General features: G+C 52.3%; 8 protein-coding genes across 16 annotated transcripts in view; 2 read left to right on the top strand and 6 right to left on the bottom strand.

The window, feature by feature from the left end:
- Positions 1–7,585: 7,585 nt before the first annotated feature.
- Positions 7,586–16,086, bottom strand: NES (nestin). The gene is made up of 4 exons (XM_030842163.2): positions 15,179–16,086; positions 13,960–14,084; positions 12,088–12,161; positions 7,586–11,839 (listed from the first exon to the last, which is right to left on the bottom strand). Exons 1-4 carry the CDS (start codon positions 15,959–15,961, stop codon positions 8,100–8,102), a joined length of 4,722 nt encoding a protein of 1,573 aa, XP_030698023.2. The 5' UTR covers positions 15,962–16,086; the 3' UTR covers positions 7,586–8,099.
- Positions 16,087–33,683: 17,597 nt separating this feature from the next.
- Positions 33,684–39,334, bottom strand: CRABP2 (cellular retinoic acid binding protein 2). Of its 2 annotated transcripts, none has more exons than XM_030841878.3 (5): positions 39,173–39,334; positions 38,569–38,775; positions 34,922–35,100; positions 34,597–34,713; positions 33,684–34,139 (listed from the first exon to the last, which is right to left on the bottom strand). In XM_030841878.3, exons 2-5 carry the CDS (start codon positions 38,636–38,638, stop codon positions 34,089–34,091), a joined length of 417 nt encoding a protein of 138 aa, XP_030697738.1. In that variant the 5' UTR covers positions 38,639–38,775; positions 39,173–39,334; the 3' UTR covers positions 33,684–34,088. The 2 variants fall into 2 exon arrangements, with proteins under 2 accessions (XP_030697738.1, XP_030697737.1); XM_030841877.3 differs by having other exon boundaries at positions 38,569–38,726.
- Positions 39,335–51,511: 12,177 nt separating this feature from the next.
- ISG20L2 (interferon stimulated exonuclease gene 20 like 2) lies at positions 51,512–58,749 on the bottom strand. 4 transcript variants are annotated; one of them, XM_060297875.2, is made up of 4 exons: positions 58,405–58,749; positions 56,938–58,204; positions 54,649–54,849; positions 51,512–53,937 (listed from the first exon to the last, which is right to left on the bottom strand). In XM_060297875.2, the coding sequence occupies exons 2-4, from the start codon at positions 57,667–57,669 to the stop codon at positions 53,824–53,826; spliced, it is 1,047 nt and encodes a 348-aa protein (XP_060153858.1). In that variant the 5' UTR covers positions 57,670–58,204; positions 58,405–58,749; the 3' UTR covers positions 51,512–53,823. The 4 variants fall into 4 exon arrangements, with proteins under 4 accessions (XP_060153858.1, XP_030697958.1, XP_060153862.1 ...); XM_030842098.2 differs by having other exon boundaries at positions 56,938–57,783; XM_060297879.1 differs by lacking the exon at positions 58,405–58,749 and having other exon boundaries at positions 56,938–57,783; positions 58,115–58,392.
- METTL25B (methyltransferase like 25B) lies at positions 58,617–65,329 on the top strand. Of its 4 annotated transcripts, none has more exons than XM_060297849.2 (8): positions 58,618–59,225; positions 61,647–61,771; positions 61,965–62,117; positions 62,581–62,643; positions 62,878–63,021; positions 63,474–63,955; positions 64,374–64,558; positions 64,987–65,329. In XM_060297849.2, exons 2-8 carry the CDS (start codon positions 61,667–61,669, stop codon positions 65,106–65,108), a joined length of 1,254 nt encoding a protein of 417 aa, XP_060153832.1. In that variant the 5' UTR covers positions 58,618–59,225; positions 61,647–61,666; the 3' UTR covers positions 65,109–65,329. The 4 variants fall into 4 exon arrangements, with proteins under 4 accessions (XP_060153823.1, XP_060153832.1, XP_030697956.1 ...); XM_030842096.3 differs by having other exon boundaries at positions 58,619–59,225; positions 62,010–62,117; XM_030842093.3 differs by having other exon boundaries at positions 58,620–59,225; positions 61,925–62,117.
- A 327-nt stretch (positions 65,330–65,656) lies between these two features.
- MRPL24 (mitochondrial ribosomal protein L24) lies at positions 65,657–69,332 on the bottom strand. The gene is made up of 6 exons (XM_030842101.2): positions 69,190–69,332; positions 66,874–67,117; positions 66,698–66,793; positions 66,387–66,490; positions 65,995–66,125; positions 65,657–65,893 (listed from the first exon to the last, which is right to left on the bottom strand). Exons 2-6 carry the CDS (start codon positions 67,054–67,056, stop codon positions 65,757–65,759), a joined length of 651 nt encoding a protein of 216 aa, XP_030697961.1. The 5' UTR covers positions 67,057–67,117; positions 69,190–69,332; the 3' UTR covers positions 65,657–65,756.
- A 1,095-nt stretch (positions 69,333–70,427) lies between these two features.
- On the bottom strand, positions 70,428–80,316 carry HDGF (heparin binding growth factor). Its single transcript, XM_030842099.2, has 6 exons — positions 79,930–80,316; positions 73,618–73,694; positions 73,336–73,474; positions 72,479–72,658; positions 71,980–72,203; positions 70,428–71,784 (listed from the first exon to the last, which is right to left on the bottom strand). Exons 1-6 carry the CDS (start codon positions 80,014–80,016, stop codon positions 71,778–71,780), a joined length of 714 nt encoding a protein of 237 aa, XP_030697959.1. The 5' UTR covers positions 80,017–80,316; the 3' UTR covers positions 70,428–71,777.
- Positions 80,317–91,095: 10,779 nt separating this feature from the next.
- PRCC (proline rich mitotic checkpoint control factor) lies at positions 91,096–114,568 on the top strand. Its single transcript, XM_030842284.3, has 7 exons — positions 91,096–91,824; positions 102,017–102,064; positions 104,709–105,275; positions 107,536–107,631; positions 109,539–109,682; positions 111,704–111,769; positions 114,009–114,568. Exons 1-7 carry the CDS (start codon positions 91,354–91,356, stop codon positions 114,093–114,095), a joined length of 1,479 nt encoding a protein of 492 aa, XP_030698144.2. The 5' UTR covers positions 91,096–91,353; the 3' UTR covers positions 114,096–114,568.
- A 5,756-nt stretch (positions 114,569–120,324) lies between these two features.
- SH2D2A (SH2 domain containing 2A) overlaps positions 120,325–124,350 on the bottom strand; it is an 8,718-nt gene continuing 4,692 nt past the window's right edge. For both annotated transcript variants that reach the window (XM_060286520.1, XM_060286531.1), the window contains exons 6-8: positions 122,749–122,898; positions 122,231–122,539; positions 120,325–120,492 (exon numbers count right to left, since the gene is read on the bottom strand). In XM_060286520.1, the coding sequence (XP_060142503.1) occupies positions 120,325–120,492; positions 122,231–122,539; positions 122,749–122,898 (627 nt within the window). The remainder of the gene's footprint in view (positions 120,493–122,230; positions 122,540–122,748; positions 122,899–124,350) is intronic.

The raw sequence follows: 124,350 nt of genomic DNA, 5'->3' as shown, positions 1-124,350 counted from the left end.
CTGGGGTCTGTCTTTCTGAGGAGCCCAGGGAAGGGAAGCGGGTTGCGGGCTGTGGGGCGGGAGGAAGGTAGGACTTCCGGCCAGGCTGAGCTGGCCCTGGGGTCTGTGAGTCAGCGGAGACTGAGATGATGAGGTCACTCTCTGAATAGTGGAGAGAGAATGATCAGCTGCGTGTGTGTGTGTGTGTGTGTGTGTGTGTGCGCGCGCCTCATCGCAGTCCACTGAATTGTGCCTTCTTGTGCCTCCTGGTAAAGTGTTTTGTCAGCATGCTGTCTTTTTTTTTTTTTTTTTTTTAGCATGCTGTCTTCTTGATGGGGATGAATCTTACTGCTGCAGATCCTCACACTTAACCACACTGGTTCACACACATGCACACACGTGTGCACACTGTCATGTGTACACACTTCTGCTTGTGCCCACGGTCACACCACATTCACGCACATGGGCAGTTCTTACTCCTTTTTGCAGAAGTCTTTAAAACCTGATAAACCTAAGGGATAGGGAGACAGATCCAGCGGAGCAAAAAGCTTAGAGAGGGCAACATGAAGAGACCCAGACAAGTGAGACAGGACAGAGAAAGACAGGTGATTGCTGGGGGGAGCTGGGGGCTCTCCCAGGCCATCCCTGCCCAGGCCCATCCTGGGCCTTCTCCAGGTATGTAAACCCCAACCAGCTGGTCTCTGAGACACCAACACTGACCTCCCAGACCCAGCTCCCAACCAGTCACCAACCACCACATTCCTCTTTTCGCCCCAGGCTCTCCTGTCCCACCTTCTGCCCCGCCCACACTCCACACCTCCACACGACACAGCCTAGCATGGCTAGGGAGTGGGACTGTTTTTTAAGCAGCTGCAAAGAAGAAGATGATCCTGGGGCCAGAGCAGAACCCCACTTTATCCTGTATTACCCTGCAATTACCCACTCATTGCACTTTTAGGGATGTGAGAGCATTAAGCTGGAATTGTAAGTGGATCAAGACCAAAGTGGGCCTTTGAAGGTGGGGTCTGAAGAGGAGAAGGCTGAGGAGGGGGCAGTGTCTGTCCTTGGGTTTTTATTTTTTTAATAAATTATTTATTATTTATTTTGGGTTGCATTGGGTCTGTATTGTGCGCGGGCTTTTCTCTAGCTGCGGTGAGCGGGGGCTACTCTTCCTTGCGGTGCGTGGGCTTCTCGTTGCGGTGGCTTCTCTTGCTGTGGAGCACGGGTTCTAGGTGTGCGGGCTTCAGTAGTTGTGGCACATGGGCTCAGCAGTTGTGGCTCACGAGCTCTAGAGCACAGGCTCAGTAGTTGTGGCACACAGGCATAGTTGCTCCACAGCATGTGGGATCTTCCTGGAGTAGGGCTTGAGCCCGTGTCCCCTGCATTGGCAGGCGGCTTTTTAACCACTGTGCCACCAGGGAAGCCCTGTCCTTGGGTTCTTAAGGGAGGTTGTCTGAGAAACATATCCTCACAGAGATGGAGTTTAGGTAGCAGGTTGGATTTCCTGGAGAGACTCTGCTGGTAAGCTGCAAGGGGCTTTGGTTTCCCAGCCTTGTCATCAGCTTTCTCACTGAATCTCCCGGCAGCAGTAGGCAGGGATCTACCATCATTGATCTGTGGGTGAGGAGAGTTCCAGAAGAACTAGAATCCCCCCTGTTCCCCTGACACCTGCTGAGCTGCTTGGGCAGGGCTGCCGGAAACGGAAGCCTTCTCCTGGCTTTGTTGGACTTCCTGGGGAAGGGAGAGCTGGTCCAGGGATGACTCAGCACCCTGCACAGAATCTAACCCCTGGACCAGTGTGTGTGTGTGTGTGTGTGTGTGGCCTCTCTTGGTCTGGATAGGGGGAATCGGCCCCTCATGGAGTGTCATCCCTATCTCTTTGGACAGCTGGAGTAGGGGCACAGCTGTATCTACCTCTGCCTCCAGGACACAGCAGAGTGCCCTGGGTATACGGTTAAGCTCCCAGCCTCCTTCCCACATATCTAGAATGGGGGTTCCCTCCCCCTCTATGTAGAGAGAGGAGGCCCAGCTTGGGTTAGGGGCTTGGGCATTGAAAAGGGGCCTGAGAGCCCAGGGAGATGGGCCTTCCAGAGGTCCTCCACCTGCCAGAGTCCCCAGTTTTTCCCAGGTTGCTCTTACCCACATCCCACCTCCCCATTCCTCCCCCACTCCCCACCCCCCCACCCATAACTCCCACACACTGCCCTGACCTCACTGAAGCCTTTGTCCTAGCCTGTCTGTGGGCCTGTCTCCTGGGCAGGGAGAGAAAGGGCCCCATTGTCCTGGCTGCCTTCTGCGACACAGTAGCTCCCAAAGACTTCCAAAAATGCTCAGCCTGTCAGACCCCCGTGGGTGGGAGGGCTTTCCGTAGGGGCTGCAGTCAGATCCCGCATGGAGTGAGGATCCAGGTGCTGTCTCTCCCGGCGGTATAAAGGTTCCTCTGTTCCCCAGGCTGAAGGTCCTTCCTGAGATCTAACTTCCCGTCTGCCTCCTGCAGAGCAGCCTTCTTCCTCCTGGGAAGGGAGAACTGAAAGATTCAGGGACAGAGCAGGAGAAAAGGATTGGGAAGGAGAGGAGAGAAAAGAAAAGAGGAAAATGGAAGAAAAATGTGAGGAAATTCCCCAACTGAAAGACTCTAGACTCTCGTTAATCGTCTGAGTGTGTAGATCCTGTGGCCTCTGTGTTTATTTCCTGATGATTCTTCCTTGGTCTTTAGAAGTTGTTAACAGAGGGAAGGCTATTGGTTGACCGCTTTGGACTTGAGCCCTTAAGAGAAACAGCCCACAGACCGCTGGCCCATGTTCTATGGACCCCAAGTGGCATCTAAGGATTCTTAGTATCGTTGGCAAGAATGTCTGTCTGTGCCTTTATCCCCATCAAGGTGAACTGGAGTTCTCTTTTGACACAGAATTTCCTGGCAAACGAGGTGAATAGAAAAAGAGGGAATCCAGGAGAGATCAAGGGATTCAGGACTTGGGAAGGGGCCAGGGAGGAGGGAAGAAAGGAAGTGGAAGAGTGGAAGACAGAGGAGAGGTGAGAAGGGGGAGACGAGGAAGGAGAGTGGGTCTGTGAGTGGTGAGTGAGGCTGACAGGGAGGAGGTGTCTCTCCTTAGCAGGGAGGATGGAGGAGGGAGCCAGAGCCAGCGAGACGTCTCCCCACCCCCAAAATTGAACTCTCCAAGCCACCCCTCCTGGGACCCTGGGGCTCCACTTGTCAGCAGGAGCCCACAGCTGCTGGGAGGTGCTTCCTCGACAGTGGCCCCCTGGCACCTGCCTCGGTTTATTTCTGGTGCCACAGCTGAGTCATGGGGTGGGGAGAGTGAATAAAGGCTGGGGGAAGGGGAGCTTATGACTGGAAGAGGCTCTAGGACCTGGGACTCTGGGGCCCAGGTCTGCCCCTTTGGGAAAGAGGGTCAGAGGCGACAGCATGAGAAACAGGAGTTAGGTTACAGGAGGGATGTCCACATTGGAGACCCTGGATTAATGGGGCTGGGGAAAGAGTGGGGAGTGGGAGGCAGAGTCTACTGCTTCTGAATTGTTGGAGAAGAGACATGATCTAGGTGTGCCAGTGCTGTATTAGAAAGAGAGGGGAGAGGGGCCCCCAGGGTGGATGGAGACGTGGATATGGGATCTTCGGATCATGAGAGTGGAAACAGAGAGGGCCGTGTTTTCCTCTGCTTCTGGTCGCAGACTCCGTGGACCCTCACCTGAGGCCATTCTGTCCCTCTTCCTGCCCCTGAGCCAAAAAGTCCCTTCCCTGGTGGCTCCCTTGAGACTCTCCTTTGTCTTTTTAAGGTGGGCCTGAGGACTCGGGAACGGGTCCCTGGGTCTTTTCTTTATCTACTGGAGCTGCATTCACATGACACCTTCTCTTTTCCCACCTCCTAGGAAGACCCTCATGTCTAACTTCCATCCATCCTGCTGCAGCACTGTCCTGGAACTTACCATCCCCTGTGGGCTGGGGTGGCCTCGCAGGGACCCAGGGGCCTGTTGCCAAGCCCAGAGCCCTCTTGGGTTTCTTGGGCTTAGGTGGGCTTAGTCTCCATTCCCTCCCCTTTCTAGGGGCAGCCCCAGAGGGCACATTCCAGCTGAAATTAAATCACATTCCTCCATCCCTGCCTGACAAGGATGGCATTTCTGACAGCAGCTGTGACACCACAGGGTCAAGTGGCAGCAGCTGGTCCCCCAAGGAGGGGCCGAGAGGGGGAAACTAGGGGAGCTGAGAGACCAGGGCCTTTGGAAGCAATGAATGAACTCTGAGTCTTTGATCTCAAGAGGCCAGAGCAAGAAGCATAGACCCTGCAGTGGGAGGGATACAGGTTAGACGGCAGCATCTCCTAGCTGCATGGAGCAGCAGGGAATGATCCAGTCCGAGCAGTATTGTGCAGATGGGAAAACCGAGGCCCCCAGCATCACCTTCTGAGAGGACCCTGGAAGAACACCCCCTCCCACCCCTGGACTGGGCTCCTGCATAGACGTGAGGCTGAGGGGGCCCTTTAAGAGGCCACACTCTGAGCTCCTTGGCCAGAACCCAAAGCCAAGGCCTTTGATTTCCTCTGAGCCTCTGGCGGCAGCAGCAGCAACGGGGACAGCATCAGGCTGGGCTGAATGGAGAGCTCAGCCCCTGACCTCACCCTCCCAGGCACCTCGGCCTGCACAGCCTTATAAGGAAGTGCCCCAAGCAAACTGAGGAAGTCACCTCCAGCCCCCCCATCCTACCCCCACCCCGTTCAGAGGCTATATTTACCCAGAGGAGGTCCCAGAATAACCTCCCACTTGTCCTCATGCTGGGATGGGGGGGACGTGGCGGGTGCTGCCTCCTCATTCCCTCCCCTGGGACTCCACCCTCCCAAGTGCTTCCTGTCGTCTGATCTCATCACAGTCGTTCATTCATTCATTTATTCATGTATTCAGTCCGTGTTTACTGAGCACCCTTGGGCCCCCAGACCCCTCCAATTCTCTTCTCCAACCTGGTCCTCTCTCCTGGGCTCCACAAACCCACCCTCTCCCAGGGCAGCTCCTCCTAGAGGTCACAATTTCCTGCTGGATTCTCCAGCTCAGAAGATGGGACCACCGACTCCCAGCTGCCCCTACTGCCACACTCCCACTCCATCTCCCACAGTGGGTCACCAAGGCCTGAGACTGTGCTTCCCTTACCTGCCTCCTCTCCTTCTCACTGCCACCCTTGTCCCCCACCTGGACCGCTGCAGTAGCCTCCCTGAAGCCCACCTACCTACCCCAATCCACTCTCACACAGCAGCCAGAGGTTCTATTTAAAATGCAAACCTGGTCATGTCATCTCACTACTTACAACCCTTCAAAGCTCCTCATTTCCCTTAGGATGAAATCCATATTGCTTGGCTAGGCCTTGGCCCACTGGCCCCCAGCTCCTCTCTAGTTTTATTGTGGACACTTTACCCCTCATTCTCCACCTTCTGGCCACACAAGCCTACATTCTGTTCCTCAAGAGCCCAGACTTCTCTTCCTGCCCCAGGATTTTGCACCTGCTGTTCCCTCTGACTAGAATCCTTTCCTCCGCCTCCTCTTCCCTCCTCCTCCCTCCTCCTCCCTCCTCCTCCCTCCTCCTACCTCCTCCTCCCTCCTCTTCAACACGCAGGTCAGCTCCTGCTCATGCTTCAGGTTCCCAGGGCAGCCATCCCTGACCTCCTCCTCCTCCCAGCCTTCCCCAGCCCAGATCAGGTGGGGCCCCTGCTCTATGCTCCCATAACCTCCTGCCCTTCTCTGTTTTCAAATACGATTTCCACTCAGAAGCCCTTGTTCGGTTAGAAGGTAGAGCTCTCGGGGCCAGGAACCTTGGACTCCCAGCACCTGCATGGTCCATGGCGCATAGGAGATGCCCTGTAAGCATCTGACAGTCCCTGTTATTGTCCAACCCTCATTTCTCTTGCTGCGCAGATGGACTACCATTGCCAAAGAGAACACACCACCCACCGTATACGTCTTTTAGAAAGTCTTCACTTCTGTCTAACTGATGTCCCTCCACCTGTTTGGGATTGTTGGCAGAAATGGCTAGTTTGGGTAATTCTGCAGGGGACCAGGGATCTTGGTGTGGGGGTCAGGATGGGCACCACACACAGGGAAGGACTGCTTGGCTTGGCCTCTGTCCTTGGTCCCCCGTCCAGGTGGGGGTGCCCGAGGGCCTGGGGAGATCAAGCACAGGTCTCCTCTGTCCCATTAGAGGAGCAGGGAGTGGGCCTTATTTGCTCGGGCCAGTGTGCTGGCCCACAGCCTGGCGGGAGCAGACATGGCCTTGTTAGCAGTGAGTACAGGAAGGATCGTGGAGGCTTGGGCTGCCAGGAGGGCTGCCAGCATCCTGGACCCCAAGGGCAGAGGAGGGGGCCTGGGTACCTAATGCAAAGACTCTTAGGTGGAGGAGAAAGGCATGGGCAGAGAAACAGACAGTGAGGTTCTGTCAGGGGGCCTCTGTCCACCCCTCCTTGTCCAGAGGATGAGTTGAGGTCAGAGGGCTTGAGACTTCATCTTCTCATCTTCCCCTGCCCTCAGCCTTGGGCCCGAGGAAAGGAAGGGCCTGCCTCTGGCCTTGGGATTGTCCCCAGACATGGAACATTTGTCTGTCAGCCCCTGCCCCACCCCCACCCAGGATATTTAGAGGTGTTGCCGGCTCTTCCTTCCCTGCAGAGCTGAGCTGGGGAGTGGTTTCTATTTGGGTATCCTGACTTCAAGTCCTTCAAGCCCCGCCTAATCCAGAAACCCCTGGGAAGGGGAGTGTCACCCTGCCCTACACAGGGACCCAGAGAACTCCTGGGAAGGGGGGTACTCTTGGGAAGAAGCTGTGGCTGGGTGGACCCCCGATCTAACCCGTTATCAGCACACCCCCTCGCTCTTTTGTTTCACCCCTGACAGCTTCAGTCTATCCCGGCCTCACCTCCACTTTCCTGTCTTCTCTGTCTCCTGCTTTAGCATGGAAGGGAAGTCCTACCGAAGATCTAAACGGTAGCCCTCCGGCTTTCCCCAGCCTTCCTCCTGATCTCCCTGCCCTGGGAGGCCCCGCAGTCACCTCGCCCAGCATCCCTCGCTGTGTGGCTGAATCTGAGGTTCAGAGAGATTAAACGCTGACCTGAGGCCACACAGCCAGACTGAGACAGAATAGGCCTCCCTCTTCCCTTACCCAGCTCTGACCCAGCCAGTCTGAGCAGACGCCAAGGCCATACAATTGTTTGGGTTTGGGGGCAAGGGGGCTTATTATGCTGGCGGCACTGAGGGGCCAGCAGCGAGGACATGCGCGGGGGAGTGTGGCCCCAAGGCTTAATCCCTGTAATCAGCGCTGTGGGCAGAGATGATGACAGGCCTGACTTCTGCAGGCGTCAAGGCCACAGGGGCTGGCCCTCCTTCCCTGGTCAAACAACACCCCCCTCCCTCCCCAGGTCTCCAGCACTGCTGCCTGCAGCCTTCATCTGTCTGCCGTGTCTCCCCCATGAGGCCTTCCAGGTCCTCCTCTCCTCAGGAGGCAGCCTCTCCCTCACACTAGCATCTCCTGCTTCCTCTCCCAGTCTCCTCTGCTTCTGTGTCAGCCCTGAGGGCCCCCCTGAATTGAGGAAGGAAGAGTCCAGACTTTATAGGCGGAGGCATTACTTTATTCAGGCAGGGAAAAGCCAGATGGGGCTACAACATGGCAGGCATATGGGGGGTCAGGACATAGGAGCACCCCCTCACCCCCATTAGCCATCAGCCAGACATCCCATGAGGGTGCAGTGAAGAAGGGCAGAGCTGGTGAGCCCTGGCGCATGGACCACCACGGCCCCCTCCCCATGGAGGAGCCACTGGGCCCCTGGCCTTTTCCAGCTGATGGGATGGGGAGGAAAGGGAGTGCAAGGAAAAGGGGGGGCCTAGTCCTACAGAGATTCAGTTGGCTTCAGCCTCGTGGGACAGTGCAGGCCGGATGTCCCCCTTAGCAGGGTCCAAGGGGCTGGTTTCTATTCCCAGAGTCTGCATTCTTGGAACGGGTCCCTTTGCCACACCCATTTCACCTCGGCTAGCCAGGCCTCTCGGACAGAAACCACGGGTCAAGAGATAAGTTAAGGGCGCTGCCTCCGAGCAGGGAGGGGCTTGGAGGGGGTGCAGGAGGGGGTGCTCTTCCTCTAGTCCTCCCCTGAGGACCAGGAGTCTCCCTCTCCCTCTCGCTGGCTGAACTGCAGGAGCTGGCCTTGGCCCAGGTGAAGCGGAGCCCCTGCCCAAGGGGTCTTCAGGGCACCCCCCTCCTCCTCCTCCTCCAAGGGGCTCCCTTGGTCACCCTCAGGGGGCCCCGGTTTCCCCTGCCTTACTCCCTCAGACTGCTCCAGCCCGTTCACCACACCCCCATTCACATGCTCCAACTCTTCCTTCAGGCTGGGGCCCTGGCCATTGACACCGAGGGTGTCCCCTACCTCCAAGCCCGTGTCCTCCACCGCACTGAGGGTCCCCAGAGGGCCAGGGACTTGGCCCTCCCTCTCCAGGGGAATAGCATCCGACTCGTCCTCTGATCCTGAGGCCTCCGTGCTGTCCTGGGACTCAGTCTCCAGGGCGGTCATGGGGGCGTCAGACGCCGCACCCCTCAAGCCATCATCCCAGGGGACACTGACATCCATGGTCTCAGACCCCAGGAGGTTCCCTCTCTGAGGGCCACTCAGGGCCGGGAGGCTGCCCACAGAGGGCCCTGCCCCCCACCGCCCTGCCCCTGGCCCCCTCTCCCCTTCTTCATCTTCTTCCTCTCCCTCCTCCCCGCTCTCTTCCTCATCTGCAAATCCATCCGATTCCCCATCCGGGTCCCAGACTGCAGGCTCCAGTAGCAACGGGGGCACCTGGCCCGGAGGTTCTGCCACCTCCCCAGGGACCCCAGGAAGGAGAGAAGCCTCAGTCCCCAAGTCCTCAAATTCTTCCGACAGCTCAGAGTCATGGCCACGTTCCTCCTCATCTCCCCCCTCCTCCTCCTCTGAGGGATGGGCCCCAAGGCCCTCAGAGGCCAGGACTGCAGGGCCCCAGCCTTCCTTTCCAGTCTCCTCTTGAGGGGAGGGCCTCTGCTCTCCAGCCAGGTCCCACTTGGGGGAAGCAGGGGACCCGAGGTAGAGGCCCAGGGGAGTGGAGTCGGGAAGGGTCTCCCCTAGCTCATCAGCCTCACTCTCTTCTCTGCTCTCCTCCCCCTCCTCCGAGAGGTCTTCAGGGATTCCCCCGGAGCCCATCTCCTCCTGCTCACCCTCCACCTTCCCCAGGACCTCAGCCCTGCCTGCCAGCCCCCAGCTAGCCTCTTGGCTACCCTCAGCCAGGGGCTGGGGCCCAGGGGCATCTTCAGGGATTGGGATGGGTGAGCAGGACTCAGTGGGCCGTGGGCTGGGTGGCCCCAGCACTGCTTTGGCATCCTCCTTTGCCCCCTCGGAGCTCAAGGGCCTGGGTTGAGGGGTATCACTTCCATCGCAGCACGAGGTCTCGGCAGGGAACGTCTCCTCTGCTTCCTCAGGGCCTTCAGGCTCAGACTCCTCCCAGCCCCTGGCAGCGTCCAGCGGGTCTCTGCTCTTCCTGGGCAGTGTGGAGACCTCTGGCTCCAGAGCAGCTGCCTCCTCCAGCTCCTTTCTGGGCCCTTCCAAGCCCTGCACCCTCTTTGCCTCCAAACCTTCCTCCCCCAGGGGTGGCCCCATCACCTCCTCTCTGGCCAGGCCGCCTGGGTCCTCCAGCCCTACCGCCTCCTGCTCCGGTCCCTGTTCCGCTCCTGCAGTCTCTAAGCCCAAGGTGACCTCTGGGGAGGCTCGGCCATCGCTGGGGGCCACATCCTCACCTTCCAACACTGGCTCTAGCACCTCTGACATTCCCTGGGGAGCTGGGAGGCCCGGGGTCCCCACCTGGTCTGGCCGCTCTTCAGGGTCCTGGAGGCCCTCAGTGCCTCCCACCCCACTGGCTCCCTCAGCTGAGACCCTCTGCTCTTTGGGCTCGGAGCTCCCTGGCTGCCCCTCACCTGGGCTCCAGGCCTTGCCTGTGGCCATCAGCTGCAGCTCCCCCCGGTCTACAGCCTCCCCCTTCCCAGCGAAGCTATCCCATTCCCTAGGTTCCATCTCTGCCTCGTCCGCACTGTCCACTTCAGGTCTCCCAGGGGGCGTTTCCTGATCCAGTTCTTGACCCCCCTGAACCGTATCTTCCCACTTCTGCAGATGTGCAGAGAGTGGCAGCTCCTGTCCCTCCTCCTCCAGGGACCTCGGTGGCTCTGAATTCTCTCCCTTCTCCACGTTCTCTTCCTCTTCCAGATACCTTTGACTTCCCTTGTCTACCTCCTCTGGAGATCTCATATCCTCTACACTCTGCCCTCCCAGAGAGCTCAGTGATTTCTGAGTCTCCTCTTCTAGGGGTCTCAGTGTCTCTTGGTTCCCTTCCACAGACCCCAGTGGTTCTTGACTTTCCTTTTCTAGAGGTTTCAACATTTCCAGGTTTTCTTCTCCTGTAGGCTTTAGTGGTTCTAGAGTCTCTGTTCCTAAAGATCTCACTGCCTCTACGCTCTCTTCATTTAGGGACCTTAATAAGTCTTGATTCTCTTTTTCGAGAAGTCTAACTATCTCCTGGTCTTTTCCAAGAGACTTTAGTGCCTCTGGTTTCACCTGTTCTAGAGGGCTCAATGTCGTCTGGTCTTCTTTTTCTAGAGACCTCAGTGGCTGATTCTCTTTTCCTAGAGGTCTTGGTGTCTCCTGGTCTTTTTCTTCTAGAGATCCCAGTGGCTGTAGAGTCTCTTTTGCTAAGGGTCTCAATGTTTCCTGGTTCTCTACTTCTTGACAACTCAGTGGCTCCTGCCTTTCCTTTTCTAGAGCTCTCAATGACTCAAAGTTCTCCTCTTCTAGAGACCTCACTAATTCTTGATTTTCCTTTCCTGGAGATAAAAATGCTCCTACATTTCCTTGAAGAGACCTCATTATTTCTTGACTCTCCTTTTCTAGTGATTGCAATGTCTGTGGGTCCTCTTTTCCTATAGGCTTAAGTAGTTCTAGAGTCTCTTTTTCTAGAGGTCTCATTACCTCCATCTCCTTTCCTTCTAAAGACTGCAATAACTCTTGATTCTCCTTTTCTAGAGTTTTTAGTATTTCTAAGTTCTCTTCTTCCAAAGACCTCAGAGATTCCTGATTCTCCTTCTCTAGAGATCTCATCGTCTCATGGCGCTGTTTTTCCAGAGAAATCAGAGGCTCCTGAATCTCCTCTTCCAGAGACTTCAGAGTTTCTTTTTCCAAAGGACCCGGGCAGTCTTGGATTTCTTTCATGTCCAGATCCCCCTCTTCTTGCCATGTTTCCTGCTGCAAGCTGCTTATTACTTTGACCCCTACAGCTGTTTCTTTCTCTGCCAGCCCCCAGATTTGTCCTTCCCCTTCCTCCTGGAATCTGCTGGACCCTCTAGACCCACTGGGTTCTCCATCTTTGGCCTCTAAACTGGGATGGTCAGGGCTGAGGGCTGGAGCCAGGGAGGCATGATCTTCAGAGGACTGGCCTGGACTGGGCTCTTGTTCCTTGCCCCCAGGCTCCTCTGGTCCTGGCAGGACGCTGGCAGGGATGGCCACCTTGGCTTCAGCCCACACCGCTTCTGGAACCTGTTGCATCCCAACCTGTGGCTGGGGCAGGGAGAGAGGGGCATCCTGGGCTCTGATCTTGGCATCTGTGGCAGGGCGGGGAGCCTGAGGTGTGGGCGGAATTGGGGTGCTGGCCGAGGTGGGGGCATGGCCCTGAAGGAGTTCCTGGCTCTTCAGGAAGCCTGGCACAGGTGTTTCAAGGGTATCAGGCAAAGGTGAGGAGAGGGGAGTAGGGCTCAGCACAGAAAGCAAAGGTCCCAGACGCCGGCCCTCTGGGGTCCCAGGGAAATGCAGCTCCAGCTTAGGGTCTGGAAAGGTAGAGGGGAAGAAACGGTGTCAGCACATACAGGTTGGGGGTGGGGCAGGGGAGCAGCTACCACTTCTGGCAAGAGGGTCCTGCTCCTGCCTTTTATGGGCTGGGCTAAGAGTATGCTCGCTGCCGTGGAGGACCACGGTGTCAAGACTTAAGACTGCTGCTTTTCAGGAAAGGCATTGCTCTGGGTGTGAAGAGGAAAGAAAGGTAAACTTTTGGGGGGACCTTGGCCCCTCCTCTTACCCAGGAAGCTGAGGGAAGCCTTGGAACCGCTGCCAGGTGTCTGCAGCCGGGAGTTCTCTGCCTCTAGGAGGGTTCTGGGGACAAGGGAGGAAAAGCTGGGTCAGCCCTCTGCCCACAGGCCAGCCGGCAAGCCAGCCAGGGAACAGTCACAGCTGAGCATGCGCGTCCCTGGCCTGGCAGGCTATCTCTTCATTTTCACCACTATCACACAAAAGCCACACGCATACTTGGCTCTGCACGTGAAATCACATGGTCACATCCCACAGATATCACCCATTTGGTCACACGGAGTCACACACTTATTTGGGACACACAGCTGGACTCACAGACACACAAGCAGATTCCCACACAGTCGACACAGTGTACACACACACCCACACATTGCTTAGACTAGTCCCCTCCCAACCCCAGGCCTATGACCTCATCCTCCGTGTGGGGGGCCGATTCTCATGCTAATTGCTGCCTTTGTCCACACTGCCATCTGGAGGGTCTGAGTAGGGGGCTTCCCAGGGGAAGTGGGAATTCTCAGGCCGTTCCCATGGGATAAGCTCCCTCCTCCTTCTCCCCCAGGGCCCCCAGAGCTGGTTCCAGACAAAAGCCAATGAATTCAGCTCCCTCTCTCCAAATCCTTTTCATGCCTCAAAACCCAGGTTAAGCCTGCGCAGTCCTTTCCCCTCAGTGGTTTGATTTAGGGGTCAAGGCCCTCATCTTGGGATCTCTAAGTACTCTGGATCCCAAGCCTTTCAGGGCAATGGAGGTTTTCGTGTACATGCCCCTGCCTTAGTGCCCCATGGGGACCGAGGAGGAGGGGACCGATTGCGGGGGAGGGAGGACCAATCAATTCAACGAGTTATCCTGAACATCTGTCTCCTCTGTGCTCTTCCTCATGATCTCTGAGTCCGGTTAGTGTTTTCTATGGTCTCACCTCTGTCCTTCTCGATCGATGCAGCGTCATGCCCCCTGAGCTCTGTGCCCCCTGGAGGTGGAGGCCCTCTCTTCTTCATCCCTAGATCCTCACCGCCCTTCCTTCTCTGGGCCCGGCCTCCCCTCCCCTCCTTAACCTGTCCCAGGGCCCCTGCTTTTGTTTGCCTGTGGATTCTGGGGGCACAGTCCTCATAGCCCGTCTAGCCCTGGCTCCACCCTGCAGGCTTGGGGTACGCGGCCCTTCACAGTAGCAAAGCCCCTTCCTCAGGCTTCATCGGTGGATCCTTGGCTAACCAGGCCAGTTTCCCAGAAACTGGGTTTGCCCAAGGCCACAGAGCCAGAGAAGCAGCACTTCCTTGGTCTCAACCTTTCCTGAGCCAACAGGGAATGCGGTCAGTAGAAGGGCTGGGCAGGGCCAAGGCTCGAGAGAAGCCAGGCCCCAGGACACTCAGGATGGAAGGGACCTTTGCTGTCACCCAGCCCATCTCCCATCCTCCCGACAAGGAGACTGAGGCCCAGGTCAGGCGGCAAGTCAGTGCCACCGGCCCACACCTGCAATTCCTTCTTCCCGAGGCTGCTCAAGGACATCACCCTCTCTGTGTGAGCACACACACAGAGACTGGGCTTTTCAGCCCCTTGGGGTAAGGTTCTGGATCTGGATGACCCGCACGTGTCCAGCCCTCTCCTTTGAGGCTGTCCCATTCAGCTCTATCACCTCTCCTTGGGGGATCTCCTGGGCACAGGCTGCTTCTCTGGTCCTGAACCCACGAGAGAGCAGGTGGGCTTAGGGGGCACACGTCGTGGTGTGGAAGCGATCAGCCTAGAGTCACAGGACCGAGCGGTGGCAGAGCCTCCACCACCCGTGGCTCTGGGTCTCTTCAGCCCAGGAGTCTGCCCCTGCATGGATGTGTGCATCTGTGTGCCTGCATGGTCAGGGTCAACCTGTACCTGTATGTGGCCACCTCCAAGCTGAGGGACATCTTGAGGTGTGCCAGCTGCTGCCGACCTTCCAGGACCTGGGCGATCTGGCTCTGTAGGCCCTGTTTCTCCTGCTCCAGGGCCTCCACGGACAGCTGCAGAGCAAGCCAGAGGCAGTCAGTGAAGGGACGGGGTCCTTCTGCTAACTTACCTGCATCCCCATGGGCTGCTGCAGCAGCATCTTCTGCTCCCTAACTTCTCTGCAGAGCAGATTCCTGCCTCCCCTACCCCACTTCCCGCCCAGAGAAGCCCTCCTGAAGCCCCCGAGAAGAGCACAGTGGCCCCTCTCAGCCCTCTCCCACGGCCTGGCTCCTCCTCTGAAGATGCTGATTAAATGGTAGCACATGCTGCTCAGAATTCAGCTCCCACAGGAAGGGGGAGGTGAGGGAGGAGAGGAGATGGCTTACAGAGAGGAGGAGAAGGAAAAAAGTGGAAGCAGAAGGAAAAACAATTAATCACCAGGCCTGGAGCCTGCAGGATTGGAAGCCAAACAGCCCGGGTCTCAGTCACTGTCTCCTGCTCCCCATGCTAGGCCCCCACCCCCTCCACTTCCCACATGTTCTGGAATCTTTCTCCTCTGAAGGGGGGGCGGTCATGGTGAGACCTCTGTCTGGCCCAGGCAGGAGGCTGTTTTCTCAGCTGCTGGTCACATCTGCGTAGTGTGAGGGGGAGCAGCTGTCCCAGGCCTCTGGAATGTGCTCAGGAGCCGAAAAGCCCAGACAAGGGAGAGAAGGGCTGGTGGCTCCCCATCCAGGGCCCCTCACCCTCTCCTGTCAGGGGGGAGGAGGGCAGCTGGGAACTTGGAGACTCCTGAGTGGCCAGACCATCAGATCAGCACTGAGAGGGAAAGTTCTGAGCATCTTCTGAGCAACGGCAGGGCCTAGGGAGGGGTCCAGGGGCCATCAGGGTACGAACGTGCCATTTAGACAGTGAGGAGGCCGCTGCAGCGTCTTGTGCCTGTCTGCCCTTCGAGGGGGTGTGCTTTGAGGTCTGAACCTCCATCATTCCAGCCCTACACTACACAGAGTTGTGAAAGTCTAGGACAGTGGCATCAGGCATGGTTTTCTAAGAAGTGGCCCCTGAACCTGCAGCCACCACACCCCCCACTTCCCACTCCCTCTCCCAGGTCTCTGATCCCCAACGGGACTTCCTGAAGCCTTGTCTTGCCCAGGCCCCCAGGCTTCCTCACCTGGAACTGCTCAGTAGCCCGCAGCCGCTCCTGCCAGCGGCCCTCCAACCTCTGCTCCAGCGCGGCCCTGCGCTCCTGGAGGCCGCTGCGCTCCGCTTGGAGCTGCTGCAGCTTCAGCCGACCCTCGCGGGCGCCCTGCAACGCGTGGCCCAGCCGCTCGCGGGCCTGGCCCAGCGACGTCTCCATGTGCGCCACGCGCTCCTGGTAGCCGCGCACTGCCCCGCGCCACGCCTCGCCCAGCCGCAGCGCCAGCTCCTCAACCTCGGGGGCCGGCACGGGGGGCCCGCGGGGCGGAGCGGGGCCGCGGGGGGCGCAGGCAGCCTGAGCGTTCAGGCCCGCGCGTTCCTCCTCGTGCGCCGCGCGCAGAGCCTCCAGCTCGCGCTCCAGCTCCACCGCCTGGGTGCTCAGCCAGGCCTGGGCGCACTTTTCGGCCTCGACTGCGCGCCGGCTGCGGGCCGTCTCCTCCGCGGTCCGCTCCCGGGCCAGCCGCAGCTGCTGGCACCGGGTCGCCACACCCTCCACCTCTTCTTCCAGGTTGTCGCGCGCCACCTCGGCTGCGCGCTTCTCCCGCCAGCGCTGGTCGACGAGGGCCCGCAGGGCCGCCAGCTCGTCGTCGGCACGGGCCCTCCAGGAGGCGTCCCCGGCCTGTGCCCGGAGACCCCCGAGTTCCGCGCTGAGCAGCTCATTCTGCTCCTCTAGCGCCTTGACCCGGGCCAGGTAGGCCTCCAGGCGCCGGTTGAGCTCCCACATCTGAAAAGATTCCTCCCCCAGGCAGCCCTCCATCCTGCCCGTCTGACCCACCGAAGGTGGAGAGAGGCGAAGCACCGGGAGAAGCCAGCAGCTCTCAAAGCTTTTAGGACGGAAGGGTAAAGAAAACGGATGGGGACAATGACGGGGCGGGGCGAGGAGCAGCTGAAGCGACTGAGAGTCGGGAGTGGGAGCGAGGCTATTCATACTCCCGCCAGCCTGGCGGGAAAAGGGGCGGGACCCAGGCCTTAACCCCTTAGAGTTAAGAGAAACGACGGCAGCCTTTGTCCCTGTGCCCCCGGTATGCTGGAGAGTGAAACCAAAGGAAAAGCCATGCCCGGAGAATCCGATCCAATGGTGGCTTTCAGGGGGAAGAGGCCGTGAGGCAAGGTCAGAACCGCAGATAAAAGCAGATTATACACAGAACTGAGCCTGTGGAGGGGGTGCCAGGGGATTCAGTCCTGCGAGGGGGTGCGACTCTCAGTTACTCAGCGCATCCAAGAGAGCTGTCACTTACTGAATTCCTCTAAGACTCAGTTTCTTCATCCAAAAAATGGGAGTGATGATGGAACTGTCATGGGACTGTTGAAAGAATAGATGTGGCCATGTTTTTCGTAAATAGCGAAGGCTCACCCTCCTGAAATACTGGAAGAAGGCAGCATTGCAGAGAGAAGTTAGAAGAGACATTGCCTGGAACACAAGAACAAATGTGTCCTACTGGGAAACACCCCATATGCACACACACCCTATTTCCTCAGTCTCCACCAGGAAACGGAGAGAGCAGGCAAAAGGATGTTCTCCCCATTATTCACCTCCATCCTTTCTACTCATCTTTCATATAACCTGAGGTTCATATACCCACTTTTTAGGTAATGGAAGCCCCCCCCGCGCCCCGCCAGTTCGCGGGGAAGGACACCCCATCCTGGCCTCGTTGTCAGCGATTTTTGGGCAGAGGGCGCCCCCTGGTGGCTCGAAGACCGGGCCAAGAAGAGGAAACAGAAAGAAGAGGCATCTCTTGTCACAACTAGTCCAAATTTATCGAGCCTTTGTAATATGCCAATCATGTTCTAACATTTTATTTACGTTATCTGACTGAATCCTCAAAACATCCCTTTGAGGGTTCCACAGTTCAGGAAACGAAGAGCTCACTGAGGGCGGGAGTAGCTGGGAAGGCCTTCTGGAGGAGGAGGGGTCCTTGACCTGGGTGGTGAGGGAGGTGGGATTTGGGGTTTGTAGTGTAAAGGGGAAGCAGGGTCCGAGGGAGAGGGCCAGAGATAATGAGACTGAGGGGGGTCTTTGGGGAAGGAATTTCTGCTCATGTAAATCCAATTTAGCTCTACAAGTGTTAATTGAGACCTACTATGTGTCAGCACTCTGTCCCGGCCCTGGAGGAGCACATAGTTTGGTAATGTGAGGGCAACAGCAATGGTGGTGGAGGTAATATTATCATAATACTTAGCACCTGAGGTATCCACAGAGACCTGGGGGAGCACAGATAATGGAGAAGGTTTTCTGGAAAGGGGGTACAGCAGGGTCAATGACCAGGAGGCCATCCCACCAGGCCAACTGGACTTTGAATTCACTACCATATGTGGAGCAGAAAGGGAGGGGCCAGTGGGCGTGGAGTGGGGGGATTGACTGAGACTTAGTGCAGACCGGGAGGCTGAGGCTTCTCCATCCCCACATGACCTCACAAATCCTGCGGTTTGGTTTGGGCTGGGGCATCCCAAAAGTTGTGTCCAGGGGAGGTCACTTGGCATCTCTCCCTCCTCTTTCTCTTCCTGGCTGTGGGGAGAGAGAAGCTGAATACTTGAGATCCTTGGGTTCCTCCAAGGGGGGGGGTCCCCTGGAAATGTGGGGTGGCACTGGTGTGGGGAGTTTCCCTCCTGGGCCTCTCACTCTCACCCAGAGGGGAGACATTTGGACTGTGTTTCATGCAAAGAGTACTGGGTCTGACTTTTACACTTTCTAGCTGAATGACCTTAGGCAAATCACATAGCTTCTCCAACTGAGCCTCAGTTTACCTGTTTGGTAAAAGAGGTTAATACTTACCCATCCCCAGGCGTTTGTTCTGAGCATCAAAGAAGACTGGGTATGGGCACGTCTTTGTACAAAGCCTTTTTGAGGACCATCACCATGAAAGCCATCAAGCTAGAGCAAACCCTTCCCGTGAACCACTCTTGGTGAGTTTTGGGAATCTTGGAAGGCAGAGATGATCTGAAATGCTGGAGAAGAGTGGGATGTTGATTTTTTTAAGGCAGGAGAAGGTGGGTCCCAGCAACCACAGCTGGTGGAGCCGACACCAAGGCCCAGACAATTCTAAACAGATAACTGATATTTGAGGCAATGAGAAGCTGAGGAAAATGAGGCCTTCCATGCGACCAGGGGACACTCAATGGGCACAAGGTGGGCCAGGTGTCCTCTCCTCCCTCGGGGGGTTGCATTGTTACTGGGATTTCCTTTTTTTCTTTTTTTTTTTGCGGTACGCGGGCCTCTCACTGTTGTGGCCTCTCCCGTTGCGGAGCACAGGCTCCGGACGCGCAGGCTCTGGACGCGCAGGCTCTGCGGCCATGGCTCACGGGCCCAGCCGCTCCGCGGCATGTGGGATCTTTCCGGACTGGGGCACGAACCCGTGTCCCCTGCATTGGCAGGTGGACTCTCAACCACTGCGCCACCAGGGAAGCCCTGTTACTGGGATTTTTATGAGGCCTTTGCCTGCACTTCTTATGTCCCTGTGCCTGGCCAGGACACATGGACTGTGTGATACTACACTGGGTGGATACAAAGTTCAGTAGCCATCCCCAGAGATGTCCATGAGAAAGCTGAAGAGGGTTCTGTGGGCCCTCAGGGTTCTGTCCTTGGTCTGAAGATCACAAGTTTTTATTAAAAACTTGGATGAAATCATAGAAGCCATATTGATCAAATCTACATGTTATGCAAGAAATGAGAGGGTTTGACAGAATAGGAAAAAAAATGAACCAGATGATATTTAATAGGGATAAATGTAAAATTCTGCTTTCGGTTTCAAAAAAAAAAAATCAACAGCATAAGAAGAGAAAAGAATAAAGCCTATCTAGTGAAGAAGACCTGGGGGTTTTAGCAGACCACAAGCTTGTTATGAACCAACACTGTGATGTGGCCACCTAAAAGAGTAAAAAGGATATAAGTGATTCATAGATGCAGGGCGCCCAGATCAGGGGTGGTGACATTCCCTCTGCCCTTCCGCATTTGGAGTATTGTTCTGGACACAGTATTTTAAGAGGGACCTTGGCATGTTGGAATTGATCCCAGAGGAAGATGAGCAGATGATAAGGCAACTTGGAATCATGGTTGATGAAGAATTTCTGCATCTACTCTTGTCTCAGGACTGCAGCTGAGTTCCGAAACTAAAAGATAATAGCCTCTGAGCACCATACATATCCTAAAGAAAGTTGCCAGACTCGCCTGCAAGGCTTCACCCCTGCCCCAGTCCCCAGGAGAGAAGGCAGGCGGAGAGCAAAGAGGTTGCACACCGCAGCATTGGATTGCAGGGTGGCCAGCCCTGGAGGGCAGGCTGCGGCTTCCCCTCCTCTGCTCCGAGGGGAAGGGTGATGTCTACTGAGGCGAGTGGGTGTGGACTTCCAAGGGGATGACTCCTCAAGGCCGGGCATCCGCATGAAGGGCACATTGGTGTCCCACCTCTGGGCAGCTGTCTTTTAGGGCACGGGGTTTGTTCATCTGGGCCTCACTGAGACACAGACACTGGAGAAGGATGGCTGGAAATAGAGGGGGCCACAGGGAGGGACAGGCGAGGTTCTGTGTGCCAAGAGGACTCTGTGAAAGGAGCCCCCCATGGGGAGCAAGCTTTGGGCATCACCACCCCCAAGGGAGGTCTGCATCTGAGGAAGGCTGACTGTAGCCCTGGGTAAGTGGCACTCACCCCTGTCTCCTCCTCTGTCCTGCAGAGGAGAAGGAAGCCTCGGGGCGGGTCTGCCAAAGTGTGCTTAAGGGACAGGAGAGGGAGACCCAACAGAATGTCATTGCAGGCAGTGGTCAGAGAGATCTAAAGCTGTTCTTTTTTGTTACCTCCCCTACCTCTCACTTCTTTGCCTCATAATACGGAGGCTAGGGCAGGGGCAGGACATCACTCTTGCCCTATCCCTAACTTGACCCCTCCTTTTAACCTCCCTGTCCCCCTTCTCTCTTCCCCTCCACTTCCAGGACTAGATGGGTCCTGCTGGACATGTGTGGCAAGGAGTAACGTCAGCAAGGAGTCACAAGTCTTTTGACAACAAGAAAAGAGACGGGAAGAAGGAAGTGAGTAGGTTGGAGACCAGATGGTAAGAGAGACGGCAACTTTGGGAAGCTCTGTACCGAGAGATCTGGAGACATAGAGAGAGGGAGAGAGCGGGTGCCGAGGAAGCGATCAACAGAGCAGAGAGCGGGCCCAGGGACCCCTTCTGGGAAGTCTGGCTTTGGCCTGAGAGCTTTGGGTACTGGCTGGACCCTCCCTTTCCAGGCTGCTTTTCCCCATCCCCGTGAGGGAGGCTTGGAGCTGGAGCTGGGTCTGGGAGGCAGAAATGTTCCTTCTCTCTTCATTTTCTCCTCTCCCGGCTGGAGGGATGATGGGGCTGGCTTTGTTTTGCAGCTTTCTCCTTTCCCTCGCATCCACAGCAGGCCAGCTGGACTCCTCATTCTACATCCTGCTTTTCCATGGGAAAAGCATTGAACAAAGAGCCTTGTCTCTCTATGCAACCTTGGACTAGTCAGTTCACCTCTTTGGGTCGTGGTTTCCACAGTAATTTATTCAAATAACATTTAGAAAGCACTTATGGAGTGCCAGGTGCACCATAGGCACTAAATAAATATTGTGAAGGAATCAAAAATGACTAATGTGGAGCCCTGTCCTCAGGAAGCCGATGGGCACGTTGGAGGACAGACGTGGGAACCATAGAGTGCGATCCGGGTAGAGAGGCGTGATGAACTGGAGGGGGAGGGGGAGGGGGCAAAGGAGGTGGCCGTGTGGTTAATTTGGGGCCTTTGCCCTCCAGGCAGCGAGAAGTCCTGAAAAGGTTTTAACCTCAACCACGGGTAACCTGGTGAGATCACTGTGAAGGACTGGGGCGGGCTGGGGGGAGACAGGCAGGATGGCCAATCAGGAGGCAGTTGCCACCTTCGAGGTGGTGAGACCAGAGCCTAGGGGCGGAGAGGAGGGATGAGTGTGAGAATACTTAGGATGTGTCGGTTCCAATAAGAGTTAGATGTGGGATGGCGGGAGGGGACAGGGAAGATTTCCATACTGGTGGCTTGGCCCTAGGACGGGGAGGGAGGGTGGCATGGGGAGAGGTGCAGTGGCTGCCAGATGTACAGGGTTGGGGATCACATTTAGACGGACGATGCCCGAGTGGGGTGGATAAGCTGGGGGACTGTGAGCATGGACTAGGTTGTTCAGGGACAGAGGATAGAAGTACAGAACGCTGAGCTGTTCCCTTCTCTCTGTGACGCTCTGGGTCTGTGGTTTGCTGAGCAGCTTGCAAAGCAGCCGCCGCCCGCCTGCTCCGGCTCAGCTCAGGTCTCCACCCCCGCAAAGTAAAAGGGGCTGCAGTGGGGCACGGCCACCGGGCGCCACTATTGCCACAAGAAAAGCTACATTCCCTGGGGAAATCCTGTGATGATGATGATGATGATTGTAAGCTATAATATCTAGGTAGTGAGGTAGATACTATTATCATCATTATCATTCATGATTTTCTAACAGAGGAAACAACCTAAAGAAGCTAAGTAACCTATCCAAGACCACACAAATAGAACTTGAACTCAGAGTTCTGACTCAGCCTGCACCTCCCTCTCTCTGGGAAAGAAGGTGATGATGGGGGGGCGGGGTCAGGGGATGAGTCAGAGAGGACCTTGTGGGAAAGTCTGTAATCTCTACCATCCCTCATGCTTCTCCTAGCATCTCTCAGGGCCACCTTAGCACACACAGCACCAACCGGGAGATGACTAACTTTGGACTCAAAACACTCTCCCCTGGTTAAAATCATCCAGTCTTCACCCCACCAACACCCACCCACCCACCCAGTTTTTAGGAGCAGTGGACAGAGAAGGCCAGCTGGGGCTGGACTGGAGCTGGAATCAGGGAGCTAGGGGTGGCTTGGGCTGGGATCCCAGGGAAGATGCTGAAGGTGCCATCTGTGTTTGGTGGTACCTTGGTGCCCTGCCTACACTGAGCTCCCATCAGGTGTTCGCTGACTGACTGTCCAACCCCACGCTGGACTGAGTTTGGCTCCGAGCACCCTGCTGAAGGAGGGCACAGACACACTGTAACGTGCCCACTGAAGGACCAGGCACCTGGACGAAGTGTGGTGAGGATGTTAAGAGCATAGGCTCTGGTGGCAGACCTGAGTCCTGGAGAGACACTTAACCTCTCTGAGTCTCAGCTTCCTCATCTGTAAAATGGGGGAAATAATACGTACCCAATCTGAGCACAGAGAGCTCGCCTCTCAGTCTGTCCAAGCGCCTGGTCCTCAACAGGTGTTCAGTGTATGTTTGTGAAATGAATAAATGCGTGAATAAGGTGGGGTGTGTTAGGTTGTTACTACCCATGCTGCTGCAAACATTCTTGGCCAGGTCTTCTGGGGCCCGTGTGTGTCCCATTCTCTTCGGAGCCATCTGGAAGGGAATTGCTTCTTGGAGGGAAGGCACATCTTCAACTCCACTGGACAATGCCACAATGCCGCATCTTTTTTTTTTTTTTTAGCCACGCAGTTTGCGGGATCTTAGTTCCCCAACCAGGGATCGAACCTACGCCCTTGGCAGTGAAAGCCTGGAGTCTTAACTACTGAACCACCAGCGACTTCCTGCTACATCGTTTTTTAAAGCGGGCATACCAGGTTACTCTCCACTAACAGTGTGCAAAGAGTTCCCATTGCTCCACAGTGTCTTGGTACTGTCAGATTTTTAAATTTTTCACAGTCGTGAAGTGTGTTCATTCAGTACAATTGTGGAAACGCATCAGCAGGGACGAGCCTCACGAACATCGTGTTGAGAAGGAAAAGCAAAGCTGCAGTAAAATCCACATGGCAGATGCCTTTTCTATCAAAGTTCAAAACCCTGCAAAACAATGTGTTATCTGGAGATATGTACGTATGTAGTAAAAACGTTTTTGAAAGGCAAAATCATGGTAAAAATAAAGGAGAGGATAGTAGTTCCCTCTGGGGAGGAGGGAGGAGATGCAAGGGGGATGGAGAGGTACACCACTGTGCGTAATGTAGTTCTTTATTGATAGAGTATGTGAAATATTTGAAAATAAATACATACGGTGGGGTCATTTGAAGTGCCTGAGGGGCTCTTGGGTAAAAGGGCCCAGACTTCTCTTAGTGGGTCCAGAGATCAGAACCCGTCCTGATGAGTAGATGCTACGGGCCCAGATGCCAGCCCAGACAAAGGAGATGGGCACAGGACTTGTTTCTGTCCTGGAGCAGGTTGCCACCAGAGGGAGTGTGAGCCCCGTTACTGGGACACAAGACAGCTTACCACTCTTGGGTGATCCATTTTGTGATCTGTCCTAGAGGACCTTGGTGGCTTCTTCAACCCTGGGGATTCCAACACTCTAGGAATGAACAACAGTCCATCTGGACCCCAGAACCCCGCTCCTGTCCTCCCTGGAGAGCTGCAGTTCCTGCCCTGAAATATTGCCAGAGGGTTGTCTTTTTTCTGGCTGCACCGTGGTTCGCGGGATCTCAGTTCCCCGACCAGGAATCGATCCCAGGCCATGGCAGTGAAAGCCCAGAATCCTAACCACTAGGCCACCAGGGAACTCCCTGCCAGAGTTTGGTTCTTTGAGCCAAAACAAGAGGCCTGGAAGTTAATTCCAGGAAGAACTTGCCTGTCTTGTGGGATCAAACAGAAATGGAGTGGGATAAGGGAGAGGAAGAGGCCGTGGGCTCTTGACCACTGGCCCCTCTCCTGGCCAAATAGGAGAGGGACCCCAGGGCTGAGGCTGGGGCCAAGGAGTGACTCCTGTCCAGCGCCTCCTCCCCAGGGCTCTCTGAGTCTTGCCCCAGCCATGCCAGCCGAGGGGGAAGCTCCCGTGGAGCCCTTGTCTCAGGAAGCCACCGAGTGGAGGCAGGACACCGGGACACCTCCCACCTCATCTATGGGGGTTTGGGGGTCAGGCTGTCTTCCTGCTGAGAGTCCAAGGTGGGGGGACCCACTAGGGAGGAATGTGATGGGAAGGCATTTAGCAAGACTGAGGAGATTGGATAAAAGGTGGGAGAATGAGGGTATCTGGAGGAGGTGTTGGTCTATGCAGGGCAGCTGGGGGGAGGGAGAGGTATATTTATCTTCTGAGCTCGTGGCATTAAAAATAACCAGGGCCCCTGCGTAACCCAAGCTCCCAGGTTTCTATGGCAGGGTGAAGGCCATCAGTGGGGACTAGAAGGGCAGAGCAAAGAGGAAGCAGAGGATGGAATCAGAAAGGTCTCCTCCCACCCCGCCCCCCCCCCCCAGTCTGGGGCTACTGAGGGCAGGGACTGGGCAGGCTGGTGCCCCTAGGGCTGGCTGGAGGGGGCAGGGAGGGAAGGAGGAGGGGAGCGGGGAGCCAGGCAGGAACAATGCTGGCACTGAGCCAGGAGCTGGAGTCAGGGACTGAGGAGAGAGGAGGGAAGGGGAAAGGATGAGGGGTGGAGAAGAGAAAAAGAAAAGAGAGCTGGGAGAGGTGGAGAAAGTGTCCCCACGTGGGTGCGCCCACACTACTCCTCTTCTGAGTCTCTAAAGCTACTTGAGGAAAGGAGCCTGTCCTCTGAGTTCCAGCCCCTTGAGGAGCTGAAGCTACAGCAGGAGGAACTTCAGTTAGCCTTTAGGAAGGATTTCCCTGGAGGAATTGGGGGCAAGGGAAGGAGTGAGCCAGAGAGGATTGTGGGAGGGTGCAATCTCTCCGTCTCTGTTAAGTCCCGGGACTCAGCCGGGTTGTGCCCCACGTTCTTGCCCTGAGACAGGCTGCTGGAAGGATGACCTCACCTTTCTGCCTCTGTTTCTGCAGTTCCTTGGCTGATTTCTGAGTCAGGGACTGTGATGACAGAAGGACAATTACAGGAAAGTTTCACTGAAAGATTAGCCTCTATACCCAGCTGTGAGGAAAGGGGCTGGAGCTGAGACCTGGGCAGCCTGATGGCAGAGGCTGAGGATGGCACGAGAGGGCCCTTCTGACACCTTGTCCCACAGAGCTTGCTGTGGGGTGTCCCATCCCGGCTCAGCTCTGGAACTGAGGGCGAGGAGCCGGAATGATGTGCTTGGCACATACTAGGAGGTTGGGGAGTATTTCCTCAATGGATGAGAGGACGGATGAAAGTCAGGGACTGCATTGGTCCTGCTCAGCACAGGGTCTGGCGACTAGCTGATGCTCCGTAAATGTTTGTCGAGGGAATAAATGCTGCCCATCTGGCCAAGGCCAGGCCTGGGCCCTGCCTTTGTAGGCATCCCTGAAAACAGTAATGACACCTGTGCTGTGGTCGAACCAAGAGGAGGATGGGCTGGTCCTTGGGTCTCCTTACGCTTAGGTACACCCTGGGTGGGCTGAAATGAATTGGGGGCTGGACCATCAGGCCTCTGAGGAAGCTCCAGTGTCCCGCCCCAAAGCTGGGCCAAGTGAGGGTGGCTCTCCCTCCCCAGGCAGCTCTGGGCTGAGCCCAGGATCCCCTGCCCTTAGGATCCTGCTGAAACTTTAGCCCATAATCCCCCACCTGAGCCTGAAGGGCTCCCACAGCTATCCTGGCCTCATAATCTTCAGTCCAGAAGGAGAGGAGAGGCCCAGCAGGGAGCAGAGGCTTGTCCCCCTTCCAGGGTGAGAGATGGAAGAGAGCCTATGGGGAAGACTAACACTTCTCCACCCTGGGGCACCCACTTCCCTGGCTGGGGAGAAAGAGGATGTGGAGGGGTCCTGCTGACACCTGTTGGGACCAAGCAGACCCCTCTTAATGTGACCAATGATTTCCCTGCTGCCTGAGTGATCCCCCAAGCAGGCCACACCACTTTCTGGTCCTCAGTTGCTTCTTGAACAAAGGAGAGGCATGATCCCCAAAGGCCCTTCCTTCTGGGACTCTGTTCTCTGGTTCTACAATTCCCAGCTTCTAAGATTCCACCTTGGGGCAGCTGGAAGGGAGGGCACGTTGCCGAGGACCGTGCAGCTGTCAGGCTGCTCCAGCTTGAGTCACCAGCTTGAATCCCAACCTGACCTGACACACCTGCTCACCTCAATGAGTGGGGGTGGGAGCTGAGACCTGAGTCCAGTTACCTCCAGACACCCCCAGATCTCCTCTGATGGCTGCCAGAATTGCCTTCCTCTCTGCTTTTCTCATCTCCTACTCCCCTGCAAGTGGCTGGATCCCCTGGGGGAAGCTGGGAGAGGCTGGCCAAACCTGTGGAGGGCTGGGATAGGAATGAGGTTTCTGGGGTGCTGGCCGGGGGCAGAGGTCAGGCAAGCATTTGATGAGCAGGCAGAAGAACGGAGGAGACGACCTTTTAAAGTCCCTTCCAGTTGGAGGAGTCGGGCATGCAGCTCCAAGGGATGAGAAAAGGACGAGAATGTCATGGGAAAAGAATGATGGTTCAAGAGGAGACCAGGGGCTGGGGTTAAGTGGGGTCAACCCTGTCTCATCTCACCCCCTTTGGTGCCAGTGACTGGGCAAGGGGCTGACCCTGCTGTCTGGGAGCAATTGTCACAGCCCTGTGGGGAGCGGGCGGGGAGCGGGGGAGGAAGGGGCAATTCAGGCAAACCCCACCAGCCCACCAGCCCAAAGGGAAAGGGGAACAGAGATGGGAGGAGAGGGACTGGGGTTCCTGGGACACCCAAGGAAGAAGGTGAGGGAGGGACACTGCCCCCTACAAGGCTACTCTGAGGAGAACTTCTCTTTGAGTGGGAATAGGGCTGGGAAGGAAGGTGCGACTGGACTGTAGGAGGGATGGTGAGGAAGGGGCCAGGCCACCCTCGGGTGGGCCTGGAGTGGGGAGCTCTTGGCAGCCCCGGCTAGGAGTGAGGGTGCTGTCAGCCAGCCAGGTTTCTGCCGCTGCCTGGGAAGAGCCCAGCCCAGAGATCCTTATCCAGGGCAGGGACAGAACTGGTTTCTCGACTGGCAGCACCAAGGGGGACAGGGGAAGGAAGAAGCCAAGAGGTCAGGAGGGCAGTGGCAGGCTTGAAGGAGAGGTGGGAGGACCTGACCTGGGGACCCCCGACCCTCACTAGAGCCGCAGTCTCAACCGCCAGGGGACCTCCGTAGGCATCGCTTTTGCATCCTATTTGCATATGACGGATTCACTTTCTAGACGGACTGAAGGACCCTCCCAGGTCCCCCAGCTGTCCCTGTCCTGCTATCCTGTCCCTCGTCTTTCTCAGGTACGACTGGCCCAGGCAGGAGAAATCCCTGGGTGGACTCCTCCCCACCTCCCCACCCCAGTCTCTCCCTTTCCACTGACACCTGAAGAGTCCTAAAGTCACTGAGGAGAGAGGCAGAGGAGCCAGCAAGAGGTGGGGGACTCTGGGGGACTCTCCTCAGAGCCTGCTCCCTTTCATCCTCCGCTACAAAGGGCCTGGCGGCCCCAGTCCCATCCATCTTGTGCCTGTGGCGGTCCTTAAGTAGCCCTTTGTTGGGACCTGGGGTCAGAGGGCCTGACCAGCATGCCCCCTCTCCTCTGAGCCCCACCCCTGGGGCCCTTTCTTTCCCCCTCTTCCCCTCCTCCTGAGTATCTCAGCCTTCTCCAGCCTAGATCTCTCTGTCTCTCCCTCTGTCTCTCTCTCTGTCTCTCGCTCTGTCTCTCTCTCTGTCTCTCTCTCCCCTCTCTCAGGGCTTCCTGTATCTGGCTCCACCTCGGCCAATCCCTCCCATGTGGATTCCTGTAACGTGGTTCCTCCTGTCACACACTGGCACGGAGCTGCCCTCAGGTTCTGGAGGCCTCAGAGGTACCCTGGGCCTTGGCTTCCCCAGGGCTTTCTCCTCTCTGGTCTCAGCTGTGCCCTGACTCTCTTGGTTTTGACATTTCTAGACCTTTCTCTCAGCTCCATGCTCCTGTTTCTTGGCGTGTGTGTGTGTGTATACTTCAGTTTCCCTAAGATGTCGCTGTAGACTGTCCCAGTGCCTGTAAGTGCCCCTGCCATGTGTGCCAGCCCTGACCTCAGGAGAGAATCACACATACCCCCTCCCTTGGCTTTGCCCTCCCTTCCTCTCTGGCTCTTCTTGCTCTGGCCCTTGTTGGGGCTCAGTGACCCAGGCCCCTCTGTTGCCCCAGAAGTTTCACCTTCTCCCTCTCCTCTGAGAAGCTTGGACTCTAGAAAAGACTCTGCCCACAGATATCTCACAGAATTTTCAGGATGCATGCAGGGGTGGGGGGTCCTATGCATTTTCCCTCCAATGCACTGCTGAGTAATGAGGGCAGGTAACAGAAGAGGAACCCAAGAGGCCTTGGGTTGGGAGGGGAAGCTGGAGAGATTTTCTCACAGGCTGGGCTGGGCTGGGCCAAATGGGTGAGGTGGCCGCTCCCTGGTCCAATCTCCTGGGTCCAGGACTGTAACTTCCTCGTCATCTCAGGCTGGCAGGCAGGGAAGTACTGGAGAAGCAGAGCCAGGAGGAGGTGCCTGCCCAAGGGGCGCCTCGGTCTCAGGGTGGACACACAGCTACTGCCTTCAGAGAACCCCCAGTCCACTGGGGGAGACCCAGTCCCTGCCCTCCGAGATCTCCTGGGAAAAAGAAATGTCTCTTCTGTCTGCCATTCTCAACAACTTTATTCAGAAAGAGACAAGCTAGGCAGAGAAACAAGAGCAGATGCCCCGAACAGACAGACAGAGCTCCAGACGCAAGGGCCTGGGAAAGGCTTGAAAAAAGGCCTCTCCAGGGTGGGAGTGGGGAGTCAAGTTGATGGGGGAAGGGTAGGTTGGGGAGCCAGCAGCCTGGATGCAGGCCAGACAGAGCTGGAGTCAAGGATGGGGTGAGAGGGGAGGAGATGATGCCGAAGATAAAGAAAGGGCTCAGGCTGACAAATTAAGACTCTTCTGGGTTAAACCAAACACAAAACGCATCCAGAAAGCTCAGCCTGATTCATTCTTCCAGTTCTGAAAACAGCACCAGCAGCGACAAAAGCCAGACAGCAATTCTTTTTTTTTCATAAATTTTTATTTATTTATTTATTTATTTATTTATTTTTGGCTGCATTGGGTCTTCGTTGCTGCGCACAGGCTTTCTCTAGTTGCAGCGAGTGGGGCTGCTCTTGGTTGTGGTGCGCGGGCTTCTCATTGCGGTGGCTTCTCTTGTTGCGGATCACGGACTCTAGAGCGCGCAGGCTTCAGTAGATGTGGCTCGTGGGCTCCGTAGTTGTGGCTCGTGGGCTTTAGAGGGCAGGCTCAGTAGGTGTGGCTCACGAGCTTAGCTGCTCCGTGGCACGTGGGATCTCCCCAGACCAGGGCTCGAACCCGTGTCCCTTGCATTGGCAGGCGGATTCTTAACCACTGTGCCACCGGGGAAGCCCCCAGACGGCCATTCTTGACGCCTCCCTTCTAATGCATCACAATCTGCACCCTCCCCCAAATTTTTCTCCACCTTCTGCCCGAGCATCTCACCAGTCTTCTGATGGCTTTCCCTCACTTCCCCTTTTCTCTGATCCATCTCCACCTGGCTGCCAGAAGAAAATCCTTAGAACACAAGTGAAATGCCACCCCCTTTTTTAAAATCCTTCAACGGCCTCTCATTGCTCTTAGAATAAAATAAGAAATAGTGGCAATTCCCTGGTGATCCAGTGGTAAGGAGTCCGTGCTCTCCCGGCTGAGGGCCCGGGTTTGATCCCTGGTCAGGAACTGAGATCCCACAAGCTGCGCAAGGCGCAGTCAGAAAAAAAGAAAGAAAGAAAAAGAAAAGAAATACTTACTGTGGCCCTCAGGTCCTTCAGGCTCTGCACGATCCAGCCACTGATGGCCCGCCCCCAGCTGCCAGGCACTCCAGTTATGGGACCTTGAACAGCCCCAAACTGTCCTTAGAGACTCTACCCCATGGTTCTCTCTGCTTAGAGCACCTTCCCCTCTGCTCTACCCCACTGAGTCCTCCAGGGCCCCCCTAAGTGCTTTGTCCTCCAAAACACCTGCTCTTCTGATGCTCTGCCCACCCCCAATCTAAATGAGGTCTTCTCTGCGGTGCTCTCTCCCTCTACTCCGCTTCTCCTTCATAGCACCTACCACACAGGTAATTGCATATATATATATATATTTTTTTTTTTTTTTTGCTGCATCGGGTCTTAGTTGCGGCACGCGGGGTCTTCGTTGAGGCGTGCGGGGTCTTCGTGGTGGTGCATGGGCTTCTCTCTAGTTGTGGCACCCAGGCTCCAGAGCTCGTGGGCTCTGTAGTTTGCGGCACACGGGCTTTCTAGTTGAGGCGCGTGAGCTCAGTAGCTGTGGTTCATGGGCTTAGTTGCCCTGCGACATGTGGGATCTTAGTTTCCTGACCAGGGATCTAACACGCGTCCCCTGCATTGCAAAGTGGGTGCTTTACCACTGGACCACCAAGGAAGTCCCTTGCATATTTATTGATGCATTTACTTTTTAACCATCTTTCCCTACTAAAGGTCTGTTCCCCTCCCCCCCCACAGCCCCCATGAGGGCAGAGATCTTGTCCATTTTATTCATTTCTGTGTTTCCAGTACCTAGCAGGGTGCCCAGCTCCTAGGAGTCTCTCAGGAAACAATAGTTGGATGAATAAATGAAAGGGTCCCTCACCTCCCCCACCCCACACTCAGAGACGGGACTTGCTTACCCAAGGACTCTGCACACTGTCTGCCTGCTCCCTGGCCCTGACCCTCTGCCCTCAGCTGCCGAATGTGGCCTCTCTTGGGGCAGGAACAGAAGGCTCTGGCCCCAGGGCATCCTGGTCTTGCAGGGAGAGGAGGCTCCCCAGCCGACACAGAAGCTCTGAAGCGTGACCACCAACTGTGCACTGTGCCGATGGAGGGAGAGGCCGCTTGAGGCCGTGTGAGGAGCTAAGCTTTGGAGAAGCAGCTGAATGCCAGTGGGTGAGAGGGCGGCATACCATGCAGGGGAGGTTGGAGCTGAGGCCTGCCTGCAGGAACACACACCGGAAAGGGCAGGGGCCATGTCTTGAAGGGCCTCTAATACCCGTTTGGACTTTATTTTGGACAAAAAGAGGGGGTGCAGCTAAAGGGATTTTGTGTCTTGTTTTATGGTTTTTTAAACAGGGCTCTGACATAATAAAATGTATGTGTTGAAGGATCCTCTGGCAGCACTGTGGAGGATAGATCAGAGATGCTAAGAGCTTACTATTGCTAAGTGCTATGTACGTAATGAGATTTATTTTATTTAACTATTACAACACGCTTGTGAGGTAGATGTTATATATAATTGCTGTTTTCTAGATTAGAAGCCTGAGACTCATAACAGCCCTCTTCATTGGAAAAGTGCTGCTTCCCATCCCATGGGATTCTGATGCGATTGTTAATCACCGAACCAGACCTGTTCCTTGGCCATGGGTGTGGCATGAGGTCCAGGCCTGGCCAATCAGTGGGCCCCTTGCTTTGCCAACAGCGACTAGACCAAGGGTCCAGGGATGGTCATGTGATATAAGCAGAACCAGACTGAGTCCTTCTGGGATGTTGAAGATATAGACCCCGGGAGAGAGTCCCACTTGTTTTTGGATCTCAAGCGGTAACCATGTAAGCTTGGGGCATATGAAGCCAATTTCCTATGACTCAGAGAACATTTCTGTGTGATAGGATTGAAGGCGACCAATGCACAAAGAAACAGAGGTGAGCAGGATGGATGCAAAGGGAGAGGCTGATGTACTTGTTTGGGTCCCTGGACTTAGCCACACCTGAAGCTAGACCCAGCTGAAACTTCCCAGGACATAAGCTATTGAATTACATTATTTTGTGTTTAGTTCAAAACTATACATGTACTCCCCCACCATGTTCAGAGCAGCACTATTTACAATAGCCAAGACATGGAAAATAATCCAAGTGCCCAACAACGGACGATTGGCCTAAGAAGACATGGCATGTGTGTGTGTGTGTGTATATATATATATATATATATATATATATATATATATATACACACTATGGAATATTACTCAGCCATAAAAAAGAATAAAATATTGTCATTTGCAGCAACATGGATGGACGTAGTGATTATTATACTAAGTGAAGTAAGTCAGACAGAGAAAGAAAAATATTATATATCACTTATACGTGAAATCTAAAAAATAATACAGGGAATTCCCTGGTGGTTCAGTGGTTAGGACTCCACACTTCCACTGCAGGGGGCCAGAGTTCACTCCCTGGTCAGGGAACTAAGATCCCAAAAGCCAGGCAGTGTGGCCAAAAAAATAATAATACAAATGAACTTGTTTACAAAACAGAAACAGACTCACATAGAAAACAAATTTATGGTTACCAAAGGGGAAAGGGGATGGGGGAGGAATAAATTAGGAGTATGGGAATAACAGATATGCACTAACATATATAAAATAAGTGAACAACAAGGATTTACTGTATAGCACAGGGAACTGTATTCAGTATTTTGTAATAGTCTAAAATGGAAAAGAATTGAAAAAAAATATATATATATATATCCGAATCACTTTGCTGTACACCTGAAACTAACACAATATTGTAAACCAACTATACTTCAATTAAAAACAAAAACAAGGGGCTTCCCTTGTGGCGCAGTGGTTGAGAGTCCGCCTGCCGATGCAGGGGACACGGGTTTGTGCCCCGGTCCAGGAAGATCCCACATGCCGCAGAGTGGCTGGGCCCGTGAGCCATGGCTGCTGAGCCTGCGCGTCCGGAGCCTGTGCTCCGCAACGAGAGAGGCCACAACAGTGAGAGGCCCTCGTACCGCAAAAACAAAACAAAAACAAAAACAAAAACTCCAGACAACTGAAGCTCAGAGACACTAAGTAACTTGTCTGAGGTCACACAACTAGCAAGTGGCAGAACCAGGATTTGAGCCTCTCTTATTCTAACACTTGTGCTCATTTCGCCCTATCACAGCATGATAATGTAAAGAGCAAACAGGCAAAACAGTTAGGAGGTGAGCAGTGAGAAAGCATGGTCTAGGGCAGTGGCCTGGGGAAGGAGGGCAGGCATTTGAGAGATGATGATGGAATGTGGGAAGACACGGGACAGATCTGAGTGTGGAGGCTCAGTGAGGTGAGTGGGAGGAGGACCCAAGGGGCCTGGAAGACCCAGGAGACAGGGCAGATGGGGCAGAGTGAGGGATCTCAAGGCAGAGATGGGTTTGTCTCAGACACAGAGGATACCTGGGTAAGGGCAAGGCCAGCCCGTGGGCGGTGACGAGCTTGTCTGGAACCAGGTGGGAAGCCAAGGCCAGGCCCAGGGTCGCCCACAGATTGGGGTTGGAGGAGAGAGAAGGAACAATTGGAGGAGGAGGAAGCTATGTCACCATCGTGGGGGAAGGTGGGAATCAGTTCCCCAACATGCCAGCTCAGAGTCAGGGGGGCCCTGGTGGCCTTGGAAGCCAGAGCAGGAGACAAAGGAGGCTGGAGGAGGGGAAGTGAAGGTGATGCTCATGGACTCAGCAGAAAATGAGGGGGTGGTGATGAGAAAGGTGAAGGGAAGGTGGTTCCCTCCCAGGTGTGTAAGTCGCACCGGTGCTGCTGAAACATCGACTCTCTCACACTGCAATTTAGAGGCAAAGTTGAACTCAGGTGACTTACCCAACCCCTTCCCAATGAGCCAGAGACAGGTTTTATTTTCTAAAACATTTTAATAAAATTAACCAATAAATATTCTACACTGTATGGGCTACAGGGACAAAGAGTGGAAGACAGAGGGCCGGTCTTCCCAGTCGGGCCCTCAGGTCCCCTTGCAGAAAAAGAGAGAGACGGTGCTCTGGGCTGGCTTGGGGCTGGGACTGCTGACTTGGGATGGGGGGAGTGATTCTGGAACGGGTGATCTGGGGTCCTGCCATCCATCCCACTTTGTTGGTGTATGGGAGGAGAGGAGGGGCCAAGAAAAGCAGAGCCCCTGCAGGAGGCATCCTAGCACCCCCAGAAGTGACTGGGGTGAGGGGAGAGCTAGCCTAGAAGGAAGGAATGGGGGAGGGGCAGCCCATGGGGCAGTGAAGCAGGGAGCATGGGCTGGTGGCAGGCTCTGGCGGCTCTTGGGCCACAGCCACTCACTCTCGGACGTAGACCCTGGTGCACACGATGTCGTCCGCCGTCATGGTCTGAAAGGGGAGAAGTCATTGTTAGCCTGGGTCCTGTGTTTGGTTGCAGGAGGGTTGGGCGGAGGTACTCTGCTTGACCTCCAGGTCCAAACCTACTTCTTGGCTCAGGACTGACAGGTAAGAGCTGGTCACAAAATGCCTGGGCATCATGGGATGGAGGACAGTACAGCCCCAGGGGTCCATCCTAAGTCTTTCTCCCCAAGCCAGGAAGATCCCCGCGGAGAACTGTTGGGACCTCTCAGCGCATGTCCTTTGTTCCAAATGGAAGGGACATCCTTTTACATTTGCACAAGGACACTGTATGGGACAGAGACAGCCTAGTCCTGCCCCAGCAGCCTCATAGGAGACAGGGAGACCAGCCACAGTTGTTCTTAAATCTCCTGCACCCTGGAATGTCCCGGAAAATCTCTGAAGGTAGCACTGGGCTTGCTGTGAGCTGAGAGGAGGCAGGCCTTACCAGGATCAGCTCTCCGTCATTGGTCAGTTCTCTGGTCCAGGAGGTCTTGGGACCCTCTCCCTTCAAAAGCCTCTGCTCGCAGACCATTTTGTTCTCACTCTCCCATTTTACCAGGCTCTGCATGAGAGGGTGGTCAGGTGAGGTGGGCCCACAGCAGGGACAATGCTGTGAGAGGTATAGGGGATGCACCCCCTTTCTTCCCACCACCACTATCTAGGGACTTTCTCCATTGGAACTGGAGGAAAGACTCTAGGAAAAGACTGGAAAATGTCATGTTGAGAGGCAGGGCAATAGATGCCCTGAGGGACCCCGTCCCGGCACGCACCTTACAGGGTCTCCCGTCCACAGTCTGCTCCTCAAACTCTTCTCCAATATTGAAGTTGATCTCTGTGGTACGCACGGTGGTAGAGGTTTTGATGTAGAAAGTGTCTCCCTCCTGTTTGATCTCCACTGCTGGCTTGGATGCTGCAGCCACGGCGATCTTCCTCAGCATCACGTTCACCCCTGGAGGGAGAGGAGAGGCTCGACTCTTATGGGTGCTCCAGGAGCCTGGCTCACACTCTCCCCAGGGACAGCAGGAGCAGGCTGAACTGTGAGCGGCTGGGAAGAGGGGCAAGCTGCCTGGGTGTCCAAGAAAGCACCTTGAAGGGAGGGCAGGTGGTACAGCCCTGATGGCTGGTGGGTTCAGGGAGGAGGGACAGAGAGGCAGTGCCCCGCCCTTGGGAGTTCTGCTTCTAGCTACGGCCCCACCTGGATGAGTCAGCAGCCCTGGATCGGGATCCCCAAGTCTCAGCTCTTCACTCGGTTCTTGGGGGCAGCTTCCCCCTATTCCTCTCATCCTGCGACAGCTCACCTTGGCTCAATTCACCTCACTTTTGGTCCTTTGTCCATCCTGCTGGAGACCATCTGCTGGGGTGGGCTCATCAGAGTCACTGCGTCTGCACCCCCGCCCACGTGCAGGGCAGGCCTTCCCCAGCCAGGCCTCACTACTCACGTCCTGGAGTAGGGGCCACTCCCCTCTCTGCCCACTCCCCTCCCCTGTCTCGTGGCCTTTATTTGCTGAGCCTCTGTCCCTCCCCAGGATGAGAAGGAGCAGGGATTCTCAGCAGGGGAAGAGGTGGGACAGCTGTTTCCCCCTACAGAATGGTCAGAAGCCTGGGGACACCACCGGCTGTGAAATAAGATCTATTAGGCCATGATTTCCACCTGGCTCACCCTCCCTTGCAGGCTGGGTGACCCTGGGCAAATGGCTTAACCTCTCTGAGCCTTAGATTCCACAACTGTAAAATGGAGACAGTAACTTCTTCAAGAGCCTATCACATGGGATGATGTGTGTTTAGGCCCTAGCACACGCAGTGCCAGGCACATCTATATGTTTTCAGGAAACAATAGCTACTCTTATTGTTGTTGTTATTTTCACTGATAAAAGGAAGGCAAAGAAAAAGCCAGAGTTGGGGCTCAGACAAAGTTCCCTGCATCGGACTCCTGCCCACCTGCCCTCCTGGAACAGAAAGGGACACTCCCCTCCCCTCCCCTGATGTGGGCCCGACTCCAGGAACACCCACCCAACTTCAGGGGTCAGGTCTTCTCATTCAGTCTCTGTGGATTCAGAGTCGCTGTGCCTGTCCCCCTATCCTTTCCCAGATTGGACCCCTTCTCTCTATTCCCTAGTTATTTAAAAGGAGTGGAGGAGCCAGAGAGAGCAGCCCTCTGGCAGGAAGTCAAGCAGGCAGGGAGGCACCTCTAGTCAGGGCCCAGGTCCAAGCTCTACACCCTCACCTGGCCTGGCCTCCTGCCCTGAACTGGAGCAGAACGCTTCAGGGAAGCAATGGGTGGGATGAGGGGCCAAGCTGGGCTGGGCCAGGCAAGTGGGATTCCCTACCTCCCAATGCGGTCCAGACCCCCTGGCCCTCCTCCAGACCTGGGTCCCTAGAGAAGAAACAAATCCCCTTTCCCCTCGGCACCAGAGCAGACCCACTCTATTCCAGACAGAAGGGAGTGGGAGGAAGCCCTGTCCCTCAGGAGCCCCAGGAGCCCACTTCTTGGCTGCCAATCTCTTGGGTCCAGGGAGAAATGACTGAGGTTCCCAGGACTAATTGACTTGGTAAAAGAGACATATCCCACTCCACCTCCTTGGACAAAAAGACTACTTCACTCTCTGGTGCTACCCGGGAAGTCCATCCTGTTATCCATCTTTCCCGTTATAGGAACAGGAGCTGCTAGCTATGTGTCGTAACCATCATAGTGGATGGGACGGGTATCCCCCAAATACCTGAGCATCCCTCCCCGGGAGAGAGACTCTTGCATAGGACAAAGAGGGGTGAGAAGGGACTGAGATTCCTGCGGAAGCAAGGCTAGGTCCAGAGGAGACAACCCTCCAGCCCGCTTCTGGTACCTGTGGTGCTGGGGCCAGGCTCAGCCAACGTTGGCTGACTCAGGACTGTGTTTGTCTAACGGGTCTGTTTTCAATCTGCCCCACAGCAAGCCCTGAGGAGGGCACGTGGCTCTGAGAGACCCCGCAGGGAGGACAAACAGACTGAAGACAGACAGACAACAGGGTTGGGTTTGGGATCTTATCCTCCAGCTGGGGCCTGGGGGTGTGCCAGGCCACTGCCTCCTCCACTGGGGAGAGGGGCCAGAATCCAGAGAAGTTGGGGGATGGAATGGCATCTAGGCTTTCTGAAGGGAAAATTGTTATCCTTTGGCAGGATCTTGGTGGCACGCGGGATCCTGGCTGCAGCATGAGGCATGCATGCGGGATCTAGTTCTCCGACCAGGGATCAAACCCAGGCCCCCTGCACTGGGAGTGCGGGGTCCCCATTGGACCACCAGGGAAGTCCTGGATCTTTCATTTCAACAAGGGTAGGGCAAGAAAGGCTGACATGATTACAAGAAATACTGTGGTCAGACTGCAAGCAGAACTAATGGTAAGGAAGGATGGAAATTCCTGCTTTCCTCACTGCATTCCAGCCCCTTCCTAGTTCCTGACTCATTTCTACAGCCCCCGGCCCCACACAGGGTGCCCTCTGCTCATTCCAGCTGGGGTCTCTCTGTTCAGTTCAGAAATGGATGGCTCCAGGGTTTCCAGGTGGCTTCCCAGTGGCTGGGTCCTTGACTAACCTCCATCTCTTTGCAGAGCCCTCTCCCCAGCCGGCCCAGGCTTTCCCCACCCCTCCTCCCCAGACACCAGAGGGCACACAGGAGTTGGGAAGGGCAGTCTGGGTAGATTCAACTTCCTCCACCTTTAACCAACAGACCTAGCTGGGCTGCAGCCCGTCTCCAGGGAGGCAGGGAGAAGAGAATTCGGATTTTCTCAAAGGGAGGGGATGGCTGGGGTTTCACACGAAGCCATTTGTTGAAATCTAAGAAAGTGATAATTATCCAGAGTGAGTTTAGGATTCTGGAGCTGCTCGCTGTAGGAAAATATTTGTCTCACAGATGGAGGGTGGGGGGAGCAGAGTGGAAAAGTTCTGAAAGGGGGATCTGGGGGCCCTGCGGTGACGGATCACCTGGTGGGTGGAGCCCCGCACAGAGAGATCTGGAATCTGCCCGGGGATTGGGTTACCTGCGGGGGGCAAGGGGAAGGAGGCAGGAATGCCTGGGGTGGGGGTGGGAGGCTCGGCTGGGTAGGGACCCAGGCTCCCAGCCTGGATGCAGGGTTTGCAGCTTCCGAACTGCGGAGAACCCCACTGCCTCACCCCAGGGAATACCGACCTCATGCTTCTGGTTTCTACTTGATTCAGAGGCTGAGTCGCCGCAGGAGTTGGCGTCTGTGGGCGCCCCGCCAGAGGAAGAAGGATTTAGGTGTTCGGGCTCAGCGCCCCGGGACCCAGGCGTCTGACCCCTATTCTTGGGAATGCAGGCGCCCAGCTTCCCACGCCCTGATTCCAACTTCCCTTTCTTTCTCGTACCCACCTCCGAGGCCTCGGCGGAGCCCCCTCTCCTCTCCCGGGCGCTCAAAAATCTCCTTACCCAGAACTTTGAGCAGATCCTCAAAGTTCTCCGATCGGATGATCTTCCAGTTGCCAGAGAAGTTGGGCATGGTGGCGGTGCTAGTGGCAGTCCCCTTAGATCCTTCGGCTGGAGCACTGGACGCTGAGTCCTTTAGTCGAAAGAGATGTCTCCGCCGCCTTCGCCGGATGGTAAGACTCAGGATCCAGGACTCGTCCGAGGATAACCCTAAAGCCGGCCTGGGCTCTCGCGCGGGCAGCTTTTATACCCTTTGTGGACCCGCCCTTGCCCAAGAATGAGGTGGTCCCGCCTCCCGCTCCGCCCCCCCCTCCACCCCACCTGGGACGCCTTGAGCCCCGGCCCTGCATTACCACCCCACCCCCACTCCCACCCGGTCCTCTGGATCTAGCCCAGTGGGCGGGTCCAGAATTCGCTGAGAGGGCCCGAGATTGCTGGCTCCCGCGCCAGTGGGTGGATGAGGAGGCGGACGGAGGGCTATAGCCCTCGGACTGGGCTCTCAACCGAGAGGAGAGGGCGCTAGGCCCGGGGCACAGATGCTGGGCTCTCACGTCCTGCAGTCCGAGGCACAGGGTCGCACCTCGCTTTTTCCCCATCCCTGCCCAACCTGACACGGTGCGCTCGACTCCTTGGCGCCGGACACCCGGCGACACCACCGGCGGGTGAACCCCTGCTGGCAAGCCAGAGCTGGGGAAGAGAATGCGCGGCCGAGCTCCGGCTCCACTGAAGCTTGAGTTGGATCCAGTGTGACCGCTCCGAACTCGAGACCGGCTGGGGAGCCCTGGGGTTTAGGGGCCAGGCACCTAAGTGAGGCAACGGCGCCCCCTACTGGAACAACTCGAAGAGGCTGGGAGGGGGCTTCACCCCCTACCCACCACCCTCGACTCCCCACCCGGTATCGGGCTCAAGTAGCGCCTGCGGACGCTGGAAGTTGAAGCAAAGAGACTCATTCTTCTTAAAGCGTTGGGCGGGCATCGAAGGGTTAAACAGGAGCCTGGAGCGCCAGGCTGCGGAGGGCAGAGGTCACAGCCAATCACTTGACACGAGCTCTTTATTACGGCGCTTTCTCTGTCACTCGGCTCCCCAGACCCCCGAGGGAATCGCAGCAGGCGGCAGGGAGGGGAGGCGGGGACTGAGGCGCGGAGCCCTCGGCGCGCCGCGCTGCCACCTAGGTTGCGGGGAGTCTGGGTGCCCCGGGGAAGGGGCGGAGCGGGGTCTCAGGTGTCACCATTCTGAGCCGTAAAACTGGCGGAAGGAGAGGCCGCCCCGCCGCGAGCAGCTTTGAAGTGGGAGATCAAAGGAAGGGGGTAGGGAACGGCTCCCCACGGAGACCCAAGTGGGAGTGAGCGAGACCCCGGGGGAGAGGGCCAGGAGACAGAGAAACAAATGGAAGTCAGGCAGGGAACCTCGGATACAGGCCGGGAGACTCGAGACCGCCGACCGCAGAGGATGCGGTACCCTGAGCGGGCGGAACCCGGGGGCCTGTCTAGCGCTGAGGGACACTGCAGCCCAGCTGCCCTCGGCGAATCCGTGCACGTGGCCCCGATGCCCGTACCGCACCCCACCCCCGCCACCCTGCCGGAGCTGTCCTCCCAGTTTCTTCCGAGACGGTGAAGAAAATCCCCTCATCTGGTCCCAGCCCTGGGTTCCTGCCCTGGCCCCTCCCTGCCAGCGTGGCCATGGGTGGAGCAGAAGACAGGCTCTCCGAGATTCTAGGCCCTTTCCCTTAGAGCCCGGGAACGGTCTAAGGAGGTAGGGGCCTTAGTTGGGGAGGAGCCCGGAGGAGGAGAGCCAAGGGAGAGGGGCTGGAGGATTTACCAAAGTCACACTGGAGGTCGAGTCTCTGTGCTGTAAAGAGGAAAATCTCTGAATTACGGGTGTGTAGGAAAAAAAATAATGCAACTAGGGTGACTCTGGAGCAGGAGGGATGGAGATTAGACTGTAGAAAGGACTTCTTGACAGGGTCCCACCCTGCAATAACCAATAAAATGTCAGTTCTGAAGAAGGGAGCTGGATGCTCCAGCCTGGTTTTAGGGTTCCAGGTTTGGTGTGGGAGAGTTTATTTGGGGGTGCGGGTGGCCTGGTCTTCTGGAAGTGAGGGGGCAGCAGGTCGAAGGGCTCTCGGAGGATGGACAGACAAAAGCGGAGGTGGTGGTGGTCCCTGGGGGGTGCTTAGGGCCTGGGGTTAAGGCACAGCCTGTGCTCCTCCCCCATCCACCCGGCTCCAGCAACGCTGTAGGTAAAGGGAGGGGGATTAGGTTCTGACAGTGAAATCAGGCTCCCAGCCAAAGGGTTGAGGAGAGGCTGGGGGAGGGAACATGGCGGAAAGCAGACTCCTGCTGCCTCTCCTTCCCCCTCACTGCCCCCTACCTCTTCCACCCAGGTCCCATGTCCATCTCCACTCCAGCCCTCTTGAGACCCCAGCCAGAATAGTCCAGTCTCCTCAATATGCATCCCTCCTGCTGCAAAAGAGAAGGGCCAGTGGTGGCCCTCTCCCCCACAAGCCTTGTGAGAAGGATGTAGTAACCTCGCTCAAAAGATGGTCATCCAGAATGAGGGAGCCTAGACCTGCAGGAGCACAGAGGAGGGATGTGATCTGGCTGAGGAAACTGGAGAGGCTGGAGGTGGGGGCTCCCTGGGGTGGAGGAAGGAGGCCTGGGCCCACTCCCCTCCCTTCACTTCCTCACTCCCCCCACTGGCCAGGCAGCCAGAATTTCCAAAAAGACAGAAGTAAGACAAAGGAAAGTCGGGCTGGGAGGGGAATTTTTTCCAGATGTGCTTGTGGTTTGGCAGCTCTGGGCCTGAGTTTCAGCCCCCGCACCCCAACTCTGGCTGAGGGAGGTGGGCAGAGGGTCCAGAGCATGGTGCCGGGCAGCTAGGCTGGATGTCTCAGCCTCCAGCAGCCCTGTTACCTCACAGAAGCATGGAGGCTCATGTGTAAGGGGTGCTTAGGGGAGATTCAGGGGAAGGGGGTTGGGGGACTGGGGTTGGGAGCAGTGGGATGAGAGGGCTGGGGGTACCGGGAAAGGGGGCTAACAGAGGAGGCTGGGGGAGCCTAAGGGCAAGGGGCAGGGACTAGGGCCCTGGAACAAGGCGATGGGGAGGAGTTTAGCCAGCATCAGTCATTCAGTCACAACTGGCTTTAATTTCCCGCTGGGATCCATAAGGAGAAGGAATTTCCTAGTGTCGCTGACCTTTTAATTATGACCAAATCTGCTGCAGATCTCCTGGGGCAACGCGTTCCCCTTCCTAGGAGCCTTGGTCATACTCCTCTTGGGGTTCCTCCTAGGAATTTGGAGACTCAGGTGGGGGAGGGTGCTTAATTGGTGAGAAAAGCTGGGGGAGCAGAGGCAGGATGGGGGTGGGGTGGGGAGGAAAGCAACCGGCTTGAGAGAGTTAGGAAAGAAACACTCTGGGGATTTGTTCCCGTTGCAGTGTGGCTATGAGGAAAGTGGCTGGTTTTGCACAAGGAATGGAGATGGGCAGGCTCTGAATGGTTGCAAGAGTGTGGGTGTGAGTAGATGTAGATGCGTGCACGATTGAGGGGTCTGGGGGCTTGGGAAGAGGAGGCTCCCCCACTCCTCTCCATCATTCCCTTGAAGCTGAGTGGGGGAGGAGTGATGGGAAGAGTGGGAGTGTCATGAACCCCTCACCCTCACCCCCAACTGGGACCAAGGAGATTCTCTGGCCAAAGCCAGCACTTGTAGAAGGGCCTCACCCTGACCAGTGTTATTGCATCTGCTGGATCACAGAGTTTGTTGGCTGGGAGTCATGTAGAAATTAAACCCAGGTGGGGCTGGACACCTGGGTCTCTGCCACTCAGGGTAGGGGCAGCAAATAAAGCAGGACTTCTATAGAGGGTAGGGAAGTCGGAAAGTAGAAGAGGGGAGTTGGGAGTGCCTGGGGCAGGACAGCTGTGTCTCCTGGCCTCCCTGAGCCCTCAGGATTCCACTCAGCACCGAGCGTAGACTTAAGCATCCTGCCTCCTAGTCTGCTCTGATCCTCGGTACCGAAGGGGATGTTCCATTCGTGTGTCTCCCTGGGTTTAGGGACCAGCCCTTTTCAAATCTGGTAAGGCCGGCTCTGATTCTCCGCAAATGAAATTGCCGTTGCAACAGGATGGATGGCAGTTAGACCAAAAAAGAGCTTCCAGCAAGCTAAAGTGCAAGCTGGGAGGCAGAGAACTAGAAAGGAGGCAACTCATTTCCCAGGAACATCTGGGCACATGGGAGAGACCCTGAGAACTAAGGAAGACGTGAGCAGAGAATCCGAGTGACCGGGGGAAGGGGCAGCTGGACTCAAAGGTAGGGGATGACAAGTGGCCTCTGGGGCCAGCCCCAGGGCCCTGCAAAGAGGGAGGTAAGTATGGCCCAGTAGGGTCAGAGCCACGGGGTGTGAGGAGGGGACTGACTGTGATAGGAGGGATTACAGTTAGACAAGGGGAGGATCTGCACCGCACCCAGGCAGCCAGGCGGCTCCTCTGTTGTTTTTGGCTCTGCTACCTGGTTCCCAGCTCCTTCCGCCAACGCTTTCCTCAGGGCTGGGCCGGGCACACTGAGCCGCGGGGGGGCTGAGCAAGGGAGGGGAGAAGGAGGAGGTGGGGATGCACTGGCTGAAGACAGTGTTCGGATTGAATCTCTTTCGCCTGAGAGAGGCCCCTGGCTCTGCTCGCCTTTTCAGGGGGCAGGCGCAGAGGTGTGGGCAGTCACTGAAGAGCCTGGAGACCCCCTGCACAAAGCCTGGCCACCACTGCACTGATTCTATTCCTTGACCCTGGGCTCTTTGTTTCTCTGTCCCTCTACCGTGGCTCCACCATCTAGACTTTGCTTCTTGCCAGTCTGGCATGGGAGGTCATCCCTTTCTCCACGTAGGCCCCTGCTCAGTTTTCTCTCCTACTGCAGTGAAAGGCACCAAATCCGACTCCCCTTCCTCTGGAGCCTCCACGCTTCTCAGAGAACCTCCCGGCTGAGGTGGGGATTCAGTGTGGCTGGGACTGTTGGTGGCAGTTGCCAGCATCTGAAGCTGGATGGGCCTGGACCTGACTCTGGCCAGCTGTGGCCCCTCCCCCCCGAAGGAATCCCCCCAGGGCAGCACTGCTGGATGAAGAAGTCAGTCAGCACCGAGACCTGCAGTTAAACTCCTTTTAGCTTTTATGATGCAGTGACTAGGGCCAGACCCCTCTGCCATTTCCACTCCCTGCCCTGCACTGGCCCCTTAACCCTGGCAGCCCAAGGCAGGAGGGAGAAGGCTGTAGCTATGACAGGTTTGGCAGGCTGGACACCTGGGTTTGCATGGCACCTGGGGACAGTGGCTAACCCTGGAAAAGATGAACAGCCTGCAGTCTAGCCCAAAACTGGTTCTGGGGAGCCCGAACCATCTCCCAGATGCCTCCTCTCCCACTCTCTGAGGATGGCAAATGGAAGAAGAGCCAGGGGTGTAAAGAACCCCTCTCTCCATTGAGATGGTCTGGAGTTTCTGGAGGAAGAAAGAAATCGGCAAGGCTGCAGATTGGATGGGTGCTCTATCCCTCTTCTGGCCTGAACTGCAGAAGGTGGGCACTGGGCCAGATAATCAGACTCTGGGATTGAAGAGGAAAGAGGCAGGAGGGAGGCGAGAAGGGCGAGGTCCCAGAGGAGAAACTGAGGGGGCCGCAGGTCTGAGCTTTGAGGTTCTGGATGGAGACAGAAAGAGGGTGTTGGACTCACTGTCCCTGGGGGGGGGGGCTGTGGGCAGGGTAAGGGGGCTGATGGGTCAGACTCAGGAACGTCGGCCAGCTTGGGGAGAACACCACTTCAAAGCTCCTTAGCTCTCACATTCCCCTCCTGTCTCTAGCCCCCAAATGCAGCTACTGTCTCCAGGTAAGACCTAGTAGCTTGGGACTTCCCTGGTGGCGCAGTGGTTAAGAATCTGGGGACACGGGTTCGAGCAGGGGACACGGGTTCGAGCCCTGGTCCGGGAAGATCCCACATGCTGCGGAGCAACTAAGCCTGTGCACCACAACTACTGAGCCCGCGCGCCTAGAGCCAGTGCTCTGCAACAAGAGAAGCCACCGCAATGAGAAGCCCGTGCACCGCGACGAAGCGTATCCCCCGCTCGTCGCACCTAGAGAAAGCCGGCGTGCAGCAATGAAGACCCAACACAGCCAAAAATAAATTAAAAAAAAAAAAAAAAGACCTAGTAGCTTGGCCCCCAGCCTGGCTCCTAGGGGCCTATGGAAACCAGCTGTGCTAATGGCTCCAGGAAGGGGGCTGAAGCCCCAAGAGTCGGGTAATAAGGGCCAGCTTCCCCAACACCAGGGCCCTTCCTGCTGCAGACCAGGCCCAGGCCAGGGGGCCAGACTCCCTGGAGACAGAATCAGAGGTGCAGGGGGATTAGAGCAGAGTAAGGGAGGGCCCCAGGAGCCCAGATTCCTGGTCCCTGCCCCCATCCTCCCATCTTGAGCAGGCAGGGAATTAAGAAGGGATACAAGAGTTCAGAGTCTGGCCCCTTTGCCAGGCTAGGGCCTTGTCCTTCCAGTGACCCTGCCATCCCACCCCTCCTTATAGCAGGGCTGGAGACATGGGAGTGTGGGGGAGGCCCCAGACTGACCTAGCCCTAATGGCTTTCCCTGGGCAGCATGAACAAAATGGGAAAAAGATGTGTGAAGTGGGAAGCTCTGATTTCCTTTCCCCTGTAGGCTCCAGCTCTGGAAAATGTTAGCTGTCAAAGAGAGACTGTACAGTCTCCCTGCCTCCCCCAACCCAGTACCCCTTACCCCATCCCATCCACCAGGGCCCCCCAGCCTGTCTGGATTCCTAAAGGGCACTGGGCTAGTGTCTGTGAATTTCAGCTCGCCAGGCTGAGGACACACTGTTGTGACAACCCCCCACCCCACCCCGCCCCGCTTGCGTCTTCTCCACCAATCTGGGAAAGACATCCAAGCGGGAGCTTTGGCACTTGGGATACTCAGGGACACGTCCCTGGGGGATCAAAGGAGCCAGCAGCTCCTGGATTTCACAGCTGCCAACCTCTCGCCACGGTCTCACGCCTCCTAAATCCCAGTGCTCTAGGACTGTTGGCCACACATTTCCAGGTTTCCGGATGATCCGGAGTTTTGGTTAGTCTTCCCACTGAGCTTGCAGTGGCTGGCCTAGAGAGGGAGCCATCCTGAGTCAAGGACACACAGTGTGTGCCTTTCTCCCTGCTTGGGGGCAGTGTGGTCTCATTGGGCCAAGTCTCCTCTGATGAGCTCCCTGACCCACGGGTACTAGGTTCCTAGGAGCCCCAGGGAATTGATTCCAAAGCTGGGAGGAGGCAGTTCTTGCCTTGGAGTGGAGAGTGGGCATGGGGGTGGGTTCTAACCTAGCAGAAAGGCAACAGATCGCTCTGCCCTTTCCCCAGCCCGGGGGCCCCTTTGATCTGACCCCAGATCCACCCTCCCACCCTTCAGGAAAGCTTCCCAGACCTACCCACTCTGCCAGCTCAGCCCGGCGTCCAAGCCCCAGCCTTAGGTGTCCGGCTATCGGGCTATATTATCTGCCTCTGCCTCCCTGTTGGTCCTGGGTGTGGGCTCCATCTCCCTCCCCAGCTCCCAGGGCGGGGGCAGTCTGCCTTCTTCCTCCTTTGGTTATGGTTTGGATCCGTCTCATGGAATCTTTCCAAGAAGGAACCGAGCAGGATTCCACAAGGTAGAAGGGAGTGAAGAACCTGCCCCTTGGGGAAGCTGCCTCTGGTCTAGGGATGCCAGACAATTTAGGTTCCTGGTGCTGCATTGGGACAGGGGGGTCAGGGTCACAGGCACAGGGCCCAATCCTCAGTGCCCAGGTCTGGGAAAGGAGTGGCTCTGACTCTGAACCCACCACTGTGCAACAGCTTTCCATGTACTGTCTTGGGTCTGTTTGATTCCAAAGCTTTGCTCTAAAACACTTCAGAGTGGAATTCAGTTGAGCCTGGAGGAAGATTAAGATGTACTTGTCTTTCCATGGCAAATTCTTAAAAATACCTTCTCTCTCTGCCTCTTCCCTCCACCCCCATCTCTCTCAAAATCCTATGCATTATATATACTCTTTCAAAGAAAGCACAGAGTTGATGGTATCCCTAAATAAGGCTAGAAACCTTACATATTGAAGAAAGAAACAAACTAAACCAGCAAGTCAGCACAGTTAAGCGGTGGGAGGGCAGAGAGGAGATTGGAGCAAAGACCTGTGCGGCAGTTCCCACAGGCCAGGGGCTGGGGTGGAAGGGACTCACCAGGACCCCTCCCCTAGCAGTGCCACTAGATGTTACTTACCCATTTAGTCACTGCGCGAAAGAGATAGTGCAACCCTGACTGTCTGCTCAGAGTCTGCAGCAAATCTCCACTCCTGACCATCCTTGGGTCCCCAACTTCTGAGGGTGCGTGTACTTCCTGAGCTCTCTTTGGTGGGCTAGTGTATACAGGAGCTTGGGTGAGAGTTGAAAAGCCAAAGGTGTCGGTCTTGGCTTAAACATTTGTTCAGCATCAACCACGCCAAAGATCATCCATGTGTATGTAAAATTAGTCTCAAATGAGGCCACTTACCACATCCACTGCCTCAACTCCTATCATCTCTTGCCTAGATTACAGCAAGAGCCTCCTCTTTGGTTCTCTGTTCCCACTCTCCTCCCTTCACAGCAGTCAGGGGGAGTCCTTTAAATCCTGAGCCAGTTCACACCAGTCTGCTCAAAACCCTGCATTTGTTCCCCATTTTGTGCAGATAGTAAGCCCAACTCCTTACGATGGGCTACAAGGCTCTATATTATCTGCCTGTATCTCGCCCTGCTCACTAACCCCAACTCCTACCCCCTTCCCCTTGGCTTCCCCTGTTCCAGCCATGCCGGCCTCCTTGCTGCTCCCTAAATACACCAAACATTCCTCCTGCCTTTGCACCTCCCTCTTTCTCTGGAATGTTCTTCCCCTAGATATCTACATGACTTGCTTCTTCACTTCTTTCAGGTCTGCTCAAGTGTCACTTCCTCAGCGAGGTCTTCTCTAAACAGCCCATCTAAAATCTTATGTACACATATCTGCCTTATCCCCTTACTTTTCCTCATGTCACTCATCACCCCACTACAAGGGAAGTTCGTGCAGACTTCGCTAGCCTACAACGGTACCTGGCACATGGTTTGTACTCAATAAATATTTCTTGAACAAGTGACTGAAAAGTGAATGACATCAACCAAAATCAATGACTACTAAGGCTGAAAGAAATACCTGTCTTTCATTAGTACTCTTGTTCCTGGCTTAATCATTTATTTAACTGTCCTTGATAGATGCATGAAAGAGGTACTCTGACAAAAATCAGGTCTGAAAACGAGAGTGATATAGCCCTGGCGGAGGCCATGACCGCTGCCTGGGAGGCCTCAGAACTCTCCACGATGCCTCAGCCGCCCTCTTAGAAATCCCTGACCCAACTCTTTGAGGCTCATGCCATGTTTATTGCATCTTCAACTCCTTGTTCGCTGCATCTATCTATCTCAGGTCCCTAAGGATCTAGCTCAGGCTCCCCATCCTCCTGTTTCTAATCCTGCTGCCGGGGAGTTCCCTGGAGGTCCTGTGGTTAGGACTCCATGCTTCCACCGTAGGGGGCACGGGTTTGATCCCTAGTTAGGGAACTAAGATCCCACGTGCCGTGCAGTGCAACCAAAAAGAAATCTATCTATCTATCTATCTATAGATATAGGTACAGATATATAGATATGTAATCCTACAGCCAGCCACCTGGGGGCTTCCAGCGCTTACTCAACAGGTCAGCCTCTCAGGTCCTTGACTCCATGGACTCCAACAATCTCATCTCCATCTCAGTTCAGACACTCACCTCCAGGACCACACACTGTCCTCCCATTGCGGCCTATGCAGCCGCAAGCATTTAAACTCTCCACTTCTCTTTTTGGGCTGCCGAGTGATGCTAGAAAAAAACTGTGACAAGCAGCTTGCAGCTTGCAGCTTGCAGCTTGCAGTGCTCCTGCAAATTCAGGTTCTGACCTCAATCGGAACTCTGCCGTTGCTCAGAGGCCTTTCCTTGTGTTCTCGGTCGGCTCGCTCTCCCGTCTTCTCAGTGGCTGCTGCAAACCGTCTTTATTCTTCCCAAGCTCCTGTCCCCTGACTTCCCCCTCATACTCAGCAGAGCACTCTGCCTCCCATTTAATGAGCAATCGAGGTCACCAGGTGCTAATCACTTTATTCCACCATCATCCCAAACCATCTCCATCTGCCCTACCCGTTCCTTTTTCCTTTCTGTCCCAGAGGACAAGGGATCCCTATTGCTGGCCAAGGCTAAGCTTGGCATCCCTTCCCCCTCCTCTTTCAGGATCCCCTGTAGCTTACTTCACCTGCCCCCTCGTGAGCCACCTTATGCTCTACTGGCTTTGTCCATTGGCATCCTAAGACTTCTCACTCCTACAGCAACCTTCACCTGCTTTTCTTCAGAGCCAAGAAAGAGCAGTCCACACCCACTCCTCTCCTTCCTCACCTCCAATTTATTCTCCAGCCCACGTCAGCTGAGCTTCTGCCGCCTTCCCCACCACCACCACAGACATTGCTGAGATCAAGGGCACCAAATCGCTACAAAATAGACCCTTTTCTTTGCTCTCAGCTTACTGGCTCTCCGTGCTGTTAATGCTATCTCCTCCCTCCTGGGGATTCTCCTTAGCTGTCCTCTTACCCAATAGCCCTCTCTCAGACCTCTCTTCTTCCAGCAGCTTATAAGGATGGGTACTTCCTGAGACTTTGACCTTCTGCTGCTCTTTATACCTTTATGTATAAAGGCTTCGTTCCAATCCAAGGCTTCCATCCCACTGCTACACTCTTGTCTCTAAGCCTTAGTTTCCAGCCCCAGATCTCTTTTACTCTGCTAAACTCCAGTCTGGTACATCCAGCTGCTGGCTGGACATCTCCATTTGGGTATCTGCAGGCAGCTCAAAGTCAAGTCAGTCAATACCCAAGTCATCCTCCTCAAAAACCTGCTCTTCTGCCCACCATATTCTCTGTCTTGGTGAATGGTACCACTGCTGTCTATTCACTGTAATTCAGAAATATCAAGGCAACCTTTAATCCTCTTGCCCTGATCTCTAAGTCTTACTGACTCTACCTCCTCAGTGATGATCATATACATCTTCCCACTTCATTAATTCAGGACTCCATCACTGCTCATCAAATTAGTCAAACAGAAGAACTCAGCTCCTGGCCCTTTCCCAATCCTGCTTCCATTGGGCTGCCAGCGTCGTCTTCCTAAAACCCAGATCTGACCACATCACTCCCCTGCTTTAAATCCTTGCAGGATTTAAATTTAAATTGAAATTAGTTTACTGGTTTCTCTTCTTCAGGTTGCCGTAAGCAATTCGGGGTCACAGGCCGTTTCTCTGTGCCTAGCACAATGCCTGGCACATAGCAGGTACTTAATAAACATTTGAGTGGAAGGATTCCAAGCCTCATCAGGTGCTGCCTGAATGTGTTAACAGCCAAGCAGGGCAGCGGTTAAGAGCAGAGGCTTCAGACAGGCAGACTTGGCAGTCTGAATGCCAGCACCACCAACCTCCAGCTATTTGGCCTGGGGAATATTTCTTCCTTTTTGTCAGCCTCAGTTTCCTCAACTGTTAAATGGGAATACCTCCACCTACCTTACAGAGAATGGGACAATGCTCCTAGAGGACTCAGCACAGTGCCTGACACAGAGAAGCACTCTATAAATGGTTGCCATTATTATTATTAATGACAGCAACCATCAGTTAAACTTCAAGGTTAGAAAAGAACCCCAGAATTTTAATGCTAGAACCACTGGGGCTCCAAGAAACAAACTGACTGACCATCACGAATTTAGTAAGTGGCAAGATCAAACTTAAAACCTAGTATCAATACAACAATAAAATACTGTTATGGGCTGTTTTGTGGACTTGCCCTTAATTACAGGGTAAATGAAAGAGCACTGTGAACAATGATACGTAGACTGTAGATGTAGGATATTCATAAATGCACTTGGCATATTGCATACATGGGAATTTGCGTCTCTAAACTTGCACTTGTGCTAATGTGTCTTGGGGTAAGTTCATAATTACAGTGCTGTTCATCCTTCCTATCGTCAGCTGTAACCATCTGTTAAACTAGGAATCAAATGATTCCTTTAGAGCCTTAACTCGATCAGTGGTTTTTTTTTTCTTTTGGCCACACCGTGTGACTTGTGGGATCTTAGTTCCCCAACCAGGGATTGAACCCACGACCTTGACAGTGAGAGTGCAGAGTCCAGTGGTTAACGGGACGGCCAGGGAATTCCCTCAATCAGTGGTTCTTAAGGGTAGAGAGAATGGCAGTGCTATCACCTGAAATTTCAAAATACATCCCCCCTTACCCTTCTGAGAATCACTTTGTTACATGAAATTTTAAGATCAGTAATGTGTTTGGCATGATAACACTTCTCACACTCTTTTCCCTTTATCCTTCTCACCTGCAGAAGGGGGCCTTGGCATTAGAAAACATTATTATGCTATGAAAAGAATGCTATTGGAAGAGCATGTGTTTTGTTATACGTATGCTCCACTCTGAAGAGCCTTAATACCCAAGACAAAACAGGACTTGCTGATTGCTATTTCCATAGTAATCTGCAATGGGGCTTATCTGTCATCAGTTGGATGAAGCCTGGGAACAGAGGGGCAGAGAAAGAGGGGATTAAAATACAGGGATCCCCAGGGCTTCCCTGGTGGTGCAGTGGTTAAGAATCTACCTGTGAATGCAGGGGACATGGGTTCGAGCCCTGGTCCAGGAAGATCCCACATGTCGCGGAGCAACTAAGTCTGTGCTCTAGAGCCCACGGGCCACAACCACTGAAGCCTGCGCGCCTAGAGCCCGTGCTCCGCAACGAGAAGCCACCCCAATGAGAAGCCCGTGCACCACAATGAAGAGTAGCCCCTGCTCGCAACAAAGAACCAACGCAGCCAAAAATAAATAAATAAATAAATTTATTAAAAATATAATAATAAAGTACAGGGATCCCCAGGCACCTTGCAGGGTGAGCTGGGCTCTGACCAGGAAGTGTGATAAGAGAAGAGTAAGAAAATGTCTGCAAGGTCCTCTGGTCTCCAGGTTCTTCCTGGTGAGCTAAAGTGAGACTGAGCTGTTCCCAATGCTGGACTGAGGGCACCTGAGTGGGGGGTGAAGTGGAGCATAAAAGCCAGTTGCTACTCACATGGATGGACCTAGAGATTATCACACTAAGTGAAGTAAGCCAGAAAGAGAAAGACGAATACCATATGCTATCACTTACATGTGGAATCTAAACTATGACACAAATGAACTTATCTATGAAAAAGAAACAGACTCAGAATAGAGAACAGACTTGTGGTTGCCAAGGCGAAGTGGGGTGGGGAAGGGATGGATTGGGAGTTTGGATTAGCAAATGCAAACTGTTATATATAGTATGGATAAACAACAAGGTCCTACTGTATAGCACAGGGAACTATATTCAATATCCTGCGATAAATTACATTGGAAAAGAATATGAAAAAGAATGTATATATACATGTATAACTGAATCACTTTGCTGTACATCAGAAATTAACACAACATTGTAAATCAACTATACTTCAGTGGAATAAATTACAAAGCCAGGTACCCTAAAACTTGAACTCAAATGAGAATTTTCCACATATATTCTAGTTTACTGATCACAATGTAAGTAAGACTCGCCTTCATTTCAAATAAGACTTGTATCCCCGCTTTTTGGTGTAGCCTTCCTTGATTAATCCCACTTAGAGGTGTGTAAGGACGCCTAGCACCTCTTTGTGAAGTGTCATGGACACTACATATTTTGGGTTCAACAGGAACCAACTTGCTCAGAGCTCAAAGGCTGCCTGTGCAAGCAGATCCTGTAGCGCAGGACACAACAGCAAGACCACATGTGGGGTCCGGTTTGGCTGCAGGAAATTCCCTTCTATGGGCAGCCATGACTGTGACTCTGGCCCCTGGAGCCAAACTAGCCACTCAAGAGGGCACAAGCCTTGGTGTATACATGGAGTCTGCGTTCTCTCAAGACAGAGTGCAGCGATCCCAGACACGAAGTCAGACCTGTGATTCACCTTCCCAACATGAGGGTGTATACCACCGAGGAAGAGCTGGCAGGAGCGACCAGGCTGGCGTCATGAAGCACCCTTCTTCCCCGGCTCCATCCCTCCCGCACGCCCACTCTCTGAGTCACTCTCTTGGTCACATACCCTCTGTGTGAGGGTGTTCGCATGGCTTGGGGTGTCACTTTACGTGTGCTCGTTGACTTGTGGTAGGGACGAGGACAAGGCAGCAGAGCACATGGGCTACACACAAAGGCTTGGTCAGCGCTTCTTGATGACTTCCAGCAAACCAGGGCCCAGTTAGTGTCATTCACACAGACCCTGGACCCCCTATCAGAATTACAGCTCTACAGGATCCTGTGACAAAGCTATTTAACGTGAAGTTATAAAGAAAACATCACACAATTGTTTTTCCTTTATAAAAATTTATCAAGGGAATAATTTGAGTTTTAAAAGGCTTGGTTTAGCAAAGTAAAAGACTAAAAACCATTAAAACACTTTGAATTCTTCTTTAACCTTCCAAGTGGGGTCTAAATTAAATAAATCCTCTATCACTTTAGGAAAGAGGCTGCTTTCCTAAATCCGAAAAATTGATTTCCAAGTCACACTCTCTTACCTCTACTTCCTTGTAACCCTAAGAACTAAACCTCACCAGGGATGGCTCCTCTGGAAGTCAAGGTGGAAAGAACAGGTGATATCCCAACACAGACTGGATGTAGACTCTGAGTCAAAAAAAGTCTGAGAGAAACTGTGATCATACAAGTTATCATCCAGCAGGATACTTTTGGAAAGTTCAACACGGTGCTGCTAATTACTTGAGAACAAAAGGCATAAAATGAGACATATGGTCACCCTAGTGATAAGGCAGTTTGGGAAACTACACTTCCCAGTATGCCCTGCCCCTTGAAAGTCAAAAGGCTTTCCCAGGAGCAAAGCACCCTGGGACCCATGGTTAGCACCATTTAAGAGGTAAACAGCCTTCAGGGCTGGGTTCTGACATGGAGCCTTCCTCCTTCCATGGAACACTTAACAACACCTGAGGTGAAATTTTAATGGATTTTAAGTCTGGGGTGGAGCCTCACTCTCCCCAACAACTCTAGTTTCCAAAGGTGTAGAGCTGGTAGAGCTGTCCACTGGTCCACTGCCCTGTTCTCCTGGGTGTGGTGCTGCCTCTGCCTCCCCACACCACCAGTGTCCCCACTGGCACTAGTCTTTTGGGGGATTCTGGGCCAGGTGCTGTTCCCACTCAACTTCGACCAACTTGTACAGCTCCATGGTGGCCTGAGCATCTTCCACAGAGGAATGTCCGCTTTTCCCAACCTGAGAGAAGGAAGAAAAGGGAGGAAGAAAAGAACATGAAGCTACAAGAGACTGTTTCTTCCCTTCCCAACTGGCTCCCTCCAACCCACTGATGCTGCTGCTTCTGCAGGTAGCGGGCTACAAAGGTAGACCTGTGGTGAGAGCCTACTCCTTACCTCATTTCAGGGGTTCAACTCCTATGCTACTGTCTGCCTCAATCCTTTCTGTAGCAACATGGACATACCATATTGTTCTACATTCTTCTGTAGAGGCGCAACAAACCAGACCATAGACAGGCCTTCTGAGTCTTCCACCTTCCCCAGTTCCTTAACTGATCTGTATATGACATGTGTCTACAGCCTCATGCCAGGCAGGCCATCCCCTCTTTGACTGCCAAACATATGAAATACATAAGAGCCTCTTGCATCCACTACATGGTCTTTTAGACCACCACAACTACCTGCTTTCTACTTTTCTTAGTTAGGGTTTTATCCCCACTTTCAGGCTTTTTTCCTTTTCCAAGTATCCTTTGGAACACTCTGGGAGGTAGAGAACAGGAATAGTTATCCCTATGTAGAGATGGACCCCTTTGCCCAAAGCTCTTCCCATCAGAGCATCCCATCCAGATCTCTCTACAACCAGAGGAATTTGAGGGTCAGAGCCTGGAGAAAGGCAGCAGGAGAGCCTTCAGTGTCCAGGCCAGAGGTCTGGCAGCATTTGGGAAGACGCTACCTGGATGTCCCGGCTCAGCAGCTTCTTGGTGAGATGCTTCAGAGACACGGTTGCATTCTCTGGGCAGTCGGCCTTACGGTTGAGGAGGGGGATATGGGAGGTGTCTCGGGTGAGGGACTTAGGGTGAAAATACTGAAGGGCTTTGAAGTCATTGTGGATGGCATGCCCCACCACTATCTTCCCTGTGAGAATCTTCAAGATCTGAAACAGGCATGGGAGAAGAGGTGGTGAGGAACAGCATTCAAAGATGTAGCCCCTGCATCTTCAAAGCCCAACATGGCTGCTTAAGTCCTTCTAGGTTCTTTTAACCAATTGCCCACCTGCCTCATCCTTGAAATGCCCTCTTCCACAAGTTTTCTTTCACCTGAAATCTGTCTCCTCTCCCCAAGGTAAAAGTAGGTATTTTCTATGGTGTAACCCTGTTTGGATTTACATCACCAGTGGCACCTTATCTCCACATTAATTTCTACCCCAATGTGATGTTCATGTAACTACCTAGTTCAGTCCTGGCTTGATACCTGAAGTTCTTTAACCATGATCATTATGTTGGCCTTTGACATAGGCTGGGATAAATGTTGTTAAAGATGGGCTCCAGGAAGGTACTGGAAGCCCCAAATTATATGCAAATAGATATGCATATGTTTGCCTTTTTTTGGGGGGGGGAATCCATGGCTTTCATCAGATTCTCAAAGAGCCTACAAGCCATAAAAGGTTAAGAATTGGGAGTTCCTTGGCAGTCTAGTGGTTAGGACTCGCACTCTCACTGCCTGGGGCCGGGGTTCGATCCCTGGTTAGGGAACTAAGGTCCTGCAAGCTGTGAGGTACAGCGCCCCACCTCAAAAAAGAAAAAGATTAAGAATCATTTATAGACTAAGGCTGCAGAGGGAAGTGATCAAGTGCCCACACTTATGCTGCTTTAACAAATCAGTCCCGGCGCTTCATAGCTCCTCCTGCTCATAACCAGAGGGTATTTACCAGCTGGTCAGGAACCTTATTCACACCATTCTTGGAACCAAATAATTTCTCACCATTTCAGAATCTTAAAGCATAAGAACATACTGCCAATGACTAAAGAATATGTCATGAGCTCTGAAGGCCATTACCAAAATGGGGTTCCAAACAGATTGTGAACAAGAGCAACAGGCCTGGAATCAATGCCTGGCCTCCCAATGGGACCCCTTGGAAGGGAAAAGACTCATCTGAATGTACCTTAGTCTCATACCCCAGCTTGGGCACTGGTTTTTATGATGAAAGCCAGATATAGTCCAATCAACTTGGTATTTAGTTGCTCCTAACTGCACCTGCAGTTTACTGACCACTAACACCTTTACTTCACATTAATTTCAACATATAGCCTGCCTTAAAGCTAAGTGGATTTGCTCTTTCAGGCCCACCCCATCTTCTGCCTCTCCCAAGCCTTTGCTCAGCTATGCCCCTGGTGCACAGGATGTTCTTCAACTCTTCAAGTTCCTTCTAAAATCCAGCTGTTCCACCTCTGATGAAATTCCTCCAACTGACTGCTCTGGCATATGAGGAATTATTGGAACAGTGTGTGTCTAGAGAAGGCAAAGAATGTGGAGCTGAAATTACAAAGAAGTGGACCAAAGGCGCCCTCTGGAGGCCTTCCAAGACCAGCAGGCTCCCTTCCCCTTCACATTTACCGGCTCACCCTCCTCTCCTGTTCATTTGTTGGGCCTCCAGTATTCAGCATAGGACTTACAGTGGCTAGGTTTGCTCAGTGAGTGAGATGAGAACCCCAACATACCAGCCCGGTGTCTTTTATCCCCTCCACTGCAGGCTACCTGTTCCAGTTATACAAATATGCCCCAGCTCCTTCTGTCAATGTTCTGCCTTCTCCTACCACCAACTTTCCACATTGCCACAGGCTACTTCTTGCTTGGGAAGCCCTCTCCACCTCTCTATTCTCAACCCTAGACCCCACCTCTACAAGGCATTCTCAAATTGAGCCCTTTCCCCCTGGCACTCATGCCTGTTGCTCTGTCCATCACTGGCTGATATTTCTCTAGCAGATTCCCGGTTCTCCAGATGAGGATTCCACTTGGGACCTAAAAGATCTTAATAAAGTTCGTTACACCCGCTAATTGTAACTTTCCAGACTCTCACCACTCCTTATCCCAACAGAAAGCCTTCTTCATCTGCTACTCCACCCACTCCATCCCTCCCTCCACAATCCTTCGGCGCCTCCCCAGGGTGATATTCTTTGCAGAAAAATGATTTGGACCTCTCCCCACCCACCCCGCTGCTACCACCATCTCCCATGCCTCTCACCTGGCTCCGAGCAATCTTGAAGGGTGTAGCATTCACCATGTGCTGCTTCCGGATACCGCTCCATCTGGTCCGGTAGTCCACAATGTGGCAGGGGGGAAGGATGTACTCATCATAAAGCACATCTCCGCTGTAGCTGACAATGCTACATCGAGCCAAGGAACTGACATGCCCCTTGGGTCCTGTGCCCACCATCTCACAGTCAATTGCCACCATCTTCGTTGGCATCTTCTGGGATGCTCCAGGGTATTTATTCTCTGAGTGAGCTTGGGTGGAGATCTGTGGGGCAGTCTTCTGAGGAGGGTTCTTCTGGGAGCCCTTCTTCTGGGGGCGAATTGGGAGGCTCTTGATCTTTGGTAGGGCACTCTGGAACTCCCCCAGCAAATCTACTTTAGCCACAACAGAACCAGCTTTCTGTGAAGGAGCAGGGGTCAGCCAAGGCACTGCAGCTTTCTTGTCCAGGGACTGCTCTGACCCACTGCTGGAAGCAGCAGTCTTCTTTTTTGGAAGGGGAGGGGCCTTCCAAGTGCCATCCACCTTGGGAGTGTCCCCTTTCTTTGAAGATTCTGAGCGCAACTTAGGGACCTTGCTAGGGGGCTGCTGCTTCTTATTCAGAAAGCCTTTCCTTTCCAAGAGCCGCCGCTTCTTGACAAATTTTTGGTGCTTGGCATTGCCTTCTAATGCCCTTCTGGGGGGAGGTTCGCCAAAATCCAGATTGAGGAGTAAGGTAGACATGATGACGGTGGATGGTGGGAGAACAGTTGGGAAAAACAGCTTACCAATGAGAAGATGGACAACTCATCCTCTGCTGAATCCCATAGGCCAACATCTGGAGGTTTGTAGTATACCCTGGGGAAGAAAATGATCCTGATAACGGAGTCCATAGGCCTGGGAACCAGTAAGATAAGACCCATCTCCGTAGGACTTAAAGGAGAGAGGAAAGACATCAGAGTAACCTCTCAGATAACGTGAAATGTGAAATGATGGAAGGAGGACTTCCTTCTGAACCAGGAAGCCTGGGTTCCGGGGAAGCCCCACAATTCTCCAGCAGTATGGTATTAGGAAGGCCATTTCCCCTCTCTAGATCTCAGTCTCATTTGTAAACTGAGGGGGTTGCAGGGCCAACCATCTGAAACTCTTGTGATCTGGAACGCCAGAATAGGTGAGCTCTATCATTTACCCAGGGAAGGAACGTCTAAGTATGCTCGAAGGCAGTCACAGGTTTGACATAGTTGACCTCTGAATTACCCAGGCATCCCCAGCGCGGGTCCTAAGGACAGAGATAGAAATTCAGGCACCCATTTCCCTCATCTCCACGTGAAGGAAATCTCCACATGCAGCTCACTCAAGTCCTTCTCCCAAGAAAGGACCTTTGACAACACATATTAGCGGAGGGGAAAACCGAGGCTGGGGACAGCACACTCTGGTCGTCCAAGCCACGGAGCCAGCTTCCCACCCTCACACACCTACCTCCCAGATGGGCCCAGCTAAGACCGGAAGCGCCAGGAGCCGGATGCGGAAATTGGCGCGCGTAGGCGAGGCCCGAGCCGGCAGGCTAGCGGATTGGAACGCGCCGGAGGCCGGGCCCGCGTACCCACAGCGCACCTGCCTCCGGGAGCGAGGCCAGGGATTCCTAGTGTGTGAGATGCGGCAGCGGCGGCGGCGGCGGCGGCGGGGCGGCGTGGGTGGGGGCGGAGGCGGGATGCTCTCCCCGGCCCCTCTAGCCCAGTGGAGGTACAATTCGAAGGTGTGAGGAGACCGCTACAAACTGGCACTGCAGCGTGCCGGAGGCCCCGGGCCTCACTTCCGTTAGAAGAGGGAAGTGTATGGGAAGGGGCGGGATCTGGAGGCGGGACCTGGAACTTGGCCCGCCCCACTCCTTGAGGTGGGCGCCGCGGCACGCCTCTGTGGCGTCACTGCGCTGGCACCGCCTCCCGGTTTGCGTCCAATGCTGACAGCTTCGGTCTATGGGACGTCGCGGCCTGTGACGTCAGGAGGGCGCCTCAAGTCTTCAACCCCAAGCTCGAATCCCGGAAAGGCGGCGTCTGGGACCGGGTTCTGAGCGCTTTCTTCCGGTTCTGCAGAGCTGAGCCAAGCCCGGGTCCCGGACGCGCGTAGTCCTGACCCAGGTTACCGCCTCACTGCATTCTCCCTCCCCGCGCCACCGGCTGGGACCCGGAATGCCGGGGGTCTCCGCCCGGGGCCTCTCTCACGAAGCGAGGAGGCAGCTAGCTGTGAACCTCACCCGGGTCGTGACGCTCTACCGTTCCATCCTGGACGCCTACATCATTGTGAGGCCACAGGGTTGTGGGTGGGGTGCTCCTGGTTATGTGGGTGGCTCCCTAGCCACGGCAGGGGAAGAATGTAGAGTTAGCTTCTGATCTCTTTTCTAATGTTTATTCAGTCTCTGTCTGTACAAGAAAGGGTTAAAGCTGGGGCAGCCCCCCCCCTTCTTTTTCTTTCAGATGACCTAAATATTAATAGTTTTAGCATCTAGGTTGTTTTTCTAACCCTCTCAAGTCCAAAGTAATAAAACGCATGGACATTTGAGCCATGCTGCTGCAGCTACGTTAAACTCTCCCAGAAACATGTGAGGTGTTTCGAGAACACACATGTTCATTCATTCAAGCTTTGAATAAATTCCTGGCTTTGCAGTGTAATGGACAATTCCAACTTTGGAGTTGACAGACTTGGACTAGAATCCTGCCTCCCCTACTGTGTTAACCTTAGGCATAAAAAAAAAACATTCCTCCTAGCCTCAGTTCCTGAGCGGTAAAATGGATCTCTTTTTGAAGGATCATTGTGAAGAATAAATGAGATGATGTATAAATGGCACCAACATCCACCGAATTGTTCAGCTCCCAAACCCAGAAGCCATGCTCGATTCAGCTCTTTTCTTCATTGATCTACGATCCAGCCCTTCAACAAGTCCTATTGGCTCAACTTCCAGAATAGATCCAAATTCACCCATTTGTCTCCATTGCCATTGCTACCACCCTAGGACAAGCCAACATCATCTCTCTCCTGGACTACTTCCTAACTGATCTCTCTGTTTGCTCCCTCTCCTCCATACCCAGTTCTTCACAAAACAGCCAGATTAATCTTTTAAAAATGTAAATCTCACCAGGACACTTCTTGCTTCTTAGGTATTTTGATGAAATTGTAATTCTTTACCATTACCTATAAAACCCTACATGATCTGTCCCCTGCTCTCTTTTAAACCCCATCACATTTCAGTCTCTCCCACATTCACTGTACTACACTGATCTGTACACTACTGATCTGCCTGGAATGTTTTTCCTCCACAGAAAGGCAATTGAGTAGGGTGGTTAAGAGCAAGAGCTCTAGAGTCAAATTGGTTTCAAATCCCAGCTGTGCCACTTACTAGCTTTTTGACTTAGACAGAATACTTAATTGCTGTACTTTGGTTTCCTTATCGGTTAAATGGGGGATAAAAATAGTACTATCTCATAGGGTAATTGTGAGGATTAAATGCATTAATATACGTAAAATGTTTCAGACAGTGCCTGGCATATTATAGTATTCTGTGTTTGCTATTACCTGAATTTTTAAAAATTGAGATAGAATTGACATTTTAGTTTCAGGTGTATAATATAGTGATTTGTATATATTATGAAATGATTACAGTAAGTCTAGTTAATATCCATCACCGTACATAGCTACATTTTTTTCTTGTGATGAGAACTTTTAAGATCTTCTCTCGGCAACTTTCAAGTGCACAGTGCTTTCAAGTATACAATACAGTATTATTTACTATAGTCACTATGGTGTACATTACATCTCCATGACATTTATTTTGTAACTGGAAGTTTGTACCTTTTGACCCTCCTCACCCATTTTACCCACCCCCACCCCCTGACTCTGGCAACCACTGCCTGAATTTTTTTACATGTGTTGTTTCCTGTTCATCATTCAAATCTCAGCTCAAGTGTCACCTTCTCAGACAAGTCTTCCCTCATTGCTCTAAAATAGTACTGTCTCAAACTCTCCATTGTTACTGTTTCATTAGTGTTTTATTGTCTATGTGGCATTTGATGTTATCTGAAATAATTTTTTAAAATGTAAGCTCTGTAAGAGCAAGGATCTTGTCTGTCTGCTTCATTGTTTGTATCCCCTGAGCCTAGGATAGACCTTGGTGCCTAACCAAAGCTCCAGAATTTGTGTTGAATAAATGAATGAATAAAAATACATTCTGGCAGGGAATTCCCTGGTGGTCCAGTGGTTAGGACTTGGCGCTTTCACTGCGGAGGGCCTGGGTTCAATCCCTGGTTGGGGAACTAAGATCCCACAAACCACGCAGTTCGGGCAAAAAAAAAAAAAAAACACCCAACATTCTGACATATATAATGTCTGGCACATCTAATGGTAGGTTACTAGATGGTAACACTAATACTGGGCGTCAGTCACTGTGGTGTTGAGGATGCAGATATGAAGCCACCATCCCTGCCCTGTAGTTGAGTGGAGGAAACAGACACATAAATAAGTGGGGACACTGCTAAAAGGAGAGATGTGTCCAAAATGCAGTTTGGGCTCAGAGGAAGGAGGGGGAGGCTAGAGCAGGCTTCAGAGAAGAGATGACAGCCAATGAGTAGAGGTGCCTGTTAGTTGCAGCCAGTGGCCACGTGTTGAGTGGGGCAGGGAAGAATGGGAAGAGTAGTAGCCTGTTGATTGCTTCTCCCTTTCCCCTACAGGAATTTTTCACAGACAACCTATGGGGCACACTCCCTTGCTCATGGCAGGAAGCCCTGGATGGACTGAACCCGCCACAGCTGGCCACACTGCTGCTGGGGAAGCCTGGGGAAGGGGAAGTGGCCAGGTATGGGCAAGAGGGCACCTGTGTTGGGGGGCTTGGTGCTGAGCCCTGCAGGGAGCCATTGCTCAGAGTCTCACAAGGGCTTCCTGGGTTGTAAACTTGCACACTCAGGATGCAATGGGACTATTCACTGGGGGCCTGGGTGGGCTATCTCAGGTACAGGTCGGTGTGGCCACTCACCCTGCTGGCCCTGAAGTCCACAGCCTATGCCCTGGCTTTTACCCGGACGCCTGGGTTTCAGACCCCCTCAGAGTTCCTGGAGAACCCCAGCCAGAGTTCCCGACTGACAGCTCCATTCCGGAAACATGTCAGGCCCAAGAAGCAGCATGAGATTCGGAGGCTGGGAGAGGTGAGGAGATGGCTGGGGTATAGGTGGTATCTGGGAGCCTGGGGACTCCTTAAGCCTATGGGTTACAAAGGTGTGGGCACCTTATATTACCTGCAGGACCAGAGGCCCCAGAAGGTCCCTTCCTTGTCAGATATACTATAATCATATCTTCATCCTTTTGCTGGGTTGTTTGGTGGCTGTATTTGAATCACTGGCTTAATCTTGTTCTGATAACCTTCACAATCTGCTCACGGCTTCACAGCAGGGCTCTTGTTCTGTGGAGGAGACTGAATCACTAGCCTGAGAGGAGCAAAGACAGTAGCCTGAGCCTGGGGTCAGCACACCCCATTTTGGTTTCCATGTCTCTTGTCTCTTCCCTCTACCCATCTTCCTCTGCCATCTTCAGCTCCTCCACCCTCATTATGGGTGTTTGCCCTGGGAGCCAACACCAATGGCAGGAGACCTTTGTTCCCTCCTCTTTCAGTTGGTGAAGAAGCTGAGTGACCTCACAGGCTGCACCCAAGTTGTGGATGTAGGCTCAGGCCAGGTGAGCCAGACCCCTAATGTTCTGGTTTTTTGTTGTGGGGCTAGAACAGCTGGAAGACAGGTTATCGGGCCACAGGCCCAGGGAGGCAGGTGCTAAGGAGTGGTAGAAGCAAGCTGGGCAGAATTTAAGCCTTCTGGGGGCCTAGGACCCAGGCGTCCAAACCACAGATAGGGAGGGGGACAGTGGAGAGGACACTGAACGGGGCTGTCTCCACCCTCCCTCTCGGGACTCCAGGGCCATCTCTCCCGCTTCATGTCCCTGGGGCTGGGGCTGATGGTGAAGAGCATTGAAGGGGATCAGAGACTGGTGGAGAGAGCCCAGCGCCTAGACCAGGAGCTCCTGCAGGCTCTGCAGAAAGAGGAGAAGAGGAACCCACAGGTAGACCAGCCCTTCCTGCAGCCAGGACCATGAGAGAAGGGTCTGCTTGGCTGGAATTGGGCACCAAGGCTAATTCCCTCTTTTAAGTTTCTCAGCTTGACATGGCGTGTCTCTATTTCTGCTACCCCTTTCCCAAAGCCTCCTCATATCTTAAAGGCACCTTCTAGTTAAAAAAGTGCTTTCCACACCGATACGTCCTTCTCACAGCCACCTGTAAAAAGTGGCCAATCAAATGAGGAAGCTCAGAAGAAAAGACCTGCAGTTACTAATAACAGACCCAGAATCTATCCCATCTCCTGATTTAAAGTTCCACTTTCTCCTCTGCCCCAGTTTCTCCCCCACCTTCCTCCTTGGGAAGGAACTCGGAGGACAGATCCATTCCAGTGGCTTGAGGTGGCACGGGGACGGGAAGCCGGCTTCCCATCTGCCTCTGTTCTGTCCTGCCTCCACAGGTGGTCCACACTGGCCCTCGCCACCGCCCCCACCATGTGGTTAGGTGGGTAGACCCCACGGCCCTGTGTGAGGAGCTCCTGCTTCCACTGGAGAACTCACCTCAGAGTGAGGCCCGCTTGCTGCTGACAGGCCTCCACGCCTGTGGGGATCTGAGTGTTGCCTTGCTGAGGCATTTCTGCCGCCCTGAGGTGGCGGCCCTGGCCTCAGTGGGCTGCTGTTACATGAAGCTGAGTGACCCCGGTGGCTACCCACTGAGTCAGTGGGTGGCTGGGCTGCCCGGCCGTGAACTGCCCTACAGGCTACGGGAGGGGGCCTGCCACGCCCTGGAGGAATACGCTGAGCGGCTGCAGAAAGCAGGCCCTGGCCTCCGAACCCACTGCTACCGGGCAGCACTGGAGACAGTCATCCGGCGTGCCCGGCCCGAGCTCCGTCGGCCAGGCGTGCAGGGGATCCCCAGGGTCCACGAGCTCAAGATTGAAGAGTGAGGCTGGGGAGTTGGGGGGGGGGCGTGAGGAGGGGGGTTTCACCTACTGGAGGTATGACTCCCCTCCCACCCTCAACTGTTTAGCATGTCCTGAAGAAAATCTAAACGTGCTGGGAGGAGGGGAGTGATTTTGAGTTCTGAAGCAGCTTCAAACTTTCTTTAAAAGGCAGTTGTCACTCTTTTATCAAGTTTTTGAAATGCTAAAAATATGGCTAAATAATTGGACAGATTAGGATGAAAATAAATTTTTGGATTGATTTGCTATTGGACAGACAGCTCACAGCCAGAAAAACATTTAAAAATGCCTTAGGGTGGCAAATCTATTAGAGCTGGAATTGAATTAGGAATGGACAGTTTGAATGGGGGAGGAGGGTTCTAAAACCAAACTGAGTGCTGTCTGTGGCTGACCCCACAGATACGTGCAGCGGGGGCTCCAGCGGGTGGGGCTTGACCCCCACCTGCCGCTGAATCTGGCTGCCCTTCGGGCCCACCAGGCCCAGGAGAACCGTGTGGTGGCCTTCTTCAGCCTGGCCCTGCTGCTGGCCCCGCTGGTGGAGACACTGATTCTACTGGACCGGCTGCTCTACCTTCAGGAGCAGGGTGAGGGTGGCCAAAGCAGGGACCCAGGGCCAGAGGGGCTGGAGTTCTAGGGCTCTCCTTCAGGTCCTGGCCCCTGCACCTGCCAGGACTAGGTTCCTTGCTGTGGTGATTCTCAGACCAGCTGCTTCAGAGTCAGATGGGGGAAGGGGAACTTGTTAATGCAAATTCCTACTGAATCTGCCTGTGGTGGTACCTCCCTGAGGTGCATTTTAAGCCAGCATCCCAGGCACTGAGAACCTACGATGTGCTGCAGACTGCCTCCTCCCGAGTCAGTGTCTCGGGCACTCATGTTCCTGGAGAGCTGGGTCTCCTTAGACCCCCTGGAGCCTCCCCCATGGGGAAAAGGGGCTATGCCTACAGGCTAAGCAGGAAGTGGCTAAGAGTCTGTTCCATTTCTCCCCTTCTGAGTAGCCCTGCCTTTCTCATAGGCTTCCATGCTGAGCTCCTGCCCATCTTCAGCCCCGAACTCTCTCCGAGAAACCTGGTTCTGGTGGCCACCAAAAGGCCTCTGGGTGAGACCTTCTCTGTTCTGGAGACTGAAGACAGCTGACACAGCCTGAGGAAGGGCATATCTCAGACCCCATCTGAAACTGCCAGGTACCACACTGGGTGGCGGAGTCTTCACCCACCTCCTCAGCCAGAGAACCAGCATCCTCCGTGGAATCCTGGTTCCCTACAAACCTTCAGCTTCATACCCTTTCTCTTCCTCTGTGTGTTATGTAACATTATGCAAAAAGTTATTTTTAATTTATTAAAAAATTGAAATCTTTACTTCTCTGTCTTTTCTATTAAGTATAGGAAAGGACAGACATGCACCCTCCCTACCGAATCCTGCAGAGGTGCTAAATTAGGTCTCACATCCCCAGTCCCCACTGTCTTCCCTAACAGGTAGCACCTTGTTACTCAGAGGTCTCCATGGAGGGAAGCTGTCTCTCCCTTAGATCTCCATCCCAGAATCTGCAGGCCCTGCCCTTTGGGAGGACCACCTTAAGGCTGGCTAACTTCTATCCAAGTTTTGTCATAACATCAAGACAGATGCTCCCTCCCTCAGTCCTTGAAACAGGCGTTAGGGGTGCCAGTCTACCAAAAGACAGCAGCTGCACACACAGGACCCAAGGCTCTTTATTAGAGTCTGAAGAAGAGGTGGCCCCAATCTTCAAGGTTAAGGCAAGGAGGGGAGAAGCAGCTCTCCCCAGACTCAATACCAATAGACTTTCTTATGTCTCCGAGTCTCCTGGATCCCCATCGCCTCCATCACCTCCTCCTCCAGTGTCTTTAGACTGGGCACATAGGTTTTTTCTAGAGCATCTTCCACTGATGTGTCTTTGGGGCCACCTATTGAACCAGAGAAAAGAAGATGGGTGGGAGGGCTTCTTAACATCCCTTACTCCCACTCCTCCCACCCCCCCACTTCTTGCCGCCTCACCCAGCCTCACCAATCCATGTTTCAGGGACGATGCCATCAGCTCTGGGAAATTCAGGTTTAGGGATAATTCTTCCTGATCTTCTGGAGACTCGTACCCGCTCTCCTGCCTCAGTGAATCTCCACTCCACCTCAGTGGGTTTCCTAGGGGATAGAAGAAGTGAGGCCAGCCAGGGAGTTAGGTCTCCCTCCTATGTTCCAACCCGAAAGTCAATGACTAAGAACACTAAGGTCACCATCTCGTTTCTCTGCTACCCCTGCACTGGGGTTTCCTATGGGGGGTCATGGATGGCCCCTCTCAATTTTCAGCACATCCAACCCACCATTCCCTTTGGATAAACATGGTCAACAGCTGTGTGGACTCAGAGGGCAAGAAACCCTCTGACCAGAGCCCCATGTGCTTGCCTGTCCACAGGATCCACAAGTTTGACCTGGTTGTGGAGCAAGGGTGCTTCGCTGGGGATCATGGTTCCCCGGTAATCCACGGTCTTGCCAACATAGCGATAATGCTGTCCAAAAGAGGAGGGGGCTATCAGAACCCAGGAGGTGAGAAGGGGGCTTGTCTACCACAACTCAGAGCATTCAAGTTGAAAAGCAGAAGGTTCAGTTGTCTCACCATCCCCTCAGCCAGTCTCTGGCCTCCCTGTGCTGCTCTTAGTGGACAGGGACGGATGGCACAGGCTTCCTGAGCATCGCCATCCTCACTCTTCACTTACTGTATTCAGCCCCTCCACGACCACCCAGTTTCGCTGCCGGATAACTTGAACCACTTTGCCTTGCTTCCCAGCGTCCTTGCCTTCTAGGATCTCGACCTGTGGGAAGAGATGACCGTCAGGGAAGGAGATCCTTGCCCAGGAGCACCCCGCCACCCTACCCCATCTGAGATTCTCACCCTGTCCCCACAGAACAGATGCCAGTCTTCATCAGAGATAGGTTCCACAGCCACCCGGCGCCGCCTAGTCCCTGGAGGGTTCTTCTTCTTGTCTGACAAGGAGCCTGGGCGGCTCATCCCATAGCGGTAATTGGGAGGCAGAGTGACCTTGGATGCCAAGGCCAGCAGAGCAGAGAGCCGCATGGCTGGAGACTGTGAGAAATCCCCTGGCCGGTGAAAGACCCAGAAATCTTCCTAGTCGGCTCTGGGGTAGGACAAAGAAAGGGGCAAAGAAACAAGGGAAGCAACATTTTCTTAAGCACTTACTTCATGGCTCAATGGACTTGATCTTACTGAATCCTCACAAGATATTATCTTCGCTTTACAGATGACGATAGAGACTCAGAGAAGTTAAGTGACTTGTCAATGGTCATAAGGCTACTATGTGGGAGAATCAGCATTCAAAGCCACATATATCTGACTTCAAAGTCCAAAACTTCATTGAGGCCAGGGACCATGTTATCTAGATCACCCTTGAATCCAGCAGATCCCAGCAGGGTCTGGCATGTAGTAGGTACTCAATAAAAAGTTATTTAATAAATGCACCAACAGCAAGATGGAAAGAAAACAAGTAATGGACAAAACACTGGCGTAAAGCCAGAAAACAGGCAGTTATAAGGTAAAACAATCAAACAGGTGGCAGAGATAAAAACTAGGATTAAAATGTCCCTACAAAATGTCCAATTCCTAATCTCAATCAGGAAATAACCACTTCTCCCTAAGATAGTTTCTTTTCTAAAGGAAAAGGACCCAGAACCAGACTCTAGGATTATAGAGTCCTACATTTCCAAACTAAGTATGTACTCTAAGCCTCCCAATTTTGGATAATGGACTAAACCAATGGGGCGGTGAGACAACTGAGGGCAAAAATAGTAAGTGCTTCAGTTTGCTGAGCACTTGCTACCTTCCAGTTGCCATGCTAAGTGCTTTCCTGTATCATCTCATTTAAGCCCAAGGACAACTGATGAAGGAGGTACCATTAACCTTGTTTCATAGCTAAGAATAAAGCCTAACTTAAAAGTACAATTAAAGTGCACTCTAATGACATTAAAAGCTCTGGATTGGGAATCAGACGACCTGGGTTCTAGTCCCCGCTCCACCACCAACTTATTCTGTGACCCTAGGCAACTTGACTTCCGAGCTTCAGTTTCATCATCCATAAAACTTTACAGGGTTGTTTCTGTCATTCGAGTTATTTTTAACATTTTAACAAAGCAATGTACAGAATCATGTGGATAGTATCCTTTTTTGGGTAAATTAAAAAATATATATTCTATCACAGACATAAATATTTACAAGAAGGCAACAGGGAACAAATAAAGTACTTGTTTTGGAGATGAGGAAGTTTGGGAGGGCTATTTCTTTCCATCTTGTTCCTTTCCATAACGTTTGTATTTTCTAACCACGTACCTTTAAAATAATACATCAGCTGGTTTATCTGAACAGTGAGATATCAGGTCATTTCTCTTCTCTATACGTAAAAGACCTAATATTATTTTTAATTAATGCTGGATGAATGTTAGGGGCCTTGGTGTTCCCATTCAGAATCAAAAAATGCTTAGGGAGCACTACTATGTGACAGGTCTAATGCTAGGAACTTCACTATTCCCAGCATTTGATCTTCACACTGCTCTCCGCGGGAGGTTGACAGGGGACGAGGAAACCAAGGCCCTGAGAGCTGGAGACTTGCCCTAGTTCATGACTTGATAGAAGCAGAATTCTCTGGCGGTCCAGTGCTTAAGACTTTGCGCTTCCACTGAAGGACTGTAGGGGGCACGGGTTCCAACCCTGGTGGGGGAACTAAGATTCCGCAGGCCGCGCAGTGCGGCCCCCAAAAAAGACAATCTTAAGACCCGAGACTCCTGCGTGATTGCTGCAAGACGTCCCTTAACCTCAGCTATTCAAGATCTGAAGCTCTGGGAGGAGATCCCAGAAGCCAGCCCCCTAGATGTTTTCCTTTTTTTTCTCCAAACCCTGGAGAGGCTGGTGCCCTTCCGCAGTGGGGCTTTCATGGCGCGCTCTGGGGCGCCGTGCTAGGTAGTGAGGTAGAGCGTCTGCTCCCTCAGACCCCGGCTCCAAAGGCCCCGCCGGCCCCATCTTAGGTACGGGTGATGTCCATCCCCCAGCAGTCTTCAGCAACCACCCGCTCCGAGCTTCCGAAGCAGGGAGACCTCGGACGAAGCCACTAAGCCATGCCAGGGTAAAAGAAGACTCTTCCCGCTCCCGCTCTCGGACCAGCCCAAAGCTGCCAAAACGTCCGGGCCACGCGGTTCTCACCTCCGCTTCCCGCTGAGCCCCGGAGCCTCCGCCAGTCCCTTCTGCACGGGGGACCTAAGCCCCGCCCCACAGCGTCCCCCGGCTTTCTGGGAAAAGTAGTCTAATGGTACAATGGACGCGCAACGATAATCTAGCCTCTCTGCATGCTGGGAGTTGTAGTCCGCTGCTGCAAAGCAAGGGAGAAACAGGAAATTTGGCCTTGTAGGAAATCTAGGAAGCCTAAGAGCACCGTGAAGCACGTCGGGAATTGAAGGCAAAGCGGAATATGCTATCGCGCCTGGCACATTCCTGCACGTGCTCTGCGTGGAGGCCGCTGGGAATTGTAGTTACTAGAGACGACGGCTCCATTTTCTAGGTGATTGCGGCTTCTTCAAAGCAGAGGGCCTCGCTTTCTAGTGAGGCTACAGTCAATACTCTCCCCGCCCGCCCTCTGCTGGAAGGAGCCAAGGCAGTGAAGAAAGTGTCATAGGCTTTCTAAACTAAGGGATGAAACGTGGGCCCTTCCAATGCCAGTCGATGATCCAGTCACAAAATGTCAGACTGAAAGAAACCCGAGAGGATCTAATCCAGCCATTCCACTTAATTCAGGAGTATTGGGAGGATTCCATGCTATCAACCTCCCCGACCCTCATCACGTTATCAGTAGCGGGCATCCCTGGCTTTGCCCTTGAGGGTCAAAGTTGTTTCTACAACCAGCCCCAACACCCTAACTTCCCTGGCCATCGTGAGCTGTGACTGATACTGTCACCTCTCACAACCTACCTCTTCTTTTTTTAAATATTTATTTATTTTGGCTGCACCGTGTCTCAGTTGCAGCACGTGGGATCTTCGTTGCGGCATGTGGAGTTCTTAGTTGTGGCATGCATGCGGGATCCAGTTCCCTGACCAGGTATCGAACCCAGGTCCCCTGCACTGGAAGCGGGGAGTCTTTCCCATTGGACCACCAGGGAAGTCCCACACCCTACTTCTTGTGCAAACTTTTAGAAAAACTTTCCCAGGTGCTTATGAGGGAAACTGTGTTAAACAGTGGCTGGGCAGAAGTAGAATACTGGGCACCATATTCTGTGACTTTGCCCTCATGTAGAATTTTAGATATCTCTAACAGACTGAGAATGGAGAAGGCTGGCACACCTTACCTCAATCTGAAAAGTGGATTTGGAAATCATTTGCATTCCCTTTCCCATTCCCCTGCACCATCAGTTAACTAATACACCCCCAAAGAATCAGTCAAAATCCAATGTAGTAATCAATGGGTTTTATTTTCCTAGAACTGAAATCATCTACGGTTCTCAGAGCTAAACTTCCAAAGCTACAGTCAGCAATTTTTCATCAGAGCCCAAGAGAGGGGGGCAAGGGTGAAAGAGACGAGAGACGGAAGAGCCAAATAGACCACTAGAAAGAGGCTGGGAGAGGGTGCTTATTTCCCTCTGGCCTCTCAGTGGGTTACAAATTGGATCTGGTGACAACACTGAGGGGACCAGGTGAGGGTATGTGGATGGGAAATGACACCAGAAGGAACACCAAAGCCCCAACTACAACAAGAAAAGTCATCAAGCCCCAAACAGAAGGGGAGCCTCCAAGTGCACCTCAGAAATGGGGGCAACAGTGGGGAAGAAAGGAGCAGAGTGGGGGGCACACAAAGGGATGGGGGGGTCTTTAAAATTTTTTTTTTGTAATTTTCTTTTATTAAAAACATTTCCTAAAAAATGTGTCTTTTCCTTTATGTCTGGGTGACGTATGTGACTGTAGGCTGGCCTTGAGCACTGTGGGGAGAGGGAAAAGGGCAGCTAAGGGTCTCCCCAGGGCATCCCATCTCTGGCCTGAGGTCTAAAGGTGGATGGATACTCCTCAACACTCCCATAGGAGCTGGGTGAAGTTAACCCTTCAGATCTCAGGTCCTTGACCCAAAGAACTTGGAAGACCCCAAATCTTTTGATGATAAACTGTAACTCCCATAACACCTAGGGTTGGCGTATGAGAATGGGCATTGTCAACCATCAAGGATTTATTGAAGGGAGCCCCTCTCCCACAAGCTGTCCCACTTTCCCTGAATCCAGGTAGCTGGGAGAACAGGTGCGGGAGGAAGGGACAAGATGCCATCCTCTTGCCCACTCCCCCACCCCAACTTGAAGATTGCCCCTCCCAGGCCCCAGAAGCCCACCGTGCTACTTACACTCCATCCCTTCCACTCATAGCCCTGATCCCAACCAACCCAGAGGTCTAGAATGCCCGGGGAAGGGCGAGAGGGGTGTCAGAAGATGGAAATAGCCAGTCCAGGCCCTAACAAATACACTGGGAAACAGCTCCAGGCAGGGAGGGACACAGTGGCCTCATCTCATCCCACAGAGCAGAAGACATGGACCTGACTCAGGTCACAGGGGTGTGGGGACATGGAGGTGAGGGCCAGGTGGCCTGCCCCATCCGGGTCAATCTCCAGGGTCTGAGCTCAGAAGGGGGAGAGTGAGTGGAAGAGGAGAGTGGGTTGGGGTGGGGAAGGGGTTCCCAGTTTGCAGGCCATGGCCAGTTTCCCCAGTAGCACCCAGACAGCAGCAGGAACGGGGCGGGGGCTCCTCTTGAAACATTGGTGGCTACAGGCTGCGGGGGAGGGTTGGAGGGGAGAAGGGTTAATGGTGTGGCCTTGGCCTGGCCGGGCCCCAGCCAGTGCCGGCCTCCTGGGAGAGCCCACCCTGCCTCCCTGGAGGCTGACTGCTACAGGCCCTCCTCCTCCTCCTCTCAGCAGGGGGCTGGGCCCTCCCAGCCCAGCTGCCTAGGGGCAGGGGGCTCACTCACCTCTCATGGTCTCTGATGCCCGGGGCCTCAGCATCTTCCTTGGCAGCCTCTTCCTCTTCTTCCTCCTCTTCTTCCTCCTGAGGAGGCCCCCGGCCAGAGCCCGGCTCCGAGGGGGTGCTGTTCTTCTCCACCTCCACTGGAACGGGCCTCTCACCCTCCAAGGTGGCCCCTTCCTTCTCCTCCCCTTCGGGGTCTTCTGTCTCCTTGGGACGTTTGGGGGAGTCCTGGGCAGGGTTAGCAGAGATGAGGTGGGTTGAGGCTAGAGAGGGAGGACACCAGCCTCCCCCTCCTTTCCCCAGAGGCTCTCCTTCCTAGGCAGACCCACAGTCCTCCAACCCTCTGCTAGCTGAGAGGTCTCCTGTGTCCCATCTTCTCAGCAAGGGACTCCCCAAAACTAGGGGTTGAGTCTGTCTCTCAGACGGGCACTCCCTGAAAAAGTCGTAACGTCCCTCCTCAGACTAGGAGCCTTGCTCCGGGGCCCCAGGTAGGGGGCAGTTACCTCCAGCAGGTCTCCCGCTCTCCTCTTCAGCGCCCCCTTCTCATTCTTCTCCTTGGTCGGCTCATCAATGACCAGCTTCCCTTCCTCATCACTGCTGCCTTCGGCATTCCCCTTCTTATCGCCATCACCCTCGGTGGCTTCGGGCTCGGGCTCTTCCACACAGCTCTTTTTCTGGGAGGACTGCGGCGGAGACAGCAAAGGCTGAGTGGCACCAGCGACTGCCACGCTGGGCCCCCTCCCCAGACCCCTCCCTCGGCCACTCACTCCTTCCTTCTCCCACCTCTCCCCCGCCCCCACCCAGGTGCCCAGTCTCACAAGTGATTTGAGACCCACCTCTGTCGGATTAGCCCCGGGGTAAACCCACTGGCCGGGCAGGCAGGGCTCTGTGCAGGAGGGGGGAGGGCTGGAGCAGGAGGCAAAACCTCGGGTCAACTTCTCCCAGAGGGAGCTGGGACCCTTTCCCCGCCAACCCCCGCCCCCCACCCTCCCGCCTCATCCTGCCCGGCTCACGAGCACCTCCTCCTGGAAGCCTTTGTGGAAAGAGTTAAGGCCACATCCTATACTCACACTGGGCCTGCCAAAGGCCTGTCCCCACTTACCGCCTCCATCCTGTTCCTGCCCCCCCAGGCGCTGTCTAACAGGTGGCCCCTGACCACAGCTACATCACACACCCGGAACCCCTTCCCCTCTGCAAGAAGCCTCCCCCAACCCCCCACCCCACGAGCTCCTACTCTGAAAGCCCTGGTGTTGGTGTCTGAGCCCCCTGTTCCTGAAGCAGCACACGTGGGCCCAGGGGCTCCCGGCACCTATGGCCACACCCGCTTTCCAGGAGGTCTCTGGGGCGGATGGCAGCTCACCTGGTAGCCAGAAGCCTTGACGGTAGGGTTGTTCTCGATCTCCCACAGCCCCTCGCTGAACCCTTTCCGTTTGTTGGGCTTGCCAAACTTCTCCTTGGACTCCTCGTAAGGGAAGAGGTCTTTGGGGCCCAGGAATGCCCTGGTGAGAGATGGGAGACTGTGCTCTCGAGTCCCTCACCGCATCTGAGCTGCGCAGCCCCACAGGGAAGGCGTGCCGTCACCACTGCTCGTTCCCCAAAGTGGTCCCCCCGTGGCCCTCCCCACCTCTGCCCCCTCACTCACGTCTCGTGGGTCCCGAAAAAAAAGACTTGGTATTTGTTGGCTGTTGATTTCACGGCAGCCTCAGGCATCTCGTCAATCTGAGAGCAAGATGAGTAAAGAGAGCGTGAGCTGGAGTCTTGAGGTCACGAATTTGGGGCCGGAGGGTAGGGGTTAAGGGGCTGATCTCTAAGGCACATCTGTGAAAAATCAGACTGAGAGGGACCCAGGAGTTCACCAAAGGGGTTTCTGAACCATTTTTAGCAGTGTGACTTTGTTCAAAAGAAGTCAGGCATAAAAGCCCAGCAGAATCCCCGCCTCTCTTTCACAAACCAAACAGCGTCCATAAACAGATCCTGCCCATAAGCTCCACGTCTTTGCCAACACCCGGGTCCAACCACTGTCCCCTCTTGCCTGGACTGAAACCACAGCCTCCCTCTCTTCTCTCAATCTCCATTCTTGCCCCACTACAACTCATTCTCCACACTGCAGCCAGAGGGGGCCTTTCCAAGTGCGGGTCTGAGCATTTCAGTCCCCCTGCTAGAAACCTTCCGGTGGCTTTTCAGGACTCTAGGGCCCACCTGTTCACCATTGTCCCTAATGTCAAGGTCTGAATTCCAATGCTGCCAACAGTATTTGTATGAGCTTGGGCAACTGACAGAACCTCAATTTTCTCAACTGTAAAATGGAGATGGTCACAGTACTTAAGCCATAGCGTTGTAAGGATTAAATGACCATAATGTAGTACGTCCCGCATATGAGCTCGCTATCATCATCCTCTCCCCAGTACGCTGCTCCTCTGCTCTCTGCTCCAGCCACACTGACCTTTCAGTCTCCTATAGTAACTCCTGATCAGCCTTCCAACCTCAGCCCCATCATCACTTCCTCCAGAAAGCTTCCCCACCTCTCCCAACCTGGTTGGCTTCCCAGATAAAACTCTCAGCACCTCTCCTTCACAGTGCTTTTCACAATTCTAGTTTTACAGTTCTTCGTGTTACCGTTTGCTTAATGTCTACGTGGACTATACCTGCCCCGAGAACAGAGAGGTCTGTTTATAAGCCCAACACAGTGCCTAGCACCCAGTGAGTGCACAGTGAAGATATGCTGAATGACTCTATGAAACAGACCAAAGCAGCCTGCTCTGACTGAAGTGGAGAGGTGAGGCCAAGGGCTGCCTATTCAATATCCCCCATCAGTAGCAGCTCCAAAAGACTTCTGGGGAACTCTCTGAAAGTCATGTCATGTAGTCAGACTCTCTTATTTTACAGACAAGGAAACTGAGGCCCAGAAAAGAAAAGTGATTTGCCCAAGATGACAGGACAAGTTAGTGAGGGCCAGATTTCAGAACTAGAGCTCCTGACTTGATCCTCTGCCTCAAATGTCCTGGGGGCATAAGGGATGCTGTGGTGGAGAAGGTGCAGAGGTCTGAGGTCAGGGACATGGTGAGAGACAGTGGCCCAGATAGCCTCTCCCAGATCAGGCCCTGGAAGCCCAGGCCAAGCTGAGCTGGGGGGGGAGGAGGTGTGGGGGACGGGGGAAGAGGACTACAACTCCCAGCAACACTTGCAGCAGCCCTAGCGGCCGGGCTTCCCACCGGACAGAGGCCAGGTGGCCATGTTGGCTGGGGCCCGGGGTGCAGATAGGAAAGAGACAGACAGGCCAAGGCAGTGATTAAACACACAGAGATTAGGACAGAGTGCCTGACTGGGGGCCTGGGGAGACAGGGAGGCTAGGTGGATGGAAATAAGCTGAGACACACCCAGGAGATGGGGTGGAACCTGAGCAAGAATCTGAGGGGCATCTTGCTCCAGACATGGAGTCTTCAAGCTCCTGAGCACCTCCCCCCTTGCCCTGTGGCCTCTGGGGACAGAGGTCCAGCCCCTCCCCCCCAGGAAGGCTCAGCACAAACTGGGCCCTCCCCACAATCGGGAAGACACTGGGGTGTGAGAGCTGGGGGTGGAAAGGCACGCTGTCCCCCACCCCAGCTCAATCCCCATCGCCATGACAACCCAACCCCGCCCCCGGGGCCACTCAGCAACCAGGAATGTGACTGCCCCTCCCCCCCCAGGCCCTCTCTCCAGATTGGGGAGGAGGGGACACTAACACACACCCCACCCCCAAGCCTGGAGTCTGGCACCTGGGTCCCTGGCTGTGCCTGAAACCACAGCTAGGGCTGAGGGCTGCGGGCCCTTCTCAGGAAGGCAGAGCTGGGGTGTGGGCAAAGGAGGAGCCAGTCCTCTGCTAGGATACCTGGGTCCTGTTGCTAGCTCCCCACCCTCCTCTCAGAGGGGGAAGCAAAAAATAAAATGAGGGCCTCCAGGGCTTAGAGATCCCAGGAGACAGGCAGAGGACAATAATAGCAAAAGCTCTTTCCTAGGCCTCTTGTTGGTGGATCATCGAGCACCAGGAAAGAGGACGGGGGGGGGGGGGGATATCTAAGGGTCCCAGCTGGGAACTACTTTGGGCTCTGCATTTTCAGTGCCACACTTGAGCCAGGACGTTAACAGGCTTGTAGGAAACGTGATGAAAAGGGAGAAACTGAGGCTCAGGAAAGGGGGGATGGTGAGTGAAGGGGTCAGAAACAGGAGACATGAGGTCCTCTCAAGGAGCTCAGACCAGGCAAAGCAGCGCTCTGCCCGTCAGTCTCTTTCCCGTGGGAAGCGAACTCAAAGAGAGGTAGCTGAACGCTGTGACAGGGGATCCAGGAGGCCACCAGCTGCCCAGCCTCAGGGGCGGGGGAGAAACCAAAGAATGGATGGGAATTAAAAATAGACAGAACGGGACACACCAGATATACCCGCCCTGCTGACTTCTAGCCAGATAAAGGGTAGGTCGAGAGGAAAGAGGAAAGAGGGAGGCCAGGGGCCTGGGCAGATGGGCATCTACCCCCAAAGCATAAAACCACCCCAATCCCACCTCACCTCGAGTGTAGGCAACCGTGGGGGAAGGGCCAGGAGAGGCGTGCTCCTTTAACTTAATGGAATTCCCAACCCCTCACCCCAAAAAGGGGAGACATTCCTTCTCTAGTGGACCCTTCATCCTTCAAGCCACAAAGGAAATGTCTTTCTGCATTTGGAAGTGAAGGGAGGTTCTTCGTCGACGACATAGAGGATATGAAGTCTCAGGGGAGGCCTGTACTCCCAATACAGACATGTGTCTCCCAGGCAGTGCCTTTATATCCAGGTTGTGACTCAGAACAAGTGAGTCAAAGCTAAGTGGGTCAGGGTGGGGCCAGATGAGTGCTGGGTACCCCACTGCACCTCCTCCACTGGCCAACAGGGGAGGGGGCTCTGCTACTTCTCAGCTATTCCAGGAATCCTGGCAAGTTACTTTCCCCCACCCCAACCCCGGCTGGGGCTCATCCACTCCCACCCCACCCCCCACCCTCTGCCCTCTGCAGGTGCCTCATTCCATCACACAGGCCTGAGCACAAGTCCCATCCTCCCAGAGCCCAGGGCACCTTCTAAGGCCTGAAGTACCCAGGTGAGGAGTGGGGAGAGAGGACTGAACACCTCTCCCCCAGCCTCATACCAAATCCAGGCCCAGGGGCGCCAGCTCAGCACATAGAAAGGCAGCAGAGAAGGCTAAGCCCACCCTGACTGCCAGCCAGGGTTCTGACCACCACACCCAAGGCCCAGGCCCAACCTGACCCATGAACCGTAAAATATGGGGCAGGAGACAGTTGGGGTCAGGAAAGTGTGGCAAGCCCAAGAGGCAGAAAAGAGAAGGTGGTGCCTGGATGTGGGGGAAGGGCAGAGGGCGGACAGATGGGCGAGGCCCTCTGGCTGCTCAGGTTTCCTGGGACTGTGAAACAGGAAGTGGAGAAAGGAGGAAGGAACCTCAGGGGGAAAATCCCTGAGTCTTGGAGGTTAACTGTTAAGTGCTTGGAGATCCCCCAGGAAGTCTGGCAGGAGGAAGAGGAAAGGAGAAGGTTAAGATGGAGTCACACCATCCTTCCAGGCAGGTCTTGCCTACCACGTGGTCCCTCTGGCTGAACTCTCCAAGCACTGGGCTGTTCCAGTCTCACCCAGAGTCAGCCATCCTCCCCAGAAGCAGGGGCTGAGGAAGGAAAGCCCACACAGTGGCCTTCACCATGGCTGAGGACTCTGGTTGCCTATTAGATGGAGCAGTCAGCGAGGCCCCCCTACTCCTCCTCCATCTCAGGAGGAGCCAGGCCCCCCTTCAGGCTCTGCCACTCACAAGACTAAGACAGCACCCAAGGATGGTGAGGTATTCGGAAGATAACAACCTTGGGTGTACCACTCTCTCCAATTTTCAGAATCAAGACCCGGAGCACAGGCAAAGGGTGGGGTCCTATCTCTTTGGGATCCAGTCTGATCTCCCTCCCCCAACCCGAACTTTATCTAAAGGGCCCAGGCCTCAACAGAGCAAGAGACTGCCTCCCTGTCCTGCCCTTCTGTCCTGGAGGCCTAGGGTGAACAGAGGAAATGGACAGCATCCCCAGTCCCAGGCGCTGCCCTCACTCCAAAGGCTACCAGAAACCTGAAGGCCTTCTTCACAGGGGCCAATGTGGGTCTGCATGGGCCCCCCTTTCTCTCTTCCCTGCAGCCTGAAGGGGTTCCCTACAACCCCCATTCCAGCTGAGCCCCCTCCTCAGTCTCTGGACTTTGTCCCACCCCCAGGAGGTAGAAGCAGTAGAGACCTGTGTTCAGTTCTTGCCCTGCCCACCAGGACCTTGGCATCTGGACCAAGAAGCCAGATGGATCAAAGGTGCAGGGTAAAGTACATGAGTGTTCACACACCACACACATACATGCACACACAAGGCTGTCTGTGGCTGCTTCCTCACACTGCCCCCCACCCCCCAAACCCAAGTCCCCTAGAAGGCCCTGGAGGCTTGGAGAGCCCTGCTTCACTCTGTACTTCACTCCCATTCCGGAGGCCAGACATCTAGAAGTTGCAGGGAACAAGGAGCTCAAGGCATATGGGATTAGGTATATTCCTCAGGAGAGGGTACTGAGTGAGGAAGGGTCTCCTGGATTTTCTCGGAGTGGCCCCAAAGTTGGTCTGGACACTGAACAGGACCCAAGGGAGCCTGGGGCAACTTCCCAAGCTCAGAGCAGGGTCTGGCCCAGATGAAGACACAGACTCATGTGGAAAAGAGCAACCCACAGCCATAAGGCAGTTCTGCACTTGGTCCCCTTGCCCAGAAGACTCCCTCCCTCTACTCCTCTCTGCCCTTGGATTACACTCTACAGGAGTCCTATACTCTAGGGCCGATACCAAAGGCCTCTCTCTACACCAACGTTGAAATAAGGTGCCAGAGACACTGTGCCCTGTGACACCCCCAACCTCCTCCTGCACCCTCTGGCAACCTCCCTTACTCCTTACTTCACCTGTCTCAGTTCTTAGGGGAAACATGATGAATGTGCCAGGCTGGGCATTTGGGCCCCACCCTCCCACCTGGCCAGGTGCTGGGGTGGGGGGAGGGTGGGCGCCTCACATTGGCGGGCTTAATGAACCACATGGCAGACTGGGCCGTTCTGGCGGGAGAGGCTCAGAAATGGGGAGGAGAAGCAACTCGGGTTCCCCCCACCTCCACTAAGAGGCAGGGCAGTCTGGACTGGACTTCCCAATCCCAACAAGGGCTCTGCCACCTTCAGCCCCCAATCTGAGTCGGCAGCATACGGAGAAATATTTTTGTGGAACTGAGGAGTGAAGGGTACTAGCCGGTGATTTCCAAGCTAGACGGATCCCCTCTTCTGCCGCACCCCCAACGATTCCTCGACCCTCCCAACTTCAGACCTCTTACGGATGCCCCAAACCAAAGTTTTCTAGAAGCGAACTCCGCCTCCATCTAGCCTTTCAGGGCTGAGATCCTTCTTAACCATCTAATGTAGGAAGAGGAGAGTTTGAACTGGGGGTAACAATCAGTGAAGAAACTGGGGGTCTCTAAGGGGGTCCCTGAAGGGGGTAGCGGTGGCGCCTGGGGGTGGTGGTGGGAGGAGTTACACTGCTGGCCCAAACCCAGGCAGCGCGCCCGAAACCTCTGGGAGTATGGGGGCTGGGGGCGGAACTGAGCACGCGGAGCCGGGGGCCGGGAAGTGACCGGCGCCCTCAGATCCCCACGCCGCGCACACGCCACCACGCGCGGACGCCGTGTGGCCAGGTGTTCGCCGCTGCCGCCACCACCACCCCCACCACCCCGCCTCCACCATTATATAACCGGCGGGTGGGCTTGAGTCGCTCTGGAAAGATTCGGGGACTCAGACGCCCCCCACCCCCACCCCCTCCGCGCGGAGCGCTCTTGCCCTCTCGAGTGTTATGCAACCCAAGTCTGGAGGTGGATAGGGGGCGGCGGGCCGCCCTGCTCACCCGGGCCGGCCAGTGTGGGTAGCCCTTCATCTTGGCGAACACCAGGTCCCCGCATTTGTACTCCTTCTGCCGGTTGGATCGCGACATGGCGGGGCTCCGGGCGCCCCGGGCTCCGCGCCGGGCCGGAAAGCGCGAGCCCAAGTTTGCGCGTGCGGCGGTGGCGGCGCCGCTCCGCTCCGGCCCTCGCGCGGCCCCCGCCTCGATGGTGGCCCCCGGCCCGGGCTCCTGCGCGGCCACGGCGTCTCCGCCCGCGCGCCGCACGGACGGGGCGGGCGCGGATCGGGGGCAACGCTCCGGCGCGATGGGTGCGCGCTCGTGCAGTTGTTTGTGTTTGAAATTCAATTGCTCCCTCCGCTGCGCGAGGCCTCTTCCTCCACCCCCCTCCCGGTCCCCACTCCTCCTCCTCCCTCCTCCCTTTCTCACTCCTCCTCCTCCTCCCTCCTCCGCGCTCCCTCCCGCGGCGGTTTGATGAGTGCGGCTTCTTGACGCCCTGTGCCTGCCACTGCCCGACGCCCAACCTGGAGCCGCCTGGCGGTGCGCGGCGACACAGGCGTGAGGAGCCGATTGCCGAGCAAGCCGAGTAGGCTTTGTGTGCCCGCTGTCGGTGGGTGCCCGCCCGCCCGGGAGGAGCTGGCGCCCGGCAGGACGGAGCGGCCTGGCGCCCCTCCCCCGGCCCCTCGGGTCGCTCCCAACTGCGGCTTCGGCGCTGCCAACTGTCGACGTCTAGGCGCAGTGTCTCCCTGCCCTCGGCTCCATCCCCATACACGAATGTTTGCTGGGCACCCAGTGCATGGCAGCGTGCTGGGCGCCGGGGCGAGAGCTGGGCACCGCGCCTCTGAGCGCACAGAGGTTTGGCCTGGACCTCGACGTGCTTACAGTCTGTGGGGCGGCTCCTGAAACGTCGGGGATTGCGCCCTACGACGGCCTTTGTGGAATTCGGTATCGAGGAAGCTTCGGAGGGGTTGTGGCACAAAGTGGCCACGTTCCATGTGCATTAGACAGGTCTCGGTTCTCTGCTACTTCCTGGCAAAAGAGATCTGGGCTTTACCACCAGTTAAGCCCTCAAAGATGAGCTCTGTTCTAGTGGGAAGAGACAGTAGAATGCCAGTAAATCCCAAACCATCGATAAAACGTGAAGTCACTAGCTTTCTCGGGGCGGTGAGAGTGGGGAAAAATCTGGGAAGGCTTCACAAAGTGGTGACTTTTGAGTTGGGCCTTAAAGGACGAATGTGAGCTTGCCGGATTCCAGAGACAACATTTTAGACTAGGTTATATGTTAAGAACTGATAGAGCCAAAACTTGAATTCACGTCGCTTACCATTAAGCCAAACAAGACTTTGCCGTAATTACATCTTTGATTTGCTGTCACTCTGTTGATCTTGGATTTGCCGAAATTCCAGACACCTATGGTAACTTAGAAATAAGCTATTTGGATCTTATGTTATAGTATGTCCAGATCCTTAAAATTTTGCAACAAAATATTCTAGGTTTGAAGAGAGAAAATATGTGTGTTTTTCTTCCCACAAGTTTCCTGATCCTACTTCAAAGCATGTGCAAAGTCTCCCTGAAAAAGAAGCGCAGGATGAAGCCAAAAGGCCCAGATCCACATCCTACCCTGCTGTTCACTAGTCGTGAGAACTTGGGCTACCCCCTGAACTTCTCCCTGAGCCTCAGTTTCTTCAACTGTGAGATGGGATCACATTACTTTCCTGCCAACATCACAGACATGGAAGGGCTGCTTATCATTAGCTGAGGCCTGACCTTGCTCCCTGCAGGCCTTCATATCAGTTGGTTGTCCTTATGTCCATGGCAATGCATTTCACAATTGTTGCCTTTGTAAAATGTGGCCTCTCAGCATAATCCCACCTTGTGATAGGAGGTGGCTGGCCCTGTCCACAGGCACTCCAGGCCCCAGGCTGCTGGCACAGCGGGGCACTCTGCAAGGTCCTCATGCATGCCCTCAGCCACAGACCTGTCGATTTGTTTCAATAGCAAATCCAAACTTGTTGCAACAGAGCAGCTAGATCCAGTTGGTGTTTACTCTACCATGCATTCCAGTTTGAAATGCAGTCAGTGTGATAGTCCAGATTCTGTCAGGCTAATACCCTTCTTTGTTGTTCTTATTGTTGTTAGGAGAGAATCTTGTCACAAGTTCTTAGAAATGTTTCAGTAAATCCAGTGTCACAATTGGTTTCCTTTTATTTAGCGTTCAGGCCAGTATTATAAATATGCCATTTCAGTGCAACAAACATGTTTTTTAAACTATTTTCCAATTTAGCACACCCCAATTTAGTTTAAACCAAAGACTCCTATCCATTTCTCCACTTTGTTGTATGGAGATGGCAATAAGGCTTCTTCAATTCTTTTTGCAACAAATCTCTTGGGCCTGTCATTCAGTCTGCCATGCAGATGCTGGTTGCAATAAAACAACCAGGGTTCCCTTTGTTGCAATAATCTCCCAGGCCTTGGTTGCAATTTAATATCCAAGTTCTCCTTACAATAACATCATCAACCAATTCACAGCTGCCCCTACCAACCAAGCCAAGAGCCACAGAGGGTCAGTTACAGGGGCGGGCATAAACCTGCTTCCCCTGGGATTCAGGTCTAATTGAGCACTTTGCAGACTTTAATGTGCAAATGAATCACCTGGGGATCCTCTTAAAAAGCAGATTCTAACTCAGTAGGTGTGGGGTGCCCACATTTCTATTTCATCACCCAAGGTGCTGCTGCTTTGGACCTCTGTTGATTAGTAACGTCTAAAACACTCGGCCACAGGCCCCCGGCTGCTAGTCCAGCTTGGAACCAATTCACAGATGTCTCAGTGAGATGATTCCTTTGATGCTGGTGCCTGAGTCTACATTTGTGTGGGGGGGAGGTCAAGACAGACAGTGGACTTGGGGCCCTAGAGCAGAGAAGGCTTGAGGGTGCAGATCTGGCTCTAGGGTTCTGAAGCGAGTCTGGAGGAGCTAGGTCAGGGAAGATGGTGGCGGACTTCTTCTTTCCATGTCAGGAAGAAGGAGGAACTGGCACAGCAGTAGGGTTGTGGAATTTAGAGTACTAGAGGAAGGGGCAATGTAGTCTAGTGGAAACAATCTGTGTTTGTTTGAAACTTGCTTTTAGCAAATGACTTAACTAGAATTTCTAAACAAAATTTTCTTCCACTGCAAAAGTACTAATACAAATAGCCACCCTTATGGTGTGGTTGTAAAGTGAAAAGGAGATCATCTGAGTGAAAAACTTACCTGCTCATTAGTTTCAAAGGAAATGTCAGCTTCCTTCCCTTTAACTCCTAAGAGAGAGTCGAGGGGGTTGGCTCCGGTCCCAGCCCTCAACGCTGTGTGACCTGCTCCCATTACTACTTCTTGGGCCCGGTTACCCCTTCTGGAAAATGGAGGAGAGAAGGATGGGAAGTTTAGAACAGTGGTTTTCAAAACCGCCTCCATTGGCCCCTCCCACTGGTGCCTCCCCAAATAAAAAAGCATTCATGGGCTTCCCTGGTGGCCCAGTGGTTGAGAGTCTGCCTGCTGATGCAGGGGACACGGGTTCGTGCCCCGGTCTGGGAAGATCCCACATACCGCGGAGCGGCTGGGCCCATGAGCCATGGCCTCTGAGCCTGTGCGTCCAGAGCCTGTGCTCCGCAACGGGAGAGGCCACAACAGTGGGAGGCCCGTGTACTGCAAAAAAAAAAAAAAAAAAAGCATTCATGGTTTTATGCATTTTACAAGGAGTCAGAGATAACAGGGTCTAGGTACCTGCTCCACCACTGTGACACACTGTATTGCTTTAGGAAACCTACTTCACTGCTCCCAGTCTCAGTTTGCATGTCTGTGAAATGGGTGAGTTTCAGTTTCCATGTCTGTAAAAAGGGTTGTGATGAGGATTGAATGAATTTAATGTATTTTAAAGTGCTTTGAATAGAGCCAGGAACATGGTAAATGCTTGATAAAATCAGTGATCACTGTATTTATCAGATTCGATTGAGTAATAGTTCAAGAAAATGGGTTACCTTGCAGTGAGCTTCTAGGTACTAGCCTTATGCGCTGGTAAAGCTGGCACTACTACAATGAATGTGGGTGTTCACATGGGCTTGGGAACCCATTTACCTGCGTTTGAATCCCACTCCACCACTTACCAACTGTGTGACCAGCCACAAGTTACTCAACCTTTCTGTGCCTCAGTTTTCCATCTGTAAAGGGGGATGTTGAGAACAGGCTTAGAACAGACTTGTGGGATCTTAGTTCCTGGACCAGGGATTGAACCCAGGCCGTTGGCGGTGAGAATGAGGTGTCCTAACCAGTGGACCACCAGGGAATTCCCTTAGCTAGTTTTCTTAAAAATGCTTATGTTTTATAACTCTTCTGTATGTATAATATCCTGTATAAGAAAAATATATTTTTTTAAAGAGGATTCTATTTTTATTTATTATTTAATTTTTTTGGCCACCATGCAGCTTGCAGGATCTCAGTTCCCCAACCAGGGACTGAACCTGGGCCACAGCAGTGAAAGCCTGGAATCCTAACCACTAGGCCACCAGGGAACTCCTGGATTCTGTTTTTTAAAAAGTGAGAATCATTGGATTCATTCTCTAAAGCTATTCTTTTAACATATCTATTTAAATGTAAGTTAATTAAAACTAAATATTCCCTTCTTCAGTCACATGAGACACTCTTTAAGTATTCAGTGGTCTCATGTGGCTATTGGCTACTGTATTGGACAGAGCAGATACAGAACATTTCCATTAGCTCAGAAAGTTCTATTGGACAGCAGTGTTCCAAGGCCATGGCTTTCCATTTGAGCTGTACATTAGAGTCACTTGAAGAATTATAAAATACTACTGCCTGGGCCAGACTCCCCAGAGTTTAGATTTAATTGGTTGACAGTGGAAGCTGTTAAAGTGTTTAGGCAAGAGCAGACGTGAACTTCTAGAAGATTCATTTGGAGGCAGCACGGGTGTGGAGTGGCTTGGAGTTGCCAGGTCATGGAGAGGGTACAGCGGTGGTCTCTGCTGAGGGACGTGTGACCTCACATGTGGAAGGGGCTATGAACGCTCCCGGGGAGCTGTATTCTTGAGTTCTCTTCTCCGCTCTTCCAAGAATTATGGTGGCAACGGCTCCTTGGCTCCTCAGCCCTCAGGGGAGAGAACTTCAGCCTTCGTAGACCAGGAAAGAGTCAGGAGCATCTCAAGATCCCCATGAGTTGTAGATGCCATTAAAAAAACTTCAGCTTAGAGCTTCCCTGGTGGCGCAGTGGTTGAGAGTCCGCCTGCCGATGCAGGGCACATGGGTTCGTGCCCCGATCCGGGAAGATCCCACATGCTGTGGAGCGGCTGGGCCCGTGAGCCATGGCCGCTGAGCCTGCGCGTCTGGAGCCTGTGCTCCGCAACGGGAGAGGCCACAACACTGAGGGGACTGCGTACCGCAAAAAAAAAAAAAAAAAAAATTCAGCTTAATTTTTGTATATGTAATGAATATGTGTATATGATGCAAAATTTAGGAAGTCAAGAAGATAATTTAGCGAAAAGTCATCTCATGTTACCCCTCCCTATCCCTTGCCACCCCAATTTTCTTCTTAGAGGCAAAAATTTACCAATTTGTATGTATTTTTCTAGTAATATTCTCTTTATATAATTTTCAAGCAAATGCAGAGCTATCTATTTCCTTTACACAAATTGTAGCATCTCATTTTCACCGTTCTGTACTTTACTACCTTTTACTTAACAATATATCTTGGGACTCCTTCCATTTCAGTACACAAGGATTGGCCCCATTCATTTTAATGATTGCATAATAGTTCACAACATTTCTGTGTCATAAATGATATAATCAGCCCCCTGTAGATGGATGTTCAGGTTTTGTCCTTTCTTTTGATAATACCAATAATGCTGTAGTGAATAAAACTGTGCCATTTCATCTCTTTCACGGGTGAGGATCCTCACCATTTTTCTCTCCCATTTGCAAGATGAAAAAGGTCATTCACAGCAACATTATTTGCAGGAGTTTGCTGACAAGTAGTGCTGGAAGTAACCTTGCTAATTATAGACAGGGGCATCTAAGGTTGAATGAGAAGCCTCCATTGTGTACAGCCACAAACCCCAGGTCTGTCTGCTTTCCCCTTGGTCCCTGAGACTTAAAGGAATGAGGTCTGGGACCAGAGTCAGGCTGACAGAATTGCTGTGGCTCTGATCGTGTCTGACCACACTTTTCAGCCCTCTCCCACCAAGGGCACTGCTCTGAGACACCAGGGACAGAGGCCTAGGGAGGAGAGGAGCCTGGGAGGTGCCTGGGTGAGGAGGGGCCGAGGGCCCTTTTCTGGAATGATAAGATTGAGCCCTAGTGGGTTCTCTGCCCCTCTCCCCACCTCCCCACCACCGAGGGAGAGAGAGCAGCAGTTTTGGCTCTGCTGGAGGAAGCTGATTATGGCTTCTGTGGGCACAGATGGCAATGGAGGTACTGAAAGGCCACCATTTCTGCCACCACATTGCCACGGGCTTGAAGCTTCATTCATTCACCCCCACATATATTCACAGCACATTGGTAGGTGCTGTGCCAGGCCCTGAGGGAGTGTTGGGGGCAAGGCGTAGGTCTGAAGGTGAATAGGTGGCTGGCAGTGAGTAGTCTGGTCTACAGTTTTCCTCCTGGAATCTCCCTTCCCAAGCCTCCCGGGGATTCCCTTCATCCCTCTCCTGTATTTTCTAAATCCTAGGTGTTTCTTTTTCATGGTTAATCTCCCCTCCCCCCACCCCTTTTTTTGGATAGAGCACATCCTCTGGTAGCTCCCTGAGTACAGGTGCTTAGAATGGAACAGTTTGGAGAACTTCTATGTCTGAAAATGTCTTTATTCTACCCTCCCACTTGATTGATAGCTTGGCTTGGAGTTGAATTCTAGGTTGGAAATATTTTTCCTCTGCATTTTTGAAGGCCTTGCACATTCTGTCCTGACCCATTTTTTTTGTTGTCGTTGTTTTTTTTTTTTTTTTTGCAGCATATTTATTTATTTATTATTTTTGGCTGTGTTGGGTCCTCACTGCTGTGCGCGGGCTTTCTCTAGTTGCAGTGAACAGGGACTACTCTCCGTTGTGGTGCGCGGGCTTCTCATTGCAGTGGCTTCTCTTGTTGCGGAGCACAGGCTCTAGGTGCGCAGGCTTCAGTAGTTGTGGCATGTGGGCTCAGTAGTTGTGGCTCATGGGCTCTAGAGTACAGGCTCAGTAGTTGCGGTGCACAGGCTTAGTTGCTCCGTGGCATGTGGGATCTTCCCGGACCAGGGCTCGAACCCGTGTCCCCTGCGTTGGCAGGCAGATTCTTAACCACTGCACCACCAGGGAAGTCCCTGTCCTGATCCATTTTAAGAGATCTGTTTCTTTTCTTTGGGAACTTTCAGGATCTTCTCTTTGTCTTCAGTGTTCTGAAATTTCATATTGGTGTGGATCCATTTTTATCCATTATGCTGAGCAGTGGGTAGGCCCTTTCAATCTGAAAACAAACGCTCGTCCTTCAGTTCTGGGAAGTTTCCTGTAATTATTCCTTTGACGATTTCCTTCCCTCTGTGTTTTTTCTGTTGTCTCTCTTTTTTTTTTGGAACTCTTATTATTCAGATATTAGACTTTCTGGGCTGGTTCTCTGATTTTCTGAACTTTTCTCTTCCAACTCTTCTAGTGAGAATTTTATTTGTGTGCTTAAATTTTGATTTCTCAAGAGCTCTATTTTATTTTCTGCTTGTTACTTTTTTATGGCATTCTGTTCTTGTTTCATGTATATAGTATTTTCTCTTACCTATTTGAGAAAATTGTTAGGTTTTGGAAGTTTTCTTCTCCCTGCACTTTCTCTATTTTTACTTGTTTGTTTTGTCTCTATCATTCATGTCAGAGTGCCTGCTCATGTTTAAGAGTGAGGGACTTAAAAAAAAGAGTGAAGGACTAAAAAGACATCTTGTACCTATGGGCATGTGGTTGGGGCTTCTCAACTGACAACTTGATGTGAGAGTTATCTGGCTGGGAAATTTGTAGGGGGAATCTCTGATGTGGGATTCCATAGATCTTTCCTCTTGGGCTGAACACATTTTCCTGTGGAGATTTTTCCCAGCATCTAGCCTTTAGGGTAAAGGCCGTGGCCAGTCTTCTGGAGAATTAGGTCTGGGGTCTCAGTATTCCATGTGCGTATTGCTTTAATTCCTTTGATTTCTGTAAAATACCTCTGCCCTTGACTGTGCCTGGTTTTCCCATAGCAGAAACCCTCTTGTTTTGTTCCCTCTGGAAAAAAACAAAAACAAAAACCCTTTATTTTTTTCTGGGATTGGGGAGAGGCAGTCTTCCACTAGCATGAAGTGGGGGAGGGGATTCAGGGATCTAACTGTTTGTTAACCATCTTGTAACCAGCCGTCACTTTTGCTCCCTTCCCTTCTCATTCACTTCCGGAGGTACTTGATGCCACCACTCCTGAGCCCTTTGAGGTTTCCACAGATACGTCAGATTCATTCTCACCATTCCCCAAGGCCAGCTTGCTTCTCGGCTCTCTTGGATATGCCAAGTCAGTACCGTTGATGCATCTTGCTCTCCACCTTCCAAATGTTCTTACTGTGATCTCCTTTTCTCATGTCCCCATCTTTGTGGGTTTAAATCTTTTCAAAATGATCTTTAATGCCTTAAAAAAATTCCTTTAATTGAAGTTTTAGTAGAATTTCAGGAAGGAATCAAATTAGATATGTCTATGCTATTCACTATCTTTAATGGAAGACTTTATAACTGTTATTACTACTTTGGAATAGGTAATACATGCACAAGTTACAAATTTCTAAAGGTATAAAGGAGTAAGCAGTAAGAAATAAATCCCCTTCCCATCCCTGTCCTCAAGTTTCTATTATCAATTTCTTGCACGAAAACAACCTTTCAAGGGCAGGGTATCTACCTATTAAGGTAAATCATTAATCTTTACAGTAAGAGGACCCTGCTTAGAAAATGTTTGTCAAAAAGATCTCTGCCCTTTTGGGGTGTCACTTCACTGCAGGGCAGCAAGATATGTTGACCAGGAACAAGGATAGTCATTTCCCTTTGAAAGTTTCCCATTCTCTTACGGTTCTGAATCATTTCACTGTGTGTTAACATCAGATGTCTCTCACAGAAGTAGGGTAGGGTTCCTTCATACTCTACCCATTTTTCAAAGGAGGAAAGTGAGACTCAGAGAAGAGAAGTGACTGTCCAAAGTCACCAGAAAGTAGGTTGGGGAACCTAGATTCGAAAAGGTGGTATTAGAAGTCAGTACTGTGCAAAGCATACCAGCTGCGAGGTAGGACTGGAAGGTCTAGTTTCTCAACGCGGTCCTCAGTGCACCTGCTTTGCAATCAACTGAGGAGTTTCTTAAAAAGTCAGACTTCTGGACTTCCCTGGTGGCGCAGTGGTTGAGAGTCCGCCTGCCGATGCAGAGGACACGGGTTCGTGCCCCGGTCCGCGAAGATCCCACATGCTGCGGAGTGGCTGGGCCCGTGAGCCATGGCGGCTGAGCCTGTGTGTCCGGAGGCTGAGCCTGTGTGTCCGGAGCCTGTGCTCCGCAACAGGAGAGGCCACAACAGTGAGAGGCCCGCGTACTGGAAAAAAAAAAAATAAATAAAAATAAAAATTTAGACTTCTGGGCCCCACCCCACACTTACTGAAGAGGAATCTCTTAGGCTGGAATTCAGAAGTTTGCATTTTTAAGAAGTTTTCCCAGTGATCTTAGGCACAATAAAGTTTAAGAATTGGTGGGCAGAAAAAATGCTCTGGGCATCCAGAGCAGGGAGCAAACAGATTTAAGCAAACAGACGGAGAAGGCAGCATATGAGTTTGTTGGTGAAGGTAGGGTGAGATTTAGACACATGGAGAAGGTGGGGAGGAGGGGGCCATAGCAGGCCTGTCTGACAGAGAATTCATGCTTGGGCTTTCACTGTCCCTCTCTGTTGTTGCCATCATCATCGCCCCCCTTGTCATCCTTTCCATCTTCCTTTTTAGCCTCCTCCCCAAACCTCAACAGTCTTTATGGGCTGAGCTCAGTAGAGCCTTCTGCTCTGGGAATAGGGAGATAGAGCCCACACAGAGGTGGTTTGGCATATATAGGACATGTACAGAGTTGACAAGTAGAGGGCACCCACTCACAGGCAGACAGGAAGGGGCAAAGATGAATATAAAGAAAAGGACACAAAATTACAAGCGGACAGGGAAGGACAGCTGCAGAATCACGGGCAGACATGTGTGCGCTGGAAAAGGACACACAAACATGGATGGATATAAGAGGCACTCACAGAGACCGATTAACAAGGTCACACACAAAGTCACACGAATACCAAGCACGGACACACAGATACAAAGGACATATGCAGATAGAGATGGACTCAGATGATGCCTCAGATCTGTGAAGGGGTATCAGATGTAGCTGGCCCCCTTAACCCACTGTGCTGAGGGGAAGGGATTAACCTCAAGTACCAGGTTCTGCCTTCCAGGGCCCTGCCCATCTTTCAGTCTCACTGCAGAGAGAGGTTAGGACCCAGGCTGGAAGGGCTAGGTGTGCTCCTGGATATGCACCTTGGTCAAGGCGAGGGAGATCACTTACTCCCTCTTACGTCACATTTATTTCAGCTCTGAGATGTTTTTAATTAGGCCTGAAGTCTTGCTTCTTTCTGGCTCGCAGCCCAATTCCGTACAGGTGTCTCGGGCCCTGGCTCTTCTTGGGATGTTTTATTCCAACTAGGGGTTTCAGTGGCTTCGGAAGCTTCATCAGTTCATTTACAGACCTCTTTCCCTTTAAGCTATTTTCCCTCAATCCGTCACCTTCCCAGACTCCCTCTCATTCCCAGCCTCACTTGCAGTTTCTAAGAGCACTACGTCTCCCATAAATCTTAGCGCCCAGGCAGCTGTTTTAGGGAACTTCAAGTACCGAAATGCTCTCCTATCCGTCTCCGTGACTACCGCGGTGACCGATGGGGCTTGTAGTTACCTAGGAATTGTCAGGAGACCAAAAAAACTACTCATCCCAGGAGTCCTCGTGTCAGAGGCGGGTTTACCTCCTGTCTTTCTCCGCACCCCTTAATCCTTCCTCGGACTCCAACTCCCGCCGTGCCTTGCGCTGAGCTCCCTGCGGCGGAGAATGGTGCTGTGGCCAAAGTGTTTTCTGGGAGTTGTAGTTCGTATATTGGTGAGACGAGGAGGAGGTGGAGTGACTCGGCGGCCATTAGCTGTGTGTAGTTGCCCGGGACTAGGAGCCTAAGTGGAGAGGGAAGGCTTATTCGGTGGAAATCAACTGTGGGCATGGGCCTCTACCGGGACTACCCCTAGAGTACGGAGAAGGCGGGCTTTTTGGTTCACCGCCCCGCTAACTAGCGGGGCCCACTAGGCCTCCGGACATCCCCGGTGTCAAGTAGGCCTCGTCTGCCGGCAAGGGCGCCCCAAAGGCGGGAGGCGCCATGTCGCTGGTTGCTTACGCCAGCAGCGATGAGAGTGAGCCGGATGAGGCTGAGCCGGAGGCGGAGGAGGAGGAGGAGACGGCAGCCCCTACACCTGGGCCCACTTTAGGGGGCTTGTTCGCTTCTCTTCCCGCGCCCAAGGGTCCGGCCTTGCTGCCTCCGTCCCCCCAGATGCTGGCCCCAGCCTTTCCCCCGCCGTTGTTGCTGCCCACACCCACCGGAGATCCCCGGCTCCAGCCTCCTCCCTCCTTGCCCTTCGGTTTGGGAGGCTTCCCTCCACCTCCAGGCGTGAGCCCGGCTGAAGCGGCGGGAATTGGGGAGGGGCTGGGATTGGGGCTGCCCTCGCCCAGAGGCCCTGGCCTCAGTCTGCCCCCCCATATCGGCGGGGCCGGGCCCCCCCTGGGGCTTCCCAAGCCAAAGAAGAGGACAGAGCCGGTGAAGATTGCGGCGCCAGAGCTGCATAAGGGGGATGTGAGTATCTGAGGAGGGCACCCCCAAACTGCCCATTGGGTTTGGGCATGGGCTCAGCTGTAGGAGGGACTTGTGGAGATTGCGAGACTCTCTCCTGTAAATGCATCCGTTGATTCCGGACCGCTGGATTCCTGGTACAGTGCGATGAATTGAGCTGAAGTTTGTCGGCTTCGGGGAGTTAGGGTATTTGTCCATGCGGGTTTCTTCAAGCTGGATTCGCCTGCAGAAGGGCCATATACCATCACCTGGCACTGACAGGCCCAGGCCTAGGGACACTTGGTTCCACTCCGCCTTGTTGCATCTTCACCGCAGCCCAGTTTTGTTTTTGTTTTTTTTCCTCTTTCTGTCTTATACTGAGAACAGCATAAAATCTGGCACCTTAGGTAACAGGAGACAGGATTCCTGAGCCCTTGCTGAACATTCAGGACTAACCTTTTCCTTTGCCTCTGAACTTAAAAGCATCAGGCTTCGGAACGAAAAGGATAGGAATCCTGGATTCTGTGAGGGGAGTTAGGGAAGAAATTGAGTATTTGGTTAGTATAGATCGTTTACCAGGCACTGGCCCTTTCCTTCAATTGTCACAGAACTCTGGGAGATAACATTCTAATTTTTACAGATGAGAAACAGGTGTCCAGTATGCATGATCTTACCTGGCAAAGGGCAGAGTGAAGATTAAGGGTTTATCTGAACTCCAGGCCTGTGCCTCAGTTTCATGGTTTAGGTATTTCTCAAGCCTAGGTGAATTAGGACATTTGGGTCCTAGAGAGGCAACCAAGCTCTTGTCGTTTTCTGAATGTTGTATCAGAAAAATTGAAGGCCTTTTCTGGGGTGAGCACTTTGGGGGATAAAGGAGACAGCCTAGGGGCAGGTAATACTTTACAGTTATTTGGAGTTCTTTCCATTCTCTCTCTTCTAAAAGGTTAATTAGGTCAATCCCTGGCTCACCTTTGGTAACCCTCTGAGAGAAGCTGATTCTTGCCCTTTCTTTTCTTCAGACTCTGCCTGGAGGCTATTTCTCCCCCCCCCACCGCCCCCCCCCCCATGTATTAATGTTCTTTTCCTCACCTCTTTCAAATCTTGGCTTAAAAGACACGTTCTCGGTGAGGACTTCCTAGCCGACCTATTTAAATTGCAACTTCCTGTCACATGCTCCTCCCCACCCCACTTCTTTTATTTTTCTCTGTAGCACTGACATCTAAAATACTATACCACCGTCTAGCATACTGTATATTTTATTTGCCTTTCTCCTTTTGCTTGTATACAAGCTCCATGAAGATAGGCTTATTGTTTATTTTATTCGCTGCCATATCCCTGGTGGTTAAAACAGTGCCTGGCACAAGCTAAATACTACCTAAATATTTTGAGTGAATGAACTCAAATGAATATGGATTCTTTATAGAAGGAGTTTCCAGAATCTCCTTTACTACCTTGTTACAAACTTTTTTTTTTTTTTTTTCTCTTTCTGTACGCGGGCCTCTCACTGTTGTGGCCTCTCCCGTTGCAGAGCACCGGCTCCGGACGCACAGGCTCAGCGGCCATGGCTCACGGGCCCAGCCGCTCCGCGGCATGTGGGATCTTCCCGGACCGGGGCACGAACCCATGTCCCCTGCATCGGCAGGTGGACTCTCAACCACTGCGCCACCAGAGAGGCCCTGTTCCAAACTTTTTTCCATATCGTTTCCCCCTTCTTTCTCACCTGAGTTTGTCATTTCTAAGTTTAGTTTCCCAGAAAGGCTTGTATTGCTCCACTGAAACTTAGTTTGGTCTTGGTTTAACCTGGAACAAAGGAAAGTCCCTGAGTAGGACAGAGGAAAACAGGTTTGTTGTTTGGGGTGTTTTCTTTTCACAATTTTCCCACCAACTTTTCTCGCAGCCTAATTGTTACATCTGGTGGAAGATGGCACTTTAAACCTGCCTCCCTCCACCCTCCACAGTGACAGTGGAAAGGCTCATTTTTAGGTCTGCAAAGGTAGCATTAAGAAAAGTTGCTGGGGGCTTCCCTGGTGGCGCAGTGGTTGAGAGTCCGCCTGCCGATGCAGGGGACAGAGGTTCGTGCCCCATTCAGGGAAGATGCTGCGGGGCGGTTGGGCCCGTGAGCCATGGCCACTGAGCCTGCGCGTCCGGAGCCTGTGCTCCGCAACCACAGAGGCCACAACGGTGAGAGGCTTGCGTACCGCAAAAAAAAAAAAAAAAAAAAAAAAAGGTGCTGGTAGAGGCTGTAGAATCTTCCATTTAGGCTGGCTGAAGTGGCAGAAAACTCTGAGGACTTCTAACTGTCCCTCCTTTGTGAGTATAATTTACTAAATTCCTGAGGTGAATCCTGATGTGGATAATTAAAATAAAGCCAAATCCTAGCCCTTAGCTGGTTCAGTTTCCCATTTTTGTTCTGTTCAAGTTAGTATTTTTGTTTTCTGAACATATAGTTCCTGGGAAGTGTAGCCTAAGAGAGTTCCAAGGTGATTAGGTGAGGGTGACTTTCGCCTTTGAAATAGTTGTGGTTCTAAGGCCCTGTGGTTCCAAGCTCTGTGTCTTGTGCTTATTGGGCTCTCAGTAAACATTTGAGTGAATGAATTAGGTTTCCTTAAATAATTTCCCTTTAGGGTTTGGTGCTGAAGTAGAAATAATTACTCTGAATTTTCATTCATTTGTTCGTTCAGTATTGAGCTGCTTCTCTGTGCCAGGAGCTAAGAGTACAGTAGTGAACATGATAGATCCTGTCACAAAAGGAGTTTATGGTCAATGTGGGGGAGACAGACAAGGAAATAGATTTTAGGTCAAGTCAGAGAAGAACCATGATAGAGCTGGTGCCATGGGAGCACTCCTCTGGGGCACTAACCCAGTTCACAGGTTGGGGAGGCTTCCAGGAGGAGTCGATGTCTAAACTTCAGAGATAAGACAGATGAGCAGAAGGTAGCCAGAGAAAGGGGCGATGGAGAGGAGAACATCAGGCAGGGGAACAGAATGTACAAAAGCCCAGAGGTGAGAGAATGAAAATGCTTTGGGGGAACCTTTTGTAAGGCACCATGGCTGGAGCGCATGGGTGGGCGGGGCAGTGATGAGAGATGAAGCTAGAGAGAAAGAGGCTGAGGCTAGATGATAATGGGCCTTGGAAACCATGCCAAGGCCTTTGTACATAATTCTAGGGTAGTGAAGAGCCCTTGAAGTCTGAGCAGGAATTCTCTGATCGCAGGGTGCTGAAAGATCTGGAGGGAGCAAGACTGGCAGAGAGTGTGAAAGATGATGGCGGCCTGGATAAGGGAGTAGCGGGGGCTGGAGAGAGCTGGAGGCTCCAGGTCTTTTTCTGAGGTAGACGTTTTAAGACTAGGGAATTGATTGGGTGTCATGGGTGAAGGAGAGGATTCCCGGCTGATCCCTTGCCTTTTGGCTCAGGCAGCTGGGAGGGTAGTGGTGCATTTAGGGAATACAGAGGCTGAGCAGATTGGGGATTAGATTTAATTGGTTACAAGTATCAGAAACCGCTCCTAGCTGGCTTAAATGGAAATGCGTCATAAGTATACTGAGGTACCTTGGAAAGGGCCTGGAATCAGGAATTGGAGATCTGTCGGAGACCCACACAGCTTCTCTGCACATTTGCTTCATTCTTCCTTGTCTGCAGACCAGTTTCCACTTCTCAACTTTTGTTGCAGGTGAAAGATGGCCACCCATACCTCCTTGGTTTTTAGTTTCTTCCTTTTAGTGATTGGCTCAGATTGACCTACAATCTCAGTCCCAGTTCTGGTTTTCCAGGGGAGAGGATATGATTGGTTTGGGTGAGCTCATCAGTCAGCTGCAGTCCGGGGACAGGGTGGTACCAAATTTCTCTCTCCAGGTGCACTGCAAAATCAAATTCAGTCAGCTTTTGACTTCTGTGAAGAATTAGGAATGACCCATAAAATGGAGAACCATCCTTTCCTTTTCCCTTTTTACTGTTCTTTTTCTGAACAGTGGTTTATTGTTGATTTTGCGGGCTTAGGGGATGCAGACTTCTAAAATTAGGATACCAAAAAAAACAAAATTAGAAGAATAAGTTTGCTGTAAGAGTTTTCTGTCATATAGTGTGCATTACAACACAAATAGAAATTTTAGGGTTATCTGGATCAGTATTACCCGTCCTTTTAGATTGTTTACCCAGGTAGTGGAAGATTTGAAGCTGTGAGATTGCAAGTTCACTAATTTTGCTCATTTCTGTTAGCCAAGTAATATAAGAGTAGACTGCGGTGGATTTAGCTAAGATTTAGCCCTAGATAGAAAGGGAAGGAGGAGCGCCCTAACACCTGTGGGGCACTTGCATAGTGTCCGACACGGTGCTGGGCACTTCAGCGACTCTGTAAGCTAAGTGTTACCCCTAGTTTACAGGTGAGGAGATAGGAATTTAGAGAGCAGAGCTAAAATCACACAGTTTGGGAGTAGCAGAAGTCGTATTTGTACCCAGGGTGTGTTCTGTTCCTTTCTATCATAGTGCCTACCAAAAAGATAGAACCACCTTGAGCAACCGGAACTATGAAAGTGATACGATGAGCAGTGCAAAAGTGGGAGAGAAAATGATGTCCTAACTGAAGGGCAGATGTAAGAACATATTTGAGACCAAAGGGTAGAGAAGTTGATGAATCTAGCTAATTGGGATAATAGCAGAGAGGAGTGTAGAAGTGATTAGAGTTTGGAGCCTGGGGGTAGGAGAGGCTGTGCTTGGGCCCTGATTTTCTTCTTGGCTCCTGGCCCTGGCAACTAGTGATTGCTTTTTTGGAGAGGGAGTCTGTCAGAACCAGAGCCTGGAAAGATAAGAGGGAGGCTGCCACGGGGAATGAGGCTCTGATAGATTAGCAGATCCCACTGGGCCTGGCTTAATGGAAAATGTCTGTTTCCGTTCTTGCTCAGCAGTCTCTGGGTGTGTGTGTCTTGTCACTCTTGGCAGCTGGAACAGAGAGGACAGTGGTGGCCATTGAGGCTCAGGCTCTAATGAGGCCAAGAAGAAATACAATACTTTCTTCTTAAGAGACACAACCGGTTTGTGTCTCTAAAACCCGGGAATGCCTGTTCTGGCCCAGCATACTTCTTCCAGCCCTGGGTGCTCCCGTATCTCTAGCATCACCCTTCTTTCTGGGTCTAATGAAACAGACCCACTCAGATCACCATTTGCTGGTCTTTAGCATTCTCTAGGAATTGACTCCACAGCCTCCATTTAATATACTCCTGTGGAAAACAGTTTGGCAGGTCCTCAAAAAGTTTATTAGAATTACCATGTGATCCAGCATTTTCACTCCTAGGTGAAAAGAATTGAAAACGGACTCACACAGATACTTGTATGCCAGTGTTCACAGCAGCACTACTCACAGTAGCCAGTAGCCAAAAGGTGGCAACAGCGCAACAGCCCAACTTATCAACAGATGGGTGGATAAACAAAAGTGTGGTATATACATGCAATGGAATATTATTCAGCCTTAAAAAGGAATGCAATCTGGTACATGCTACAACATGGATGGACTTTGCAGACATCATGCTAAGTAAAATAAGCTGGACACAGAAGGACACCTATTGTATGATTCCATTTATATGAGGTACCTAGAGTAGGCAAATCCAGAGATAGAAAGTAGAGTAGAGGTTACTGGGGGCTGGGCAATAGGGAATTATTGTTCAGTAGGTACAGAGTTTCTATTTGGGATGATGAAAAACCTCTGGAAATAGTGGTGATGGTTATACAATATTGTGAATGTACTTACTGCCACTGAATTGTACATTTACAAATGGTTAAAATGATAAATTTTATGTTATATATGTTTTACCATGATAAGGGGGAAAAAACCCAGTATACTCATGTGCCTCTCACCATCAAGGAAGTTCTTGTGTCTTAGTTAAATACTGTATTTAGGCTAAGCCCATTGCTTCTAGCTGGTTCCTGATAGAAGCTGAATTAATTTTTCTTTTAACTGCTCCAAGACAGCTGTATCCCCCCGACTCCAACCCTACCCTGTGACTGGAGGATATGTGGCACATCTCTTAGCTTTTGGCTTATTTATCTCCTCCTTTTCGGTACTCTGAACCGAAGTTTATTTTTTTGTTTGAGGTAGTTGGATAATTCCTTGCTGAGCTTTCCTTTCGCTTCCTGTTAGTTTTCATTCAGGCCCCCACATGCCCAGAAGTATTTTGAGTGGCATCTAGACCTCTTTTCATAGTGAACCAGTGAGTCCTGTGTTTCCAACCTCTTTAGTTGGCTAAAGTTAGTTCAGGGGCAAGAGGTGGTTCTCATTCTATTTCCTCACCCTCCCAATGGCCCTGGACTTCCTCTGTGGCCCTGGGTAGATTACTGAATGTCTCGGAGTCCTGTTTGCCAGCTTTAAGAGGTAAAGATTTATTTTTACCCCTCGCTCAGAGATGAATAGTCATGACTTAAGAAGTGGTTAGGGGCTCAGCACATGTTTTTGAGGGTCTTAGTGTTCTGTTTTAGGGAGTCTGTCATATTTTGTGCCCATCTTGAGATGGTTTATAATGGAGTTCATTAGGTTAGTACAAAACGTTCAAAGAAGGATGATTGTGAGTAGCCATAGCAGTTCTCTAAATCCAGAATTAATAAGGTGTTCCTAAAGTCTTTGTACAGTTTGTGTGTGTGTGCGTGCGTGTGCGTGTGTGCGCACACGCGCTTTTAAACTTAGGTTGGAAAAAATAAAACAACTTAGGTTGACAGTGTAATGGAAACAATCTGACATTTAAGGAAAAATTGAATTTTCTTCCCACAGCTGATCTGGCCTTCAGTTCTATTAGCCGTGGGACAGTTTGCCTACACTTTCAAAGTAGCCACTTTCTGTTTGTCACAGGATCTGAGAAATAAAAGTATGCTTGTACAATTTTATAAACGTAATCATCTTAAACTTGATAAAATTTTATTTTCAGATTGTTTCCATTGGACGTATTGCCTTAGATGTTAAAGTTTAAACGTGCCTGGGGACTTCATGAAAACCTTGTATACCCCATAGTGAGGTGGCTCTGTGTGGTCTGCTGGAAAGGAGAAAAGTCTTCACGGTCAGAAGACAAGGGAAATGGTCAGTAGCCCCTGAGGCAGTGGGAGTTTGGAACAGAGAGAAAAGGTCAGAAATGCTTGGGTGTTTGGGGCTTAAGCCTTATTCTTCGGTTGTGTTTGACATCTTGGCAGACCAGAGAGAATAGTAATCCTTGAACTCTGTTAAGAATTTTAGTTTACATACATTTTCATGGATAGTAGCTCATGCAGTCTTTAGAACAATGTTGTGACATGGATAAGTATTATTGCTAACTGAGGCTTGGGGGGTTAAATGGCTCTTTGGGGATCCTCCCAGCGAATGAGTGGCAAAGCTGAGATTCAAACCTGTATTTCTTTTTTTTTTTTTAACATCTTTATTGGGCTATAATTGCTTTACAATGGTGTGTTACTTTCTGCTTTATAACAAAGTGAATCAGTTATACATATACATATGTTCCCATATCTCTTGCCTCTTGGTCTCCCTCCCTCCCACCCTCCCTATCCCACCCCTCCAGGCAGTCACAAAGCACCGAGCCGATATCCCTGTGCCATGCGGCTGCTTCCCACTAGCTATAAACCTGTATTTCTGATGTTGTGCCTTGTGCTCTCGGCTGTATCATGTGGGATCTGATCAGTGTGGATCTCAGGTCTGGACACGCACAGCTCAGCTGCAAAAACGTGACAGGTGTTGCTGCAAAAGCATGGGAGCCTAAACTGATTCAGGTCCCGGTTCTGCCGTGTACTAGCAATTATTTAACCTCTCTGAGCCTTATTTTCCTTACCTGTAAAGTTGAGATAATAATGCCTACCTTGAAATTTTATTCAGGATTGAATAAAAACTTGTGAATAAATTGCCTGACACATAGTAGCTACTCAGCAAATGACTGTCCTGTCCTTTACTGCCCTTTCTCTTACCCCCATATTTAAGTACTAAGACAGATTTCTCTTTTTTTAAAAAATATATATTTATTTATTTTGTTTATTATTATTATTTTATTTATTTATTTTTGTGTGTGTGGTACGCGGGCCTCTAACTGCTGTGGCGTTTCCCGTTGCGGAGCACAGGCTCTGGACGCGCAGGCTCAGTGGCCATGGCTCACGGGCCCAGCCGCTCCGCGGCATGTGGGATCTTCCCAGACCAGGGCACAAACCTGTGTCCCCTGCATCGGCAGGCGGACTCTCAACCACTGCGCCACCAGGGAAGCCCTGTTTTGTTTATTTGTCTTTGGCTGTGTTGGGTCTTCATTGCTACACACGGGCTTTCTCTAGTTGCGGCGAGTGGGAGCTACTCTTCGTTGCAGTGCGTGGGCTTCTCATTGCGGTGGCTTCTCTTTGTTGAGGAGCATGGTCTCTAGGTGTGTGAGCTTCAGTAGTTGTGGCACACGGGCTCAGTAGTTGTGGCTTGAGGGCTGTAGAGCACAGGCTCAGTAGTTGTGGTGCACGGGTTTAGTTGCTCTGCGGCATGTGGGATCTTCCCGGACCAGGGCTCGAACCCGTGTCCCTTGCATTGGCAGGCAGACTCTTAACCATTGTGCCACCAGGGAAGTCCAAGACAGATTTCTCTTAACAGGTTTTTTTAATACTACAATTGGCAGCAGTTAGTAATTAAAATCATTGTGTACTGACTACTGTGAGGTAATATCGAACTGTAAGATAGGGCCTTGGCTGTCAGAGTAAAGGGAAGAATATGCACGTGAAAAATGTAACATTTACACAGCAAGCACAAATGAATCTTCTTAACTGGACTGTAAGTTTCTTGAGGGCAGGGACTTTTTTCATGTCATGGCACACAGGAAAATCTTTGAAGCACAGTGGGGGAAGTGGTACAGGCTGTGCCTCTGGAAACCAGTGGGCCAGGACTCTACCTGCTCCAAGCCCTGCCTGATGCCCTGTGGGCTGAGTGGGTCAGTATCATCATAGTACCTATAACCCAGCCATAGGACACCAGCTGGGAAACTCTGTCTACGGTGCCTGGCACAGTGTCTTGCATACAGTAGGTTCTGAGTAATGATGATCAAAAAGTCCTTGTAGCACACAAATCCAAAAAGGAACCTGTGGACTTCCCTGGCGGTCTAGTGGTTAAGACTCTGTGCTTCCACTGCAGACGGCATAGGTTCGATCCCTGGTGGGGAAACTAAGATCCCGCATGCCATGTGGTGTGGCCAAAAAAATAAATAAATGAAAATAAAATAGAAAACAACAACTTCCAAAAAACCCCAAAAGGAACTTGTGAGATATGAGGGTCAGTTGAGAAAGACAGGCAGAGGATTTGAGTTCTTTAGAATCTTGGAGATGAATAGGATCTTAGATTCTTGCCTAATCACCTTTGTTTACAGATGCCCCAAACCAAGGTGCTAAGAACAAATGGAAAACTTTTAAGGTTCTCAGTTTGGATATTAATTTTTTAAAATAAAATGTGAAAGCTTGCTCTTCATATGCCTTGCATCTTTTTGATAGTTGGAGATGCTGAGGAACTGGTATTGAGCTAAAAGTTTAGACATTTTTAGTGTGAGAGCTTGTATTAGAAACAATCCTGATGAGTCAGAGGAGTAACACAGATGAGCTCCCCTCTTGCTCCAAATTCTCACAGTCATCATTTGCTCGCCTTCTTCCTGGACACAAACAACTCTGTCTGGCAGACAATAGATCATACTTCGAGAGGGAATGGATTTCTCCAATGGCTTTGACCTTTAATACCTCATAGAAGAGTAGTTAACATACCACTTAATCCCAGTGGAGTTCCCCAGCCCTGTGGTTACGTTGTCTATATAAGTGGTTTTAGAAGTGAAACTGAGATTGGGTGAGATTGTGGGCCAAATCCCATTCATCTTCTAGTGGACAGATTTATAGGAAGAAGAATGGGTGTAGCTTTTTCTTTCCACCAAAGACTGAATGGGAGGAAGTAGTCTTAATTTAAAGGACTAGAAATGGATGCTAAGAAGGCTGTGCAACAGGTCTGGAGGTATGGGAATGAGTGACCGGGGGTGGTCAACGCATACCTTGTTCTCTGAAGCCGTTTGAGAGCAGGAAGGAAGCTCTGCTTTTTGGCTGGTTCTGGGGGGTGCATCTCGCATACAGAGGAGGGGCTCGGACAGGATGATGGCCCCTGTTGTCCAGTCCTTTATTTGTGCTTCATTTAATGTGGGTGCTTCTCCACTGTCCTTAAACAGTGAGGCCTTATTCCGTTTCTTTTTCTCTTAGTCAGATTCCGAGGAAGATGAACCCACAAAGAAGAAAACTGTCCTTCAGGTAAGCTTTGTGATGTAATAGAAGCCATTTCTTCTCTTCCCATATTGCTTCCTGAAAGATGGGAAATTTCCAGGTCAGGCGTAGAGCAAATGCAAGTATTGGACGACTGCCTATTGGGTATAGTTTTGTTTTCCTGATAACATCAGACCTTGTGCTTCTCTACCCTCTCCTCGCTGTTCCCTGGCTTCAGCGCACTGGCGTCTCTCCTAGAGGACAGGCGTGGTAGGGAGATGAATTGGAACTCAATTTGATTCATTACATTTCAGGTAAAAGGATTATTTAGGAACGGTAGAATAAATGGATTGGTCAAAATGTTGTTATGGAACATCTGAACTTTAAAATTATCCATCTTCTCCCTGTCTCATTTTTAACCTGGAAAAGAAACACTTAAATAGCACTTACCAGGCACTAAGTGCTGTACCAGTGTTTAACTGATTTAATCCTCCTAATAGTGCCTAAGTCATAGTGTTATTATCATCCCCGTGTTACATACAAGGAAAACGAGAGCTTAAGGAACTTGCCCGAGGTCAGACAACTAGTGGGGACAGAGCTGGGGTTCAGACTGAGGCAGTCTGACTGTAGAGTCCAAGCTCTTACCTGCTGCATTTGGCTGCTGCTCTGTCATCAAGACCAGAAGTCCTTAACCAGACAGTGTCGGGAGATGATCTTGCTGCTGTTTCCTGTTTCCCCTTGTCCCCGTGCCTTTATTCTGACTCCCAGAAGTTTCTTCCTGTTCAGCTCCACACTCGGTGATTTATACATTCTCTGACCTCATGTTGATTATATGCCTCAGGAAGAGCAAAAGCAGTTCTGCCTTGAGACTTCCCTGGGGGCGGCGTAGTGGTTAAGAATCTGCCTGCCAGTGCAGGGGGCACGGGTTCGATCCCTGGTCCCGGAAGATGCCACATGCCGCGGAGCAGCTAAGCCCGTGCACCGCAACTACTGAGCCTGCACTCTAGGGCCTGTGAGCCACAACTCCTGGGGCCTGAGAGCCACAACTCCTGGGGCCTGAGAGCCACAACTCCTGGGGCCTGCGAGCCACAACTACTGAGGCCTGCGCACCTAGAGCCCGTGCTCCGCAACAAGAGAAGCCACTGCAATGAGAAACCTGTGCACCACAACGAAGAGTAGCCCCCGTTTGTCGCAACTAGAGAAAGCCGGCGTGCAGCAACGAAGACCCAACACAGCCAAAAAAACAAAAACAGTTCTGCCTTTATAAGGTTGCTGTCTCATGATTTAGGTATATGATGCTGAAGTTGCTCCTTCCCCTGACTCTGTTAAGGTGTCACTTCCATGGCTGGGAGGTGTTAGAAGGACAAAGTCATGTGAAAGTTAGAAAGATAACTAGTGAGAGTGATGTTGTGTCCATATTTGTAGTGGGTGATGGAGGAGGAATCATGGAAGATACTGACTTGCTGAGGCTGAATGAAGCCAGTTGTTCTCTGTTATCAGAATGGCTTCCTGGAGGACGTGGACTGGCAACTGAAGAGATGAGAGGACACTGGCTCAGAAGGCACCCCAGGAGTAAAAAGCAGTCTTCCAGATGGTAGGAAGAGATGAGTGCATAGAGAAACTCTGAGCTATTAAGGCAGAGTATGGACCCAGCACTGCCCAGGGATGTAGCCATGATCCCAGATGTATCTGAGAAGTCAGACACTTTGAAGGTAGCCTGAGGATGTGCTCCACCGGCCACCTCAGTCTGCTTTTTATGAACCTGAGCCTCTGGGGTCTACCAGGCTGAAATGACCCAAATCTGTGAACACAGACAGCAGGGAGAAGAGCCCATTTTCTGGATGAACAGTTCTGCCTGGCCTGCTTGACTCAGAAGTCTTATTTTACTCATTCTGGGCATTTCTTGGCTGAGAGAGCTGAAGTACATGGGTACTCCAGGACGGTGACACAATGACCTTGTTCCATTCTCCTTTTTCAGACTGACACCTCCCTCAGCCCTGCAGTTAGGCCAAGCTGGACCTGTAGCACATGGAAAGCAGAATCCCAGAGATTCTTATGAATAATAGCAACTCTGGTTGGGCTGAGGAACGCTGGATAGGCTGAGCCAATTAGCTTACAAATTGATAAGTTAAATGCATGACTCTGGCGTAAGCAAGCTGAATATACCCCGTCTTTTCTTGGGTCGGGGAGGGAACTTCTGGCGGTATGTATGAATATCTTTTTCGGACATAGGCTTGCTCTTGACTTTGAGTGGCAATCCAAAGGAAGCAGGGAGTAGTCCCATGTTAAGAGGAACCGTTAGGACATAGAGGTTCAGTGATCAGCTGGAGAGAGCCCTGGGCTTTTTGCGAAGAAGGATGATGTATTTGCCAAATGTATTTATCATATTTGCAAAAAAATCAGAGTCAGGGAAGGCTTTGTGGGAGAGGGAAGTGGAGCTGGGTTGAGATGGATGAGGAAAACAGGGATGACATCTTACCTTGGGAGAAGCGGACAGCAGAATGGCCTGAGGTAGGAGGAGTCAAGTCCAGTTTGGATGACGTTAGTGGTCCGAGGTTAGACGGAAACAGGGCTGGTAAGATTTTAGGCTAGAGCACATATCTGTAATGCTTGTTCTTAATGTCAGTAGTATGTATCATAACATCTCACTTGTCATCTTTCTTCCCTCCTTACCCAAACCTGGGCTCACCAGGGATCCAGTGAGGGGACTGGTTTGTCCGCCTTGCTTCCCCAACCTAAAAACCTGACTGTGAAAGAGACTAACAGGTTGCTCCTGCCCCATGCCTTCTCCCGGAAACCCTCGGATGGCTCCTCTGACACTAAGCCCTCCAGACAAGCTTCTAAGACCAAGCCCTCTTCTCTCGCCCCTGTTGTGGGCACCACAACCACCACTCCATCGCCCTCTGCTATCAAGGCTGCTGCCAAGAGTGCTGCCCTGCAGGTGACGAAGCAGATCACGCAGGAAGAGGACGATAGTGATGAGGAAGTAGCCCCTGAGAACTTTTTCTCCCTCCCTGAGAAGGCCGAGCCGCCTGGAGTTGAGCCATACCCTTACCCCATTCCCACTGTCCCTGAAGAGTTGCCTCCAGGCACGGAACCAGAGCCGGCCTTCCAGGACGATGCAGCCAATGCCCCCTTAGAGTTCAAGATGGCAGCAGGCTCAAGTGGGGCCCCTTGGATGCCTAAGCCTGGGGATGACTACAGCTACAATCAGTTTTCCACGTATGGCGATGCCAATGCCGCTGGTGCTTACTATCAGGTGGGTAAGAGGCATGGAGGGCAGGCCAGGGAATGTTGGAGTACGGCCGTCAGGAGAGCTTTGAGCCAGTGATACGGGCTCTGTGGCATCACTTTGGCTGAATTAATGCATCTTCTGGTGTCTTGGTTTTCCTGTACCTGTCAGGCCTCAAAACATACTGCCTTTATGCTAAGTCTTGTAGTCTGATAGGTTGAAACATAATTGACCCGTTTATTCTGAAAACAAAATGTCATTGTAGGAGCTGATGAAAGGTATAGGGAGAAAGTGGAAGAGGAGCAGTCTCTAGTCTTAGAGATCCCAGGTAGCTTCTGCAGATGTGAGTGAGGAGGATAAGTGAACTGTGGCATAGACTCCTAGACAGCAGTGAGTCCAAGAAGAGTTCTGGAGGCGGGGAGTGCTGAGGAGGACTGCAAGGGCGAGGAGGGACTGTGGAGGACAGGAGGGAATCTGGAGAGTTGAATGCAAAAGGGAATAAGGAGAATGGTGAGAGGCCTCGACTGAGTCACAGGAAGTTGAAGGGACTGAGGCAAGTCCCTGGAAAGAAGATGCTGGAGGACCATAGTTTGGGCAGAGATAGAGAATGGGGTTTGAGGGTGGTTTGGAGTTTGAATCTCAAACTATGTGAGTCTATTACTTAACTGCCTCTCTGAGTCTCAGATTTCTCAGCTCTAAAATGGGAAGAATACTAGCAACTTCAGGGTTGTTAGGTAGAATTACATTGGTTTAGCGTGCTGCCTGGAACATAGCAAATGCTCAGTAAATGGTTATGATAACTTTTTATTCAAATGTTATTTGGAAGAGCGGTTTAAATTGTTCTATGTGGCCTCAGAGAGTGAGAATATATGAGGCCAGGTTGTAAATAGGTTTAAGAAAGACTTTTCCAGTGGTCAGAGCTTCCTGAGATGGAGAGGGCTCCCAGGAGTTCGAGGACTCACGGCAGTGGTGGAGGTGGAACAGAGGCCTCTGGCCGGTCCTGTGGCTGGGCAGCTGTAGGAAGTTTTCCTGCCAGCATGCGATGGTTTCAAGACTTCAGTCTTCTTCAGCCACTGTGATTCTCTGAATGGTCAGTGTTAATCTTATCTACAGTCTAGGCAGTGGGCTTTGAAGGCACTCTGTTCTGATCAAAGACCTTGAGAACTATTTGCCGTTAAACCTTGTTGTATCCTGTAGGCTGATCAGGGACAATGCATCTCCCCCTCAAGGTTGTTAGAAGGAAGGAGGAACATGAGTGTTTTGATCTCTTTAGCAGGAGAAAAGAAAAAAAAAAATCTAAGAAACCACTAGTTTACATCCAACAAATGAGTATCAGTTGGAATTCTGTATGCAGTTACGAACATTATTGGGGTAATCTGTGCAAATTAAAGCACTTTAAATACACTAGGGGGCCCTGCAATTTAAATGTATGTTATTATCAATACTTTTAATGAAAATTAATTACTCTGGGTTTTTATGTATTATTTTTATTCAGAATTAAACCTTTATAGCTCACTATAAAGTGAATGTTTTTAGAGGAGCATTTCTTGGAGTTCTGGGCAAAGGTGGAAGAATTAGGAAAAAGTGCAGGCAGGGAGGAAACAGTTTCTCAGCCCTGTGGCTGCCTGACTCGGCCACAGTAGGGGCCTTGCCCTTGCCTTCACCCCTCTTCCTCTAGGGTCCATAACAACATCTGGACAGCTCACCTCTAAAGGGAAATCATCAATTCCTGAACTGAAAATCTGGTAATGCAAACCTGGTTTCAAACCTGGTTTGTTCCCAGCTTTGTAAATTCCATACCACCCTTGTAGGGGTTGATTTTTATCCGAGATCTGCAACCTCCCTGCCTGTTTCGGTGATCTCCTGTGTCCAGGGTGCTAGATAGGACGAGGAGCGTGAATGGCATGCCTCACACCTCTCACCTCTGCTCACACTGGATTCTGCTGGGGTCTTACGAGCAGGAGCAGGGCTGAGGCGCAGTAGAGGTCAGGAGTGGGAACCACTCTTGGGAAGCGGCCAGGGGAGCAGGGGGTAAATTGAAGCCAGAGAGAACGTCTTTATTTCTTACCTCTCTTCCCTAAAAAATATCCGTCTGGATGGTGCAGATGAGAAGAAAGTGTGGTTCTTGAGTTATAGCGTAGGTCCTTAGGATCTGTGCTTTTACTGGTCCATTTGAGGGTCTGTAGTGTGGGTGTGGGTGTCACCACTGCCTCTTTGATGAGGGTTTTCTTTGTCCCCTCTCCACTGTGCCCTCAGTTGGTGTGTTTTTTTCCCTCCTTGACTGCAGGATTATTACAGTGGTGGCTACTATCCCGCACAGGACCCAACTCTGGTCCCCCCACAGGAAATTGCCCCAGATGCCTCCTTCATCGATGACGAAGCAGTAAGTTAACAAAGCACAAGTGACCATCTTTAACCCCTGGTCACCAGGTTTCAAATCTGAAGCTAAAGGAAATTCTTTCTTTTTTTTTTAAACTACATTCACTTAGGATTAGGTTTGGCAACATATAATTGAGAAACTTCAAGTAATACTGGCTTATGTAAGGGAAGTTAACTTTTTTCTTCATAAAAGAAGGCTAGAGGTAGGCAGGCGAAGGCTGGTATGGCAGCTCCACAAAGCTGTCAGGAGTCCAGTCCCCTTCTGATCATTACTTTGCCCATCCCTAGGTTGTGGCCTTTATTCTTAGGGTGAGTGATAAGAATAAGAATGGGGCTTCCCTGGTGGCGCAGTGATTGGGAGTCCGCCTGCTGATGCAGGGGACATGGGTTCGTGCCCCGGTCCGGGAGGATCCCACATGCTGCGGAGAGGCTAGGCCCGTGAGCCATGGCCGCTGAGCTGCGCGTCCGGAGCCTGTGCTCCGCAATGGGAGAGGCCACAACAGTGAGAGGCCCGCGTACCGCAAAAAAAAAAAAAAAAAAAGATTAAGAATGTAGCTAAGTCCACTGCCATCATTACTGCCTACCAGGCAGCAGAGTAGAGAAAGAAAGTCATCTCCCCTTTTAGGAGACTTCCTGAAAGTTTCTAAGAACACTTCCCCTTCTGTCTTACTGCCTAGAACCTGGTCACATGGCCATATCTAGTTGCAAGGAAATGGAGTCTTTTCGCTGGGTGGTAATATGCCTAGCCGAAGTGTTGGGTTCATTCATACTAACGGAGACAAGGAGAGTGGATTTGGGGAGGGAACAGCAGCCACAGTAAATAACCCTGTGTTTCACATCACTGTGTTCCCTGCTGCTGAGCTTTTCCCCAACTCAGCACAAGGGAAGATGAAAACCCCATGTCCTGCGGCCATCTGGTCATGTTCAGGAGATAAAGTATTCCATCTGTAGGGAGGTCACAGCCTATTAGGAGTGTGTTGGAGAAATTGGGGATTCTACCTCTTTGCATGCAAGTTCTTATAAAAATAATTTTCATCTCACCTTTTCACAGAAAGATGTGCATCCCTTTGCAAACTTCTGTCTGTGGTTAATACTGTGTTCATCCACCTCCCTGTGTATATCCTCCTTGACAAGTTCAGTAGTTAGGCCCTTTTTGTTTTAAGCCTAGGAGGCAGCAGAGAGCTCATCCAGTGGCAAAAGTCAGCTTCTTATGGGTAGAGTGACCCCAGGAGGCCTTGCTAATGCTCAGACCACAACCTGGGTTTCATTGCAGGTTTCCGAGTGTTATTGAATTTAATTCCCCTTTGCTCACACTCCTTCTAGGCATATCTCCTGGTGACTTGTGGTGTGATTTTTTTTTTTTTTGAGGAGGAAAGAGTAGCAGTCTCCTAGAAAATTTGCCAGGTCTTTTTTTGAGGCTTCCTCTCTCCCCATCTCTACGTTCTCCTTCTCTCATGTCTGGTCTGTCGTGCGGTCTGCTGATTTGGTGATACTGAACCAATGCGAAGGAACAGACATGTTAAAAGAACCAATTTTTAGAAGAGAAATCCTAAAATTTTTTTTTTTGTACCGTTAATTTGAAAATAGTATGCAGTCCTTTTAGGCAGATACAATTTATAAATAATTTGAATACAAATTCATATCAGTGATTCTCTGCACTCGCTTATGTTTGGGAATACATTTTGGCCTTCCTTTCCCTGAGGCCAGGAGAACCTCTGAGAAGTAGCCTTTCACCTGGCTTTAAGGCCACTTGGTAGGTGGCACGGTGAAAGGACATACTGCATAGAGAGAATTAAGGGTGCAATGGAATTGGGGAGGCCCAAAACCATTCCATAAACTCTGGATCCTTGGTGACATCTCCTGACCCCCTACCCAGACCCCCCACTCCTGAATTTTTTCCCCCTTTTCCAGTTTAAGCGGCTGCAGGGCAAAAGGAACCGAGGGAGGGAGGAGATCAACTTTGTGGAGATCAAAGGTGATGACCAGCTCAGTGGGGCCCAGCAGTGGATGACCAAGTCATTGACAGAAGAGAAAACCATGAAGTCATTCAGCAAAGTAAGTGGGAAAGGTCTAGTGGGTGGCCAAAGCAAAATCTGACCCCCAAACCCCATTGTTACTGTCCCAGCACCTTTAGCAAACACCTGTTCCCCTTGGTACTGGAGTGTACACCAAGCCTCCCAGATAGAGCTCCCGCCTTTCAGAATTTGCAGCACTTTGCTCTCCATCTGGGTGGTGGAGTCTGGTTACTGAGATTGGATGGTTGAAACACTTTCCTAACCTGCAGTTGGGAAGATCTCTGATATGTGTGGCTCCTTCCCTGGCTGGACGGGATCCATAGCTGCTCTTCCTTCTCTCTGCAGTCATATCCCTCTCTCCATTCTGTTAAGTTGGGACCTGGCACAGCACATCTGTGAGGTGTGGGCACAACAGAGCCTCAGAAGCCCTGGGGTCCTAGGTGCTGAGTGTACATGTCCTTCTCTCTCCTTTCTTTCCATTATTTATTGTAGCCAGCTGTAGTCTTTTCAGATGCTTTATGCCTCACATTTCCCACACCACACTCCTACCTTCTCTCTGCTAGTTTTCTTCAGTCAGTATGATGAACATCTCTTCACCTAGTAGCTGAGTACAGCAAATGTGGACATTTATGAGCCTGCCACAGGGGGGAAAATGTGGGGAACCCTGGATTCTAGCCGAGCACCAGTAAGGCCAAGGTCGGGCATTTTATTCCCTTCTCTATCCATTTTCTTTGCTTTGTTCTGTGGCCACAGATGGCCATCTGAGCCCCAGCCATTTGTTTTAACTGAATGTTGGCGGCCATACAGGACAGAGCAAAGGATTGTGGTTAGATCAGCATAGATCCATCATTGTTTACTGGAAAAACCACTTAGGAGAGCATGCTCTACTAACTGTGGGTCGAGAAGCATCATCACATAGTAATAGCTACTGTTGTCAGTGCTCACTGTGGGCCAGGAATGGAGCTGGATGTTTTATGTTTGTCATCTTTAACTGTCATATTAAATGATATTAAATAGCATCAAGGAATTGGAGTTTGCTGTTTTCCCAGGTCTGAGGTTTTTTTCCATCATCTCATTGTATTGAGCTAGATTGAAAAAAAAGGAGAGAAAGATACAGTTCCTGTCCTTGAGGGGTTTACAGTGTAGTTGAGAAAAAGAGATTTAAGGACACTTGAGTGTAAATGATTATGGTGCAAATTGATTACATAAGTGCTGAGGAGACTCCAGAGAGGAGTTTTGGGAGTTGGGTGAGGCTGATTAGGAAGCTTCTAGTCTGAGACAAGACTGGCAGAGGACAGAAAAACCGCAGAATGAAAGCCCAGACCAATATAGACTTTGACAGTAAATCACTTGCATCAGTTTGGTTAGGGGTTCAGTGCAGTTACGGGTGGAGGCTGGAAGATTGGAGAGAGGTGGGGTGATGGCGAAAATCTAATTCCAGGGAAGTTGTTTGTTGGCAGTTACTAGAATGAGGGACTGGGGTTTCAGCCAGAGGTGATTGATGGGAGAGAGCTTGGTAAGCAGTAGGTAGGAGATAGGCTAGACATCTGGCCTGACTGGGGAGAGGTGAACAGAGATGAAGAGGGCCTAAAGGGGAGATGGGCAGAGTGGGTGGTGAGAGAGTCTGGAGGGCGGGAGGAAAGGAGGGAGGAAGGTCTCCTGGACCCTGGCACTTCAGCTGTTTTAGACTGACTGCAGGCAGTAAAGCTGGTATCAAGTGCCCACTGTGGGCAGAACACCATGCTTGGTGCTGGGGGTGGGGTGGGGTTACTTACCAAAGACGTGTAGTAGACAGTCCTGACCCCATAGGATTTCCAGTCTAATGGGGATGTTAGCTGGCTATTTTAGGCAAGTAGTCTGAGCTTGGGAGTTTTGCATAATGGCTTTAATAAAAATTACTGTAAGTATACAGACATAAAAACAGCTCCAAGCTGACTTTTCCCCCCTAGGATTTGGGCTGTGTATAGTTGGTTTCTTAATGCCCAACCTTGCCTCATTGGGGCACGTGAGAAACTTCCACTTTTCTTTCAGTGGGTTAATGATTGTTTTCTTCCCTTGCAGAAGAAAGGTGAGCAGCCAACAGGCCAGCAGCGGCGGAAACACCAGATCACATATCTTATTCATCAGGTGAGAGGGCTGAGGGCCCTGGCCTGCCAGGCAGGATCCCTGTAAACCTGGGGATTTGAAGGCTGAGATCTAGGCTAAGAAACTTCCAGCAGGCACCCTCCCCAGTTCTCCGTACGGCCACTAGGTGGGGATGTGTCCTTCAGAATTCTCCTACTCTGCATCAGTCTCACTTTAGATAAGACTCAAGTACAGGTGCTTGGAATAAACTCTGTAAGTGAAAATTCAGATATTCAAAGCATAAAGGTAAGCGGGGAGTGAAATGGTTTATCACAGGGTTCTTTCAAATAGCAAGTTTATCTGATAATTTAAAAAACTTTAGGGACTTACCTGGTTGCGCAGTAGTTAAGAATCCACCTGCCAATGCAGGGGACATGGGTTCGAGCCCTGGTCTGGGAAGATCCCACATGCTGCAGAGCAACTAAGCCCGTGCGCCACAACTACTGAGCCTGCACTCTAGAGCCTGTGAGCCACAACTTCTGAGCCTACATGCCACAACTACTGAAGCCCGTGCGCCTAGAGCCCGCGCTCCGCAACAAGAGAAGCCACTGCAGTGAGAAGCCCGCCCACCGCAATGAAAACCCAATGCAGCCAATAAATAAATTTTAAAAAATTAAAAAAAACTTTAAAGAAAAATTGGTTCACCAACTTTTAGCAAAACATCCACCTCGTGAGGAAGTTGGTTTTATTTATGTTCTCCATTTCTGTGGCAGGAAACATCATTGCAAATAATTCAGAATTACAGATAATCCAGAATATCTTCTGGAATGAGAATATGTCTTGGTATTTATTTGATAGGACCTGGCAGCTTTCAAATATTCACTGAATCACTGAATATCTTTTCGAGACCTACTGTACTAAATGCTGTCAAGGGTGCAGACAGGAATAAGACTCTTTCCTGGCCATTTCCCTGGGGAGTGTATATGCTGGTTGGTGATTTCCGTGGCAAAACTTGCTTTCGTTGTTCTTATCATATTTTCACATTCCTTTTCAGAGACTCCTTTGTACCCTTACCCTGTCTTATTGTTTGTAGGGAAAGAATTTGAGGGTAGGGTCTTTCAAAATTGTTTTAAATTTATTTTTTAATTATTTGTTTTTGCTAGCTGCTCCCCTGTAGGGTCTTTTTTTAAACCCAAACCCTTAGCACCCCACCCCATTCCAGGGGAAATGAGCAGGTATCAGCTAGCTTGTGGGAGTGGGGTTGAGGAGCCCCATTTCTAGGGTGGCGCTTGTACCTTCCCAGAATGCAATGTAGAGCCAGGAGTTGTTGCAGTCAGAAGGAGAAAGCATTAATTCTAGTTCCTTCCAGTCAGTTTTTCACAGCTTCAGTTTATACTTGAAAGCGGTGTGAATTTCTGGGGTACCATATACACTGTATTGAACACAACAGCAAACTGTGGCTCCAGACTAAGTTATTATTGGTTGGTGTCCTGTTTTGACCTGTCCAAGTCTTTGAGGCTGTCCTCTCCCACTTGGCTAGTTAGGTATCCAAGGTAGCCAGTTGTCTTTCTTTCAGATGCCAGATTCAGTTTCTCATTTGTCCATTTCCCACTTGAGCATCTCAGTTTTAATTCTAGCTGATGAAGGACCAGGATTCTTGAGTCTTTATTCTGCTTAAACCCTATTAGCTCCCCAAAGAGATGGTTTTTCTTTGCTTTCTCAGGGTCTTCCCCTTCTGCTTGAATAAGGGAAAATTAAATCTTTCAAGGGATTTGCTTTTTCCACCTAATTGTTTTGATGGGAGAAAGGCTCTATTTTTTATTTTTTAAAATATTTTATGTAACACTATTCTAAATATACATACCAATATTATTAAATGAAATAAGTGAAAAAAAAGATGTTGGGGGTAGGAGTTTATTAATTTTTTTTTTTAATTTATTTTTGCTGTGTTGGGTCTTCGTTTCTTTGCGAGGGCTTTCTCTAGTTGTGGCAAGCGGGGGCCACTCTTCATCACGGTGTGTGGGCCTCTCACTATTGCGGCCTCTCTTGTTGCAGAGCACAGGCTCCAGACGCGCAGCCTCAGTAGTTGTGGCTCATGGGCCTAGTTGCTCCGCGGCATGTGGGATCCTCGCAGACCAGGGCTTGAACCTGTGTCCCCTGCATTAGCAGGAAGATTCTCAACCACTGCGCCACCAGGGAAGCCCGGGAGAAAGACTTAAATTGGGAAGTGCACAGAGGCAAAAGAAAAATATTTCTCAGAACCTTAGTGTGACTCTCCCCTTGCCCCTTCTTCCTCGCATAGGCTAAGGAGCGGGAGCTGGAACTGAAGAACACCTGGTCGGAGAACAAGCTCAGCCGCCGGCAGACCCAAGCCAAATATGGATTCTAGGGCTGTGGACCTGACTGCCCCCTGGATCTCCTGCTGCCCAGCTGGCCGGGCCCCCAGCTTCGTCTCTGGGACCCCAGCTGTTCCAAGCCCAGGATCTCCTTCCCTGAGGACCCAGCCCTCGCCTCTGCGAGAATGAACATATTTGATAGATTTTTCTTAACAAAAGTTAGAAAATTCAGCTCCTTTCTGTCTTGGAGCTAGCAGAGACTCAAGTGATGCCTCAGAAGGGGTTCTGAGTTCTTGGATGGGAGTTTTGCTCTCTGTTGGGTGTGACGAAATGTTGAACCCCTCCATCTTTTTTTTTTTTTTTTTTTTAAACCAGGGATGTCTGTTGAAATAAAACATTCAGTCTGACAGATGCTGCCTGCCCTGACCCTTTCCTACTTTTAAGTGAGGTCTCTTTTTTTGGACCCTTCTCATTTGTTATCCTGTCTTTGGATCTCAATATTTACTTTGTGTAAAGCAACCTCCAAACTATCGTGAGCTGCCTTATGATTACTTTGCATCTTTTCTGAGTACTCACCATCTAAACTGGGGTCATGGCCATTGAAGACTCTAGGAATTGTACCAACAATTTTGTATGGGACAGGGGCCTGTGATCCCAAATATGGAAAGTGTTGCTGATCTCGGGTATCCCTGAAGACTGGGGGAAGTCAAGGAGATTGTTTCTGTGACATGAAAGAGTTGTTGGACATGAAAAAGTGGTGAAATGCCTGTCCCTCAAGATGAGTCAGATTTATACTGGTTGTCATCGACCTGGGCTGGTTTGGAAGCTTTGCATAGAGCTTGGGGGCTAGATAGATCTTGGAGATTTCTGGACTCCTAGCTTTTTGCTTGAGAGGGAGGGGCAGGTTGGGTGGGTGGATGGATGGGAAAGGGAGGTGGCAGGGTCTGTGACTTGAGTTAGCTGTAGGGCACTGTGGTGCCCAGGAGCCACAAGATAGGTGGCATGATTCCTCCTCGGAGCAAGGTTCAAGTAGAGATGGAAGATACCGGGTATCGTTCACCAAGCAGCATGCAAATCCTACTGTAGACACTACTGAAACCTGTTGCTGAGGATACTGGGACTCCAGTAGGGCTTGACTGCAGTGGCTTCCTGCAGGAAGGGACTGTTAAACTCCTGCAAGAAGAAAAGCCTTAGGTGCTAGGCAGAGCAGTGTTAACTGGACAAAGATGCCTGACTCTAGTCGTTGCAGGTTCTGAATGGGGAAAACACTAGGGGGAATTGGGGTTTGACAGTCCTGGTGACAGGAAGGCTAAGGCCAGAGGGGCAGTTTGAAGAAGTGTTTGGTGGGGACTTGGAGACTAGAAGAAGTGAGGAATCTCATCATGCTTCTGCTCTTGTCGGCTGGGGTAACTTGAGGAGTCTGTTTCTCATTAAGTACAGAGGAGGGTTTCATCACTTACAGGAAAACCACCCGCTTATCTGAAATCTGACCTACTTCAGGTTGGAGCCAGACAGGGCTCCTGCATCCCACAGGGACACTTGGGCTGTAGTTGTCCAAGTCAGTGCATCCAGCCAGCCTTCAGCAAGGAGCATTAGCCCGTACCACCACTCCCACCATCCACAGAGGCACTGAGGGCTGAGGTCGCCCCTCTGGGGTGTCATAGTGAAGTGAGGTGGTGAGGTAGGCTCAGCAGGGCCCCAAAGTCTGAGGTCCCATGGCGTCAAGTGCTGTTTCTGTATTCAGTACGCTATAGACGCAGCCCTGCCCTCCTGAGTTGCCACACTCCTGGGATTCAGCAGTTCAACTTTCTCATTTTAGGGGCTGCATCATGATGGAGCTGGAAGTGCTTTGGGTTGGGAGGCAAGGCGTGGTGGTCAGGGGTTGTCCTGGTGTCTTCTGGGAACGGATAGTTAAGCCAGATATCTTTCAGCTTCCTCTTGCCGGCCACCTCCTTTGGTTCTCTGGAGGTAGTATTAAGCCTTTTTATTTTTTTTGCAGTATGCGGGCCTCACTGTCGTGGCCTCTCCCGTTGCGGAGCACAGGCTCCGATGCACAGGCTCAGCGGCCATGGCTCACGGGCCCAGCCACTCCACGGCATGTGGGATCTTCCCGGACCGGGGCACGAACCCGTGTCCCCTGCATCGACAGGCGGACTCAACCATTGCGCCACCAGGGGAGCCCTAAGCCATTTTTTTAAAGCCACTTTTTACTCCTACTAAAGATGACATTATTATTTGGTGGTTAGAATTTCTTGGTTACCAAGAGAAATACAAGTTAGAAAATGGACAGACTTTATTTGGGAGGGCTTCCTGAGGTAATAACCTCAAGTTCTGATAAATAAACAGGAAAGAGAAGACAGGGATGAGGGAGAGGGAAGGAGGAATAAGGAATGATAACTTGGCTCAAATTGGCATGGCAGTAGCAGCCAAGGGGCGGGGTTGGTGGGGGCGGGAGGTGAAGGCCTTGGTCAGAAGTGGCTCCCAATGGCCCTAGAAGGTGTTGGAGGTGCTGGGGCAAAGCCCAAGTGTTCAGTGCTGCATTGCCCAGGGCAGAGGAGCTGAGGAAGGTGAGGTCCACAGGAACAGGCTTAGGACGCAGACTTAGGAACTGCCCAGAGATGGCACAGCTGTCACAAAGGGGGTTTCAGCTCTGACCCTTGGGCAGGGACCTGGCCAGGTCTTCGCCCCAGCTGGGTGCTGAGCTTGCTGTCCAAGAAGCCGCAGTCTGTTGAGGGGATGGTTGAAGTTCTGTGGGGCCTGGGGAGGTGGCAAGGGTGCTGGAAGGCTTTGCTGTCTGCTCCCAACCTTCTTTTGCCCCCTCTCCCTCTGCTCAGCTTTGTTTCCGGTGGGGACACATGTTCTAAGGCCAGTAGAGGTAGTTGGGGATGGGGCCTCAGTGATGACTGGCCCCCAGTCCTCCTTAAGTGGGTCCATGGGGAATGATGTGCTATAGACTCGGGACAGCTGAGGTTGGGGTTTAATAGCTTCTCAGCCCCCTGCCCCTGCCCTGGTCCCCTGAGCCAGAGTTACAGGGTACTTTACTGAGACTGTCTACTGCATTAGCTGAGGGAGCTGATAGGATAAAGGGGACAGCTTAAGGGAGACAGGAGCAGGAAAAAAAAGACTTCAGGGTCGGCCATGGTGCTAAAGGGGCTGGAACTGGAGGAAAAAGCTGGAACCTCCACTTGCAGCAAGGCCTGCTGCAGGCTCTGAAGGGGATCTGGGGCTCGGGGTAGGAGACTTTTCTTTCTGACAGGGGGCTGAGCCAGAGAGAGCCCTCCCTAGAGGAAGCTGGAGGGATGGAATAACCATGGGAGATTGAGTCAGCTGGGAAATGCCCTCCCTCTCCCCGCCCGAGGGGTCTCTGCTGGGGCTGAGGAACCTGCTCAGCACAATCGCCAGGCTCCCTTTCCTGTACTAGTTACTCAACTTCTCTATCCTGAGGTCTCACTGCAGCCCCAGGCCCCCGTGGGAGTGAAATCAGCAGGATGGTGCAGGGGTGCCTATGGCTATGGTGGGGAGAAGGGAGGTTCCACTACCTTGGTCGTCAGGGCTGGGCCTGCAGCTGGAGCCCTCAGGAGGACCGGGGCCTTATCCTTTGGCCTGGGAGGGACCTCACAGTATAAGGGGGAACATTGGACTGGGATGACAAGATCTGGTCCTATCTCCAGTACCCTGTCACCTCCCCTCTCTAGACCTCAGTTTCCGATTTGGTTGAACCAAGAAGTCAGTCACAAGGGGTCTGGAAGTCCCTTCCTGTCCCAGTCCTGCTCGGCCAAGCCCCTCGCTGCCTGGTCTCATCTGCTCTGGACAGCAGCCCTGTGGGCAAATAAGGCATTCTCTCCATTTCAAAGCAGTGTAGGGAACAGTGGTGCAGAAACAAGTTCCCCTGTTAAAGGCTGGGCAGCTTGTTAGCAAACAGCCGTGACAGGAACCCAGGGCTCCTGACAATGCCATCATCTGGATCCTCCCACCCACTCTGGGGAGTCCACCCCTAGCTGTGAGGAGCTGAAGAGGGAGGGGGAGATTCCCTGGGTCCTGCTCACCCCTTTCTAGCAGGCTTTGCTCCTTCAGAAACACCAAGTGGGTCCCTAGGCATTTCTGTCCCCTCCCCAAACCCGCCATCCTGTTCTATCCCGAAGTCTAAGGAAATCCCATCTTCTGACTCTGATTTCCAGCCCTTGCTATACAGCAAGCCTCTCCTTTTCCTGCCTCCTCCCCTGCCACGAGGAACCAGCCATGAGGTGACTCCCTCAGTCTAATCTAAGACCTTTCTTGTGCTTTCAGCCTCCCCTCCCAAAGCCATCTGCTCCCCTCCCCTCCCCCGTCTCTTGCTCAGGAGGGAGTTTAGACCTACAGACAGAAGGAAGTGGAACCCCACTCTGTTGACTCAGCAACCATATTTCTCCTTGAGCTGATTAGCACTGAGTGGAAAGGAGGGGAATTCACTAGTCACTGGAGCTGGCCCTGCACCAGGCTGGGGGTGGCATGGTGGTGGCAGCATCTAGGCCTAGGGAATATGTCTTCAGGGAGGGGGTCTGGGGGGCTTCTGTGATTCAGGCAAGTACCCAGAGCCCCTTGGCAGGAAGAGAGACCTCGATGGGCTCTGATTGTCTTGACTGAACTCTCATAGAACAGGCTGGGACCACAGGAGTACCCAGAAGCCCCCTGAGTGGCTCCTGGGGGCAGTCTATTCTGAGCCCTCAGGGCCATCCAGGTGCAGACACAGCCCTGCCTCAGGGAGCCTCCAGTCTGATAAAAAAATAAGACCCAAGGCAGATTCTTCTAGGTGGTTGAAGCTTAGAATGCAGAGCTTGGCCACAGAGGCAGGAAGATGGCTCTGAAGTGGGTCTGGGCAGACAGGAGGAAGCCTCATAAGAGGAACAGGGGAGGCCTAAGCCCAAGAGGCTGGGAGCTGCTGCAGGGGGGCTCCCCATCCTCCTAAGGGGCTCACACACATAGGCTAACAATGCCCCCTCCCCCTCCCAGTCCTGTGTTTGGCAGGGGGTTGGGGAAGGAGGTGCAGGGGCTACCTTTCAACCACTCCCCTCCCTGCCCCTTTCTTTCCTGGCAACCCGCAGGTGATGTAGCCACTCCTCTGCCCCTGGCTAGCTGCCCAGCTCACCCCAGTTAGGGAGAGAATACTTTTCAGAGAGAGGTCTGTGTCCCTTGCCTTGCTGTCTCCCTGCCCCCAGCCCATAGATCTGTGACCCTTGCCCAGGAGTCTCTCAACCCCCGACCCTTCTCCCACCATTGCAATGGTCGTTCAACCACTTGCCTTCCACAATATGAGAGAGAGAGTCAGAAGGAGAGACAGAAGGAGCCTGGAGTACTTGAATCCCTGTTGGGGGAGGTGGTTGGTGATGATTTATTAGCCAGACAAGAATCAACAAACAAGTTCTAACATCTGTTCTCGCCAAACTGTTCCTCAGACAACAGCAGCATTGGACCAGGGCCCAGACTCAAAGGCTCAGAGGGCCAAGGAAATCAGACTCCAGGAGGAGAAACCAGGGCAGCGGGCTGCAGCAGGGCCCTCCTAGCCCACTTCCTTAGAGGCAAGCACTGAGCCATTGGGTTCTTAGAGACTCTTGGGAGGGAACCAGTGAGTGTGTCCCTAAAAGGAAGCCGACTCCACATTTGCTCCTCTGACCTCCAGGCTTCTTTGTGGGGCCTCAGACCAGTTAGGGGAACAGGGGTAAGCTGGGATCCGGAGGAGGGGAACAAGCACCCGGGCCCCTATGAGGCAGAACTCTGGAAAGCAGCCAGATTTCCTGAGGAAATCTCTTGACATTTCCCGTGGTAAAGAGTTAGTGGATGTGGGGTATGGAACAGAGCACTAAACAGGAAGCTGGGGTTCTAGTGCTTGACCTTGACTAAGCCACTATCCCTCTCTGGTTTTGTTTCCTTATCTGCACAGTGAGGGAGTCGAACTTGATCAGTAAGAGCAAAGGATATGCTGCTCCTCTTCCTTCTCTCACCCATGGCAGACATCACTAATCAATCACAGAGTTCTTTTCTGCTGAGTTCAGATATGACCTCAACATCCTTTCCATTGCAGCGCTCTAGGCAGCCACAATGAATGGATTGGAGTTGGCATGCGAGGTGACACCTTTTTGCCATCTTTGCAATGGATGATGGCTGAGGTCCTTTCCAGCTTTGATCATCTACAGTTTGTTCCATCCACATTTTGTGAGAAGGGCGCCTGGGTGTGTGTGAAGGTCTCTGGACCCGCTGTTCCAAGTTATCCCCCACCCCCGCCCCACCCCAGCTCAGATTCAGCAGCTACTGAGGAGGCCCCAGGGGGAGCCACGCCTGACCTCTGTTCTGAAGCACCTGTCTAGAAAGGTTGTGGGGGAGGGTGTGCCCCCAGCGGGGTAGGGGCTTGTGGGGCACAGCAGCGCCTTGTTCAGCCACAGAGTTCTCAGAATGCAGTTGTTGGCCACCTGGATTCTGTAGAGAGAAGGATGGTCCCAGGTCACACCCTCTTCCTTCTGCCTCCTAGGCTTACCTGCAGCCTCAAGGGCCAAGACGTCTGATCTTAACAGACATTGGCCTGCAGAGAGGAGGTCTAAACCTCTCTCATTCATTCAACAAACATTTCCTGAGCACTTGCTCTTTGCCAGGCACTGTGCTGGGTGCTCTGGAAACAGAGATGAACAAGTCCCAGCCCCTGCCCTCAGGGAGCTCACACTCTGCTGGGGGAGAGGGGAGATGGGTGTCAATGATCAGTGGCATGGCAGGTGTGTATAAAGCCTCTGTGTGGACGGCCTCTGCGGTGAGGTCAGGGAAGTCTTTGCAGAGGAGGAGAAGGGCAAGCTGAACTTGAAGGATGATTAGAAGGTTGCTGGGCAGCCGGAGGGTGCACTTGCAGGAAGTAGCTATAGGCAGAGGGACTGGCATGTGCAAAACCTTGGGAGGTTTGCAACCACTTGGTGTGTTTGGAGGAATGTGACCAGTTCTGGGAGGGTGGGAGCAGCTGATGGTAAGACTGAGGAGGTGGTTCCCCAGCCCACACAAGTATAGAGGGCCTCATGGGCCAGGTAGCTGTTTTAGAAAGACCATTCCGACTTTCTTGGGGCTGAGTGGGTCAGAAGTGGTAAGACTGGTGGTTAGGAGGCCAGTTAAGAAGCCCTTGGATAAGTCCTGATGAGAGATGATGGGGGCTGAAACTGGGGAAAGGAAAAATATATTTAGGAAGAGACTCAGCAGGAATCAGTGGCTTATAGGGGAGTGAGGGTGAAGAGAGGGGAGACGTCAAGGGAGCCCTACGATCTTGAATAGTTGGGTGACTGGAGAGGTACCCGATCAGAGAGGGAACAATGGAGGGAGCCATCCAGGGAGTAGGGTAAGAACAGTGTTGGCTGTGCTGAGTCCAAGAAGCTGTGGGATGCTGGGGAGCTGAGCAGAAGCCTGGAGAGAAGTTTGCGTAGAGACATGGACTGGTGACCTCAGCTCTAGGATGGTAGCAGGTGGCAGGGGTGTGGATAAGTGGGAGCAGGCACAAGGGCTGAGCAGGAGCCTGAGGTGCCAGAAGTGGGGGGGAGGGTGGGGAAGGGCCTGAGGAGGCGGGCAGAGGCAGAGGGATTGCGTGGGAGCAGCTGGTGGGTCTAACACATCCCATGAAACAAGATACTGACTTGAACTGATCAGTGAGAAGACTGGGCAGGTGGGAGGATGGAGGAGAGGAGGAGTGTGCAGAAGGAGGGGACGTGCAGGTACCCCCTCCCCTGAGCTCATCTGAGGTGACACAAGGGACTCCAGGTGCTCTTCTTTAGGAGGTCCCTGAAGGCTGAGGGGAGGCAGCCAGAGTGAGAGTCCCAAGTTCAGACTTGGGAGGAGATTGCCAGCACAGGGTGGGGTCAATCTCAGGTGGGTCTGAAGAGGACAAGCCAGGTGAGAGGGACACAGGCTCAGTTGGGGGAAGGCTGACGGGGCCTCTATTTTCTCTGAGAAGTGGAGGGAGTGGGGACTTGACAAAGGGGAGGCAGGTCCCAGTAACTCCAGGCAGAGGAGAGGGAGCAACTCTGGGCCTGGAAGAGGGTTGCTGGCAGCCTGGACCCTCTGTCCTTCCCATCTCACCTCAGACCTCTGACCTGCATTCACCCTGACCCAGGCATCCTGTCTGAACACCTTCTCCACCCTCCGCAATCTGCTTTCAGGAAATCCTCCTTGCACCCCCATTATTTACCTGGCTTCCTGGGACAGGCCTGGACTGGCACTTCTGTAGGACTTCGTGCCTGAGGATGCACGGCGGGCCCTCACACCCTGAATCAGGCACCTTCACCTCCACCTCGGCATAAATGTTGCTGGGGCCTTCCCCGGGGCTGCCACGGCCCATGGCATAGAAGTCTATGGGTTCATCAGGTTCGTGGTAGATGGGGTTGGAGGGCTTGGGGGGCGGGGTTGGGCGGGGTCTCGGAGAGGGGCTTGTGTAGACTTCGGGAGGCAGCTGAGGCTTGGCGGGGATGGGAGGCTTGGGCTTGGGCGGCTGGGACGTCTAAGAGAGAAGGTAGGCGGGGAGGAGAGTGGGTCAGAGCAACACAGGCGGGGCCAAAGCTGCAGCTCAGCCCGAGCCTCCGCTCCCTGCAGGCCCCGCCCCCTCCCCACTGGCCCCGCCCCTGACCGCAGGGCCTTCCGTCTTTTCGTCTACCGGCTCCTCCACTCCCTCAGGCCCCACCACCTCTCTCAGCCCCTCCCGCCCAGTACCTGCTTTGGCCCCCGCGCCCCATCTTTCTGCATGGGGGCTGCGCTTTGCTCCTTTTTGAGGATTGAGGTATACTGAGGTTGTGAGACCTGGCTTTTGCTTCCAGAGTCTGATTCTTCAGTCCTTAGGGACAGTCCTGCGGGCTCAGGAGTCTGCGGGGAAAGAAGGAGGCCTCAGGGACTTGGTGCACGAGGGGCGGATGGGAGTCGGCAAGTGATGCAGGGGGGCGCAAAATAATCTCGTCCATACGGATAATGTCGGGGGTGGAGGTGCGACACAGAAATTTGGGTGGCGCTGGGTTTCTGGGTGAGGAAGAGGCGGCAAGGAGACCAGGAGGCGGGACAGTCGCTCTGGTCACAGGCCATATTTAGCATTAAACTTAACTTCATCTGGAACATAGGGCCAGGCCAGTCGCCATTTGTACCTGTGGTTGTAAAACTGCAACAAGGCTTTAGAAGTCTTTAGCCTAAAATTTTTCCGCATGGGGATAGATCTCCAAGACTTCTGTGCCTGTGTTTATTTCTGCAGGTGCCAGGCGACTCTACTTTATGGAGCTATAAGCTAGACATTCTCGGGACAGAGACACTGCCTCAGGGATGAGGAGATGAGCCTTATAGGGTTCCTTCCCATGTTAGGTAGGCTTTTTGCTCAGCATTTATCCCTGGGTTCTTGAATGTTCTCCACATGCCCACTACTTTTGGAAGGCTCAGGCCATAGGCCTTTTCTCATGCTTCTGCAATCCACCAAGTGTATGTCTCCATCTTAAGGTGTATAGGCCGTTCATGGATTCAAGTCAGAATTCTTTTTCCTTGCCTCAACCCCCTAAGAGTTCTTAGCATTCCCTTTATGAATAAAAAATAGCACCTCTACCCTGCTGCCGAAACAGCAGCACCTTAGGAGTCAACCTGGACACCTCCCTCCCTTCCTCCCCACATCTAACGGAGCACAAACCCTGCTCCTTCCACTGCCTAAATATCTTTACATCTGCACACCTTCTCCACGCCCACAGCTACCACTCCAGTTCAGGCCTCCTAAGTCCTCCTCCTGCATCATCTTGCCCTGCTAACCCACTCTCCACTCCGTGAGCAGAGTAAGCCTGCAGAAGTTCCCTTAGCAATCCTTCCATGGCTGCCTGTTGCTCCAGGATAAAGCCCAAACTCCAGAAAACGTGAGTGACAAGACCCTCTGAGGGCCGGTCATGGAGCTTGGTCTCTGACAGCTCTGCCTTTGGCTCTCGCAGCTCCAGCTGGCTCCCCTCCCCACCAGACTTCCCTACACCCTGTTCCAACTGCTTGGGAATCTTCAGGTCTCCACTTATTCCTCACAAAATTCTGCACAAGAGTTACCCCTAGGCACAGTCCCTCAAGGCAAGTTCTTTTTTTTTTTTTTGCAGTACGCGGGCCTCTCACTGTTGTGGCCTCTCCCGTTGCGGAGCACAGGCTCTGGACGCACAGGCTCAGCGGCCATGGCTCACGGGCCCAGCCGCTCCGCGGCATGTGGGATCTTCCCGGACCGAGGCACGAACCCGTGTCCCCTGCATCGGCAGGCGGACTCTCAACAACTGAGCCACCAGGGAAGCCCAAGGCAAGTTCTTTGAACTGACT

The sequence above is a fragment of the Globicephala melas genome, chromosome 1, assembly GCF_963455315.2.
Source record: "Globicephala melas chromosome 1, mGloMel1.2, whole genome shotgun sequence".
In the NCBI taxonomy this organism is placed as follows: domain Eukaryota; kingdom Metazoa; phylum Chordata; class Mammalia; order Artiodactyla; family Delphinidae; genus Globicephala; species Globicephala melas.
This window is presented reverse-complemented; position numbering and strand designations above follow the sequence as displayed.

Coding starts and splice junctions, on each gene's coding strand:
- NES (XM_030842163.2), bottom strand. CDS start 15,961: ATGGAGGGCTGCCTGGGGGAGGAATCTTTTCAGATGTGGGAGCTCAAC. Junction 14,085..15,178: donor GGGCTACTGAGCAGTTCCAG/GTGAGGAAGCCT, acceptor CTTGCTCTGCAG/CTGTCCGTGGAGGCCCTGGA. Junction 12,162..13,959: donor TTGGAGGTGGCCACATACAG/GTACAGGTTGAC, acceptor CCTTGTCCCCAG/AACCCTCCTAGAGGCAGAGA.
- MRPL24 (XM_030842101.2), bottom strand. CDS start 67,056: ATGCGGCTCTCTGCTCTGCTGGCCTTGGCATCCAAGGTCACTCTGCCT. Junction 66,794..66,873: donor ATCTGTTCTGTGGGGACAGG/GTGAGAATCTCA, acceptor CTCTTCCCACAG/GTCGAGATCCTAGAAGGCAA. Junction 66,491..66,697: donor TCGTGGAGGGGCTGAATACA/GTAAGTGAAGAG, acceptor TCTTTTGGACAG/CATTATCGCTATGTTGGCAA.
- ISG20L2 (XM_060297875.2), bottom strand. CDS start 57,669: ATGTCTACCTTACTCCTCAATCTGGATTTTGGCGAACCTCCCCCCAGA. Junction 54,850..56,937: donor TCAAGATTGCTCGGAGCCAG/GTGAGAGGCATG, acceptor TGCCTGTTTCAG/ATCTTGAAGATTCTCACAGG. Junction 53,938..54,648: donor TGCTGAGCCGGGACATCCAG/GTAGCGTCTTCC, acceptor TCCTTCTCTCAG/GTTGGGAAAAGCGGACATTC.
- HDGF (XM_030842099.2), bottom strand. CDS start 80,016: ATGTCGCGATCCAACCGGCAGAAGGAGTACAAATGCGGGGACCTGGTG. Junction 73,475..73,617: donor TTTTTCGGGACCCACGAGAC/GTGAGTGAGGGG, acceptor ATCTCTCACCAG/GGCATTCCTGGGCCCCAAAG. Junction 72,659..73,335: donor TCAAGGCTTCTGGCTACCAG/GTGAGCTGCCAT, acceptor TCTCCGCCGCAG/TCCTCCCAGAAAAAGAGCTG.
- PRCC (XM_030842284.3), top strand. CDS start 91,354: ATGTCGCTGGTTGCTTACGCCAGCAGCGATGAGAGTGAGCCGGATGAG. Junction 91,825..102,016: donor CAGAGCTGCATAAGGGGGAT/GTGAGTATCTGA, acceptor TTTTTCTCTTAG/TCAGATTCCGAGGAAGATGA. Junction 109,683..111,703: donor CCATGAAGTCATTCAGCAAA/GTAAGTGGGAAA, acceptor CTTCCCTTGCAG/AAGAAAGGTGAGCAGCCAAC.
- CRABP2 (XM_030841878.3), bottom strand. CDS start 38,638: ATGCCCAACTTCTCTGGCAACTGGAAGATCATCCGATCGGAGAACTTT. Junction 34,714..34,921: donor TGGACGGGAGACCCTGTAAG/GTGCGTGCCGGG, acceptor CCTCTCATGCAG/AGCCTGGTAAAATGGGAGAG. Junction 34,140..34,596: donor ATGACGGAGAGCTGATCCTG/GTAAGGCCTGCC, acceptor CTCCCCTTTCAG/ACCATGACGGCGGACGACAT.
- METTL25B (XM_030842093.3), top strand. CDS start 59,115: ATGCCGGGGGTCTCCGCCCGGGGCCTCTCTCACGAAGCGAGGAGGCAG. Junction 59,226..61,646: donor TCCTGGACGCCTACATCATT/GTGAGGCCACAG, acceptor TTTCCCCTACAG/GAATTTTTCACAGACAACCT. Junction 62,118..62,580: donor AGATTCGGAGGCTGGGAGAG/GTGAGGAGATGG, acceptor CTCCTCTTTCAG/TTGGTGAAGAAGCTGAGTGA.